The sequence below is a fragment of the Furipterus horrens genome, unplaced genomic scaffold (genome assembly GCF_987537825.1).
Source record: "Furipterus horrens unplaced genomic scaffold, mFurHor1.1.pri manual_scaffold_29, whole genome shotgun sequence".
Classification (NCBI taxonomy): domain Eukaryota; kingdom Metazoa; phylum Chordata; class Mammalia; order Chiroptera; family Furipteridae; genus Furipterus; species Furipterus horrens.
Genome location: NW_028327199.1, coordinates 410,257 through 550,616, shown reverse-complemented (window position 1 = coordinate 550,616; position 140,360 = coordinate 410,257). Strand labels below are relative to the sequence as shown.

Genomic DNA, 140,360 nt, shown 5'->3' with positions numbered 1-140,360 from the left:
ACACCTTTTGCAATGTGACACCTGAGACAGAATATACCTGCCAAAGAAGGCGCCTGCGGGCTCAGAGTCCATCCTGGGCTAGCAGGTGCCTCCCCTGCCCCAGGCTCCGCCCACTGAGTCCACCCTTATAAGGGAGTCCCCACATCTCTTTCTTTTATTTTTTTTCATTTTTTTTTTTTCACTGTGTGGTTGCCTCTCACTCGTACCCCCAACTGGGGACCTGATGTGCAACCTAGTCACGTGCCCTGACAGGGAATCGAACCAGTGACGCTTGGCTCGCAGGCCGATGCTCAATCCACTGAGCCACAGCAGCCAGGGCCGCATCCCTTTCAACCAATGGGCTGAGGCCTGTCTGGCCAATGCGAGCCCAGCAGCCATATCCTCATTTGCATCTTTACTGAGCCAGCGGAGCGGCTCCACAAGACCAATCAGAACAGTGGTTTGGTCCACACTATGCAAAGTTGGATCCTCATTTGCATCAGAATGGACCAATCAGGGACCAGGGCGGGCACTAGGCGTAAGAGACCGCCCCTCTGTCTGCCTGCGGCCACGTGTTGCGGGTTTGCAAACTGGTCACCCGAATCAAGCTTCTCCTTCTACCGCACCCCTGACTGGGGGCTCCTGTTCTCCTTGGGTTGGGGGTCATCACCTTGGGTTGACAAAACGTTGAAGAGGATAAAACTCAGCCCGCATTTCGGTTTTACTCCCAAGGACTACTGTTTGCACCCCGCAACGTCCTTCTAGGCACTGCCACCGCATTCACAGAAGCACGAAAACTGCACCTCTCCGGGGCCAGCTCCCGCCCCCCGCGCGCTCCCGGGACAGCTGCGCGCACAGGAGGCCACCGCGCTGCCCTGTGCCCTCCAGCGCCACCACCTCGGGGCCTACAGGCCAGACGCACTTGGGGGGCGGGGCCGTGGGGGGTCGGTCCCACAGGGAGTGAAAGAGGGCCGCGGGGAGCGTGGGCACGCTGGGGGGCGGTGGGGTGGGAGCACGGCGGTCTGGGCGTGGGCGCATCGGGGCGCGGGGTCCTGCAGGGCGTGGGCGCGGAGTGGGGAGCGGGCCGTGGGCGCGGGTTCCGGCGGGGCGTGGGCACGGGACGCGCACGGGCGTGGGGTCCAGCAGGGCGTCGACACGTGGGCCGCGGAGCGTGAACCCACGAGCGGCGTGGGGCGTGGGATCCGGCCAGGCGTGGGCACGTGAGGCACGGAGGTGCACAGGGGGAGTGGGGCGCGCGGTCGGCGTAAGTGCAGGAGGGTCGTGGGCGCACGGGGGCGGGTCGCGGGCGCGGGCGCGGGGCCCGGTTGGCTGCTCATCAGCTGCTCCGCGCGCCCGCCCCCTGCTCTCCGCCGTGGCCCCTCCCCCCGCCGCGAGCAGCGGCGGAGAAGCCGGCAGCAGGACGGTGGCGGCCGCAGACACACAGCCCGGCTGGCGGGGACGGCGCCCAGAGGGAAGCGCGCACCGAGGCCGCGGGACCAGGTAGGTGGATCTGTCCCTCCTCGAGCTGCCGGGCAGTCTTAACGCGCTGGCTCCAAGGCCCCAGGGCTCCAAAGTTTGGGGAAGACGAGGCTGCTCTGGCCGATGTGTTTTGGGGCGCTCGTGTTCCCTTCCAGGCGAGGGCTGTGTTGGGGCTAAAAGACTGGCATCCGGCTCTAGCGGGGGACGCGCCTGCTCAGCCTTCTGACCGGTCCTTAGTGCAGCAGCTGACCGGTGAAAAGTTGGGGGAAAAAAGTTGCGAATCCTGGGGACGCAGACAGAGAATCCCTCGTCCGAGGGGAATGTGACAGTTGTGTACCCGGGACGCCCTTCCCGCCGGGCTCCGGGGACGCCAGGCGCAGGACCACGCACTGGAGATCAAGTTCTCTGGGCGGCCTCTCCACTCCAAACCTGCAGGGGCGGACAGAATCCCTGTCGCATTAATTTGCCAGGTTTTCTCTGACGGGCTGGGGTCCTGCGTCTGAGCTCGGACCCGGGTCTGGGCTGCTTCGGCTTCTCAAAGGAGCCCCGTAAAGCTCACCACGCGGGTAGCCGCACCCCAGCCAGTGGCGGCCGGGCTGCCGGCTGCCGGTCGCAGCGCCGCGGGCAGGCAGGTGCTGGAGACGCCGACAGCCCCCGGGCTCCTCGGGGCTCGGCTGTGCGGAGCTCGGCAGGATCGCTGCCAGCCCCGCGCCCTTCCCGGCATTGCATTTGCGTATTGCCCGGCAATCAGGAGAGGCGCCTGCAGCAATGATTTAATAATAAAGGCGCAGCTCCGGCGAGGAGAGCCAGCCCCGCTTCTGAGCCCCCGCGAAGGGGTGGCCAGTCTGGTCACCTGCAGCCCGGCTTGGGGCAAATGAGCAGGAGGAAGGCAGGCAGTGGGAGTATCTGGCCAGCGGGCGAGGTCGGAACCCCCGGCCCATCTGGTGAGTAGGTAAATCCAGAAGTCACTTAAAATGATTAGGCAAGAATAACTAAAAATACGAGGAAGACTGTACGGGCTGTGGTTTCTCTCTGCCCCCACGGAGATGAATATCGCCCTCGCTGAAAAGAATCCGGATCTGTAAATAGATTAAAAGCGGGAATTAATCAGAACAATGAGTCAGAGCCCTTCAGAGATCAGAAGGAGGATAAGTGCTTCTGAAAGAGCTATTATGTCTGGGTGCCTGTCAAATGTGCTGCTTTGGCGTTGCTGGCTGTATTTAGTCACAGGCATGACTTGGTGATAACCTGGCCTGCCGGCATGTGCTTTTAACCCCTCGTGGGTCCCGAGGCCAGGAAGGAAGTTGCGGGGGACCAGTCCTCACCGTGGGAACAGCACTTGCAAGGTTCCCGCTGTGTGGCAGTCACTGGTCACAGGGAGACAGGCTCTTGTCCGTGCCCGCCAGAGACATCGGATGGGGCTCAGGCTCGGTGACGGGAAGGTGTGTGCGTGCCAGTGACAAGTGGTGGCTTCGGGAGCTGGTCGGTGACCGCGGGGGAGAAGTGCACTGAGAGGACACCTCCATGGGTCAGTGCCCACCGGGGACACGGTGCTCACAGTCGCCCTGCTTTTAGGGGAGCGCCTGGGCTGTACAGATGTGTGGGGGCCTCCTGTCTAAAGATGTGGCACCTGAGACCCTGAGTGGCTGATTGATTTGCAGGCTGACAGGTGCAGGCAGCCGCTGCCTCAGACAGTGACATTCGTCCCCACATCCCACTGGCTGCGTGGGAGCCACTCCTGTTGGCCGGAGCACACGGAGGCTTTCAGTTCATTTCTCTGGGAGGAGTCTAACTTTAAAATACCCTTCTCGACACGGGCACATGGCCTGCGTGTTCCCTGAGATGGCCACAAGGCCCTTCACAGGACCGGGGCGCTGAGCCATTTCAGCTGGAGCCAGGACTCGCTTGTAGCCTTTGCATGGCTGATTTATTCTCAGTTTTATCCCTGTCACTTCTCATGCAGGCTGGTTATTGCAGACTAATAGCCTCTTCGCTCTGCCGGCAGAATGAGTGTCTGTCTCGTGTGCAAGCTCCCAGCCCCTTCTCCCACGGCCAGGACGCCTCTCCCAGCTCCGTTTGTCCTGCGGAGTGTAAATGTCCAGCTGGAAGTTTGCATCAGATCTCTGCATCACTGGGTTGTGGCAGCACCGCCCGGCAGGGACGCAAGGTTCTGTCTTCCTGTCGCCGTTTAGTAAGTTATTAGCAGTCGGTGATGTTGCATGTGCTGGGGGACGAGCAGACGCAGGGCTTGCCGGCGCTGGGCGTGTGCGCCTGCCCTCTCCGCGCCTTCGGGTCTGAGTGAGCTCCTTTGTCTCTTTGACGGTCACCCCTGGTTTTGGTATGCACTTAGAAGTCACTTACTGCGGGTGGACCCGTCCCGCATGCCTGACAGCAGTGCGTTAGGTAGTGCCCTCTCCGCCCAGACACTTGCCGGGAGCTGGAGTGTTGGGCCACAGGCCAGTTTAAGATACCAGGTTTCTTTGAAGTGCAGGGGTAACAGAGCTCAGTTTCAGATCTGGTTTGAGTACAAATTCTGGAGAAGGTCAAGCGTGCTAGATGGGTTTTGGTTTTCAGCCCCACCCCCCAGCCCCCCCCTAGCCCCCCACCCCCACCTCCTGCACGCAGGAGCACATCTCTTCAGAAACATTGCTGCGGGAGAAACGGACTCCCCGGCTGAAACTGCGTGCCAGGTTTCAGTCCTTGGTGCTTCTGTGCCCCCTTTGACGTCCGTATTGTAAGCAGGGAAGGGATTGTGATGGACGGGCTGGCAGACCTTGATCGCCCCAGACAGTTCTGCTACCGGGAACGCAGATATTTGTAGGATCTATTTACTGTGCAAGAAGCCGCCTTGCAAACAGTGGGGGAAAAGCAACTTTCATTTAGTAGGATAAAATAATTCCGACGGTACGCAGGGTCCTTACGGCAGCCATTGGCATCGCGAGAAATCGATTCTATACGTTAGAGCAAGTCCACAGCAGTCCCTCGGGTGCCTTTATGGCTCAGATGGCCCGTTTTCTGTGAGCTGAAACGGGAGGGCGAGTTTTCCCCATTTGTTTCTCTGACTCGCTTGCCTTGAATTGCCTTTCAAATGTTGAGATGAGATCTGTAATCTGAAAACAACTTTGATTGTATCGCGGATCAATGAGCCCGTCACCAGCCTGTTTGCTCGGATAAAGAATTCTTGAGCTCCGTGGAGTACTTCACGCGCTCTTAGCTGGGGAGCCAGCGGGGCTCAGATCGCCTGCGTCCTGCTGGTCCTTGGCCTGGAATCTTCTCCGTCGGGACTGGCGTCCTCCCACGCCGGCTCTGCCCCGCGCCGGCTCCCTGCCCCTTTTCTGGCTTCTTCCCCCAAACTGTTCTCTGCACAGCAGTCACAGCAGGTCTTTTTAAATGTAAGTTAAGTTACTGCGTCTCCTTGAAGCTCCTAAAGGCCTTTCTGTCGCGTCCGAGTTATTCGGCGTCACCTGCACAGCCGTGGAGGACTGGAGCCCCTGCCCCACGCCGCCCTGCCTGCTTCTCGGGTGGGAGCGGCCTCCGGTTTCTCTCCCGTCTGAGGTTTCGTTGGCCTCTTTCCGCCTCAGGGCTCATCCCATCCCTTTGCCGGGCTGCCCCCTCCAGCCTTTAACCCCAACACATGGACACGTGCACACACGTGCACACACGCGTTCAGACCTACGAGGATTTTCTTGCCTGCTCATCCCCCAGACCGTCTGTAATGTAAACACGCAGCTGAGACGGCCCTCCAGTCCCCTCCCTCCGCCCTGCGCTCCTCTCTCTGTGGCTCCGCTGCTCACCCCAGCCACGCCATCGCTGGGGCCGGTCTCTCCCTGGCCCCCTGCTTGCCACCCCGTTCGCCTCCTGCGGGCAGCAGCCACCTCTCTGTCCCCCTGTCCTGCAAAGCAGCGCCTGTCACAGCGCCTGGCTCACTAGGGGCTTCGATGAACCCCCGAGACTGTGCTGCTGCAGCTGCTGAGTTGGCAGCTGGGGACCGAAGCGCCCGTGATGGACGATGCTGCCCTGAATGTCCCCGTCCTCAGAGGCTGGCGCAGCCCAGGCTTCCAGGCGCTCTTCCTGCTGCGCTGGCCACGGTCCCCTCACGCCACTGAGGGTCCCCAGCATCAACCCGCGGAGCCAGCGGAGCCCCGCACCTTCCCTCCCCGGGGGGCCTCCCGGCAGCCTCTTCCCTCCTTGACGGGCACTGAGGCCCTGGAGCTGTGGGCGCCGGCGGTCTCGGGGTCGGCCAATGAAAAACACGAGGACGTGCTGGGGTTTTCCTGCCCCGGCCCAGGGCTGAGCCTGGGAACCGCACTCCTCCCGCGGCGCAGTGGTGGAAGCCGTCTGCCTGCCGCCCGCTGCCCGCGCCGCCTTCCGGCTGAAACGTGGTGCCAGGTCCCTCCCAGAGCCGCGGGCCTGGCGCCGCTGGACACCTGCCCAAGTGCTCCCGAGCTGGGTGCCGGGTGCCGGGTGCCGGGCCTTCCCCCACCATGGGGCCTCTCTGCTGCCGGGGAGACTCGGGGGCGCTCGGCTGCCCCCCGCCGCCCCTCCGCTCACTTACCTCTGCCGGCAAAGCTCTGTACCTCCCGTCCCGCACTGGCCCGGGGCCCGCCTCTGGGCGCCTGCGACAGGGCGCGAGCCCCGCGGTCCCAGCTCCGCCTTGGGCTCTCCGCAGGGATCAGAACTCAGTGAAGGTCGTGTGGCCGTCCATTCCCCGTCTCTCCTGGCAGTTGGGGGTGCGCGGCGTGACACACGCGTGTTAGGATTTCGGTAAACATTGGCAGAATGGAAGATAGCCTGATCGCTGAATCACATGAAATTCAAGTGTCGTCATGTTAGGGCTTAGCAATGTTTTTTGGGCTTAAAATTATTTTAGTGTATAAATATGAAGGTTTTGTTGTGCGTGTTTCTGGGTGACAGACCATGAATTGAAAACAGATGACTCTCTTGAAGTGTCTGGATGGAGCAAATTCTGTGACAAACCTACATGCGTGAAGGAAGGATAAGCTGAAAGGTGTCAGTACGGAGGACCGGTCCTCGATGTGATTGGCTTATTTCAGTGCAAGGAGGGTAACAAATTCTCAAAATTTGTTCTTTTCTTAGAGCGAAGCTGTGGCATGTGGGAAATAACAGCTAAATGGCGGAGAAAAAGCAAATCAGTGCATTTCCTAAACTGTGAACAATGACTCATAAACGGGGGCCTCGAATGGGCTCACGTTTTCCCCCAAAACGCCCATCTCAGGGCAGGAAAATGCCCCTTCCCCTTCCACTGCCCCTCACGTTACGGTCTTCCTGGAAGCGTTGACGGCCCGTGGAAAAAACGGATATCCTGGGCCCTCACAGGGTTTGCTGGGATATCTCGGGTGTCAGACTTGGTAAACTTACATTTTATTCTGTTGGGTTGGCCAAAAACACTATGTTTTTTTCTGTAAAATAGAACACATTTTTCATTTTCACCAACAGCTTTATTGATTTGGATATTTTGAGTCTGTCAGCTGTCTCCGGCCTGGCAGAACGCTGATGGCTCTCAATTAATGTCTCGATTGGACCGCTATCAGCCTCACCTGGTCTCCCCGGCCGTGGAGCATCGTCCAGCGGGACATCCCCGGCACAAAACCTCACAAACCACTTCTGACAATCGCTCAGTCACAGAACCTTCTCCGTACACGGCACAAACCTTTTTATTTTTTTATTTCAGTTGCGTTTTTACCTTTCTTGGAATAATAAAGCATAATATGCTGGAAATGTTGCTTATTTTCTTCCATCATCTATATTAAAATGGCTACCCAAAAACTCACCAATTTTGATATGTTTTTAAATGCACGCTGATAGGACAGCTGTCACAACACAATCTAACAAAATTGTTTCAAATGAAGTTAAAGACAACTAAGTGCTACTAGAGCCCTCGTACGGAAAAAACGAACAACTTTTTGGCCAACCCACTAAAAGAGTAACACAGGAAGTCACAAAAATAGTACAGAGAGTCCTGTGCACCCTTCACCCCACTCCCCCTGGGCAACTCTGCCTGGGGTCCCAGAATCATATCAGACCGCGACATCATCTGTCACCAATGTTTAACCTGATCGTGTGTGTGCAGTTTGATACAGTTTTGCCAATGCATAGATTCATGCATCTGGGGTTTTAATTTGAAAACCAAACATCCTCCATGCCGGGCTTCCATGTCGGCACACACGGGCGTTCTGTTTATGCAAGCGCCTTCAAGGTTTCAAAATTCCACTTGTCTAGACCTTTCTCCAAGCAAATATTTGCCTGGTTGTTCTTAAATAGCACGGTCTGCCTCTCCTTGCAGACGCCTGCGTGTGGAAGTTGCTATGGAAATGGAAGTGTTGGCATTTTGTAAACCAGGAGGTGACATTTGGTGGCTCTCGGTGGCCATCGGTTTGGGAGTCTGTGTTGACTTTCCGTACTACCTTTTAAAGGTTCTGCAGGGAAATGTGTGTATTTTTAGTCGGACCTGGAGAGGGATTTGTGCCGCCGGATGCTGGCCTGCACTGACGGGCCGCGCTCCATCCATCTCTGTTCTGACATGGGAGGAGTTGCCCTGTGACGTAATGCACCCCCCCCTCCCCCCCCGCCTGGCCGGGGACGGTCACGCCCCTTTGTAGGCTTTAGAATCAACTGGGACAGGAGAGCTGCAGTCCGGGCGGCCCACGCTGCTCCTTCTGGGCACATGAAGCCACGAGGCGGCCAGTGACCGGGCACCGGGACAGGTCCGTGAGTGTTCCAGGCGCGGGGACACGGCACATTTGCACCCAGCGGGCGCGAGCCGCGGGGGACAGCGTGTCCCCGGCACCTACCTGCTCGCTCTGCCGACAGGTGCGAGCGCGTCAGAGCAGGTCAGGCAGCTTGTCGTCTCCCGTTATTCTGAGTGAAGCTGGACGAACCCTCTTTACTTTGCTAAGCAGAGCCACCCGTGTGCGTGGGCAGGGCAGGGCTGACCCCGGGGCCTGGGCGGTCAGGGTCTCTCTCACGTCCTCACGCCGTTCCGTGGAGTTTTTCTCGTCCCCAGCGGACAACACGTGTTCGCCTTGAGGGCCGCTCCCTCCGTGGACTTCCTGACTGGACGGCGGGCAGCCCGTGGGGCTGGCTCTCCGGGACCGGGTGGCGCCCTGGGTTCTCGGAAGAAGGGAGGGTCTCTGCGCGTGGTTCTGCCGCATCACGGAGCCGACCACGTGGCCCGGGAGGACGCGTGTGTGAGAGCCGCCCCCTGCCGCGTAGCAGGCAGTTCTGGACACAGGCGTGATCTCCCCTGCGTCTATGCCACCGTGACAGTCTGTTGCCGTAAGTTTTCTGGTATGATGGCTTGTTTCAAAATACTTTTTGTCATTTTTCTAAAAAGGACTTCTGGGGTCTTTCTCCTGAGTCTGGATTTTTAAAATCCTTCCCTCTGATTATTAATACTGTATTTCTTTGTCATTTAATTACTCCCCCCAAAATACCCGAGATGTAGGTTAGACTAGGGGGCAGAATTAACACCAGAGCACAGCACCCATGAGGGAAGGAGCACGGACATTTTGTCAGCGCGTAGGCAAGGAGAAGGAAAGCAGCGGGGGGGCAGGAATTCCAGCTTGTCCTGAGGACCAGCCTTCCTCCTCCTCTCCTCCTCTTCCTTTTCGGAGTTTCCTTTGCATTTCCTTTGGAGATTCGGGGTCCTGTCTTTGCGTGGACTCTTCTGTACTGACCCCTAGTGGGTAAATGTTTGCAACAGTCTCTCCCTGGAAAGACAGCATCTTGGTCTGCAGGGTAACTTGGGGGTGAGGGAAGGCGACTCCTAAATGCGTCGCGTTTGGTCTTCAGAGAAGAATAATTTCAGAAGAGGGAGCCCAGGTCAGCCCCGCAGGAGACAGCTTGCAGAGGGGCTGCAGCAGCCCCTGCCCAGCCCCCCGCCGCACGGCGCGCCCGCCCTTGAAGCCAGGACTCGGCGCTGGCCGGCGGCGTTTGAGGGACAGCAGGAGGTGGTGGAGTCCGCGTTGGCCTCGGCCCGAAGCCTCTGGGGCCACGTCCTCACTCGCTTCCTTCCTTTGGGGCGTCGTGAGGAGGCCCAGGCAAGAGTGTTTCCGATGGAGCGGCCCCCGGAAGACGGAGCTGACCGCCAGTCCCAGCGATGCCGTCAGAGCTCGGACGCCACGGGGTGACCACCCGCAGCAGACCCCGCACACACACCGCCCCGCTGAGCGCCGGTCAGATCAGACTCCTCAGCGAGCAGGCGGTGCCCGTGACCGAGGCTGGAGGTGCGCGGGCAGCAGCAGCCCGCACAGACGCACAGAATTTGAAAAGCGTTTAAAAACAGAAGTCATTAAATGCTTCCAAGGCGTGAGGTCCTCTCTCCTTTTGGTGCAGGCGTGTCGATCAGGCTGCCTTTCTCGGGTCACGAACACGCCGGGGATCTCAGTGCCTCTGGGGCCCTGCACGGCCCACCTGCGTCCCGGGGGCCGAGGGCGGCGGGGTCTGGTTGGACCCTGCGCTGGCCCTGGGGCTTCTCGCTCAGGCCCCAGGGGGACGGGACAGCCCTGTGGTGCCCTCGCCAGGGGCAGTGTTTCAGGCCACAGCCACGCTGTCCCTGCCTTTCCACTTAGACACAGGAAGTCGTGGTTGCCCGGGAGTGGGTTATGACTGCCAGCCGCCGGAGTGGAGGTGTGCAGCGCCAGGCCCACGTGCTCGGAAGGGCTCAGTCCGCCGCCAGAACCGAGGTGTGCGCTGCATCCGGTGATGGTGCCGGGGCGTCGCGGGGAAGCTGAAACTCCATCCAGGCAAACGCTGCCGCTGTTTTTCTTTTAGTGTTTTATTTACTTATTTTTAGAGAGAGGGGCAGGGAGGGAGAAACAGAGAAACATTCATGTGTGGTTGCCTCTCGTGCACTCCCACCAGGGACCCGGCCTGGGGCAGGCATGTGCCCCGACTGGGAATCGAACCGGCGACCCTTTGGTTCACAGGCCAGCGCTCAGGCCACGGAGCCACCCCAGCGGGGGCTGCAGCTTTGTCGCTGGTGACCGTGGGCTCGTTCACCGATTCCTCTGCGGCGGTCTCCTCGTCTGTCAGGTTGGAATACCAGTTCCTACTGCAGCGCTCTGTTGTGACCAATACATGAGGGAGGGCCAGGCCTTCAGGGAAACTCCAGGACCAGTCAGACTGTGGCTGCGTGTGGGGGTTTGTGGGGTGCCCTTAGTGCTTAGAGGTCACTCACGGAAGGTAATGCAATAATGAATTTTGTCTCCGTGCCTTACGTGTGCTAGGTCCCCAGGAAGTTTGCTCATAGAATCTTTTATAGAATTACCATGAGCTGTTTTCCGGATTAAGGAAGGTGGTGTTGTAAACTGTGGAAATCACACTGGACCGAGTTCAACTGTAAATGTGCTGGTCATTCACTGCTGGTGACAGGCCCAGAAGTTAGTGGCTTAAAACATCCGCTTTGTGTTGACGGCTCTGGGAGGGGACTGGGAGTCGGGCCAGGGCCCTGTAGGTCGGCAGGTCTTCGGTCTGTGGTGTCGGCCACCACAGGGGAGCCGCGGGGCTTCGGCACACAGGTTCGGGGCCTGCCGGATGGCCTGGAGGGGCAGCCCCCCACCCCGGTCATCGGTCAGTCACCTGCGCTGGTTTCCTTCCCGTTCATGTCCCAGGTGACCGTGGCGGCTCTCGGGCTGCTTCCAGGCCAGGCCCAGGCCCGCAGGGCACCCCCTTTGCCGCACCTCCTGGTGGGAGATGTGGCAAGCGGAACGGGCTGCCATGGTTGTCCACAGTCCTCCACTCTAAAAGAATGACCTACGAACCCCTAACTTTTCTTCTAGAAGTTTCCAAGGTACCCTGAATTGCCATGGGGCGCAGAAAGTCTAACCTGCTGCCTCCTATGTCTGTGACTTGCTAATGGCTCCCGTGATTGTACAACGGAGCGTCACCACTGACACTCCTCCCTGGCGCTGCATCTGCTCTCGTCAGGCCACAGTCCCGGGTCCCTGTGATTAGGGACAGTACGCAGGATTAACCCTGACGAGGGAATCAGGGGCAAGAGCGCCCGCCGAGAGGACGACTTGGGACAGTGCAAGCTTGTTTTAAATACGCTGCGATGATATTCACGTGCTTCTAAAACCTTACATGCCACGTGCACATCCCTGTCCACGGAAATGCCGGGTGGTGCAAGGCCTCTCCCGTGTGCCGCTCTGTCTGTCCTTAAAAATAAATATGCTGATTGATGTCATGAATAATTGAGTGGAAGTCGTGGTGGGGTTTGGGCCATTTTCTTCTTAGTAATTGCGCGTTCCACTCCATAAAGCTGCTTCTCACTGCGCAGGAGGCACGCGGGGTATCGGTTACTCCTCACCCATTAAAAAACCTCTGCCCAGTGACACACGGTTCTAGCAAATTTCTGCTTAGCATGTGGAGAGGTTTCCTGTAGAGCATTAAATCACGTGGAGAGGTTTATCTATCGAGTGAAATCGTGATCCCAGGAGCAGCCGTAAACATGCCTTGGAATGGTGGCGGAGGGTGCTTTTCTGGTTCAGGACCAAACCTAGAATCCACGTGACGTGGGGAAGCTTGTGCACAGTCAGCATATGCAGGGACGGAGGCAGAAGTCACCTCTAGCTGGAGGGACAGGGAAGGCAGCAGCAGTCCCCCATCTTCTGCGGCACGAGAGTCCCACGGAACCGCAGTGGTTGGTGCGTTTAAATGGCCTGGGCCCCCCAGGCCCGTGGGAGGGGCCTGGATTCCAGGGGTCAGGCTGTCCTGCACTGAAGGTGAGAAATGGCTCCCAGGCCACTTGCTGCCCTTAAGGCCCCTGTGGGGGCCGAGGAGATGCCCTGGGACTCCGCCTCTGAAGCAGTAACACCCTGTAATCACAGACACCTCCCTTCCAGCGGGGAGGGTCCTTGGGTTCAAGTCCACGGCTCCCTGAGTCCCAGCCCCTGATTTGCTCAGAAAACGGCTCCTTCAGGCTCAGCATCAGGGGGCTTTTGTTTTCATTTGAACTGTTCAGTCCTCCTAGAACAGGCACTGCTGCTTGGACCCATCACTGCAGAACTGGGTGTCCCTGTGGGAGGGGTGGACACTGACGGGCTGACCCATGACAGGCAGCCCCGAGGCCCGGCCTGTCCACGGGCAGCACGCTCGGGACGCTCAGAGGCGGGCGGCGCGCAGGGTTGTCGCATACGCTCGCGGCTCACACCATGGCTCGGGGGCGCGGGGCCAGGGGGGCAGGCAGGACCTGCCCTCCAGAGTTCCTTCACGTCTGTGTCCCGAAGTCTTCCCCGCTCCTCCTCCACCCCGGGGGGCAGGTGGGGCTCCTCACTCGCCTGCAGCTGGGGGTGCATGGAGGGGAGAAGAGGTCGGATCCACAGGCAGCTCTTCCCCAGCCTCAGATCAGATGTGCGGCAGGGAAAAGTTCCATCGTGACACAGTTCCAGGGTCGCTGCTGTGCTGGGGACTCAGAGGTACATGGTCGGCGGGCCCTCGTCCTTGTCCTTATTCCTGAAACGGCACAGAAGAGCCACCGTTCCCACGGCTCCCATTGTCTCACGGTTGTAGGTCCTCTAGAGGCACCAAAAGTGGGCAGAGGACGCGCAGGCGACGGGCCAACACCGCGCCAGTCACACGAGGGTCCGAGCATCCTCGGGGTCCTGGCATCTGGCCTGGGGACACCGAGGATGACGGCACGTCTGGTATCCCTCTCCATGTGACTCTCCCAGCGAGCGGGGGCCGTTTCCCTGTGAAGCTGGGCTTCCTCTGAGCAGACGGCACAGCCCCAGAAGCAGCTAATATTCCACTCGTGGAAAACCCCGCCCCACGCACGGGGCGCAGGCAGGTGTGTGCACGGCCTGACCCTCCTGCACGTGTCTGTGCGTCACACACTTACATACATGCACGTGGAACGTAACCAGAGCTTCAGTTTCCTCACCTGCAAAGCCCACTGACATGTTCTCCGTCTCCTGAACCTGAACTCACGGAGTTTCTGGCAGGGACGGGGTCGGCGCGGGTGCTCAGCATATTCTGCTCCCCTGGGAATAGTACTTTCTTGGCGTCGATGAAAACCTTTCGCTTCCCGGGAGCACCCTGCCTCCGTGCCACCTGCTGAGCTGCCGGACAGACCGGCCGCCACGCTGTTGGGCGTCCAGGTCGGGCGCGGGGACTCCTCGAAGGCGCGGCCCCGTCGCTGCTCCTGGGGGCCGATAGGCAGTCCCCTTCGCTCCGGGGGTGCTGCGGAGCCAGAGGAAATGGCGCGCCCGTTCTTCCTGCCGCCGACGCGCGTAAAACCTTAGAGACATTCAGTCGGAGCCGAGGTGACACTCGCAAAGCCAGCGTCATCTGTGGGTCAGCCCGCCGGGAGTCGGTGGTGAGCCACACGCCTCTTAGACTCCTGCCGTGAACCGTGACCATGTGGGGACGGGAGGGCGGGGCGCTCAGCCTCCGCGAGTCGTGGTCAGAACGTCTGTGGCCCCTCCCGACGGGGGGCAGACGCGAAGCCCCGGCCCTTCGCCCTGCCGTGGGAGCCCTGGCTGCTGGCGTGCCGTGGACGTGAGGGGGAACTAACTTGTTCTGGCGCCGTGTTTGGCCTAAAGCGTGCCGGCCACTCAATGGCTGCTACTTGGATGAGGTGATTAAAGGTAACAATCGTTCGCTTAGTCAGCTGCACCCCTTTTTTCTGAAACAGTCCCCAAAACCAGAGTTCCCAGAGAGAATGTATACTGATCGAGTCACAGAAGCTCAGAGTGTGGCCTGAGCTCCTTAAAAGATCAGTTTGCTAAGGACACCAGAGGCAACCGCAGGGAGACCTGACTCATTTGCTGTGAAGGAAGTTCTTCTTAAGAGGCTGTAACCTCATTTTTCTTTAGGAAAAGTGACCCAGAACATCAGCCACGTGGCTGAGCCGCGTGGGACGGCCACATCCTGCAGGCGGGGGACTTGGTGTGACTTTCTTTAATTCCTCCCAGTGAGAGTCACTGGGTACAGGAGACTAACCTGTTTCTTTTTCATTTTTGGCCAGCGACATTTCGGGGGATGATCTTCCCACAGTTCCCGGTTCCCGTGTGAGCTCCGTCTGTACACACCCACACGCCTTTCCTGTTCTGCGTGGCAACGGGGACCCGCGACCTGAGGTTTCTCCTTCTCCCTCTCCCCCATGGGGCTTCCAGAAGGCGGCTGCACCAGCCCCGATTTCCCTCCTGTCTTCTGTCTGCTCTGACCCCCCGCCCCACCATGGAGGCGGCTGGCCAGAGGTCCCAGGCAGCTGTTCGGTGTCCCGTGCAGTGGCCGCGTCCCGGTCGGCCTCCTTTCCACGCCGACGCTGCCTCTGCTGGCCTCCCCGTCACTGTCCCCACTCCGGCCCCTTCACAGGAAGGTCCAGCCTTCCGGGAGCCTGGGCAGAAAGGACGGCCGTGGTGCTTGTGACCAACGCGCCTGCGCGGAACTTGGTTGCGTTTCTGCTGTGTCACCGTCATCATCACCAGCTGGCGCTGTCCCCGCCCCGTGTCCCCACACTCCACATTTATGTTTGGTGCTTTTTACTCCTCCGTGGAGGAGCAGGTGGTTGATTTGCTGATAAGGACCGAGCACACAAGCGGACTCTCTGGGACCAGGTCTGGGCTGTGCATCTGTGCGCGGACGGTGGAGAGAACGGGGAAGGAGAGGGGCGCACCTGGGAGGGCGAGTCGGCCACGGGACTCCCCACGAGGCCAGGCGCACCTCGCGGGAGGACGGGCCTCCGCCACCTTCCCAGGTGCTTGACACCTGAGAGGAGAGGGCGCCGGGCACGGCTGCTTTTGCGGGGGAAGGCATGTCCTGCATGGGTTTCAGATCATGTCCTGTGGCCACGTCCCCACCTAGGACAGTGTGGCTGCCGGGAGCGCCGCCCTTTCTGGGTGCCACGAAGTCTGGGATCCCTCCCCGCCCGCGAGCTGGGCATCATGAGCCCGTGTGGCCCGAGGGGAACACAAGCTCTGAGTGAAGTCCCTCCGTCTCCTGGGCACCAGCCACACTGCGCCCCGGGATGCGACCCCCGTCGCGGCGGCTGCACACAGACACTCGGCGCAGTTTCTTCCTGCACTTGGCCGCCCCCCGCGCAGGTAGGGGCGGAGCGGGTGTCGATACTGAGTCAGCTGAGAAGTTAGTGGGCACAGGTCTTTGTGTGCACCCTCAGCCCCCCGCTTTGTGAATGGCTTCTGTGGGTTTTCCTGATGAAATGTGCATCCCATGATGGGTGGGAAACCTGCCCCGTTGCTACGGCAACTGCCATGTGACAGGTGCCTGTCTCGGGTGTGCAGTTTGTCCGTCTGGGGCCGCCACCGCCCAGGGAGGCCCCACGCCCCACTGCTGGCCGTCCATCTGTCCTGTGCCGGCCGAGATAAGGCTGTGGCGCTTTTTCTTTGTACCTTGAAGACATCGAGAGGCCTGTCCCAGGGTCAGGAGGCTGTGAGGGAATGGAGCCTGAACGCTGAGAGGGGCGATCTCACCATCCTCCCAGCGGGCCTGTGTTCTGCTTGATACATCGTGGTTTTAACAAGGACGTTACAGAGTTTGCTCCCGATCTCCGGGCAGAGGCGACGTAAATTAGGGAGAAGCGTCTGTCAGCGGGTCTGACAGCTGAGAAATCCCTGAAGTGGCCCTGAACACGTCCCTTTAATCTGCATTTAGCCGACATTAACATTACACTTTTAGTTGTGTTCGAGATGGTAAAATTATTAGCTTTAATTGAGACAGCCACTGAGTATTTCATGGCGATAGAAATGAGGCTTTTCCAAAGTAAAGTAAGAGTTCTAATTTTATAGTGTGCCTCAAAACGTCCTTATTTTTAACATACTTCATGTTTACTGATCAAGTTAGCATGTAGTGTCTTTGGTATGTCCGACGAAAGACCGATATTATCGCAAGAGGCTTCGGGTCACATAAAAATACAAAATTTAAGTCAGTTTATTATTCTAGAGGATGGCCAGTTATGTGTAGCGTTTTATTTGCCTAAAACCTGATTTCAAAACCAGAAAGCTGATGCATTGTGGGTCACAGATGTCAGGAACGGGTAACTCCACCGCGCGCGCGAGCCCGGTTCCCGCCGCTTACCGGAAGTCCGTGGCGGCGGGACTTGTGACCAGTTATTCTTCAACACTGGGAGTGCTGGGAATCAGATTCCACAACCTGTTCCACTCCCACCTGATGCAGAGCAGGCGTGGCGGCTCACCGTGACCACCCCCATCCCACTGGCTCGTCTGCTGGGGCCCCCCTGTGATTTGTGGGTACAGACCCATCAGAACCTGCCAGCTCCCCAGCTCCATCCATGCAAACACTCAGCTATGGGACTTCATTAAAGCTGGTTGTGCCACGGTCCACCTCCTTCCTTCCAAACATAAAAGGGGGAACCCCCCTACTCGTTTTCATTATTTGACTGGTTGGATTGAAACGGGACAGAGGAAGCCGTGTATAGATGGGATGGCAGCTTGGGGACAGCCCTCTCCTGGCCCCCGGGGGACCGGCCAGCTCTCTGGGCCCGGGATGAAGGCTGGGAAGGACAAGGTGGCATGCTGGCTCTGCCCCCAGGAGCCCCGCGCTTCCCTGGCCTCAGCTTCCCGCCCGTCAGGGATCCCTAATGACACATCTGTGTGGGGTCACCAGGCGGAGCTGCAGTCCGTGCGTCCCACACACTGGCTGGTGGCGGACGGGCCGTTTCCAATGGTCTCATTTCTGTGCCGCCAGCTGGGCGCGGCGTCCCACATTATTGGGAAAAACGAAACACAGACTCCGTCCCGGTGCAGACGCTGCCTGGGGCTGGGCGGCCGCTCGTGCCAGCTCTGCCGCGGTTCCTGGTGTCCTCAGTGACGCTGCCCCAGGGTTTCCGCAGGTCAGAGTCGGCTCTGGTCTCCACTGTGTTGGGCGAAAAGCCGAGGCTTGGGGAGCACAGAGAACCTGGTGGGAAGGTCATGCAGGTTCTGCGTAGGAACCAGGGACGAGAGCCCGGATGGTCTGTGTGCAGGGACCGCGATGAATCGCGTCTCGGGCTCTGGGTCAAGGGCAGACGGGGAGAGTGAGCAGAACGAGTGGAGCAATTCTGTGCTTCAAGGGCGTGCGCTCCTGCAGGTGTTTTCCATTTAAAGAAAGTGAAGTCTGACTCCCATACGACTGAGTGCGTGGGTCTGAGGGGCTGGCTTTGATGCGTCCTGACAGTTGGTGACCCTGGGCAGCCACAGATGGGCCACAGCCACGGGGGTCCTGTCTCTTGCTGGACATCGGACCCCCAGGGCAGGCGCCTCACTCCACACAGCGCGCTGCGTGCGGCTGGGAGCACAGCATTCCCGGGGTCTGGCTCTGTGCCCATCGTCCGGCCTGCCGGGCAGCCTCCCTGAGGGGGTGCGCGTGTCTCTGTAGGTCTTTCTCCCCGCCAGCCACTTCCTGTGGGGCCCCACATGCTGGGGGTGCCTTGGGCCGACGGACATAGTGGTCTTCCACTCCTGGGCGCTCCTTGTCCCGTGATCGCGGAGAGTCCGTATTCGTCTGTCTGGCATCCATCAGTGTGGAGCCAAACTCCTGGCCAGAGCTTTCTCTGTCTTCCTGGGATCCCCTGCCCAGACATCGGGGCGCAGCCCCCGCGCCCAGAGGCCCTGATCCCTCGGATTAGCCCGTCCCCCCCGATGGTGAAGGCTGCCCTGGCCCTCCGCCGCCTTCCCCGGTGCTGCGTCCCCTCCCGGCCCTGCCGCCCTGGCGCCCGGCCCCCTCCTCTGGGGGAGCAGGTGATAAACCCTTCAGCGGCCTGGACCCCCCTGTGCGGCCCCTCAGTCACCGCCACCGGTTAGTGAGGCAGCGGCGGGCGTGGACTGCAGTCACGTGGCACCGTGCACTCTGCACGCGTGCTGGGCGGCTGGGGTTAAAGCCTTGGCACGGGAGTCCCGGGGTCACGCGTGCACGCCCCACCGTGGTGTGTACAGTGCCCCCAGCAGAGGGTGGCGTTTCTGTTCCCGCCTTCCGCCTGCGTCCGCCAGTCTTACTGCAGACATTCCAGGCGACGAGAAAGGACCCTGCTGCGGTTTTAATTTGCATGACTAATGTGTTAAGCATCTCTTCATAGGCTAATTTGTCATTTTTATGTCTTCTTCTGGGAAGTGTTTGTTCAAGTCTATTGCCCATTTTTATAGGGCCTTTTATCTTTTCATCATTTACTTTTATCTTCAGCCTACAAGTATACTGCTAATTTTGTCCTAGACTTAATTAATTTTCTTAATAATTAACTTTCTTAATGATATTAATTTTCTTAATGACACTACTCATGACAAGAAATTGTTCATTTTAAAGAAACCCAGTTTATCACGTTTTGAAACTGCAGACACGGTCACACGGCATTCTTCCAGAAGCTTCCTGGGTTTCTGTTTCACGTTGGACCCATGACCCGTGTCATGTAACGCGTGCAGCGGGGCCCGTGCAGACTGGGGACTGGCTTATACAGATAGTCCCTTTCGCAGAAACGCTGACGCAAAGACCCACCCTTCCCCCGCACGCACTGCCTGGTGCCTCGGTTTAAAACCCAGAAATAGCGGCGTCATGTTTGGGGGTGTTTCTGAGCTCTGGATCCGTCTGCGAGTGCAGCCCCGCGTGGCCTTGGGCGGAGAGCAGGCGGCGTCTGTAGATCCCGCGCCGTTCCTCGTGGGCTGCAGGACCGTCCCCGCTTCCCCCGAAGGGCCTGCTGCACCCTGAGCGGATCGCCCGGCTGTGCGGGGCCCCCCGGGGCGGGCGGACGCCAGCAGCGTCGGGTCTGAGCCAGCACACGCCCCTCCCCTCTCCGCTGTGCGGGTCCCCTGCCGTGTCCCTCGGTGGTGCTTGTGGTTCGGGTGTGGGGCGTTGCTTCTTGGGGAGCTGATGCTTTTCTGTGCCACGACATGAACGACCTTTAAGACTGTCATCTTCTAGTTACATTTAGAGATACAGTTGCTTTTCGCAGCCTGACCTCGTGTTCTGCAGCGTGGCCGGTTCACGTTGCCGTCCGAGTGGGCTTTTGCTCCTCCAGAGCTTGTGGGCTTCTCTGATACACGGTCACCTTGTCTGTGAGTAAGGGGCTTTATGTTTTTTTCCATCCAAATGCGTTTTGTTTTCTGGGCAAGGGGAACGGTGCAGAGAGCCCACGCTGGCCCGCTTTTGCCGTTAGCAAGGACGGCGGCTGCAGGCTTCCCGTGCGGGGGCCTCGCCGCACCGAGGCAGCGCCTGCCGGCCCGGCCTTGCTGAGACGCCCTCACGCAGGCGATGGCTCCGGTCAGGGGCGTTTTCTTCCTTCCCCGAGAACGGTACATTTTCCCTCTTACTTGTTAACGTGGCACGTTACACTGGCTGGTGTTTTAAACGCTAAACCAAGCTTGTATTCTGGGACAAAGTCCATTTTTTTTCCATGACATTTTACCCTTTTTTTAATACTGGCATGTTTGACTTGCTCATCTTTTTGAGCGTTCTTGTATGTTTAGGACTTGAAAGGGTTTTTTCATAAGAAAGTATCGGTCTCTGACTTTACCGGGCTATTTGCCAGATTTTCGGTGTCCCGGCCTCGTGCGTTGGGAAGGGTTCCTCCTGCTGCTGTCTTCTGAAACGGTCCCTGCAGGTTGGGACGGTCTTGACGTCGGGATTCGCCCGCAGAGGCGTGCGGCCGACGCCTTCGGGGTGGGAAGGGCTTGGACTGGAAGCTCGGTCTCCGCCATCAACCTGGCGTTACTTGGATTTTCTGCGTCACCCTGAATCACCTGTAGTAACTCGTGGTTTTGAGGAGTTTGTCCTGTTTGTCAGAGTTACTGAACGGGTGGGCAGCACCTCCCCTCGTTGCGGCGGCGACGTCTGACGTCTGCAGGGCCGGTCGCGATGCTGCCCTCTCGCCCCGGGGAGGGAGTCCCTCTTCTGTCTCCTTTCCCTCTGCACTATGACCTGTGACTTACTAATTTTATTAACATTTTTACAGAAACACCGGTTTCACTTTGTTTGTTTTCCTTGTTTGCCCTTTAAAATTTTAATTTACCTGGGCTCTTGTTTTTTATATTTTCTTTGTTACACTTACTCTGAGCTTCATTTGCGTCTCAAAGGGGGATCTCGGGCTGTTAATTTTAGACCTTCCTTCCTTGCTATAAAGAGTTAAAACTATTTCTCAGGACTGCCTTTTCCACAACACAGAATTTTATGTTGTTTATGTTGTGTTATTCATTTAAAATTGTGTTCTATTTTATACTTCATTTCTTCTTTAATCCATGGGTTATTTAGAAGTATATAATTTTTAGTATTTGTGAGTTTATGCATTTGTTCTTTGTTATTAATTTTTGATTTTAATATTTTATCGTAGAGAATATACCATTTCTTTCAATTCTTTCATGATTTTGAAAGGCGTTTCATCGGGCAGCCTGCAGGGTGTCCGTGGACAGCGTGCACGCACCAGGCGTCAGGCTGACGTGAGGCAAACGCCCGTGAGTCCCATCGCTGATGCTGGTTTTCAGATTTCCTGCATCTCTGCTGATTTGGGGGTCAGGGCGGCTCTGCCTGTTCCATCCATGACCAAGGGAGGCTGTTTAGGGTCCTCACCTCCCCGGTGGGGCCACTCTGTTCCCTCGGAGCCGTCCCAGTGGACTCCCTGTTTTTGAAGCTCTGGGAGTTAGGATCGTCACCTCTTTCTAACGACGTGACCCTTCGTCGCTTTGGAACGCCCTTTTAGTCACATCGCTTGTCTTCAGTTCTGCTCAGGTATTGGCACGTGACCCCGGCTGCCTTCCGCTCGGAGTCTGCGTGGCTCGTTTTTGTACCCGTTTTCCCGAGTGTGTCTGTCCGCCTCTCCCTCAAGGGTATCTCCTGTGAACAGCACGCAGTGGCTGCTTCTCTGCCCGTCTCCTGGCCGCGGCGACTGAGGGCCGCGCGGGGTCCTTGCGTTGGGTGCGGCTGCTGCTGCCTCTGGGCACAGGAGTCACCCACGGGGAAACCCGAGTTCACGCCTGGCCCCCGTGGGGGACAAGGACAAACTCACAGGGTATTAATTCTCATGTGTTTCGTTTTCCAGCTATATTGGGATATGATTGACAAAAAAAAATTTAATTGACAAAAATCAAAGATAGTTAAAGCTTTAAGGTCTTTTGCAACGAGCGATGAGCACCCTGTGGTTTGGGCCCCGTCCCTCCGTCCTCCCCATAGCGCGTGGGCCGAGGGGGCCTGTGGATGACTCCTGGCGGCTTCCCCGGGGGCTCAGAGGGGCCGTGTCAGGAGCTGCTGCCTGGGCCTGTCCTGCAGGATCCGTCCGCACTGCAGGGCTGGGCAGGACAGCCCGACCTCAACCTCGACCTTGACCTTGGCTGGCCTGGCAGGGAGGTGGCTCCCTTGGCCACTCCCTTGGTGGGAGCAGCTCCACGTTGCTTGTTATTTGAAACTTTGCCCATGGACTCCTGGCCATGGGCGGGGCACCTGGCTGTGCGTTGCGGGACTTGAGTTTATTTACAGCCTCTTTCCGGCAGCAATCGTCCAGTTTTAGCTTTTTCTCTCGCGATCTGTGACCCGAGTTTGGTCGAGGGGTTGTTGAATATCCTGCCTCGGCTGGTAACTGCTGAACAAGCACGTGGCTTGTAAGTAGACTCGTTCAGCCTTCCTTCAACAGGGAGTCAATAAGTAGCACTGCCTCTGCGTACGGGGAAGTTGACGGTTTCAATATTCACTTCGCAGAGGGGTAAGGACTGATCGTAATTTCATTGTAACGAAAATACGGAACATAGAATAGATGTCTTTTCTTTACATTTCAAGTGACGCTTCCGTAGTCGGACGGTCGCTTGTTCATGAGAAGCACCTGCTCACACGCCTGCCTCGTGCCGGTTAGCTCCCAGCAACTGCAAACGACACGCGTGTCAGAAACACAGTTAATATTGACGCATCCTGTCACGGGCTTCTGCCAGGGGTAGCCCTCATCGGTTCAGGATCAAACTTCTGGCGAAAGTGAAGGCTGGTATGTGACTGAGGCTCTGGCTTTTGCAGGGTCATCGTGACGATATTTTGACACCTCCTGCTTTCTTTCACTTAAGGAAGGTGGCCGGGAGGGTGGCACTGTGCACCCCAGAGGACAGCGTGGGGTCTGGGGTGGCGGTAAACACGCAGTGTGCTCCGGCTCAAGGAGGGAGGGCACACGCCGCTGTGCGGGTCTGAGGCCATCTTGGTAGCACGCACGTCCTCACCCTTGAAATCAGATCACAGAATGAGCAACGCTGTGACCACTTGGGGACAGGTAGGAATCACTGCTGACGTCACTGGGCTTGATGATCTGTGTCGGCGAAGTCCCTGTGTGTTTATATGCCGGTGGGGCTCACCGACGCACTCTCTGTAGCCTCCCTGACTTGGGGTGGTGACGCCATGACTTTGTCCCAGGGTGGCACCTGGGCCTCCCGCTGGGGGGACACAGGAAGCTGGGAGGTGTAAGTTCAGGGGCCCCCTGCACAGTCAGAAGCCTCTGCCTCCCGGGTCAAGGCTGCCTCTCCTTAGAGGGTCAAGGGTGGTCACGAGACGCTACAGGAATCTGTGATGAATCTGAGAATGAAAATAAGCTTAAAATTGGGAGTTTGAGCCCAGAAAATAAACACTGCATGTTTTTAGGAGGGAAGCAGGATTTAAGGGTTTATTTGGATGTGTTTTCTTAAAACCAGGTACTTAAAAAGCGTATAGTAATACGTTTCTGAAATAGAAAAAGTATTAAGCATCAGGCTGTGTGTCCCCTGCCTATATTTTTTTTATTACTTAGTATCAACTACAACTCACACCAGAAGAACAAACAACCCAATTAAAAAATGGGCAAAGGACCTGAACAGACACCTCTCCAAAGAGGACACGCAGAGGGCCCATAGTCACATGAAAACGTGCTCAGCGTCACTAATCAGCAGAGAGATGCAAATCAACACCACAATGAGGTCCCACCTCACACCTGTCAGAACGGCCGTCATCAGTAAATCAACAAGCAGGTGCTGGCGAGGACGCGGAGAAAGGGGACCCTCGCGCCCTGCTGGTGGGAACGCAGCCTGGGGCAGCCGCTGTGGGAAGCCGTGTGGAGACACCTCAGAAAACTAAAACTGGAGCCGCCTTATAACCCAGGGGTCCCACTTCTGGGGATGTACCTGAAGAAACCCAAACACTGACTCAAAGGGACATAAGCCCCCTGTGCTCACAGCAGCGTTATTTACAGTCGCCAAGGTGTGGGAGCAGCCCAGGGACCGTCGGGAGATGAGGGGATAAGAACTCTGGGGCAGTCACAAGGGAGCTCCACGTGGCTGTGACAATAAACCCTCACCCTTTGCGGCAGCAGGGACGGGCCTGGGGAACGTCGCGCCGCGTGAAATAAGCCCAGCAGAGAGAGACAAGCACCACGTGATCCCACTCACACGTGGGATCTGATGGACAAAATAAACTAACAAAATAGAACCAGACTCATAGACACAGGACACAGATGGACGCTGTCAGAGGGAGGCAGTTGGAACGCCTGGTTGGGAAGGTGAAGGGATTAACAAAATCAGCCTCAGACCCAGCCCGCAGGGTGATGAGCAGGGGAGGGGAGGGGCGGGGGAGGGGGGTGCAGGGGGTGATGGTGATGGGGGAGACCTGACCGGGGGCCGTGGGCACACAACGCAACACACAGGTGACGGGTTAGGGAACTGCACACCTGAGCCCTGTAAAAGCTGACCAACCATCACTCCGGAAAAGTCAGTAACAAACTACAATGTGAGAAACACAAACTGCCATTTAAGGGCATTTTAAATAGAATAATGTACGATGACTTTTTTTTTTATCTTAGCCATATAAAGAACTTCTTTTCTGGTTTACATATAAATGATTAATGTAATTTCAATTTTTATCGATTTATGAAATTGTTTCCTCCTTGCTTGTGGCTAGGTGAGGAATTATTTTCTCTACACTCAAGACACGGTGTGTCGTCTGGTGTGGGGAGTGAGTTTCTCTCGTTCCATTTTAAGTAGACATTATGTATGCTATTGATTTTCTAAATGTTTTAAATGGAAAGGAAGAGGCTATGCAGATGAGCTGTCTGGCTTGTTTTGGATTATTGATGAGGACATGGGAGGTTTATTTGAAACGCTCCCATCGGAGACAGTGTATTCTCACCATATGTCTGGCTGGGTCATTTCTGAGGCTCCCGAGCTGTGGGACCCCCCACGATGGTCCTCTGCACGGTCTCGGGGCTCCGCCTGGAGGGCGAGGAGGCGGGAGGGGAGTGCGGAGCTGGGAGGAGGCAGCCGCGTGGTCTGGTGTCGGGGGGCGCATGTGGGGGCCACACTGTGTGGGTGGTGGGGGCTCCCGAGGGCTGGGTGTGGGGGGCGTGGGGCCTCGGCCCGGGAAGTCCAGCTCGGGGCACCACGCTGCCCTGACTGAGGAGCAGGCTGCCAGCCGGCTTGGCTCTGAGTCAAGACGCTGGAGCCCCAGGGCCCTGCGGAGGGGACCACGGCTGTCCCCAGTCAGTGCGGGCGCAGAACCTCCCAGAAGATCCCAGAGCGTCAGACAGGACACCCGCAAGGAAGGGGACGGAGGGGAAGCCAGACGTGGAGGTGACTAAGTCAGGGGCCTCAGACAAGGGACCTGCAGCGAGGAATGGCAGCTCGCCGTCTCGGAAGTGACCTGACGTCTTCGTGTTCAGTGGGCAGGACGTGCTTGGAGTGACATGTGCTCCGCTGCCCGTCACTGCGAGCCCTGTGCTCCCCGGCGGCCGTAGCTGGGCAGCATCTGCGGGGGCTTTCTCAGCGGCGACACTGGTCTAGGGAGGGGACGTCCACCCGCGGGGTCAGCCGCAGGGACCTCGAGGTTGACCGCTCAGTGACACTGACTCAGTGTGGCTGGTGCCGTGGGGACAGGTCAGTTTGTCCCTCTCAGCAGCTGGGAGGATTCCCAAGCTCAGCGGCAGACACGGGACAGTCAGCAAGTGACAGGCCGCTCTCGGGATTGGCCCCCGAGCACCTGGAGGGGCAGGTTTCCCAGCCTCGCCCAGAAACTCAGTACTTGGAATAAATCGAGTCCAGACATTTCCAAACGATACCTTCTGCCCAAAAGGACTCATTAAATGACTGGATTTGGTTGTGGCCATCCATCCTGTGCTACATACGTGCGCATGCATGTCAGATCCATGCCCCGGGGGACCACGTGTTGAGAGGAAATAGCTCATGCTGACATTAAGCAGGGGCTTCATTTTCACGAGAAATCCTCCACTTCTGGGCGCTTCTGCACTGCAGAGGCCACCGAACTATTTTTAATGCCCCAAAGGCGACATCGCAAACGTCCGCGGAGGTGCGTGGGCCTGCCTGGTCCGCGTGAGGACGGCGTGCAGCCCACACCTGCCCTGCGGGGCAGCAGGCCGCGCCGGGGCAGTGGCAGGCCGTGGGGGGGCTGCAGACCCGGCCGCTCCCCGACTTGAGGGCCCTTGGGGTCAGGAGCTTTGATGTTCACGCGTCTCTTCCATTCTGGCCTCAGGGAAGTACGTATCACAGGAAGACACCCCGCCCCCACCCCCAGCTCAGGCAGCACACGGCCCGCTTCCTGTTTCTGTCACTCAGTTCAGGTGGGTTTTCAATGGGAGACCCTCCCGCCCCAGCCGTCCTGCTGTGGTCCCCAGAGTCTCAGGGACTGTGACTTTGTGTCTTTGTCATGGTGAGGACAAGCCAGGAGACGGTGTTGGGTCCTCACCCCCTCAGGCCATGTGGGTCCAGGTGTCCCTTTGGCTGGCTGCCCATCCTGCTTCCGTTCTTCATGTCGTGGGGTCATCCTGGGAGCGCCAGGTGACCGGTCTCCTCTGTCCCCTGTGGCCTCAGAGCCGCGGACCCCACAGCCGGGGCATCCAGGAAAGTTCTGCTTCTCTGTTAGCGTGTCTCCCGCTGGGAGCTTTGCTGAGGCCTCTCCGTGGGTTTTGGAAGCGACCCATTTGGGCGCCACCTGAACTCGCCATTTTGCCTCCACCTCCTTGTGAGCAGGAGCCACAAAGCTCACAAATCAACCCCGTCATAGGCGACGAAACAGCCCCAGAGGTGAAGACGCGCGTCCCTTGCGGCCCGGGCCGGCGCCCGGAGCTTCGCCGGCTTCCCGCTGCAGAACTGCCGTGGGAAGTTATAAAAACAGCAGCAGCCATTCTGGGCCCCGTGCCCGGAACGAGGAGGCAGAGATGAGGGGGCAGCACTTCTGCCGAGCTCCCCCAGATGGTCGGATTCGGGGCCAACTGTGCAGCTACAGCCCTGGATCCGATGTTCATTAATTCAACACATACTGTTGGGCGCGTCGGCATCGGAAGCGGCCAGGCGGGGGGCGAGCACAGCGGGGCGGCAGGGTGTGAACACGTCTCCGGAGACGGTGCCTGTGATCGCGGCTGGTTTCTCGTTCCTCCTCTGCCGCTGTGTGCAGGGACCTCGGCTTCCCGGCCTGCAGGCCGCGTCGGGTCTGGCTTGGTGCGGCCAGCCCCGTGTTTAAAAAAAATGGGTTGCCAACATGAGAACCCAGAGAGGAGGGAGCCCCTGTTGTCTGAAACCAGAAGCAGCGGCCTCTTGGTTCTGCGTGGCCCGGGCCACCCCGCCCTCCCCACCGGGCCCTTTTCACAAATGGACGAGGTCCGCCGGGTCTCTGATACCCTCGCGTTCTGGGTGTGTCTGGAAACATGGGTCTGTGCCCTGTTGTCCTGACACGTGGAGGCCCCGTGAAGGGGCGTGTTTCGGTCCTGCGGAACGAGGGATGTGTGCAGAGGCCCACGGAGCGGTGCCTTCTCTGGGGGTCCGGAGAGGCAGACAACAAGCGGGGCCTGAGCCCGGGGCCCCCCCGCTTCACCAGCCCCCTCTGGAAGCTCGTTTATCACAAGGCTGTTCCGGGGGCTGACACATGACGCTGCCGCTCAGAGCTGGGCCCCTCCCTCCAGCTGCGCAGGGGGCTTCTGGGGCCCCCAATCGTCTCCTGAATCAGCTGCCCTGTGGGAGGATGAGACGGTCCTGACCCTTGTGAACGAGGTGTGACGGGGCTCAGCTGCCCCCCGGAGTCTTCGTAAAGTCCCGACTTTTCCTGCCGTGCGTACCCTTGCGTCCCTGGTGTTTCCGGGGTGGGTAGAGAAGATGTGGGCATCTGTCTGGTGCTGGGGGGGGTGGGGGGCCCTGAGGCGGCTGAGGTGCAGGGCCCCGCAGATCCGCTCCGGGCGCGGTCCTTGGGGCGCTGAGCGTGGCTGCCAGCCTGGTTTGGGACACGCGCCCGTGAGAGGAGAATGGGGGCCATCTCACTGAACAGGACACCGGACCCCAGCTCACAGGCCCCTCCTTTGGAAGTAGGGAATGGCGCACCCTCCTGTTACAAAGTGGGGTCCCCCAAAACTCCCCGGAGGCACAGTCTGGGGATGGGGGATGGAGCTCAGTGGAACACAGCCACTTCCCTAAGAGAGGCCTCGTTTCTTAGCATGTGAACAGCTGTGGCCACTCCGTGTGCCAAGGAGACGGGAGGGGCTTTCACCACGAAATGGGGGCAGAAAGCTCACAGGGCCTGCGTGAGATTCTACGAGTGGCCACGACGGGTCACCACACACCGACCGCATCGCAGGCCGAGGTCAGGCATTTAAAGATCAGGCGGCGGCCATTCACCGGGGCAACTCTGCGCGGTTTGCTAGGAGGCAGAAGAGAGAGAAGCAGCCCACCAGCCGGCCTTCAGGTCGGGCGGGCAGGGAGGTGCCCCACGGTTCTGGACTGAGAGCCGGAGGGCACAGCGTGGGCAGGGCCTCCCCGGCGGCGCGGAGCTGCGTCTGGGGACGACGGAGCCACGGGTGGCGTCTTCCTGCAGGGAGACGGGGCCTCCGACTTCTGTCCTGGAACCAGCCCGCTCAGGCAGGGGAGGCGGAACTCGGTGTGTGTTTTAGAGAACGTAAGATGAAGCCGCCGTCAGTCTGAGTCTGTGTGACCTTTAAATAGTTCCTGTCCTTTCCCCCACACTGGCGTTGGGAGTTACGCTTTTTGGTGACAGGCAGCCAAGCCCCTCGTCACTGGACAGCTGTGGGTTCTGTTTCACGCCCCACCCCCCCAGGAGAAGCCTGGGAACGGCGGCCGGGTGGTCACAGTGCACAGTGCTGTGTGCTCGTCCCGGGGCTCAGGGTCACCCGTGACGCCCGTCTGACGTTCTGAAGCAGGAAAGATGCTCTGGGGTCCGACGTTCCAGGTGGGTCGGATCTGGATGGAGCCCCGCTTTGCCCGGTCCACACCAGTGTTCTGACGTTGTGGGTTAAGCGGGCTGCTTGCTCCCGTGTGAAAACTGGGAGCCTGCTTGTAAAGCACTGCATGTCCGGGGACTTCAGAGAACTCAGTGTCTGGTGGCCCAGGGCTCACAGCTCTGGGGGGCCCCCAGGCTGAGTGAGGGGGGCCCACCCTCTGGTCCTCATCCCCTCCCTGTGAATTTCATTCTGTGCTTCTTCCAGATCATTCCACACAGGCGGTCAGTTTGCGCCCCACCCCCACGTGGCTTAAGGGCCCCCCCAGAACCACCGCTTGCCTGCGTGGGAACAGGTGGGGGGCCTGGGGGACTTCCCTTCGTTTCCTCTGTCTCCGCAGCTGAAATGCACACTGTGGGGAAGTTCCCCGTTTGCCTCAATTCAGATCCAGGCTTCTGAGCTGATGCAGGGGCAGCTCCTAATAGCTGTGAGTTCCAGGCAGGTAACTATTCATAGCCGCCATCAGCATCTCCAGAGGTGTCAAAGTCGCTCCATTCATTGGGATAAAAAGCAACTTTTAAACACACAGTTAAGCAGAATAGGTGTGAGGAGCCTCTGATGTCTCTTGTCTAAGTTGTGCGGGGGGGTCTGGGCAGCCGGAGGTGGCCTGGGGGGGGGGGTCTGGGCAGCCGGAGGTGGCCTGGAATGGGACAGGGGTGGGCAGCGGGACTCCCCAGCCTGAGTGCAGCTGCGGGCCCATCAAGGTCTCGGTCTGCACCTGGGAAGTGTGCCCTCCCCGCACCCTGCAGCACCCACACATCGTGGATTCTCCTCCTTCGCCATCTGCTCACTTCCCCTGAGAAGCCTCCCAGCCTTCCTGCAGAGGACCCTTCCCACCAAGGCTCCCGGGAGCCTCTCCCTGTGGCTCTGCCCCTCAGTGGCCAGTTCAGATTAGGGTGGAGACTTGAACCCTGTGTCCCTCCCACAGGTTTGTCAAGTCTGCGGGGGCGGGGCTCACCAGGGGCCAGGCCCCACCCCCCTCCCTCCAGAACTGTGATCCCATGCTCAGTGGGTATTTATGGGACACATGGTCTTCAAAGACTTTAGAGCCCCTCCTTTGAATGCATTTGTACCTTTGAAGTGTAACTGACAGGCGTGGTACTTCGGGGTGCATTCTTGGGAGGAAAACGTGCTGAGGGCTCCACCTTCCAGTGCCTTCTCGCAGGTTTTTCTGAAATCATTTCCAGTGCTGGCCGGATCCACTGCTGTGACTCGGCCTTTTGTTCAGGCGCCCGCTGTCCGGGCAGGGACTCCCTCGCTGTTCCCGGAGCTCAGCAGGGAGCGCTGCTCACAGCCCCCGCCCGCGACAAGGTGCAGCGTTTGGGGGACGCTGGTGCCGCTGGCGGAGGGGCAGCTGTGGTCCGACCGCCCCTGCTGTCTCAGTCCCACGCTCTTCCTCTCACCTGGGGTGCAGGCGCTTCCAACGCTTTATCTTCCCGCTGCAGGTTCAGTTCCCTCTGCGACAGAGCAGGCCTCCTGCGTTCCCCTGGGTGCTTCCTGATAGTGATCGGGATGCTGTGAGTGCCGCGTCCTTGGCCACACTCGGCCCCTCTTCTCCGAAGATCCAGCTCCCCGTTCCTCTCAGTGTCTTACTTTGCTCTGACCGAGTTCTTCCCCGTGGACTGAGCATGTTCACAGGAGCTTTGACCCCTTGGAGGAGTCAGGGCCCAGTCCTCAGCCGTTGCTCCCAAGCCGGACGGCCATGCGCCCCGTGCCTCGTGCCTCGGGGCTGCTGCTGACTCCCCATGGGGCCGCGCACGCGTCCCTCGCCTTTGAGGACGGACTGCCTTTGGGTCGCATTTGAAAAACTTGTTTTGCTTTCCTAACATTCGTGTGTGCACGTGTGCATGTGTATAGGTGTGCGCATACATGTGTGTGTAAGGTGTGTACACGTACATGCATTGATTTGGACGTGCACACATGTGCATGCATGTGTGTGGGTGTGTGCATGCATGTGCGCACGTGTGCTTGCACTGCATTTTGTGCACAGATGTGCGTGCATGTGCGCCCATGTGCGCACACATTTGCATGTGTGTGGTTGCGGATGCATGTGTGCGTGAGGTGCATAGATATGTGCACATGTCGAAGCATGTGTGGGTGTGTACATTGTGCACCTGTGTGCGTGTGCATGGTGTGTGCACGTGTGTGGGTGTGTGCAGGCGTGTGCTCGTGTGTGGGTGTGTGTGCACAGGTGTGCGTGCATTGTGAGTGTGTGCATGTGCGTGCATGCGTGTGTGTAGATGTGCGTGCACACGTGTGAGCTCACATTTCCAGCCCGCAGCTTCCTGGCGTGCACAGTCAGCAGGGTGCAGTGGTTGTGCACTGTCCGGGGCGACTCCCGTTGTCATTCCGGCTGCGGTGGAGGAGACAAGGGTGCAGAGCCCGTCACTGATGGAGCAGAAGGAAAGGGAGGCTCTGCCTGGTTACTCAGCCCAAGCACAGGGATTGGGCTGGAAGTCCCCCGCCCCAGCCCCCCGCACCACTTACAGAAGCCCTGGGTCACCGGCCCTCTGTGCCCTGTCAGCTGACGCCGGTGAGAACGGCTTCCCAGCTAGTGTAATGGGCCTTGGGCTACAGACGCTGCCACGCCCACTCGCGTGGCCGCCATGTGTGTCGTTTGACCTGAAGCCACTGCGTGGCCTGTGGGAGTGCGGCAGTTACTACCCCCGAGAAGAGCCTCCAGGCGGTGACTAGGGGGTTGGTGTGTGAATTCCCCAGCCCTGCCCCTGAGGACCCAGGCTGCACTTCCGGAGCTGCCCGTGCCCGGGGTGGCGCGTGAGTCCCCGCACGCGGTGGCTGCGTGTCTCACCCGATCCACTGCCTTCTTCCCCCCCCCCCCCCCCCCGCACCTGCCAGGCCCCGAGGCCGTGTCTCCCACCTGCCGGGTAACGCGCTTGCATGTGGTTCACGGAGCGGCATCTGCATCCCCAGGGGCCCGGGCTGAGACGCACGCAGCCTCTCGCGCAGGCGGTGGGGGGCTCCCGGGTCTGACTAGGCCCACGGTCCCGGCTTCCGCAGGCAGGTCAGAGTGGCCAGTCCTGGCGTCCAGCCGCGGTGTCCCCTCTGACTTAGGTCACAGCGCAGGGGAACAGACAGCATCGCTGTAGGAATGACTGGTTGGCTGGGTTATTTTAGGAACATAACTGGGGCGTTGCTCTATTTTCCCTTCTGATATGATTATTTGGGACACAGTTCTGATGGAATACATCACGTCAGATCCTGGTTTTTAAGAACCGCCATCTTAAGAAAGCTGGGATGTCTCCTTGGCTCGGCGACAGCTCACCCAGCCCCGTCCGTGGCCGCCGCCGAGTCCCAGCAGGCGCCTTCCCGCCAGCGTGAGGACCTCGCTGGTCGGCGCAGCCAGAGCGGGTCCCTGGTTCTCGGTGGGCAGCTGGTCTGCGTGACCCCTGACCACGCAGGGTGACCGGGGTTAACTGGCCGCTGGAAATGACGCAGGATATTTCACATGGTGGTTTCTCTCCACCCGCACGTTTAAGTTGGTGAAAATTGAAGAAGGTACGAAAGAAAGTAGTTTCCTTGGCAAGATGTCGGGCCGAGCAATTTCCACCATGAGCATTTGGGTCTGTGCAGTCGGGAGCTGACGATACACTGACCGTGAGCAGCGGAAATGACGTTTGTCACTCCCGTTCCTGGGGAGAGACTCGGGCCTCAGCCAGCGTGCTTCCGACATCTGCAAGAGGGACCCTCCGTTTTACCAAAATGTCATTACTAGAGAGAATGAGAAAAGTTAGAATTTCAGCGTTATAGCTTATCTGCGGTGATGATTATCTAGCCCAAGTTTTAATATTTAATGCAGCAATATTTAATGCAGCAATATTTAACGTTTTAGCACTGCTGGGCATTTCTGATTTTGTAAAGCCACTTCCATCTGCCTCTCAGTTACATAAAGTATCAGTTACTAAGTGTCTACATTTTATAGCTCTTCTCTTTTGCATCAAAAAGATTCATTTGAGGATTTTGAATGGCTTACAGTTTTATGAAAAGAAGAAAATCTGTTTTCTAAAGCAACTCATTTTTCAAGTCTAACTTCCTTGTACATGTATTTTACAGATTAAAGGATTTACCTGAAGACAAAGCATCCTGTTCATCAGAGACGGGACAAGAGCGGCCCTTGCTTTGGGCAGCTAAGGATGATGTTGTCATGGAAACAGCTGATCCTACTGTCACTCATTGGCTGCCTAGGAGGTAAAAATAAGCTGTTCTAAGTTGAGGTTAAAACTGTGCTTGAGTCATGTAGTCAGTGATTTTAAATGTTGAAGTAATACTCTGGCAGCAGCAAAGCAAACAATTTCTTTTTCGGAGATAAAATGGAGATTCTCTCTTCAGATTCTCATTTCGGCTTCTAATTTTGGCTGTTGTATTTCCATAGCAGATACGATGTTTCTCTCTCACGCTGATGTTTCTCTGCCTCTTTCTCACTCCCTCCCCCTCACTCTAAAAATAAATCAATATAATCTTTTAAAACCCTGGAAGGCCCACTTGATTCTGCGGCTGTGTTGGTGAAAGCGCTGTAAGGGGTGATAAGGGAGAGTTGGATTAATTGATGTGTGGGAAGTTACGTGCAGGGTATTACCCGGGGAGTTGGCGACCTCTCTAATTAGGACACGGGAAACGTGCTGCTCTTAGCAACTTTCTGGGGTGCTGACTGCACGCAGCCCTTCACGTCCAGAGCACAGGGCCCCCTTCTGGACCCGTGGACATTTTTGATTAAAAGGCTGGCTTGTTAATGTGATATTCTGATCGCCAACATTGGGGCATTTTTTTTTAACGTATTCAAGTTAAAAGTCTTTTCCAGAAACTCAGTAAATGAAGCAAACGCTTGATAATTTGTGTTTTCTCTCTTCCTTGGAGGACGAAGCCCCTGGTGACAACAATAGAACTAGGAACAGTACCGAGGGGGTGAACAGACGCCCATTCCTGCGGACCAGGCGCTGGGGGAGCTCCATGCGGCCCGTCTGCCCCCCAAACACGCCAGGCAGGAGGCGTCTCTATTTCCGAGGCGAGGAGACAGCCTCAGGGTTTCGGGAACTTTCCCAGTCAGCATTGCCCTCTCAGGGTTGCTTTCTGTCCGGGAAACCAGCGCGCGGCTCCCTAATCGCTGATCTCTAAGGCTTCAGTAGTTTCTTTTTATGGCACAAAGTGGGGGAGAGACGCAAGGAAGCTGTTGGATTCCTGCTTAATTACCTGCTAGTTAATTGCTTAGCCTGTCGGACCCTCGGTGCTCACAGCAGATGTCAGGCCGAAGGTGAGAGGCACCATCAGTATAAAATGGATGCAGAACTGCAGACTTCTTTCCGAAAATATTAAGAATAATGATACATAACTAAAATACCTCAGTTTTATATTGACTAAATGTTGAACTGATGATATTTTAGATCTAGTCGGTCAGATAAAAGTAGTCTTAAGTTTCACTTGTTCCTTTTAACCGTTTTTAATGCGGCTCCTGGAATGTTGGAGGGGTGTGTCTGTGGCCTGTGCTCGGTCCCTGTCGGAGGGCATCTCTGACACGCGCGGGCAGAACCTGACTGGTCTGTGGGTTTCACGGGAGACGCCGTGAACCTGCCTGGGGCTGTGCCGGCTGCAAAGTCTCACCTTCGGCAGGTGAGCTCGGGTTTCAGGTGAACACAGACAGGTCCTGAGTCAACGCCATGGAGAGTCTCAGCTTTGTAGGGTCCGATCTGTCCTGTTTTCCGTTTGAATCTCTAGTGGGACTAGCTAGGTAAATGGAACTCTTTTTAAAAAAATGCATTTTATTGATTATGCTGTTACAGCGGTCCCAGTTTCTCCCCTTTGCTCCCCTCTGCCCAGTACCCCCTTCCCTCCAGCAATCCCACCCCCTTAGTTCATGTCCATGTGTCGTGTATATAAGTTCTTTGGCTTCACCCTTTCCTATATTATTCTCAACTTCCCCCTGTCTATTTTGTACCAACCAATTATGTTTCTTAGTCCCTGCACCATTTCCCCGTTTCTCCCCCTCCCCCTCCCAGCTGATAACCCTCCAAACAATCCCCATACCTGTGATTCTGCTCCTGTTCTGGTTGTTTGCTTAGTTGGTCTTAGTTTTTTAAGTTCTGTTGTAGATAGTTGTGAGTTTGTTGTCATTTTAATGCTCATAGTTTTGATCCTCTTTTTCTTAGATGTGTCCCTTTAACATTTCATATAATAATGGCTTGGTGATGATGAACTCCTTTAGCTTTACCTTGTCTGGGAAGCACTTCATCTGCCCTTCATTCTAAATGATAGCTTTTCTGGATAGAGTAATCCTGGTTGTAAGTCCTTGCTTTTCATCACATTGAATACTGCTTGCCAGTCCCTTCCTGCCTGCAAAGTGTCTTTTGAGAAATTAGGTGATAGTATTATAGGCACCCCTTTGTAGGTAACTCTCTGCCTTTCTCTTGCTGACCTTAAGATTCTCCCTTTATCTTGAGCCTTTGGCATTTTAATGATGATGTGTCTTGGTGTGGACCTCTTTGGGTCTAGCTTGTTTGGGACTCACCGTGCTTCCTGGACTTGCATGTCTGTTTACTTCACCAGATTAGGGAAGTTTTCTTTCATTATTTTTTCAAATAAGTTTTCAATCCCTTGCTCTTCCTCTTCTCCTTCTGGCATCCCTATGATTCAGTTGTTGTCACGTTTAAAGTTGTCCCAGAGGTTCCTAAGCCTCTCCTTGTTTTCTTGAATTTTTTTTCCTCTTGCTGCTCTGATGGAAGGCTTTTTTCTTCCTTTTGTTCCAAATCATTGATTTCATCCTCAGCTTCCTCCCTTCCACTGTTGGGTTCCTGTAGGTTTTCCTTTATTTCACTTTAACCTTCACTTCTGCCTCGGCCTTTTTTACGTTGTTGCAGCACCCAGTGAGTTCCTCATTCTGATCACCAGTGTTTTGAACTCTGCGTCTGATAGGTTATCTCCACTTTGTTTAGTTCTTTTTCTGCAGTTTTGTTCTGTTCTTCCATTTGGGCCATGTTTCTTTCTCCTCATTCTGGCAGCCTCCCTGTGTGTGTTTCTGTGTATTAGGTAGAGCTGCTCTGACTCCCTGTCTTAGGCACCCATCTGAATGAATGTGACTTCTTTAAATCCTTGGTGGTTGGACTTCTATATAGCTCGATTTTCCGACAATTCTGGGTGATATTTTTTTCATAATCGAGTTGTAATTTTTGCTGTAGTTGTACGGGGCGGGGGGACAAAGCATATTTATGTACACTTCCATCTCAACTGAAAGTAAGTGAGACTCTTTTGGAGAGAAATTTCCTTGGGTCACTAAAATTATTGATGCCTCATTAAAAAGGCCATCATGGAAACAATCACATGTCTGTCAAGTTTCTAAAGTATTCTTATTTAATCAAATACGTCTCTTAAAATTGTAGTGAGCAATCATTGCGCTGGAAGCGACTGATATTTTGGCCGTCCTTGGAAACTATTTGTCCCAGTAAGGAGCCGTTAACCCTAGGAGGGAAGTGGATTCCTGTGTCCCTGACGTCTTTCAGGGGACGTTGTGTTTAAATGAAACCCCGTAGCATCCACGCAGCCGTCCCCCGCAGCCCTGAGGCGCAGAGGAGACGGACCGTGCCCAGTGCCAAAGCTGGACCTCCTCACTGGCCCCAGGCTTTGCCCACGTCGGTCTGCTCACAGCGTTTTTGGCCACGAGGTCTGATTGGCTGAAAAGGAGGCTTAGACGGGAAAGTGCCGGCTCCCCGTGCACCTGGCAGAGGAGCATTCAGGCCACGGAGGCCAGGAGAAGCCAGCCCCCCACCCCCGGCTTAAACGGCATAAAAACCAGCACATATCCGTGCCCCCACCCCCGCCCCACACCCACCTCCCTGCAGCGCGGCCTTGACCACGCCCTCCTGCCTACCTCTCTCAGGAGGGACAGAGGCTGTCCATCAGCTTCCTGAGAGGATTTAGGTCTCCTTGGCTAAAGCATTTTTCAACAACTGTCGATACTGCAGTGAAGGACAGCATGCGTGATCGGCCGGCCTGAGCGGGGGCGTCCTTGGCCAGTGATGGGCGGTCTATACCCGCAGCCTTCTCGTGTGGCTGCGTCTGAAAATCCCGCAGGTCACGTGCAGATAGGAACCGTCTTCCCGACCCCCTCCTGCTGCCCTGGACCCAGAGTCCATCCTCTGCTGGCCTTCCATCCGGGGACCGATTATGGAAACTTTTTAAAAGGTCTCATTAATTTTTAGGGAGAGGGGTGGGGGGAAGAGAGGGAGAGAAGCAGCCACGTGTGCCCAGCCAGTGTGTCTCTAAGGGTTGGAACATCGTCCTGTGAACCAAAAGTCGCTGGTTTGGTTCCCAGTCCCGGCCCAGGCCTGGGCTGCGGGTTTGTTCCCCGAGTGGGCGTGTGTGGGAGGCAACTGATGGATGTTTCTCTCCCTCTGGGATCATCGAACACACACACACACACACACACACACACACACACACACACTTTTTGTTTAAAGAAACATCGATGTGAGAGAGAAGCATCCATCGGTTGCCTCCGCAACCCAGGCATGTGTCCTGACCAGGAATCAAACCGGCGACCTTTCACTTTGTGGGATGACACCCACCCCAGCATCAGACTCTGTCTGTCTCTTACTCTGTTTCTTCGTTCTCTGCTTCCGGAGGGACCGCTCCAAGGCTGCGAGCGCTGGAAGCCAGGAGAGTAAAGAGCTTTCTCTTTTCCTGCCTGGAATTTGTTTCCAGAAACACTCTGGCAGTGGGCACAGAACTGCAGTGGTGTGAGCACGTGGTGGTGGCATTACCGTGTTCCCTTCTGACTCTGTAGCACAGAGGGGGCCTGTGTGTATGTGTGGACATGTGTGTGCATGCATGCCCATGTGAATTCTCCTGGGAGTAGGTTCATGTTCTCGTAACCAAAGCAGAAACACTTTTTAAAGGCCATGATTTCAGGGCTGGATCTGTCCACTCCATCTGCTGCTTATAAAACGGAAGTCCCACCTAATAGTTGAGTTTTTCGTTCCGAATGGCAGGTCCCGCAGTCAGCGTTCTGATTTGCGGGCCAGGCAGAGGGGCTGAGGAAGGCACTCAGCTCGCTGGAAGCCAGCCCTGGCTGTGCAAAGGGGCTGAGACAGAGGGACGTCCTGGGGCAGGTCACGCACCAGGGGAAAGGCAGGCGGCCTTTGTCATCAGGAGGGACCAGGGACGCCTTGTGTGTGCCTTTATGTGACCTCGCTGCGGCGCATGTGACCTCGTACCATATCCTTTGTCTCCCATGGGGCCAGGAGGCGAGCGGTCATGGCACCCCCACGCAGCTGCCCCCCAGGGTGTCAGTCTGTGCAAGGAGCAGGCGTGAGTGGCTGTCTCTCCCGTCTTTACGGTCCCTCCTCTCACGGGGCCGTCCGGCTGTCTCCCGCCTGCAGGTGAGGTGCCGCTCCAGGGCCCCGTGTTCACCAGAGAGCCCAGCAGCAGCATGGTCCCCGTCGGGTCCGAGGACAAGAGCGTCACCTTACAGTGCGAAGCGAGAGGCAACCCTTCCCCTCATTACAGGTGCGTACAGTGCAGAGTCTGACGCTCAGGAACGTGGCGTCGGGGGGCGGCAGGGGGGCTGTGGCTTTGTGGGAGTCAGCTTGTGACGCCTTTGGGACAAAGCGCACGCAGCGGAGGTCACACCCGGTGTTCCCAGACCAGACACATGACTGCGGGTCCCGGGGACAGACACTGCTTCACGCCCCGGGAAGGCTTCTGGGTCGAAGAGAAACCTGCGAATCGCTGACTGCTCACTGCCTTGCAGGGCGATTAGCATCCACACTTGGATTTCTGTGCGGGGCTCGGGGTCCTTCCCCCGGGCACTGTGGGGGAACCGGAACGTGTGTGCAGGGATTCGGAAATCACAGTTGTAGAAAAACCATCTGCAGCGTCTGACCTCCTTCCTTCCCCGTGTTCCTGGGGTGTGCTTGAAGGTTCATTAAATACAGAACAAAATACACTCTTACTAAGGTCATTTTACTCATTTTTGAAGAGAAAAACCTATCTAATTTATTAGGTTTTTTTCACGTGGAAGTCTGTATTTTGCAGGTAGCAGGAGTAACCCCCGCTCACCGACACACTCAGACGTCACAGAAAGGTACACGGAAGGAAAGATAGAAATCCGACCTCCGTCCCCTTAAGACAAAGCTGTGTGTGGACCTTCTGGGGATGAGGGGGGTGACTTGCACGGGGTGGGTGTTGACTTTATTAGAGAATAACACAAGATGAACATCTGTCCTCCTTGCGGGGCTCAGGGGACCCACTGTAATGAAGAAATGAATTATTTATGCGCAGCCTCCGCCGGCGCCTTGGAAGGGCCGCGGGAAAGCACTGCAGGCCCCGTGGAAACATGTTCTTTGCGGACTGAGAACAGTTGCCTCCAAAGCTCCGTTTTCAGAGTTCTTTGCTTGGCAAACCCTGTCAGAAACCCGCAGACACCCAGGCCTCCGCCCCCGCCAACGAGCCTCGCGCTGTTCCCCGCGGCGATGCCGGCCACGGAGCTGCCGGCGGTCACGAGCCCACGGCCCCGGGCGGCCGGCAGCCTGCGCACGTTTGCCCCTGGGCGTTGGCCGGGCGGGTAGCGCTCAGCAGCCTGTCTGTGGAGCACGTGAGGGGAACGTCCAGCAACTCGGTTCCAGGTGACGGGTCCGAACGGGCAGAGGTGACAAAGGTGTCCCCCCACGTCGCCCTCTCCCTGTGGAGATGGGAAAAATAGAATATACAGTTAAAAGGCAAGCAGCGGCATTTCACAAGCTAGATTAATGACTCAGGCCTCCGGAAATATTTCCTCCATTTGCTTCTCCCCGAGACGGGAGGTCGTCCTCGGAGACTGGACCGTAAATGTGATGAAGTGGCCACGGAGGGGCCGACTCCTAGGTGGGCCGTCTTTCCGTCGTCAGCTGAGTTGTCTTTCCTGGCATTTACCTGAGTAATTTGATGATAAAGGTGTTCAGCTGAAAAATTGCCAGGGTGCCAGAATTCGTCATACAAGGGTATCGCTAAATGAATAGATTAATTAGGTTTGTGGAAGGTTACCAAACAGCAAGAAGCGTTGGGTCTGAAGACCCAGACGTGCCTCCTGTGGCCACCGTTTCTCTGCGCGCCGGGTGTTCATCGGGATGCCCGAAAGCATGTTTTTAAATACATTGATGACGCGCATACATGTGTATGACGTGATTCTGCCATTCGCAAAGTACTTCTCATGTTTCCTTTAAGGCCTGGGACGTTATGTTGAGATTTAAACAAACCTGTACCTGAGACCGGGAGCTCTGCGGCCTGAATCGGTGTGTCAGTTCTACGTCTGGCGTCGCAGGAAGTTAACCTGCAGGCGTCGTAGCAGTCCTTGCCGAGGAGCCAGTGAGAGCCAGCGCTTCGTTTATGGCTGCGAGGGCTTCCTAAAGCTAAGACTGTGGGCAGTATAAAATTTCACTTAAACTAAAGGTTTATGGGCACTAAGACCTTAAATAAAAGCCCCAGGAACCTCTTTATTTGGACAATATCAGCCTTTTTTCTACGCAGCGGCGACAGCCCGCTCCGCGTCACCCGCACAGGCTCTGTGACGGAGCCCCTGGGGTGACTACGACTTACTTACAGGACGCCTTCCTTTGGGCCTGATTTCCCCCCCGAGGTTTTGACCTGAACACTCAACCAGGTCATATTTTACATTGCTCTTTGATGTAAATATTCCAAAGGAAAATATGCTTGCTGGTACGTTTTTACTATCCCTTAAAAACTCCAGAAAAATACCCTAAAAATGTGGCAAGGTGGAGGAGGTAAAACAGGATGTGGGGGATTTCTCCAGAAGCAAGAGAAGGAATCTGTTCTGATAAGTGTTTATGAATCTAAGCAGGCAGGCGGGCAGGCACTCGGTAGGTGACAGACAGGCAGGTGGGTACGTTCGTAAGTACACAGGCAGAGAGGCACGCGGGTGCGTGGCCGCCGAGGAGGAGCTTTTGGGGTGAGGCGACACCCCCAGGAAATGGAACACAAACACCTTCCCCAGATGAGGACACACTTCAGCCGTCGTGGGAAAGACCGTCCCCGAGGCCCTGGCTCTGGCCCGCAGACCGAAGCCAGCTCGTCTCAGAGCAGTTCCTTTGTTGTTACACCGTCAGGGAAGAGGAGCTGTTGATTGGCCACGTTAGAAATCTGAAGGTTTGGAAATTCTCCAGAGAATCTCTCGTCTCAGGGTTTGACTGAGGGTTTTAGTCTTTCCTTTGCCCGTCCCTGCCCCCCCCCCCAACATTCCAAGGTCACTGAGAGCTCGGTCTCATTGTAGCTGCCAGTGACGCTGAAGCAGGTGCCCTGGGAGACCCAGCGGCTTTTTCAAATACGAAGGATTTTCGCCGACTTTTCTTAGGGCGGCGAACGCCCACCATTGCGCATTGAAAGGCCTAGACAGGCAGGACTTCTGGTCACTTCAGGTGCCTTTCCGCCTTGAAGACACCCCAAGTTTGGGCTGGATTGGGTAAAACGTGCCCGAGCCCAGGTGGATGGGCAAGTAACAGCACTGAAGGGTGGCCTGCCGGGGCCCCCGTGACCCCTGGATCAGGGACAGGGACTGTCTAGCACGCAGCCCCAGGCCACGGGGCCTCTGCAGCTGCTCAGCATGGCTGGGACCGCGCGGGGATCCCGGTCCAGGGTCACACGACTTTCCAAGGGAAGCTTTCAGATGCTTGCTTTGGGGGATTGCTCCACTTCCGGTGTCGACTCTGCTGTTCTTTCCCCGTGTGATTCAGTCCGGAGGCCAAGAGCGGCCCGCTGGGCTGTCTTCCACGCGGGCCTGAGCCGGGCCTGGGAGCCGCGATGCCCAACACGCCGTGCAGCCGGATGCGAGAAGGAAGGGGAGGCGAGCGGGGGACCTGGGGTCAGGGCAGGCAGGGTCACAGGGCAGAAGCAGGCCGCGGCTCATCCAGCAGGGTGACCTCACGTTCGGGTCGCCGCTTCTGTGCGGCTCCATCGTAGGACAGGCTGCAAGGAGGCGACAAGGATGACTGCCCGGAACTCCAGACTGGCCTCGGCGGGAAAGAGGACCTCGTCCCTGTCAGTGCCCTGAAGGGTTCCGGTCACGCGAGGAAGGCGTGGACGCAAACCCAGCGCATCCTCCGCAGGCCACACCCGGGAGAAACGGACAGGCTCGCTCTCAGCTGTGAACAGTGGCCAATGAGACGTGATTCTTGGCGGTGGCTCTTCTCCCAAGGTTTCCAGTGGGGTCAGCGGGGCTGACACACTCATCGCGGCCTCCTGGGCCACATGAGCTGTTCCGAGGGCCTGGCCTGGGCGACGTGAGGTGTGTCCTCGTCGGAGGAGAGCAGCTGCCGAGAACCCCAGTCCGGGTGCAGGAAACGCAGGATAGCAAACATCCATCTTCTACCGTTCTCCCCAGAATGACTCAGACAATCCCGGACCAATGGGAATGGGGCTGTAACCATGGAAACAGAACTCTAGTTATGATCCCAGTGTAGCTCTGATCTCTGCTTTCTTTTAAATATATATGTTTCAATTTACCAGTGGAATCTCTGTCATAAAACATGTTCTAAAATCTCAGTTTTTTAAAACACAACATCACAATTTAACTCATATCTTCAGCAATTAGTGCTGGCGCCTAACTGGTTATTTTTGGAGGAAGGATTGAATATGCAAATGCAGGGGCTCTTCTTTCCAGGGCTGTAATTACCCTCGTCCCTTCAGTAAACATGTGCACCAACATCGCATTTGAGCACAAATACATTTGCTTACTAACTCGAAGCTGCATCTAAAACCACAAATTGCTTCTGTGATTAAATCCCTAATTTTTCTGTCAAGCCCCAGGTCAAGTACTGCCTGTTGGTTTAACACGTGCTTCGTGCTGGCCAGGTTTCCATACCCAGCCCAGCCCCTCGGGATCTGAGGACATGAGCCCTGGCTGGTGGCTCAGTGGACTGAGCACTAACCTGAGAACCCAAAGGTCGCCGGTTCGATTCCCAGTCAGGGCACAGGCCTGGGTCGTGGGCCGGGCCCCAGTTGGGGGCGTGAGTGAGAGACAACCACACAGGGATGTTTCTCTCCCTCTCTTTCTCCCTCCCTTCCCCTCTCTAAAAACGAATAAATAAAATATAAAGAAAAAACGATTTCAGGACATTTTTTGTTCTTTTTGCTTTGTTTGAAGTCCAAGGTGACATTTCTTTTTCTCTAGAACACTGCTTTTCCCCCTTTTCCTACAGATTTTATGTGCTAGTGTGGCATCTTGCAGGAGAAGGACGCTGTATCATCGGCAGCAGGTGAATTACATCCTGGGCTTATTTTCAAACTAACTGAAGACAGTCGATTTATTTTTAGTTTCGGTCATTTCACCTTCCAGGGGTGACACCCCCTTGTTAGGAAGTCCCAGTGGGAGACCGGATGTGGGGCTGGGTGCCTCCGACGGCGCCGGCAGCGAGATCTGTCGGTGTCTGCCGTTGTCATTTGTCGGTGGGTGGCCTGCGAGAGGGTGCCCGCTGTGATGACGCCTAGGGGGACAAATAAGTAATGACGAGCCAAGTGCGTGGAGATCATGATGCATTCATCCCCCGTCTGGAGCCTTTGTTGGTCACGTGGATGGCCACGACCTACGCAGGGTCAGCTCTAGCCAGGCAGAGGGCGGGTCGCACCTGTGTGCGGCTGCCGTCGCCGCCTCCGGCTCTGGGCGGGCGTCAGTCAGCGGGGCTCACGGCCCTGGAAGCCCCCTTTCCACCCCAAGAGCTCAGGCTTCCGTGTTGATTTCACCCGTTGGGATACAGATTGAGTTCACACCCACACTCCTACCCGCAGTTTCCTCTCTGTCCTGGGAGGCGGTGGCGCGCCCGCAGCCGCCGGTGTTCTGCGGGGCTGGCCGACAGCGCGTTTGGTTTCATCTGTACGGGGACGGCTCCGGCAGCGCTCAGTTGTCTTTAACTTCATTCGAAACACTTTGTTAGACTGTATTGTGACAGCTGTCAGAACAGGATGCATTTTAAAAGCATCAGAATTGGTGAATTTTTGTGTGGTGATTTTAATGTTAAAGATGAAGGACATAGGCAATGTTTTCAGCATGTTGTGCTTTATTATTTCAAGAAAGGTAAAAACACAACTGAAATGCAAAACACCAGACTTGGGCCGTGTCTGGAGAAGGGCTGGGACCGAGGGAACAGGCGCGGTCTGCAAAGATCGGTGCTGGAGCCGTGCTGAGCGGCGCTCCGCGGTCGCGTAGACCAGGTGAAGCTGATAGCGATCCATCAGGACAGGAATTGAGAGGACCGGCAACTTTCTGCCGCATCAATAAGGTTATTGGTGAAAATGAAAACCATTTCTTTTCTTTTCTTTGGACGCTTTGGCCAACCCAGTGCTTCGTTTCCTGGATGCATGGGGTGTGGTTTTCATTGCTCAGCAGTGACATCTTCCAGCCAGAATGTCCCCCGCATCAGGCACCTCATGCTTTGTAGTCAAGACCCAAACTTGTCGGTTCAGGGCGTGCATGATGTTTGAAGTAAACCATTCCCAAGTTGTTTGGGAGAGACTCCCCACCGACCGCGCCCTTCTGTGGCTGGGCTCCCGTTCGCTCGCTCACTCCACCTGCCTGGCCCTGGGCCGGTGAGCACCCAGTTGTACAGATGAGGTAACCGATGGTTAGAAGTGGGTGCATCAGACCCTGCGGCCTGCAGCACGCGGCCTCCCCCTCCGGCTGCTGGTCCAGAAACAGGTTCACGCGTCGTCACCTCTGCCCGGCACCGCGGCCTGGCGCGCCCTGACCGAGGCGCGGTGGGTTTGTGAAACGGGAGCCCCGGCCACTTCCCTCCCGAGGACCCTGCAGACACTCCCCGGTCCGTGTAGGACGAGCGTCCGAACGCCGCAGGCTGCCAGCGGCCCTCCGAGCTCGCGGCCGAGGGTCCCCGCGTGATGCCCGGGCAGGGGGCAGCCCTGTGGGTCCCGGCCGCCGCCCCAGCGAGCCTTTCGGAATGGAACGGTGCTTTCATGAAGCGGAAACGATTTCCGTATTTCAAAGAGATTTCACTCGAAGATGTAGAATTCCTTATGAGCTGCAAAATGCCCTTATAAACGTCGGCTTCTGTAGCTTTTACCAACGCCTGTGAGTGTGCAGAGCTAAAAACATCGTCCCGTCGACGCTTCCCCGGGGACCCCCGACCGTGTCCCGTGGCCACGCCGTGCTGTGCGCTGAGTCCACCCGCTCCGAGCAGCGGGGTGACACTGCTGCCAGCCCCGGCCTGATGTGTGCGGTTATTGGACGCAGACTTTGTGGGAGACGGGGCGCGTGTGCGCGTGTGCGTGTGCGCACACCTCCAGTTTCCCAGAACACTCCTTTTCCAGATGAAACTGTCAGGAACAGTTTCAGGTACAAATCAGGCTGAAATGGGAATATCTTTCATTAGTATTTTCTCAGGTTAGAACCCAGGCCCAGAGATTCCTTACCTATTTCAGAGTTTAAACAAAGACAACTCCTTTGAGTTCACACACTTTCAGCAAGAGGAAGAGCAGTGCTTAGTAAGATACTGAGGAGGGTCGTGTCACCGGAGGACGGGCTCCATTAATGAGGACTGGTGCCGGGAGGATGAGCGGAGATTGCAGGGCTCTGTGACAAGAAAGTTAACGGTCTTCGGGGAACCCCCAGAGCGCACCCGCCCTGGAGAGTTTGCCGAGAGAAATGCCCGCATTTGTTGGTGTAGCAGAGACGTATTCAAGAGTCATTTTTGCCTTTTCAGAGGTGAAGTGAGGCGGGAACTGTGTCCACACGATGAAGCCCGAGCTAGTGGAAGGGAGACGCGTTTACGCGAATGGAACAGATCCTTCCCGTTTTTCCCTTACCAGTTTGGGGTGACAGCTTTTAGATCTGAGGCGATGACAGATGACGTTTCCTCGCACATGCTCCTGACCGCTACATCTTCCCAGCTGTTGAAGGAAGGAAGAAGTGCTTCTCCGAGTCTTTATCTTTACAGTTTTCCACGTAGTCACTGCGTCTTTATTATCTAGCAGCTAAACACGAAACAGCGTTCAGATGGCGCTGTCAGGCGCGCTGAGCCAGGCCGTAAACACGCCACCTCCAGAGCTAATGTCTCCCCCCACCCCCCGCCCACGCGAACTGAACTTTGAGATAACGGAAACACAGGTGCCTCCTGTCATGGAAATACTCCATTCAGGGCTCTGACAGTAACTCCATCTTCCTGACCTGAGAGCATTGATGGTGGTGGTGATGGTGGTGATGGTGGTGATGGTGATGATGATGGTGGTGATGGTGATAATGGTGGTGATGGTGGTGGTGATGATGGTGATGGTGGTGGTGGTGGTGGTGGTGATGATGGTGGTGATGGTGATAATGGTGATGATGATGGCAGTGATGATGGTGATGGTGGTGGTGGTGGTGATGATGGTGGTGATGGTGATGATGGTGGTGATGGTGATGATGGTGATGATGATGGTGATGGTGATGATTGCGATGATGGTGATGATGGTGGTGATGGTGGTGATGGTGGTGGTGGTGGTGGTGGTGATGGTGATGATGATGGCAGTGATGATGGTGATGGTGATGGTGGTGATGGTGGTGATGATGGTGGTGGTGATGGTGGTGATGGTGATGATGGTGATGATGGTGATGGTGGTGGTGATGGTGGGAGTGATGGTGGTGATGGTGGTGATGGTGGTGGTGGTGGTGATGATGGTGGTGATGGTGATGATGATGGCAGTGATGATGGTGATGGTGGTGGTGGTGGTGGTGGTGATGATGGTGGTGATGGTGATGATGGTGATGATGATGGCAGTGATGATGGTGATGGTGGTGGTGGTGGTGGTGGTGGTGATGGTGATGATGATGATTGCGATGATGGTGATGATGGTGATGATGGTGATGATGGTGGTGATGATGGTGGTGGTGGTGGTGGTGATGGTGATGATGATGATCATGGTGAAGCTGCTCTTCAGAGCACACTGCCTCTCAAGCAGACAGAGTGTTTGGACAGATGCGGATGGACAACTGTACTGTGTTTCATTTCCTTTTCAGAGTTTCTGTAGTTCTAGGATTCGGGGAAGAATAAGATGAGAGGTTTAACACATGCTTAGTATGGTTTGACATCAAAACTCTTAAGGGCAGAATTCAAGTCAAACTAGAAGGAAGCGACCCAGAATGTCCCTGCAAGTGTGGCCTTGCCCTGGGGGGGACCGTGAGGAAGTCCCTGTACACACAGCCAAGCAAGCGCACCAACAAGAGACCAGGAGCAGGTTCCGCCACAAACAGGACCGGGTTCCAGCTCTTCCTGTTCTTTTTTTTGTAACTTTCTTTTTAAATTCAGAAGAAAAGAGTTGGGGCGTCCAGTTTTTTCTCTTAATTTTAATTTGGTTTCTTAGGAGAAATGTTGGTTTAGCTCTGGGAGACTTACATATGAAAAAAGAAAGACAAATCCAGACATTCTTGACTTTAAAAAGGAACAAATGATAAAATACTTGTGGAGCACTAGAGACTAAACTTATGAATGTATTCATTTCCTGTTTTCTCCACTGAAATTGCATTGCGCACAGTTTCTGACATAGACTAGGACAAAGCCATGCCATCACGTGTCATGATGAACCTTCTTGCAACCAAAAGAGCTAAATTTCCCGACATTGGCCCCTAAACAATCTACTTTCTCTCCACGAGAGCTTTCAGGACCTTAAAGTGAGGTATTCATTTTCATATATTAAAAAATAGCCCTGGCTGGTGTGGCTCAGTGGATTGAGCGCCAGCCTGCGAACCAAAGGGTCGCTGGTTCGATTCCCAGTCAGGGCACATGCCTGGGTTGCAGGTCAGGTCCCCAGTTGGCAACTACGCATTGATGTTTCTCTCCCTCCCTTTCTCCCTCCCTTCCCCTCTCTCTAAAAATAAATAAACAGAATTTTTAAAAAATATATGTAGAATTGTCCTAATATGACTTCATGTGTTTTTAAGACTTGATTATGAAAATGGTATTGAACTGTATGTTTCAATTTGCATTTTTATTAACCACACTAGTTGAGACTTTTCCACGTCTCTACAAGTTCACACGTTTCACAGCCGTATAAGATTTCACTTAACTTCTCCCCGTTCACTTGGGATAACGTTCCAGGTTTCCTTATGTCTTCACAGTATGTAACATATCCAGGTTAAATAGCTCGTGTTAATGAGACACCTCTGATGGGCATTAACATGGGCGTCACAGCTGTTCTGGCCCATTGACCCGTGTGGGACCGTTGCCAGCTCACCTGGCGGCGGTCCTGAGCGCCTCACCCAGGACAAGGGCCTCATGTCCCCATTTTCTCAAGATTGCCATCAAGTGCCATCAAGGTGGCTGTCCTACTGTGCTAAACGTGACGAAGCGGGTAGCTGTGATTTTATTATTAGAATTAAGTCTTCTGAATTCAGTAACAGAATCAGCAGGACAGGAGGTGGGTGCCTCAGGGTGCAGAGTGGGTGTGTCTGGGGACCGTGGGGTGTGTCTGGGTTTTAACAGGGAAACCAGCCTCTGCGCGGGAAGTGTGCTTTCTGCTTCAAACTCCGGGGGCTCCTGTTAGAAAGCGCTCGTTGGACACCAGCTTCTTTCTTTTCCTTTTATTCTTCGGCTTCACGGTGACGTGTACGTCTCTGGGATCTGAGCCTCGTCTGCTTCCGGGACCCCGGGTGGCATTTCGGGTCTTGGCTCCGCGTCCTGTTGCGCAAACAGCACCCCCCTGGCTTGGAAGAGCGGAGCGGCCTGGGGCGGGAGTTTACCCAGACAAATGAAAACGGACGGCTGAGCACTTGCCCAATTAATTGGTTAAAACGCCTGTCGGTCTGGATAAATCACGGGAGTGGGCTGCCTCCGTTCCTGGCGGGCGCGAGACCCGCCTGCGGGAGGGAGGCGATGACCCCAACCTGCTGCTCCTCTCCGGGGCCAGGCCGAGTCTGCTCCTCCCCGCCATTCCCGTCCGCGGGGGCCCCGAGGAGTCGTGACTTCTGGCTGCGATGCGACTGGGGCTTCCGCTCCGGGTCCAGCGGTGGCTGCTGGTCACTGAGGTGGGCGCAGGGGACTTCTGCTGTGAACGGGGCGGGGGGGGGGTGCTGCGTCCAGGGCCCTCGGGGTGTAGGCGAGGCGCCGGGTGCGGTGGGCTCTGTGTGCCGTGTGAAGAAATGCACCTCAGTGGCCACTCCTTGACCTCTCCCCAGGTGGCAGCGGAACGGGAGTGACATCGACCCCGGCGAGGAGTCCCAGTACAAGCTGAGCGGAGGGAGCCTGGTGCTCGTCAGCCCCCGCCGGGACCGGGACGCGGGGAGCTACCAGTGCTTTGCGACAAACTCGCTGGGCACCGTCGTCAGCAGAGAAGCCAGACTCCAGTTTGCCTGTAAGTCCTGGTTCACGCGTGGGAGGTGGGGAGGTGGGCGGAGGGGCGCAGCCCCGCGGCGAAGGTCCCGTGTGCCGCTCAGTGCGCTGGCCGGACGCTGTCCCTCTGCCGTTCGCCTGGAAAGGGCCTCCTCCGCCCGATTGGGCAGCGGTGAAGTGGCCTGGCAGCCCGCACCACCCCGAGTGTCTGCGTGGGTCACGCCCTGCCTGATGGCCAAGCCCAGGTCTGGCTGGGTCAGCAGGAGACAGGGGCGGCTTGCTCACAGTCTGGCGTGGAGAAGACGGCTTTTCCTGATTCTTACGAAGGCCTCAGGGTGCCGGCGTGGCTCCGCCTACAGCGGGGACACAGTGAGCCGGTGCACAGGGTATTTTTTATGATGGCTTGATTGAGATACAGTCACATGCCAGGTAATTCCCCACAAACTGCAGAACTGAGTGATCTGCAGTGTATCCATGGACTTGTGAATACACACACGTACAGCTTCCTCTGTGCGTGTGTTCCGTGGGGGAGTTCATCGTCCCGACGGTGGTAGAACGTTTTCATCATCCCCGACAGAAACTGTACCCCGAGAGCCGTCCCCCCATGACCCTGGTCCTCCCCACCTCTGCTCCTGGGCTGTTCTCCACGCGGGAACCTGCCACGCCTGATGCGGCAAACGTGGGGTAAGCAGTGTGGCGGGTCCTTGGGTTGACGACTCAGGGACTTGATGTCTTTGAGATGCGCTCAGCATCTGCCTCGGAGCCTCACTCACACTGACGCACAGCTGTACCTCCTTCGCTTTTATCGCTAAGTAATATTCCAGGCCGTGACTGGGCCAGAGCGCTCTGTTCGTTTGCTGACAGCCGTCGGGTTGTGTTCCCCTGGGGCTGAGGCGACGTCTGCTGCCGGAAGCGTGTGTGTGCGTGTCTGCGTGTGTCTGCGCAGGTGTGCCCCGTCAGCCCCCCTGGGCTCACGCCTGAGACGGGGCGTGCGCGGTTAGCCTCGGGCGGGCACGCACGTGCTTCCACAGCGCGCCTGCGTGTTTCTGTCTCGGCAGCCGTCGGCGGGTTCCAGCTTCATCCATCGTAGGGGACAGTTCTCACCTCTCTTTTCGACTGTAACCACACGAGAGGGCTCTCTGGGGCATTTTAATGTTCGTGTGAACTCGGGAAAGATCTGCGGGTTTACATGTAACACAGTCCCCCCAACCCCCAGTTTATTCTGCGTTAGAAGAAGTCATTATCTGAGTCCTTGTCGTTTTGAAGTAGAATTGAGTGGCAAAAATAAAGAAAATGATTTTGACCAGAAAATATTTATTAAAGAATCAACCCCTTATGAAATCACTCCACACTGAAATACCCCTTCCTGCTCACCACTGTGCCCTGTCTCAGGCTTTTTTTTTCCTTTCGTGAAGCCATCGCAGTGATTATCTGATCACTTAAGATTCCAAAAACATGCTGCAGATTAGCTGCAAAGAGAGTGAAAAGCGAAACTGCCGTTTTACTGGAGATTCCGGGTGACTGGAGAGTGGCGCCTCGAGGCTGGGAGACAGCGCGCACGTCCCTGAGCCCACGGGTCCGTGTCAGCATCACCCACCAGGGACGTCCAGAATCATGGGCCTCTTGATTTGACGCCACGGGACGTATATGGGCGCCACCCGCGAATCGTGGTTTAACCAGAATAGATGAGTCAATGATGACGGTTCTCATGAAGCCTCTGGGTCAAACCACCAATTTCGGGGCTAGAAGTTCATGTGAAAAGGAACCACGGAGACACGATGAACCCAAACCACCTCGGAGTCATTCCAACAGCACAAGTGACCGAGTTTCTTCAACTAGTTAATGGCTTAAAAAAAAAGGAGGAACAGGAGGGAGGGAAACTCAGTGAAACAAGAAGCCTGGTGGACCAAGCGTGCGTCGGGGCTGCCGTTGCAGACGCCACCAACTGGACAGCTTCTAGCAACAGAAACTCCCTCCTCACAGCTCTGGGGGCCGGGCGTCAGGGTCCGACCCAGCAGGGCCGGATGCAGGGCCTCTTGGGAGCTGCCCTTCCCGTGTCCTCGCGTGGGGGAGGGACCAAAATCAGCCGCTGTCAACACACCACACCCACCAGGCGCAGGTACGATCACGTCGGCCGACGCAGAAAAAGCATTTATTTAGCAGTTCCAACTCCTGCACCTGAGGTCTCTCACCAAGTTAGAAACCCGCAGCAATTACTTCCGCCGGGGGAACCGCAGCTCCAGCCACAGCCAACCTCCTATTTTACCGGTGAGACCGAGGGCTTCCCCCCCGAGGTCAGAGGTAAGACGAGGAGGTGTGTTCTCGGTTCTCTTGTTATTTAACATAGGACTGGAAACCAGAACCACTGCAATAAGACAGGAAAAGAGAGAGGAAGTGTACATATTGGAAAGTAAGAAATAAAACAGTGTATAAGCTCCCAAGGAGGCTACGAAGATCCCCGGGAACTGGCTGCGTGCAGCGCGATCAGGCAGAGCACACGAGTCCAGCACCCGAACAATCACGTCCTTACATGCCAGCGAATGAACAGCTCAAAACTAATATCACAAATACACTAACAATTAAAGTCGCTCCAAAGAAAATCAAAGCGGTGTCGTCTTTGTGCTGAAAAGGTTATAATGCCGACGGATGTCGTGGAAGAAGACCTAAAGACCTGGAAGGCACGGAATGTCCCTAAGTTGGGAGACTCAGTACAGTAGAGGGGCCCGTTCCTCCCGCATGGGCAGGCGGCTTTAATGCAAAACCCTGGCGAGGTTCATCGCATCGTGTGTGTGTGTGTGTGTGTGTGTGTGTGTGTGTGTGTGGTTTTCAGGTGATGCTCAGATTAGGGGGGACAGTCAGCAGTCTGGTAACTCTGTGTGGTGTCCGACGGGCCCTGGGTTTACCACGGTGACCGCTTTGTAAGGAACAGAAAGGTTGAATAACTACGCTGTCTGCCCGAAACTCACGTGATGTTGTGTGGTGCCTTTACTTTTTCGTGAAAAATGTAACATAAATAAATAACTAAAGAAAACTGACCTTAACGTTTACATGGAAGGGCACCGGCGCTGACCTCATGGAGGCAGCCTTGGCAGAGGAGGACGGAGCAGAGGGACCCCCTCGCTGGTGTCAGGGGCGACAGCGGCTGTGCTCAGGAAGCCGGTGGTGTGTTGATTGGTGGGTGGACAGACACACAGATCAAGGGACGGAGCACACAGAAGGGAGAAGGAAACTCACGTGTATGTTCTCAGCATCTCTGTGGCAGAAATTTTACAAGATTTGCATTTCTTGGTCTTCAGAATTATTTATAGTTGGTGGAAGTAGATTGCATTTCCCTGCAAGCATCCTCCTAGAAATTTGTTCTTTCAACATAAAAGGAGCCTTTTAAAGCCTCAGCTGGATGCCATGGACGCCGTGTTCATCTGCCAGAAAAACTGTAGCTTCAGCCATAACCAGGGAAGTGGAGAACGTGTGTGTTTTAATGGAGATGCCGGTTTGCTGCAATGGAGCTTCCTGCCAGTCACTGGCTTCCTTGTTGAAAAAATGCGGGACCACCCACCTGTCTTATGCAGTTTCCTTCCCGCCCCCAGAACTGTGGCTGTCATGTGCTGTCCCCGCACACGGGCCCCGGTCATGGAGGGCGCGTACGTCACCAAAAGCGGGTCCTCTCGCCGCGTGTCCCGCTGTCCCTGCGCTGACGTGAGGCACATGTCGGCACAGACCTTTTCTGCCCTGGAAGATATGCAGCCCTGGCTGCGGTGGCTCAGCTGACCGAGCCCCGGCCCGGCCTGGGAACCAGAGGGTCGCCGGTTCGATTCCTGGTTGGGGCACAGGCCTGGGGTGAGGGCCAGGTCCCCAGTTGGGAGTGTGAGAGGCAACCACACATCAATGTTTCTCTCCCCCTCTCTCTCCCTCCCCTCCCCTCTCTCTAAAAATAAATAACTAAAATCTTTTTAAAAAATAAAAGAAATACACCATTTTCCTGTCTGTCCCGCTCACTGCCAGCAGCCAGGACCCTGGATTTGGCCACGGCAGGGCCTTCGAAGCGACGCTCCTGGCAGGGAGACAACGTGGGCTTGTAAATCACGTCATTGAAACCGCGTGGTCTCAGGCCGCTCTTCCTCCTGCGGCGGGAGCCTCATTCGGAACACGCTCTCCGCGCCGTGCAGGGGGTCTCCTCCCCGCCCAGTCCTGGGTGCCCAGGCAGCCGGCACTCGGCACCCCTGCAGGGGGTCGGGGCTTCCTGCCCGGTGCCCGGGGGCTCCCTCTCGGCACGTGTGGCAGTTTATTTCGTACCGGGACACGTGGCTCTTGCTTTCCCGCGGCTGAGACGTGTCCACAGCACAGACCAGAGGACTCAGAGGCTGTTCCTCAGACCACGGGCATCGGCGCCGCCTGGAAACTTCCTGCAAACGCACATCCCTGGGCCCCAGCTCAGCCCTGGCGCGTCCGACCTGTGGGGTGGTCCCCGGGGCCACCGTTTAACGCGACCTCGGTGGTTCGACGCCTGGGGCCGCAGGTGGGCCGCGTTCTTCGCAGCAGCTTCTGTAAACAGCTCCCAGGCTTGGTGCTGGCCTCTCCCTGCGTGAACATTGCTTCGGGGACAACACTGGGACACGGGTCTTCCTCCGCGATGGGGAGACTTCTGTCACGTGGCTTTCCAAGGGCTTTCTCAGGACTTCCTCTGAGGTCTGGTAACTGGGACATTTAAGAACTTTTTTAAACTGAGTATCAAAAACTGCCCGTTTAAAACGTATTTCAAACAGCGACAGAGCCGTCACAAAGTCGTGAGGGCAGGGGCATCCGTTCCTGGAGGCCCGCTCCGTTCACGCTGCAGCCACGCGCCTCTCAGAGCTGACGCGGGGGCCTCGGCTACGAAATCCTTACGTGACGACATGTGGTTGTATCACATTATTATAAAAATAAGAAGTGGACTTGCACATGCTCTTTAGAGGAGACTGCCTTATGAGGCCAGAGTTGTCAAACACTGCTGCTTGGTGACCGTGTTCCAAGACGGTTGCCCCGAAGAGAGGGTCCTGGGCAGTGTTGGGGCTCCCGGTTCAGGCAGGGGTCAGCGGGGCTCCTGAATGTCCGAAGGAAGACAGGTGATGCCCAGAAGCTCTTTGGTCGACGTCAGACTTGACATGACTTCAGTGAACCGAGAGTTACACTTAAGCGAAGGACAAAGGATGTGGGGGTGTTTCCTGCCCATCGGGCAGGCCACCCCGTGGGCAGACATTTAGTGTGTGTGGCCTGCGTCACCCCCCACCCCGACCCTCCCGCACCCTCAGGATCCTCGGGCAGGGATGGGGTCCTCACTGAGGCTTGCTCCGTGCTGATCCTCACACACCAAGTGGTTTCTATTCTTTTATTAAAAGTGATGGCTGGTTTTCTTCTTAATTGAGCCAGGATGATTAAGGAGATTAGGGCTCTGAAGAAGTCCATAAATAATTCAGATCTAAAGTCTTTACTGCAATGGTGTGATTTACTTAAGACTCAGAACCTCATCTGAACGTAATTAATGTGGTTTTCGGTCCTTGTCTCTGGCTCTGCGGGGGGGCCGTGGCCATGGAGGCCCCCCGAGCAGGCCCGGGAGGAACCGCAGAGACACCGTTAATTCCATTGTGTCGTGGGTAGATGTTGATGGTCCGCACTCAAGGCTGCTCAGAAGACCTGACTTGGCTCACAGACGGGAATTGGTGTGAAATAGGACGAGCACAGATAAAAACGGAGACCCTTGAGAAGGATCAGAGGAGGGAGGGAGGTGTTCCTTCTAACCGCGGGGACCGGCCCCGAAAGGAGCCACCCGCTGCGTCCCCGCGGGTCACTGTGGGTCATCCCCCAGGAGGCCGCGGCTCCGCGGTGCCGTCCCCCCACACAGCTGCCTCTGCGGGCTCTGCAAGCCCCTGCCCCGACCTCCAGGCCCACGCGTGTGTGCCGCCCCATTGTCACTGGCCCTCCAGCACCCTCCCTGGCGGCTCCGTGTGCCCTCTGTGCGCGCCGGGGGCCTGGTGAACGCGGCCCCGAGAGGACTGATGGGGCAGCAGGCAGAAGCCTCCCCAGAACGTTCAGACCACATGGGTCAGACTCATGTGGGAGGAGACCCCGTGGGAACGGTTGGGGGGACCCCTGGCCATTCAGTCAGCACCTGCACACAGGACCGTCACCTGACTTCCTCTCCCAGGGCTTCCTGAACCCGGCTCCTCTGCTCCCCGCGTCCGCCACCTCAGCTCAGACCCGTCTCTCCGCGAACCTGTTTTGCTGGAAAAGCCTCTCCCCTGTCGAGGTGACGATGAGGCTCATCGTGACATCAGCGGACCAGCCGCGCGGAGACCGTCGCACTTACAGACCAGGTGGCACAGTGTGTGCCTTCGGGCTGGCGTTTTCCGTGCGGGCGAAGCCGAGGTCCCCGTGTCCGTGGACGCAGAGTCAGCGCCGTTGGGGGGCGTGGATGGGCGCCAAACACAACCCAGCCTGGGGGCTTAGGGTTAGGGTGCCGGTGTGTTTGTGCAGCTGTGGCGGGTCATGTTACCGTTTATGTAGATGTTCTTTACCCTTAAAAAAATCTGGCTAAGGGTAGGGTCCAGAGTCATTCCAGAGCTTGTGAGAATCGTTGAGGAAAGAAAAAGACAGATTCGGTCACTGCTTGTTATTCAGTTTGACTCCTGAATCAGCGGAGCTTGTTCTAACTGAAACCTCGCTCAGGCGGGGCCGTGTGCGACCTCAGCCTGAATGCGGTTACACGTATGCCCTCGAGGACAGGTCCCGGTGACCTAAAGTGTATTATGTACTCGCGCTGCTTTTATTCCTCTGGTCCCCAGTGTCCCCCCGAAAGTGGGGAAATCTCGTTGCCTTGAACGTATTCTTTTCCTTTGTTGCTCTGTCTGCATGGAAGGAGCACCCTGCCCACCCCCACACGCACCCTCCACCCTCTACTCCACTGGGCGGCTCTGCTCCTTCGAAGCCTCTTGGGGACACGTGTTTCTTCCCTGAGCACTTGGCACGGTGAGGGCAGATGTCCCTCCCTCTCCTGTGTGCCCGTGGCCAGAGCGCCCTTCATCGCTGGCGACGGGCCGAGCTCTGTGGGATCCCAGCAGCCACGGCCAGTGAGTCACGGCCCCCCTCCACCTGGGCTGCCGATGACATTGGGCCGCCGTGTGTTCCAGAAAGTCTGGGGTGGTTCTAAGATACGTAATCTGGGGCGAACACCCCGTGCCTTAACGGGGAACCACAAAATCGCCGGGCGTGCCTCAGCTCCGGCTGGTGAGCTTGTCAGAAACGCAGGTCTCGTTCTAACTCGCCAGTTTCAAGCGATACCAGACGCTCGCTTCTGTGCCGAGAGTCCCAGGTGATGAGGCGGCGGTGGCCTGGGCGAGGTAAACTGAGGACTCAGGAGGTGCTGCGCCGCGGGAAGACCTCGCTGGTGGTCCGGCGCCTTGCTGGGCCTGTCGACACTGCTCCGGGACACACACGGTCCCCGGACTGGCCACGCCGGGCCCCGCAGGGGAGGCTCCGTCCTCACGTGCTGTGGCGACAGCACCGCGCAGCGGTCACGTCTGTGCCCGGGCAGGAGAGATCCTTATTTCAGGGGGAGGAGACGCAATTCTTGTTTCAGAGCTCTTACCCTTGTGCCTGTTCTAGCTACACTCGGGGTGACCCCCTTCCGCGGGGATAAGAGCTGGGGCAGAGGCAGCCGCAGGGAGCCCCCGTGCCCGGCTGTCGGGAAGTGGCCGCTGATGACGTTCCCGCCGGCCCGTGCGGGGCGCTGTCCTCCCGGCCGGTCCCTGCACACGCCGGCCGGGCCGCGCGGCTCTTCTCACTTCGGGAGCCTTGATGTTCTGATAATGCGGCCGTTTAGGCACCCGTTTCAGGTGCAAAAATGTTGTATCCGTTGTGTAGGGTCCCCGCCGGTAAACACACCCGTGAGCACTATCCTTCTCCTTTTATAGTCACGTGTGTCTGGGTGTCACAGAACTGCCTCCCTCATGCTGGGAACCGGCGGTGGGAAGCCGTTTCGGTGACAATAAGCTGACGCAACACTCCCAGGTCGCCCGGGGTCCCGGCTGCAGGCGCTGAGGCCGTCCGTGCGTGTCTGCCGTGTGCAGTTTGATCGATGCGAAGATCATCGCTTTGCCTCTCAGATTCTTCAAGGCAGAGCTGAAGTTTCCCAAGTTGTACCCTAAGGCGCATGCACTGCCTCCTTCGCCCGGCGCCACGGAGGGGGTGTCTGTGGGCGCCCCGCAGCCACGAAACGGGGGTGTCTTTTCTTACGGATCAACAGTGTGGCTGCCCCGCGCTCGTTCACAACGCAGATCTGAGTCTAAGATCTAAGTCCCTTTTTTAAAGAAACTCAGACTTTCGAGAACAAGTAGATTTTTCTCTTCCATTTTCCCCGCCGGCTTCAGCTTTGTTCCGAGTAAAACCGTGAGACTTTGCTCCGCCGCAGCGTAGGCTGGAGCGTGTAATCGGATTTGCTGTCCTGGGTTGTTATTGGGGGAAATTAAATGCTTTAAAAATCACCTCTGGCGATCAAAACCGTGTTTGCCTGGTAGGCCTCATTAACCACTTGAAGACATTCTTTGGGCAATTAAAGCATAAACAGCGCCTTTTGTCAGAACTGCAAGGAGGGCGGAGCGTGTGGGTGGGACCTGTTTTACTCAGTGTCCCCACTTGGTTCCTGCCAGCGAACCCAGGGACCCCCGACCCCCGTGCACAGAACCCCCACAGCGTGGGACTGGCGGCACTGGGATATTTTCAGCTCTTTTTAGGAAGAGCTGCCCTAGTCACAGGTGAAATAAAGCCTCTTCGTGCTGCTCAGGATTAAATATCGTAGCAGAAACGTTAGGAATAGTTGGCTTCCGTGGCACGGAGAAGCCAAACGTCTTCAGGATGTGGGGAGGCCCTGTGTGAAATGTGGGCCCCGGTTTACGTCTGGGTTGGGCCGAAGGTCTTTCATTTCCCCTCCTGTCCGGTGTTCAGTCCCCACGCGTGCATGGCCCGGCGGGGGGCTGTGCCGTGTCTGACACCGTGTCCCCGAGACACGGGCTGGGCTGCAGGGTCCCTGGGAGCCTTCGCAGAGGAATCAACATCTCATTTTCCTCCTCAAAACAAGCGTTCTCCCGAGGTTCCTCGGAAGGGATTTTCAATGCCGTCCCGCACAAGAAAGGAGCGTCTCTCTGCACCCAGGGCAACTGCCTGTTCTTTCTGACCTTCCGTGTTGTTCTGTTTTCCCATCAGATCTTGAAAACTTTAAAACCACGATGAGAAGCACCGTGTCCGTGCGTGAAGGCCAGGGCGTTGTCCTGCTCTGCGGCCCCCCGCCCCACTCCGGAGGTAAGGCGTGCGGCGGCTGCTCTCCACTTTGCTGACTGCGCTGCGGGGTCGGCCCCTCGCAGGGCGTGGGCGCTGGGACCAGGTCTGTAACGGCCTGCGCAGCTCTGCCGACGGGCTCCCCCCAGAGACGCTTGTGGACACAGCCTGCCGGCTCCCGTGGGAGGGAGGGTCTCAGCGGTGGGCGAGCTCAGGCCCACGGGAGTCAGCGAACGGCGCCGGGCAGAGCTTCACCGCTGCGTGCCGTGGCTGGTTACGGAGTTGTAGACAGGGACGTGCCTGTGGCCTTTCTGCGTGCGTTCTCTCTCTCCCTCCCTCTCTCTCTCTCTCTCTCTCGGTTTTTGTGGAATATTTATGAAAATGGTGTGTGTGTGTATTCACAGCATTTTTATTGGGGTGTTGGAATTGCAGATTTTGTGCTGCGTTGGTATAAACTGAAATACTGCTACAAATCCTCGCTCTGGAACGGCCCCTATAAAACTGTTAAAGTCTCTCCTCTTGGTGAAGTACATTTTTAACTTCCTTCTGTTTATTTGGAATAAAAATTGGGACTGTCCTTCCCGCGTTGACGGGGGAGGCACTCATGGGAAGAGCCTGCACGAGGCCCCGCCGGGCGGTAACCGCGGGGGTCACACAGCCGGCCGACCTGCCGCGACGCTGGCAGCACCAGGGCTGCTGTGCAGAGAGCGGCCGCCACGTGTCTGAGGCCAGAGAAGGAGAACGGCTCGTGGTTGGTGGCACCTGGGAGTTTTCCTAGGATCCCTGTCGCTCCTAAGCCACACGGTGGCTGTCGCGTGAGAGGAGTCCCGCCTCTCGCTCACTCTGGGGCATTTTCTCCCAGCTCTGATGCTGGCCTGTCTCCGCAGTGTCCAGGCTGGGGGTTCGCGTCTCAGGGACATCGGCTGGAAACGAGGAAGCGGCAGGACAGAGGGGACCGGGCGTGGATGACCTGTGGCTTAGTTATTAATCCAGTTCCCAGGAGCATGCAAAGCAAGGCGCCGTGGTTACCGTTAGAAATGCAAACGCACAGAAAAGTCGCCCTTCTGTAAACAGGTTGCCGGGGGCCTTCCTGATACGCGCTAATTAGACGTTAATTAGACGTTAGTTAGACAGGAGGGCATCAGACAGGGTCAGGGAGTCTAAGGCTCAGCAAAGCACCGCGCATCTGTGTTAGCAGAGCCGATTTTGCCGGAAGGTGGCCCATGCGCTCTGCCTCCCCCAGGGCTTTGTGAGCAGACCGCATCAGCCTCCTTCCCCGCGGGCTCTCCGCGCGGGTCTGGGACACGCCGCCCCTTTCTCAGCACGGCCTTAGGCGTGTGAATGGGAGACGGGGGGCCCCAGCCTGCCTGCGAGCTGCAGCTGGGGCGAGGCCCGTCCCACCAGCAGCAGGTGGCATGGGGTCCACTCCCTCTGTGCCCACATCTCTTCCCGTCCTTCCCCAAGAGTGACCCACAAACGTCACCTCAGGTGGCTCCGGGGGGACCCGGAGAGAAGGCGCTGAGGAGGAATGTTCTGGCAGGACTGGTCCAGGTGCTAGATCTTTCCCCGTGGCCACGAGACTGTTACGTGGTGTCACTGGATGTGATGACGACTCACCCCAGGAGTCCCCCCAAAACTAATCTGATCAGCGACATCTTAGCTCAGGCACGGCCGGCAAACAGCAAGGGACTCCTGTCCGTACACTGGGCAGCTGGCGCGTCCCCCCTGTACAACTGCTTTGGGGTGTGTGCCCACGCCGGTGGGACCGCTGGCGTTTACGGGACCCGGAGGTATCCGCCCACAGACCGTGGCCTCCGGACGGCTGTGTTCTGAGTCCTCTGAACATGCATGACGGCCACCTGTTTTGATCTCTAAGGAGAACATTTGCTGCAGTGAATCCTCCTAACGGCTGGGCGCCCACTTTGCATGGGAACCGGGATGGAAATCCTGGCTTCCTCCAAAGCGCTCGAATGTGGACACTTCGCGTTAGAACTGTTGGCCGAGGCTCCCTCCCTCCCGTCTCCCCTGCTTCCCTCACGTTCTGTCTTCTTTCCATCCATCCATCCATTTTATGTACCCATCGGTTTATTATCAGATACCCGCTGATGTGCGGGAGGTGACTCCTGCCTGTCTCACTGCAGTAAACTCGGCCCCTATGTCAGTGGCCTCAGCAGTGAGCAGAGGGACATCAAGAGCATTGCTGTGGACCTTGTCGGGAATGTGTTTGGGTCGATATTTGTTGATACTCCCCCCCCCCGCCCCGCCTGCTCCCGTTGGCACCACCGAGCAGACGTGCAGGAAATAGAAACAAGGAATTCCCATCATCCATGTGGGCGCGGAGCCCCCAGGACATGGCAAGGTGGGTCTGCTGGGGACAGGTCACCTGTAATGACAGCAGGAGTTGTTTCCTAACCAGCCAGACGCCGGGCGCTGGCTCACAGCTCTGAGGACAGGTGCGGCTCCGAGGACAGATGCGGCTCTGAGGACAGGTGTGTCTCTGAGGACAGGTGCGGCTCCGAGGACAGGTGCGGCTCCGAGGACAGGTGCGGCTCCGAGGACAGGTGTGGCTCTGAGGACAGGTGCGGCTCCGAGGACAGATGCGGGTCCGAGGACAGGTGTGGCTCTGAGGACAGGTTGGGGACAGGTGTGGCTCTGAGGACAGGTGCGGCTCCGAGGACAGATGCGGCTCTGAGGACAGGTGCGGCTCTGAGGACAGGTTGGGGACAGGTGTGGCTCTGAGGACAGGTGCGGCTCTGAGGACAGGTGTGGCTCTGAGGACAGGTTGGGGATAGGTGTGGCTCCAAGGACAGGTGCGTCCCCAAGGACAGGTGCGGCTCTGAGGACAGGTTGGGGACAGGTGTGGCTCCGAGGACAGGTGTGGCTCTGAGGACAGGTTGGGGACAGGTGTGGCTCTGAGGACAGGTGCGGCTCCGAGGACAGGTGCGGCTCCGAGGACAGATGCGGCTCTGAGGACAGGTGTGTCTCTGAGGACAGGTGCGGCTCCGAGGACAGGTGCGGCTCCGAGGACAGATGCGGCTCTGAGGACAGGTGTGTCTCTGAGGACAGGTGCGGCTCCGAGGACAGATGCGGCTCTGAGGACAGGTGCGGCTCCGAGGACAGGTGCGGCTCCGAGGACAGATGCGGCTCTGAGGACAGGTGTGTCTCTGAGGACAGGTGCGGCTCCGAGGACAGATGCGGCTCTGAGGACAGGTGTGTCTCTGAGGACAGGTGCGGCTCCGAGGACAGGTGCGGCTCCGAGGACAGGTGCGGCTCCGAGGACAGGTGTGGCTCTGAGGACAGGTGCGGCTCCGAGGACAGATGCGGGTCCGAGGACAGGTGTGGCTCTGAGGACAGGTTGGGGACAGGTGTGGCTCTGAGGACAGGTGCGGCTCCGAGGACAGATGCGGCTCTGAGGACAGGTGCGGCTCTGAGGACAGGTTGGGGACAGGTGTGGCTCTGAGGACAGGTGCGGCTCTGAGGACAGGTGTGGCTCTGAGGACAGGTTGGGGATAGGTGTGGCTCCAAGGACAGGTGCGTCCCCAAGGACAGGTGCGGCTCTGAGGACAGGTTGGGGACAGGTGTGGCTCCGAGGACAGGTGTGGCTCTGAGGACAGGTTGGGGACAGGTGTGGCTCTGAGGACAGGTGTGGCTCCAAGGACAGGTGCGGCTTGCACTCCATATCAAGAAGCTTACACCAGAGCAATAGGTCCTTTATCCAAAGCCACCCATCAGACTTGGGCATTACCCAGAGGGTCTCTGGCTGCTCAAGTCCCATGGTTATTGCTACAGAGAAAGCAGATCTTTGGGTTTTTCACTAAAGCTGGAAACAGCATGTTGGCAAAATTTCCAAACTGGTTTCACACTGTGGGTCAGACAGCAGGTGTCTTGAGGTCCTTCAGCCTGTTGCCTGCATGAGGGTGGGTGGTCCCTTCTGCAAGGACTTTGGGTTCATGCTAATTGTTTAAAGCCTCGTTCACCCAACAGTCTGAGGGGATGCAGGCGGAGAGACCCTTAAGGTGTGGTTATAGCCTTTAAAAACCCACTTGTGTGAGGCTCCGAGAACGTAAAATAATTCCAAACTAGACCAATTAAACTGCCAGTTCAGGGCTCCGGGAGCGGCAGTGTCTGGGGGCCGCCCTCCGTCGCTCTGGAGCTAGTTTTCCAAATCGAATTCACGTCCTTTTTCTGAAGCAACTAAGCGTTTGCTCTTCCCATCTCATTCACAACTCCACTTCGTTTAATCTGTTTTTTACAACCCAGAGCCGGGATCAATCTGTCAGCTAAACAGAACAAAGTCGTGGGGGCTGATGTGCGAGATTTCATCATAGCTGAGTACGAACTCGGTCAGGTTTTTGGGACCAAATTTGACTTCAGCTGGAAGGAGGTCAGTGTGGGTGCTGACGTCCACGGTGACCCAGTTCCAGGAAGGAGGGACGTGTCCCCAGGGTCAACACATAGACTCCGCAGAAGCAGGGACTGACTCCCCCAGTGTCTGTACCGGGATCTTTGTTCTTCATGGAAATCTGTGAATCTCGAAACTCAAGGACGTGTTTCTCATTTTTCTCACGTAACCGTCATGCGTTCCGTGACATTATTTGGCAGAAGTGTGCATGCTGCAGCCCAGTCTTGCGATTTCCTCTTTCGGTCCTCGCCTAAGGACGTGTGTGCTGGTTTTTTAGAGAAAGGTGACGGGAGGAGGGATGTCGCTGGGCTGCCTCCTGTGAGCCCGACTGGGATGGGACCCGCAGCCATAGGGAGCACAGGACGACACTCCCGCCTCCACACCCTGCGGCCAGGGCTGTCCTGCTGCTGCTTCCCTGGCCTCCCGCTCGATGTGACACAAGGTTCTGGGGCTCTGCCTGTGTCTGTGTGTCCCCAGCGTCCCCTGAGCAGGGCCTTCCTGCGGCCGCCTGCCCGGGGCCCGACGGCAGTGCAAGCAGAAAGGAGAACTCGGTTCCCGTGTGGCCTCACCCTCCCATCAGCCTGTGTTGTACTCAGAGACCCTTGTGGGACACAGAGTGGCATTTGTCACAGTGCAGCCAAAACGGGCATCGTGCAAACGCAGGGCCCTGAACGGGACACAGCATCTCTCCACCTGCGGGGAAGGCGAGGGAGGGGACCTCCGGTTCCTTCTCAGAGCTTCAGATGGCACCGTGTTAATTTTACATGCTCTCCATAAGGAGGACACCCTGTGGCTTGGCCCACACTTACTCGCCACCCAGCCGTCCCCAGTGGGGGGCCCACTCCAGGAAGGCCCCCCGTCCCCAGCCCACCGAGCTGGTCACATGATCCTCTGCCCCGCACTCCGGGGCTCGTGAAGCTTCTCAGCGGCATGGCCGAGAGTCCAGGCCTTTCCTCCCTGGCTGCTCTTCCCGGGAGCGCTCTTTCAAACCTGGGTTCTGCACAGACAGCCGACAGAGGAAGCGGGGAGGGGGACGCCATGCCCCTTACTTTCCCCGGGAGCCGGGGAGCCGGCGCCAGGATGTGTCCAGGTTCTTCTTGGAGGGAGGATTCTTGATCTGCTGGGCCTGGTTCGTCATCAAATCCCCAGGAACCGTGGGAGGCAGTGGAGGCGCTGGGACCAGCTCGCACCCCGAGCGGCTGGTGAATCCCACTCCTAGGTGTGGCCCCGTTCCCGCCGTCACAGGGTGGCAGCCGGCTGGGGTTTCCCGCAGCGAGCTTCCCTTCACCCGGAGCGCAGGAACTGCGTGGCTTCGTGCCGCTCTCGGTGCCAGGGACCGCCGACGCCCGGCCTGCAGCCCGCGCCCTGCGGCGGGTCTGGGCAGAGAAGGGCGCCCCCTCGTGACCGCTGCGTCGCGTGTGGAAGGCGGGCTCCGCGTCTCCCCAGGCGACCGCGAGGCTCTGAATCTTGGTACGAAACAGCCGTGGGAATTAGGCCTTGAATATAGTTTGGAACTTACTGTTCATGAAGTGTGTCTTTGGTGACATCCTTTCCGAATTGCCTTCGAAAGGCATCAGTGAACCCACGCAGTGGGGTTAATGCACGTGTAGAAGAAAATGGGGCCACAGGAGGGCCACGTGCGCGGCCCACGAGAGGGTCGGTCCTTTGGACCCTGAGGTTCAAGGAAGCGCTCAGACTTAACTTTAGGGACCAGATAGTCGCATAAACTTATTGTTAATTAACTCCATGCGTGTAGATGGAGAGCTGTTGAGTGTTTTGGGGTGACTCGTGTTGCTAATTGGCTGGGGGCGGGGCAGGCAGGGTAACAGTGACGTCACCTGTTGCTGGGCGGGCGCCCCCCCTGCGCAGCGGCAGTCACTCTGGGCGGGAGCCCCTCGGGGCAGCAGGTGATCCTCAGGCTGGAACCAGCTTCGAGGACCCCGCGGGCGTTTCTAAGGCACAAGCGGGAGACGGAGGAACCAGGCATTGCGGGCTCTGGAGCCGCAGGGCGACCCCCGTGGGCGGGGATGGGGGCGGGGACGGGGGCTTCCCCGGCGCGCAGCGGGGAGCCGGGCTGCGCAGCCCCTGAGAACCGAGGCCCGAGGCCGCTGCGCACGGCGGGCGCTCTGGGTCCGGAGACGCTCATGGTGGGCGGTCACGGCCGTGGGGCACGGCAGTGTTGGGGACAGCGGGGTCCCCGCCCGAGGCTGCCTCCAGCACAGAGGACCCCGTGACCGGGCCTCTCCGTGACCCGCGGCAGAAGCGCTCGCGGCCCCTTGGAGCGAAGGCGCGCGTGTTGCCGCGAGTGTTCTGGGGGCGCCACCCCCTGACAGCGGCGTTTCCTCCTCTCCGCCCCCCCCCCCTCCACCCGGCAGAGCTGACCTACGCGTGGATCTTCAACGAGTACCCGTCGTTCGTGGAAGAGGATCGCCGCAGGTTCGTCTCGCAGGAGACGGGCCACCTGTACATCGCCAAGGTGGAGCCGTCGGACGTGGGGAACTACACCTGCGTGGTGACCAGCGCGGTGGCCGCGGGCCGCGTGCTGGGCGCGCCGACGCCGCTGACGCTGCGAGCCGACGGTAGGGGCCGCGCGCGGGTCCGGGCGCGGGGTCCGTGCGCGCCGCGGGGACGGGTGGGCGCCGCGGGAGCGCATCGCGAAGCGCTGTCCCCCCCTTTGTTCCGGGACGGAAGCGAGCACCAGTGCAGGGACTGAACCTGCAAACATAGGTCCCGGTACCCAGTCCCCACGCAGGGGCCAATGCAGAATGAAAACGAGGGCGCGTGGCCCCCAAATGATGGAGCATTTCCAGACGCTGGCCCGTTACACAGGGCGCGGGGCCCCGTGAGCCTGGAGTGAGCCGTCCTTCCCGACCCTGGCGGCTAGAGGTGCTTTGCTAAAGGCTGAAACTTGGCTTTCTAAGAAAACAAGGGAACCACCTGGGCACGGGACGCCCAGAACTTACCTTGTAACGAAAGTCTGCGCTGTTTGAACAATGTGTCTTCATCACCAGCGCGGGGATTCTAGTTAACAATACGCACTGTGCACTTCAAATTTGCTAAGGGAGCAAATCTTCAGTGTTCTCACCACAAAACATGTTTAAAAAATTAATTAAAAATGACCCGGTCAGTGTGGCTCAGTGGGTTGGGTGTCGTCCCACACACCGAAAGGTCACCACCAGCTGGATTCCCCGTCAGGGCACCTGCCTGCGTTGGGGTTGTGGGTTCGATCCCCAATTGGGGCGTTGGAGAGGCAACCAATTGGTGTTCCTCTCTCACATCAGTCTTTCCTGCTCTTTCTCCCTCCCTTTCCCTTTCTCTAAAATAAAAATGAAGTTTAAAAAAATTAATTAGGAATGGTGTCTGTGTGAGGGGCTACATGTGCTACCTTGATTGAGAGCATCATTTCCCAACATGTACATGTATTAAGTGATCACGTTGGACACAAGAATAATCACACCGTACAGCCTAAGTGTAGACGGTATTTACTTGTCAGTAATCCCTCCGGAAAGCTGGGGAACTGTGCATCCTCGCCCCGCATGGCTGCTTTGAGGAGCCCGTGAGCCACGGAGGAAGCAGGTCTGAAAGCCCAGGAACCATCCGCTCACACAGAGCTGCGTCGGCTGCACCTGGTCACCTGTGCCCGCTCCCCAGCCAGCGATGATTGCATTTGACCTTCCCGGTTTTCACGCTGCTTGTGGCCCACAGGGAGCCGTTTGCTAGGTCTGAGGCTGGTGTGTGCGCCGCCAGGGCCTTTGCGTTAACTCCAAGCCCCCATCCTTGCCCTCGAGGGCACTTTGAGGGGGTCCAAGGCATCGCGTGTTTCCGTTGGACTGCACATGTCCCAATGGGATACAGAATGCCAGAGCCACCGTTTTACGTAACGTGAGAAATGTGCCGATTTTCTCGGAACTGCTCTGTAAACGGTGACTTGTGAATCTTGGAATTTGAGGATGTTTTTAACGTAGCGCATTTGGCCTGAGTTCGCCCGGCTTCCCAACGCGTCTGATGGTGGGAAGTGGGTCGTTTACATCATTAGGAGAAGCTCGTTCAAAAGGCAGTGAGAGAGAGGCGTGTGCGAGGAAAAGGGGACCGTCCCAAAGGGAACGGTGAAACTGTCGACTTTGTGGCTTTACAGGTGTGATGGGTGAATATGAGCCGAAAATAGAAGTTCAGTTTCCAGAAACTCTTCCATCCGCCAAAGGCTCCACCGTAAAGCTGGAGTGTTTTGCCCTCGGAAAGTAAGTGTTATCTTTCCCCCTTCTTCCTGCTGAGGAGGCAGGCAGCTCCGCAAGGTCAAGCCAGGTGCTGGCAGGCTCTATTTTTTATTTTTTTTAAGAAGCAAATGAAAAATAAAATGCAGGGGACATGCACGTGTATAATTTAGTTTGAAATTTTAAAATGCTCCTGCCTGCCTAATTTCATAATCTAAATTTGTGTGAGCTTCCTTTTTCTTGTGACAGGACAGTGGGTATTGGGATCTTTTATGCTGAATCAGGAATTAGCTCCAGAAAGCACGGGGTTTATCTTATTAAACTGTCAACAGAAGGAGGTCGGCCTTGGTGTCAGGCTTGCGTGGGAGTGGCTGACGAAAACCTGGGCCCTTTCCTCGACCCAAACCAAAGCTTTCCTTCGTTGAGCCAAAAACGCTCTAGACTTTTTACAAGAGCAAATAATGTGACCCTCTTCCTCGCAGCCCCATCCCCCAGATCACGTGGAGGAGAAGCGACGGGCTACCGTTTCCCAGCAAAGTCCGGCTGCAGAAGTTCAGCGGGGTCCTCGAGATCCCCAGCTTCCAGCAGGAGGACGCAGGCTCCTACGAGTGTGTCGCTGAGAACTCCCGGGGGAGAAACATAGCCAGAGGGCGCCTCACGTACTACGGTGGGTGTCCCCGCACGTCCGCTGGGCGGTGACCCCATGCACCTGCCGGCGGGTGTCCCCACACATCCATCAGTGGGTGTCCCTGGGTATCTGCCAGTGGGTGTCCCCGCATGCCCGCCAATGGGTGACCCTGCGCACCTGCGGGGGGGTGACCCCATGCACCTGTCGGCGGGTGTCCCCACGCACCCATCAGTGGGTGTCCCTGGGTATTTGCCGGTGGGTGTCCCCGCATGCCTGCCAATGGTTGTCCCTGCACACCTGCCGGGGGGTGACCCCATGCACCTGTCGGCGGGTGTCCCCACGCACCCATCAGTGGGTGTCCCTGGGTATTTGCCGGTGGGTGTCCCCGCATGCCCGCCAATGGTTGTCCCTGCACACCCACCGGGGGCTGTCCCTGTGCGCCGCTGCCGTGGCAGTTAGACCAGACACAGCAGAGCCCAGTGTCCCCTATTCTGCGTTTTGTTAGGGTAACTACCCTAAAAGGAGTTGAAAAGGAATGGCGGTCAGCTGTTGGAGGCACACTTACTTTGCATTTTAAAACGATCCACATGGTAATGAAATATTTCACTTTTTCTTCTGAGAACCACTGTTTCACCCCTTCCAGGAAGTGTGGGTTGAGTTGTTCATGATCTGGGCTCAGCAGGAGGGAGCTGCCAGTTCCCGGCTCTGCGGCTGTCCCTGCCCGTCCCCGAATCGCGACGGGGCTGCTTACTCAGCGGCCTGGGCGTTGTGATCACATGTACTCGCTGGGCTGCTCAGTTCGGGGAAGGGAAGGATGATAATGTCACCTCCATTTAGAGTTCATTTGTAGGAAAATTAGATTGTCTTCCTATTCAGAACTTTTTTGCAACGACCTTTTATTAACAATATCCCAGGTTTTGATGAAAGCACATTTTAGAAAATATCAGTGGATGATTTTACAAAATGTACTGTGAGATCGTGGACACAGAAGCCAGAGAATACACATTTGCAGTGCAGTCATCAGGCACGTTATGAAACTAGGGAGAACGGACCCCTTTGTAAAGGGAGACGGCGAAGGTTCCATTTGTCTTAGACGCGGGCCATGGCAGCAGGTCGCCGTGCCAGCCGGGCAGCAGCACGCACCCCGCGGGGAGGAGAAAGTTCGCAGAGTCACGTGTTAAAACGATGCGGTTCATTTGACCCCGTGAGGAAAACCAGGTGTGTGCCCCACCTCGGGTCCAATCCGAGGGGCACTAGAGTGTCACGTGAGACATCCGGACCGTCAGGGACCACTCGGAGGCTCGGGTTGGAAGGCACAGCCCCAGCAGCAGCAACCCCGGTGCCGGGCCTCCGTGGTGGTGGGCAATGCGGAGCCGGGCCGGGGGCCCCCCACGTGGCTCCAGCTCTCGGGCCCCCCCCAAAGCAAGTCACTTTCCTCCCGCCTTAGGTTAGCGCTTCCTTCCCAGCAGCCTCAGCCGGAGCAGGGTGAAGAGCGGCCGTTCCAGGAGCGCAGGACAGCCCCTGTCCCCTGTGTCACCGGGAGGGTGTCAGCCGCGTGGACAGTGACCCCAAACCAGCAATAAACGAGACAGGACGAGGAGTCCAAGGCTGAGCTGGCATTCAGCCCTGGCTCAGCCGGTCTGTGGTTTTCGTTGGGGTTTTCATCTGTCTTTTCCCGTTCTCTGCGTGGTGGCTTCATGACAGGCACAGCTCGTGGGTCCTCGTCCCCTTCCCTCCTCCAGCGCCGCCGGCCCCGGGCTGACCGCCACGCACGCCGTCACTTCCGAGGGCCCCGGCCTTGGCCCGCCTAAGAGGTTCTGACTGGAGCAGGGAGCAGGGTCAGGTTTTCCTGGATTTTATGGGTGACGTGGGGTGGGGCAGGGAGGGCGGCCTCACGAGAACTGGGGTTCGTTTGGAACCAGGAGGGGAGATTGGGGCACCGCGCGGCAGCGCGACACCCGCGGCTGAGGACAGAGGTCGCGGTGGCTTCAGTCTGTCGCGCAGCATCTGCGCCTCGGAAGTTAACGAGGGGATTCACGACAGTGCGTGAGGTCAGCTGCCTGTCGGCCCTGCTACTTCCTGCGACAAATGGTCTCGTCGGACGCGTGGGTCTCATCTGATGGGCGAAGTGCATCGCCGCGAACGGCCGCTGTAGCTCCGGGATTGGCTTGGCCGACAGGCGACCCTCTCGCTGGGGGACAGAGGGGAGAGGGGACACAGCGGGGAGCCTCGCTCCAGACCGCGTGTCCGTCACGGGCACATGCGTGAGGTCTGCCAGCCGTCCCCGCCCATCCGGGCCGGTCGCTTCTGAAAGAAGAAACTGTGTTTCCATCAGAAGAAGAGATGTGGGACTGAACTACCCTTCAGAGTGGGCCAGTCCTTATCTATTTCTTAAAAAAATGGAATAATGTAAAACTTAGGTTCCATATCTCTAAAAGCTGCATAGATGTCTTTTCATTTCAATTCCATTTTCCTAGAAAGCAATTTTATGAGATAGAAATGGAAAGGCGGGTTTTCCCCCAGTTGCAATTAAGTAGAACGAGATGCACTGACTCTCCACGTGGGGTGCCACCGCGACCCCCCCTCGCTCCCCGCACCCATCTCGTGTCAACAGTGAGACGCCCGCCTCCCGGTGCAGCAGCTGAGGCCCGCGCGGGGTCTCGGCTGAGCCTCTGAGCACTTGGCCGCTTGCAGGCGGTATGTGCTGTTATCCATAAAAAGAATTTTCCTAATAGTATCTTCCAAGTGAAAATGATAAGTCCACCTGATACAACTGATTTGCATCCGTAATTTAAGGCCCACCAGTGACCCCTTTTTAATAAAACCTCACGATTCAGATTGAACCAATAGATCCATTTCCTCTGCTTACATTCTCATTAGCACAGAGGCTCACGAGATGCTCACGGTCTGTATTTAATTAAACGTTACTTCTAACCAGAAGGAAGCATTCTTCCTCAGCTGCAGTTGTTCTGGAGATGTGACGGTCCAGTGCACGATTTCAGACCAGCGTCCGCTGTTGTTCACGGACGTTGTCATCAGTGGCAACCTCACGATTCAAAGCTGCGCTTGGAAATGAAATCTGTCCCACGTACCTGCGTTACCGTCTCCTGACAGAGCCCGAAGACGGTTACCGAGTGCCCAGAATGTGGAAACAGAGCGGGGGGAGTTTGGCTTAGGAAGGGACAGAGGCCATATCTGTCCTCCAGTCTGGTGACATCCCCCAGTCTCTGTAGTGGAACAGGGGACAGCTGATCACCCCGGGCACGTGGGTCCGTCGCCCGCAGCCCTGCCTCCAGGCCCACGCACGTGGGCAACAGGTCCCGTTTTCGTGGGCTGGGGTCTGAAGCCTCTTCCCCTTGCAGCGAAGCCTCACTGGGTGCAGCCGATCAGGGACGTGCGGGCCGCCGTGCAAGACGCCGTGCGCTGGGAGTGCTCCGCCAGCGGCAAGCCCCGGCCCTCCTACCGCTGGCTGAAGAACGGGGCGGCCCTGGAGCTGGAGGTGAGGCGGCCCCCTGTGCCCCCAGGAAAGGGCGGGGGCGGGGGGGGCGCCCAGAGGCTCCTGCCGGACACCCCGGGTGCCACCCAGTCGCTAGGGCAGGGGGTGGGGACCTCGCATCGCACTGGGAAAGGGGAGTGTTATGAATTCAGCCTGTGAAGCGGCTGACCCCCTCCTTGGTTTGGAAGTTAGAGAAGCTGCCACCCAGGTCCCTGCAGATGTCGCTCCCCTCCTCCTGGGCGGCGCCTCGCCTGGCCCCTGCAGGTGAGCGGGTGACTGACCTCATTGCCCGGTCACCTGCGCACGTGTGTTCTCAGTCCCTCCTCCCCAGGCCTGTGACCTTTGCCCTTTAAATTCTGTGCAGGGTCACCACTGTTCCTTCACATTCCCATGCGGAATGTTCCAGACACCCTGAAACCCTTCGTAAATGGGTGTTTCCCAGAACCCGTTCCGATGCTCAGCATTGGTATTTGTAATGCCTTTCACCGGCCTGATTCTGTAAAAGGGCGTAACCCTTTCCCGTGGTGAGCGGGTCGGATGGATCCTGATTAAAAGCCACCGTGTGGGCCGCAAGGGATCCTCAGCGGCTGCAACATGGCACCTCAGTGTGCGGCTGTGACGTTAAAATCAGCCTCACGCTTTCAAGGAGAAGTTTCAGTTTCCAGCCAGACGGCCTGGCAGCCTGAGAAAATGGGGGCGGGCCGCGCGCAGGAAACCCTGGCCGGGGTTTCCACTGTCCCGCCAAGGTGGGGTCTGCGCGGGCGTGCGAGACGTTCTCGTTCCGCCCAGGAGAGGATTCAGCTGGAGAACGGCGCCCTCACCATCGCGAACCTCACGGCGGCCGATTCCGGAATGTTCCAGTGCATCGCGGAGAACAAACACGGGCTCATCTATGCCAGCGCGGAGCTCAAGGTCGTGGGTGAGGCCCGCTTCCTCGCCTTCTCGTTTTCCTTAAATCCCGCCTTTTGCTGGCGGCCGCAGTGTTTACGCCACGCTCCTGCCTTTACTAAGGCTCCCAGTGTCCCAGCAGAGTTGCTCGGGGTTCCGGTCAAGCCCCCAGTCCCGTGACCTCCAAAGAAAGCGGGAGTCACGGCCGCATGAGGCCACCGCTCGGGGCCGGCGCTGACAGCAGCCTCCTGTCCTGACGCTGCTGTCACGCAGTTGCCTTCCGGGGAGCCTGTGACTCTGGTGGTCTCTGCTGCTGGGCCACGGGAGGACACCCCCAATTTAAGCCAGTCACTTGCGGGTCGGAAAGGGGCCGCCGTTTCGTCGGTAACGCAGCTGGAGGCACCCGGCTGGGCGTGACGCAGCCCTGATTAGCCGGGGCCCGGCGCCCAAGCTTCTCCTCCCTCCCGGGCTCGGGCCCCCGAGAGCAGAGGGTGATCTGTCACTGAGAGTACAGCACAGTGAGGTGTAGACGGGAAGGGGACGGGAGGGAGGACAGACGCACGGACTGCGGTTCCATGTCATTAAAATAAATCTTCGGGTTTGGCACAGCCCGACCGAGACTCCAACGTCACCAGCGTTACCAGGCGGTAGGTGCTGCTCCCTACACAATTGTTTCTGTGACGGCGGTCGGTCCAGGGGCGACGGGTGGCTTCCTTAATCGCTCCGATGGAAGTCCCAGGCCTGCCTGTCTCTGGCCCACGGAGCCTGAGCGCGTCCCTTTCCCGTGCTGCCCCCGTCTGCGTGTCCCAGGGGTCAGAAGGTCCTGACGGGTCTGGCTCGCCCACCCTCAGCTGGGACAGTGGTTCCCCTGGGGACCTGTCTGGGCCCATGTGTGGTCATCATGGTGTCAGGGGCAGGGGCCGCTGGCTGGAGCACCGGGCATGTTGTGGTGGGCGTGGTGAGGCGGCTGAGTGCCTTACAGACAGACACCCACAGGCCAGCAAGGGACCCAGCCCCAGACGGCAAGGTCGTGTTGAAAAATCCTGACTCAACCAAAGCAGGGCTCTCAGCCTCTGTGCCCTGAGGACAGAAGTGTGTCCTCTGCACCAGGAGGGCCGGCCCTTAGCTGAAAGGCTGGCCCCTGTCCCTGAGGCCGGGGGACACCGAGTCTCAGGCCACGTGCGGTCTTGTCCGTGAAAGTGATGGGTCCCTGCCCAGCACCCCGCGCGGGGCTCTTACTGAGGAACAGAACCAGATGTTGTTAAAACTGACTGTATTGAAACATAGGGGTCCTTTTGGCTTGTTTGCATAAAAATGATTCTCTTCAGAATCTTAATTTTATGACCAACAACCTCTGGACACATCTTCTGTCTCGACAGCCATACAGGTAGTGTGACTTACGGTCCGATTTCCACTTGTTAAAAATAAATGGCCTTCCCTGTGACCTCTGTAAGACAGAGCACTGCACCGTTTGGGGAACGCCCCAGGCTCCGAGAGACACCTGCGGTCACCTCCGTGGAACCAGTCCCACAGACGTTCTGTGACGCACGTTTTTCACTTGAGCAAACTCAGGATGGAGCGGTTTTAAACGTTACAGTAGACAGTGGACATTTCCTTGTAAAGTCATTGTCTCACGAGGCAGAACTGGGCGGAAACACACAGTGGAGGTTGGTTTGACATTGAAACGCCACAGACGGCCGTTTCAGAGTCGACCTTTGGCTCGTTCGGGGGGACGCAGACCCTTCCGGCCGGATCTCCAGCCCCCGCCGCTCTCCTGTGCTTCCCCCCCCAGCGTCCGCCCCGGACTTCTCCGGCGCACCCCTGAAGAAGCTGGTCCGGGCGCAGGTGGGCAGCGAGGTGGCCCTGGACTGCCGGCCCCGCGCCTCGCCCAGGGCCCGGTCCTCCTGGAAGAGAGGCGAGGTGGCCGTGCGGGACCACGGAAGGTAGGCTCCCTGCTCCCCCGGGGCAACTGTCACCCGAGAACAGCCCGTTACTATTTGACCAGCAGCCTGGGTTTGCTCAGGAGCCTCACAAGGGACATCATGGGGAGGGGGTGACAAGCAGGGGTCGGGGTGGCGCCCTCTGCAAGGTTGGAGGAGGGCGTTTGGCGAGGGGAGGCGGCTTGATTCCCAGAGAAGCAGGAGCTGGGGGGAGCTCAGGGGCTGGCAGCTTCTCTGGGCCGGCCTGAAGGCCCCCCACCCACCTGCTGGGGAGGGGCAGGGTGGGCGTGCTGCTGGCAAGGAGAAGCGCTTCCTCCCTCCCTCGGGCGCCTGGCTCCGCCCTCCTGTCTGGGGTCCCCTCAGGGCCCCCGACTCCGTCCCCAACAAGGTTTCCCTTACTTATTTCCCCCACTCCGAAGTGCGTCTTCTGTGGGCGTGCAGGACCCAGCACTCGGGAGACGCAAGGTGTCGGGGAGTGTCAGCAGCAGCGCGACCTTGTCCCGTGACCCTCTCCTGATGAGAGCTGTGCGTCCGTGTCTGAAATATAAACACAGACTGATCTTGCCTCTCCCCACGTAGAATTTTGCTTTAGACAGGGTTCCCCTCCCTGTTGCCGGGTGAGCCTCAGACGGGAGAGATGAAGGGGTTTCAGCCCTGGACCCGGGCTCAGGAGGTGTCCCGGGGGCCCAGCTTCCCCGGGCGAAGGCCCCGCGATGTCCCGGCAGCAGGGGACAGATAGACACCACGCAGTGCGGCTACCTTAGCGTTAGGTGTGTGGTTAGGCAGAGGTGATCTTGCTTTCCTGGTCGTTATAATCACATTTACAGCGAAGGGCAGGAGCTGGCCAGGCTGCCCAGGCTGTTTCTGCGTCTCGTGTCCTCACTGTTAATGGGATGACGCCCTGTCCCCACTTTGCGTCAGGAGGGTCCGCATGTGAGTGACACACAGGTCAGGGCCTGGCAGAGCGTGAACGTGAGTACGGGCCGTCAGTCCTGTGCACTGAGGAGCTGCGCCCGGCCAGGCGTGGTGCCCAGAAGTCACACTATACGCAGAACAGTGGCCCCAGGGATGGCCGCGATCTCCGCCTGGACACCTGGGGCTCCGCTGCAGTGCCTGACAGAAGATGGCGCTCACCAACGTGGGTGGGCTCACGTCAGTGGCTGAGCACCTGGAAGGGGAAGAAGAAAGCGCGTTTCAGAGCTGCCTGGGGACCAGTGAGGAGGCCGGAGGGGTCTCGGGAGTGAGAGGGACCAGGTCGGGGTTGCTGGCTTTGCGGACGGTCAAGGGTCGTGGAGCAAAGGCACCTCAGGCTGCTCCGCAAGGTGAGGACATCCCTCCCCCAACAGGGGCCTCAGCCCCAGGGCCACAGGGAACCAGCCCCGCCGAGACCTGAAGGAGCAGGAAACGTCTCTAGAACCTTCTGGGGAGTCCAGCCCCGATAATACCAGCTCCGGACTTCTGACCTCTGGCGTGAAAAGATAGTGAGTCTGTGCCGTTCTCGGCCGCGGGGTCGGTAGTAACTTGCTGTAGAAGACAGAGCAGCCCGTGCGGAGGTCTCCACGCATCAGGTCCTGTACCCCCACGGCCCTGTGGCGCGTCCGTCCCACGACCTCCCTTTACGAACGAGAAAACGGAAGCGTGGAGGAATTCTGTGCCTCGCCGCGACTCACGTGGTCTGTGCGACTCTGGGCCCTGAGCACCAAGCTTCACGCTGTACAGGGACCCAGGACGGCGGAGGTGGGCGCAGCCGGTGAAGCGGAGCCCAGATGATGAGATGACGATGATGACAATGATGATGACGACGATGATGATGAGATGATGATGATGATGATGAGATGATGATGACAATGATGATGACGATAATGATGAGATGATGATGATGATGATGATGATGAGATGATGATGATGATGATGAGATGATGGTGATGAGATGACGATGACGATGATGATGAGATGATGATGATGAAATGATAATGAGATGATGATGATGATGATGATATGATGACGATGATGAGATGATGGTGATGAGATGATGATGACGATGATGATGAGATGATGATGATGACGATGATGATGAGATGATGATGACAATGATGATGACGATGATGAGATGATGATGACGATGATGGTGATGAGATGACGATGACGACAATGATGAGATGATGATGATGATGACGATGATGATGATGAGATGATGATGACGATGATGAGATGATGATGATGAAATGATAATGAGATGATGATGATGATGATGATGAGATGATGACGATGATGATGAGATGATGATGATATGATGACGATGATGATGAGATGATGATGATGACGATGATGATGAGATGATGATGACGATGATGATGAGATGATGATGATGACGATGATGATGAGATGATGATGATGATGATGAGATGATGACGATGATGAGATGATGATGATGACGATGATGACGGTGATGATGAGATGATGATGATGATGATGAGATGATGACGATGATGAGATGATGATGATGACGATGATGACGATGATGATGATGATGATGATGAGATGATGATGACGATGATGACGATGATGATGATGATGAGATGATGATGATGATGACGACGATGACGATGATGACACTGTGTGTGTGATGAGAGGAAAACAAACCATGAAGCCATAGCCCAGGCCGTGCGGGGTCCCTTCTCCAGAAGTGCACAGTCGGGCTGCAGACGCCCAGGTTGGCCTGCTTTTGGGTGAAAGGCCCAGAGGCGTCCCCGGGAGCTGGTGCCGCCCGCTCTGCAGCTGCCCGCGAGTTCGCGGAGGCGCCTCCATCGGGAGGGGGACGCAGAGCCACGAGCCTGGTGGTCCCACAGACCCCCGACTCCACGCACGATTCAGAGTCCTCGCTTTTGAAGCCGGTTTAAATACGTACAGGCCTGTGGCACAAAGTTCGCTCTGACTCTGCCGGACGTTACGTCTTCCTGTATAAATGCTGACTTTGTGGTCAGAAATGGATAAATAATTTGAACTGTACCCATAAATTAAGGAGGGACTGCACCCCAAGGACATCGGTACTCTGCAGTGTTGAACCCGCTCATCCGCATAGTAGGCCCTGTAGGAGGCCGGGGTTTTTAGTCCTAATTTTAAAGGGGGATTAAAGGGGTTAGCAGATTTAGCTGGAAGCCTAGCAGCGTGCACGGGGAGACCCTCCCACTTACGGAGAGGGGAGAACACAGGAAAAAAGGCCCGAGTCCCAGAGCCCCGCCTGGGATCTCCCACTCGGCTACACGCCACCTGGTGTCACGGGTCCTTCTGGGACGTTCCAGGAGCAGAGGCAGCTCCTGCCTTACCCGGGGCTGCCAGGCACCTGTGCTCTCAGGTGGGCATGCGTGTGACGTCTGCACGTGCAGCTGCGCTGTCGGTGGCAATGAGGCCACAGCACCCATGGGAGGCAGGAGGCATGGGCTTCCCGTGTGTGGCCACTGGCTGGCTCCCAGGCTGGCTGGTCTCAAAGGTCCACGATCACCCGGAGCCCGGTCGTCAGGGACGCAGGCGCCTCTCCCTTTCTGCCCCACCGTCCTCATGTCACGAGCCAGCTTCCCAGTGGCTAGAGGCGGCCACCGACCCCGGTCCGCACGGGCCGGGTCACCTCACACGGGGCTGCGGACATCCTGAAGAGGCTCACCCTCGTCCCTTTGGGAAAATGCGACACATATGAAACGCGGCCATGGGAACATACGCACGCTAAGCATCGAGCGCAGATGTGGGTCGCACAGGGGCAGGCGCCCGTCTGGCTCACGGAAGGCGGGTGCTGGCGTTCCTGCGAATGGCTCAGAGGCCGCGGCTGGGAGCCGGGAGCCCGGCTTCTGTGCAGACGCTCACGGAGACTCCGCACAGGTTCCCTCGCGAGACCGGGGCGTTCCCGGGTCGAGCGCGCCTCCCCCAGGTTCTGCGTGGGAGGCTGGAGGGCTTCTTACTTCCCGTCGCGGCGTCAGGTTTCAGGGAAGGAGTCTCCTGCCTGCTGTTGATTTTCTGCAACCGCCACACGGTGTGCTTTTGGACCGTACTTCACACTTGGTGAAGGAACCTCCCAGATGCGGAGTGATGTCCAGGGGCGCCGAGTGAGGTCACGCTGAGGGGCGTCCCGGGCACGGCGGGGGCTGGGGGCGCGCATCTTCTCCCTCGGTGTGTGTGTGCGGAAACGTCCCTGAAGGCGACCACGGGCTTGCTGGCCCTGAAACTGCCCGCTTCAGGCAACGCTGCTGTTTGAAAAACCGCTGTTTATTTGCGGAAATGGGACTCCCATGCGTTGATTTGTCTAATTTGTCTTTCTTTAGAATTTCTCTTTTACAAGAAGGAGGCCTCAAAATAGCCAACGTGACCAAAGCCGATGCCGGGACGTACACCTGCTTCGCCGAGAACCAGTTTGGGAGAGCCAACGCCTCCACGCACCTGGTGGTCACGGGTGGGTGTCACGCGGGGGCGCCGGGCACTGCGTGTCGCGGGCGAGGAAGCGGTGGCTGTGCTGCGGGCCGGGCGCTCTGGCAGAGAGGCCGCGACGCTCTGAGGACCCGTGCAGACCCGGGAAGGAACACCACCGACCGGGGCACGGGCGGCGTGGACAGAGTTAGGAGAAGGGGAGGAACCGGGACAGGCGCGGCCGGCACGTGGGAGGGAGCGGGCAGCGTTTGGCGTCTCGGAAGCCGGCAGAGCGAGTGCGCGAGGGGGAGACGGGGTCGCATGGGGCAGACGCTGCCGCTGCCGCCCCCGAGCCGATGGGGCAGGATGAGACGGGAATTTGCGGCGGGGAGACTCTGGGAACCTTGGTGGGAGCCGATGGGCTGTCGGGGGGGCAGCTAGAACAGATTAAAGGGGTTGAGTAGGGGAAGCATAGTCAGCATGTTTAAATGAGTGTTGAAGATATTTGCTGCAACGTGCACCAAAGAAACAGGGAAGGGGGGGCCCAAGAGTTTAATTTACCACAGATGATGGGGAGGGAGCATCCACAGGAGGGAGTGTCCACAGGGAGAGAGCATCCACGGGGAGGGAGCGTCCACAGGAGGGAGCATCCATGGGGAGGGAGCATCCATGGGGAGGGAGTGTCCACGGGGAGGGAGCGTCCACGGGGAGGGAGCGTCCACAGGAGGGAGCATCCACGGGGAGGGAGCATCCACGGGGAGGGAGCGTCCACAGGAGGGAGCATCCATGGGGAGGGAGCATCCATGGGGAGGGAGCATCCATGGGGAGGGAGTGTCCACAGGGAGGGAGCATCCACGGGGAGGGAGCGTCCACAGGAGGGAGCATCCATGGGGAGGGAGCATCCACAGGAGGGAGCATCCACAGGAGGGAGCATCCACAGGAGGGAGCGTCCACAGGAGGGAGCGTCCACAGGAGGGAGCGTCCACAGGAGGGAGCGTCCACAGGAGGGAGCATCCACAGGAGGGAGCATCCACAGGAGGGAGCGTCCACGGGGAGGGAGCGTCCACAGGAGGGAGCGTCCACAGGAGGGAGCGTCCACAGGAGGGAGCGTCCACAGGAGGGAGTGTCCACAGGAGGGAGTGTCCACAGGGATGGTCGCGAAGGGGAGAAAAGCTGCTGATTGACACACCAGCCTCGTCTGCCTCCCTTGCGCCTGCCCTGAACACCCTGCGCCATCTTTCCGATGGTTCTGTCTACGTTTTGACAGGATCCCTTTTCTCCTCATTCAGAGGGCGGGAAGCAGGGGTTTCTGGTTCTGCCCCTGCACCTCACAAAGCAGCAAATCTCAGCGGAAACTGGCTTTTTGGTGGGAAGAGAACTCTGGTTTACAGGTGGCCCCAGTTTTAAGTGCAGGTGTCCTGTCAGTGCAGGAACCATCGCCCCTTCAACAAGAGCCTGCGGGTCCCAGGAAGCATCCTGCAGATACGCATAAAGACGTCTGTTGAGCCTTGAGACGTTTTCGTTATGCAGGCGGGTGTGTGTATGTGCCTCACCAAACACACACTCTAAGCTAGATGAGCAGCCGGCCCATGAAAGTCACTTTCATCCAAATAAAATGGCGACGTTCTGCTTGAAACCTTATCCTTTCCCCACCAGAACCCACGAGGATGACGGTGGCGCCGCCCAGCCTGGACGTGTCCGTGGGCGAGAGCGTGCTCCTGCCCTGCCAGGTGCGGCACGACCCCCTGCTGGACGTGGTCTTCACCTGGTACTTCAACGGGACCCCCGCGGACTTCGGGAGGGACGGGTCCCACCTGGAGAAGGTCGGCGGGGTGAGTCCTGCCCCTTCCTCCTCCCTCGGGGGGCATGCGGCTCGGACCCGTGTCTGGGGAGGCCGCTGACACGCATGGGGGGCTCCAGAAACGTCTGTCGCCCACATGACTCCGGGCCCCCAGGTCTGTTGGGACCTCATGGAATTACTGGAATCACCAGAGAGTGAGCCCATTTGCTTCAACCTAGAAAGTAGTTTCAGTTGAAATCGGTGTCTGAGACGTTGCTGTCTGTGACTGCTCTGTCCTTAGCAGCCCGTGGGAGGGACCGCGTTCATATGCAGTGTTTGTCGTCAGCATGACAAGCTGGTGACGCGGCTGAGCAGGTCCCCTCTGCTGCTGGCCCCCAGGGTGGCTCTGGGCATTAGCAGCCACTCTGTCATTTTACAGGCACACAAACTGAGGGCATGAAACGTGTATTAACCTGCCCAGAGCCACTGAGCTGGTGCGCAGTCTAGACTGAAGCCAGAACGCAAATGCTTTCCAATACTCTGCTTTTTCCTCCCTTGTGCTGGTTCCATCTGGCCAAGAATTGATCACAAAGTTCAGGTGCTTAGAGCGTCACCCAGATGCGCCAAGGCTGCAGGTTCGATTCCCGGTCAGGGCACAGGCAAGAGTCGGCCAGTGAACGCATCCATGCGGGGAACAGCGAATCGATGCTGCTCTCTGTCTCTCTTCCCCCTTTCCTCTCTCTCTAAAATCAGTCAATAAGTAAAAACAATTCGGATTTCAAGGAGCAATTGAGACTGCGGAGAACGGTGGGGGCGGCGGGGCGGGCAGTGACCGGGTCAGCAACTATCGGCGGGCCTCCCGGCGGGTCGCACAGCAGCCTGTATGAAGCTGCCCCTCGGTGGCTCCGTTCTCTTGGCTGAGATGTCAGTGGTACCCAGGAGCATCTGGGGTTTGTCCTCTGGCCAGGACAGCACCGTGGACCACTGAGCCGGATGCGTTTGACAAACATTTCTCATTAAAAGCGTGTCTGTGTATCTGTGGGCATATTGACATGTCAGGATCAGATCATGTGCCACTCAAAGATCAGCATCCTGGCCTCCGTCGCCTGATTTACATCCTTTACACAGAGACTCAGCCGTGCTGATCCACGTGGGTACAGTTCATCGTCTCCGTAACCTGGCGGCATCACCCCGAGTGAGCGTCACGCCGGTCACCTGCTGTGTTTGGTCGGACACACGGAGGTTTTCATTTTTAGTGACTTTGGGTGACATTGCCCAAAATGTTCCCATCGGTATCCCTGGTGAACACGTCCACGTGCCTCTGTGGGGGCCTCTCTCAGGAAGGGACTTGCTGGGTCACAGTCATGCAACTGTCCCGCCTCCTTAGGGGACTGAAGAGCCTCCCCGAGCGGCTGCCCGTCCACACCCCACTGGCGAAACCCAGTCCAGCTGCCCCACATCTGCCACGAGACCTGAACTGCCTCTCGTATGCAGGGGTCACCTACCCATGGTGTGTGCCGTGTGACGTGATTTAATCCTGACTCAATAAACCTCTGAATTTGTAAAATTAACCTGTGCACGTGTGTCCATCTGCCCCTGAACTGGGCCCCGCCCTGTAGAGCAGAGATTGTGTGTTAGATGCTTCTTGGCGAATCAGATGAGGCTGCACTCACTGAACGCTCCACGGAAGGACGATCGCGTGAGAGACAGAAGCCGCTGGGAGAGCACCGCACAGAGGTTTCATTGAGAGAGGCAGACATCAAGGCGGGCATCCCTCCTAACGTTTGCTAACCTTCTCACGTACTTACCCATCCATCCAACGTCACATCAGTGCTTGAAAAATAAACGGTGGTTCCCGCGGTCTCGGCGTCTCGGTGAACGGCTCCCTTTCCCCGCGCTACAATGTGGAAAGACCATTAAAATCCCATTTTGCTGGAGGGCAGCCCTCCCTGCATTTCTTCAGGAAGCTGGTGGGCGTGTACGTGAGCTGGCAACGCCGTTTCTCTCACCTGTCAAACCCAGTGAAGGGCCAGAACCACGTGCCCGGGAAGCGCACACCTGGGTCCGAGGACGTAAAGAAAGTCCTGCTCCGGTCTCTCACCTGGCTGCTTTCCAGAGAACGGACTAAACCTGGGGACAGTGGCAGCTCTTGGCACCAATGCCGTGGTAGGACTGAACAGTAGCTGTGCCTCCTTCACTGAAAGGAGAGATTTCTATAGAAATCATAGCCCTGCTCCTGGGAGTCCATGCAGCTCCTAAAACCAACGGCTTTCTAAAGGTCAGCCGGCGGGAAAGCTTCTGTCTTGGGGATGAATTTCTAAATAACGCTGAGAAGACAGAGAGGGAGAGAAAGGGGAAAAGTTCCATTGGGTGAAAATGAAATGTGCCAAGTTAACAGTTTCTGGATTATCATTTAATTACAGCCATCCATCACCTCCCAGCGGCCCCCTCCCAGACCCGGAGGCCCGGTGGCAGCCGCGGGGCCCGCTGGGCAGCCTGCGGACGGGAACCGTAGTCAGAAACTGCCCCGTCGGAGACCCTAGGAAATGACCTGGAAGCGGGGCAGGCGCATCCGTCTGTCGACAAACTCTGGGATCACGGAGGGTCACACTCTCCCTTTAATCAGTAAGACAAGGCTGTTGCTTCTCTGCGCCGCCTTGGAGACTTCTCAGTGAGGGATCGTTTCCCACGGGCTGTGCTCTCCACCTCGTTTTATTTCCACCCATGTTTTACTCCTGCGGGAGCCTGGCCGGCAGTTAGTCGTCTTGTGAACATGACTTCATGTTCCTTTACAACGAGGACGCGTGGAAGGTGAGCTTTAGAACGACCGGGGCTCCACTGAGTGGCCCTGAGAGGCGCCGGCAAACGTCTCGGCGGACAGCTGTTTTCTTTAGGGTTCGAGCGTTGTAATGGCTTCCATTGCGGGTTCGTGGCGACGGCGCTGACATCGCAGCGAGGCCGGCTTCGGCGGCATTGGGGACATGAGCCCCGGAGGCCGACATCCCCGCTCCCCCCGCTTCTCGGGAGGTTTGCGCAGCGGAGCGCAGGGAGCCGGGGCCGCGCGTGCCGAGCTGGTGTGCCCGGCGTGTCGCCTGGTGGGAGGCGTGGGCTCTGAGACGGCCAGCTCCGCCCCCGCGTGTCCTGGAGCCTCCAGCGGCTGGAGGGGTGCGGGCACTGAGCCCGTCCGCACCCCGCCCGCTCCGCGCTGTCCCCGCGTCCACACAGGCCCTCGTGCGCGTGTCCCCGCGCCGCCGCCACGCAGGCTCCTTGCTGGGCGCCGGCGGGTCCGCCCCAGGGGCGCCAGCCCAGCCTCCCGAGCTCCGTGCCGGCGCAATGCGCTCACGACACGTTCGCCCCGCAGAGCTCGGCGGGCGACCTGCTGATCCGGAACGCGCAGCTGCAGCACGGCGGGCGGTACGTGTGCGTGGCGCGGAGCGCGGTGGACAGCGTGTCCTCGGCCGCCGCCCTCGTCGTGAGAGGTGAGCACCGCGCGCCCTCGCCTCCGGGCTCGCGGCCAAGCCACGCCGCGCCTCCCGCGGGAAACGCCGGGCAGGGGGGCTCCGGGGCGGGCGGCCCTGATACTGACTCGTGCCCGCCCCCCAGAGCGTGACGGCAGGGCCGGGGCGCAGTCCGAGGCCCAAAAGCCCCAGCGCTGCCCTCGCGCCCGCACGGTGACGCGCACCCCCAGCTGCCGCCCGGAGCGCCTGTGTGCGCGCTGACACGGACCCGTGGCTGTGTGTGCGTGCGTGTGTGCGCGCGTGTCGGCGTGTGTGAGAAGCTCCCGGGTGCCCGGAGGGGGGGAGCGCAGCTTCTGTCCGAGGTGCTGATCGCTGCTGGGCTGAGACGTGTCCCCCGCGGCTCGCACCGAAGCCGCCAGGGGACCCGCCGGGACCCCAGAGCCCTAGCAGCGCGTGGGAAGGACAGCATCCCGCCCGAAGTGAAGGGTGCGGAGCTCGGAAAGCCGCGGGAGTCCTGAACGGGGGCCTCCCAGGGCGGGCGTCCCGCGCCGCTGCGGAGGGGTCTGACTCCAGAATTACTGCCTCGCGTTCTGACTTAAGCTCCAACCACAGAAACGGGGCGGGGGGGGGGGGTAGCTTTATGACAGGTGAGTGGCCTTTACTCGGGGTGCTTCTGACATCGGGAGCCCCACAGCGTGTCCCTCCCTCGGGAGCAGAGGCCCCAGGGGAGGGTGGCTCCCTGCACATGGGTCCTGCCGTCCTCAGGTCCCCCCGGGCCACCGGAACGTGTGAGGGTGGAAGAGATTACAGACACCACAGCCCAGCTGTCCTGGGAGGAAGGGCCGGACAACCACAGCCCCGTCACGTCCTACTCCGTCCAGGCGAGGACCCCTTTCTCCGTGGGCTGGCAAACCGCCACAACAGGTAAAGGGGGAGCGGCCCCGCCATTCGCACCGGGCCGCGCGCCCCCGGTCAGCGCTGGGCCCCGCAGACTCTCACCGGTGACTTGCTCCCTCCCAGTGCCCCAGGTCATCGGCGGGGCAGCCCGCACGGCCGCGGTGGTCGAGCTGAACCCGTGGGTGGAGTACGAATTTCGGGTCGTAGCCAGCAACAAAATCGGAGGTGGAGAACCCAGTTTACCCTCAGAAAAAGTAAGAACCGAAGAGGCAGGTTAGTGTTCTGTTTCCTGAGTAACGGGTTGACAGGTCTCGGGGGTGCAGACTTCCCTCGCCTCCAGGCCAGCGGGGCGCCAGCCACAATCCTCCACCCTTGGGATGGCCCGACCCCTGCCCGGCACGGGCGACGTGGCCTCTGCCAAGAGGCTCACGTGAGCGTGATCCTGACGCAGCGCGACGTGCCCAGGGGTCCCGTGCATCAGTGGCATGCATTAATGCATGCGGCGTGCACACGGCTTTGTCACTCACAGTGACAGTCACTCTGACACCGTCGCCCTGTGTCCATGTGTGAGGAGCGTTGACAGACGGGAGGGCCCTGGCCTCGGGGGGCCACCAGTTTGTGGAGGAGCTGAGGCCGCTGCCAAGGCCCATTCTGGCCCGGAAGTGTGCCATTCCGAGAGCCCCTGTTAACGTTCTCCACGTGGGGAGATGCTTTACGTTAACCACAGACCGTTTTATTCTAAAAGTACCGAACATCCCAGCCGAACACCGGGAAGTGCGGGGAGGCACCTGGGGGGAGGCAAGGCTCTCCTGCAGAGTCGAAACACGCAGTGGTTTTACGCAAAGTGAAGTGCGTCAGTCCAGGAGCCGAGCCTGCAGGGGCCTTGGCACCAGCCTCAGCAATTGCAATGGCGCCGTTTTACTAGGGACGGCACAGAGCACGTTGGTGCCAGGTGCTGGGGGATGGAGGGACCGTGTCTGCAAGGCACCGTGGCCACCCACACACGTGGCACATCTGGGAGGTCTGCTGTGGGCTGGGCTCTCTCTCGACCCCGTGGGTGCAGCTGGGACCCACCCACCGGGAGGGCTTCTGCGTCCTGGCAGTGCCCAGGGCTCACCAGCACATGCCTCCATGCACGTGAGCGGCTGCCCCAGGGGAGGGTCAGGTCGGCAGGGCAGCGCGTCCCAGCGCACAGGTGTGGGTCTGGGCGCTTGTACAGGAAGCTACCGTTGACTCAAGAATTGTTCCCAGGGAATCACTTTCCTTGTTTCGCTGACCTTCAGACTCAGCCAATTTTTCTTACTGTTTGAATCTTTGATAATTTCATGCAAATATGAATTATGTAACGATCCCCCCAGAGACACGTACCGTGTTGTGCGCAGGGACACAGACCCCGTACGGCCAACCATCCGTGTGTAACTTTTGACTCTTCAGAAACTTGAGTGGCATCTCAGAACCCACTGGGGTTGGTGCCAGGACCCCTGTGGATAGGACACGTGAGGTTATCGAGTCTCCTGGCAGATGCTGGAGGTCAGGCAGCCCTGCCTCCGCGGACTCCAGCCGCAGGTCAGAAACAGCGCAGGGGCCTATTGAGAAACATCCATGTCCGCGTGACCCTGCGCAGTTCAAACCTGTGTGGTTCCGGGGTCGACTGTGCACATCCTCAGTGCGTGGGTGGCCCGTAGACCCCCACACGTGTGTACAATGTGCCCGCGATGAGACTGTTTCAGGTACCAGGGACACGCCTGGCAGCAGCTTCCAGCAGAACCTCACCTCTGTGCCTCTCGCCTCCCAGTTCCAGAGGTGCCCCCTTCCGAGGTCAGCGGAGGAGGCGGAAGCCGGTCTGAGCTGGTGATCACCTGGGAGGTGAGTGTCAGGCCACCGCCAGCCCCGGCCCTGCTGGCCCCACGTTTGCCGGGCCCCCCCGCGGGGCTGGGCCGGTCCTGCGAGCAGCCGAAGCTTTCAAGCCCTCGCTGCACGGAGCCCTGTTCCTACCGTTTGGCGTATTTTGGAATTGCATCCCTGCCACATTTTATAGACAAGACACGAAGGGACAATTATTAAACACTTAGCCTGAGGTCACCTGGCTGGGAAACCAAGGGGGAGAGGCAGGCCCTGGCGGCTGCCTCCAGCTGGTGTCACGGGTCCCTGCGCTGCCGCCACTGCGCACTCGGCAGTGACGGACACCCTGCGGGTGACGCCGCCCCCCGGGTGCCACCAGGTGCTGGCCTCCTGGCCGCTCTCTCGCTGCTGCTATATGTCATAATTAGGGACCATTGTAATTAACACGTTAAAGCCAGCAGGCACTAGAATTTTCTGTATTATTTGATGATGTTGAAAGGAATGAGGAAGAGATGGTGATGGAGTGTCAGTACGGATTTTGGACGGGATCCAAATACAGCTCCAAGTTGAAAGCATTGTTTTTGTTTCCCTTTTTCCAGTTTTTGCTACTTTTTTGTGCTTAGATCAGTGTGGGGATTAGATGGTTTTTACTCGGCCTAGAGAGGAGGTTCTCCGGCTTCTTATCATCATCATCATTCAGAGCTCAGATCAGGGCCCAGACACCCAGAGTCCGAATGCAAAAGGCTCAGTGGGAACGGCCGTGAGGGCGCCGCTGTCTGTCCCCAGGGCTTTGTCCCTGTCCCTTCCATGCCCGCTTCATTGACGCAGCTCCTACTCGAGGCTCCCTGCGCTTGGGGTCAGAGCTGGCGCGCCCGGCGCTGGGCCGGGCGGGTGACGGCTGCGTCTCTCCTTCCAGCCGGTCCCGGAGGAGCTGCAGAACGGGGAGGGCTTTGGCTACGTCGTGGCGTTCCGCCCCCTGGGAGTCACCACCTGGATCCAGACGGTGGTCACGTCTCCAGACACCCCCCGATACGTCTTCAGGAACGAGAGCATCGTGCCGTTCTCGCCGTACGAAGTGAAAGTAGGCTCCTACAACAACAAGGGGGAGGGGCCCTTCAGCCCGGTGACCACCGTGTTCTCTGCGGAAGAAGGTATGAGATGCTGAGCTTGCGTGTCACTGCCACCCTGAGCCACCCGCATGTCCTCGAGCAGATCGGGGATTCCTTATGACTTCAGGTGTATCCTTCAAGCAAGCCATGGAGGAGACAGCTTGGCCGTCCATGTGAACCAGAGACTCAGGGTAGTTAGAGGGTGTCACCATCGGGGACGGTCTGTTTGGGGAGCGTGCTAAGTGCCAGCTGTGACTCAGGGGGCAGAACACCCCACAGGGCCTCCTCTTCCAGGGGCGGGTGGAAGTTCCCGAGAAGTGCCTTGGTCTCAGGCGTTATGCTGGTGCCGGTGGCTGTGACCGTGAATGTGACCGAGCCAGGAGCTAGCTGAGCGGGAGGGCGGGGGCCCAGGGCCTGGCAGGGAGCCAGGTGGGGCAGGCACACCGTGGAGCTGTGGCCCCCGGGCGCGCACCCCCCCCCCACCGGGCCGTCCCATCGCTCGGCCTTTACTTACCCCGCCCCCCAGGTATTGCACGTCTTTAGAAAGTATTGCCTGTGTCACGGGCTGCTGGGCAGTCGCTGTTCCGGGGCTTCTGCACGATCAGAGCAGCGGCAGGTACCAGACGCCGCCCCGCTGGGCTCTACCCAGAGGGGTGACAGGCGGGGGCTGCAGCTTTGTCCCGGCCGCGTGTGGGAGGTGCTGGCGAGCGTGCCCAGACCCGTCCAGACCCGAGGAGCTGCCATTGCAGCCGGGGCTCGCTCTGAACCGCCTGCGCTCACGTCCCTGGTCTGCTGGGCGGCCCGCGGCCGTCACTGCCGGAGACAGCGAGCCGCTCGGCTTTTCTTGCTCCCGCGCCTGTTAGACAAACATGTGCTACGAACGTCTTTGCAAAAGAAAGCTTTTCTCTTCCAGTCCAGACCCCATTTCGAAGCGCTGCCGGGACCTTCCGTACGAGGGCTGCTCAGGGTCCCTGGCAGGGCTCCAGCGAACCAGGGGCTCGCCGCCCCCTGGCCTGGAGGGTGCAGCGCGGGGGCGGGGGGAGACGCAGCCCTCCCCCTCCCGCCTCCTGCGCGTTCCTCCTCTTCCCATTTCCAACACCCCAGAACACCTGCACAAAGGTCTTTCTGTTCCAGATGTCGGAAATTGGTGGGACTTGTGTATGAAAAAAATGAGAGATTTATCGGAAATTGCTGGGGTCCCACCGAGTCAGAGGAAGGGTTCAACAGAGAGCCTGGTCGAGAGCCTTAATCAGAGGAGCTCTGGCCCCCAAAACGGGCCATGTGCCAGCAGTGCCAGGACCGGCTCTGGACCCCACGTACCCCTCATCTTCCCAAACCAAGCTTCAGATTCCCAGGAGGAGACTCCGGGAGTCCTGGCTTGGGCCAGGACACTATCTCAGCCTCAGTCAGCCGTGGCGGAGAGCGGGGTCAGTTAGGAGCAGAGCAGATTCTGCGGGAGGAGGAGTCTCTGCTCAGGCTGGGCCTCGGAGGGGACGGTCCCTGAGCCAGAAGCCTGCAGAGCCGTCTGTCACCAGGGGATCTCGGACCGCGTGTGTCCACACCTTCAAAGGGTGCACCCTCCCAGGTCAGGGTGCGAGGAGCCTGGGCCGGAGAAGCTACTCAGTAAATGCCCCGTGGAGAGAGGAGCTCAGTAGCCCTGGACCCTTATTGTTAGAATACGGGGCCCAGTAGCCTTTGTGGGCACAGGGGTTCCCAGGCGGGACTGGGGACGACAGGGGAGGAGTGATGGGCGGAGAGAACGGGGGGAAGGTGAAGAAAGGGGAGCTCAAGGGCTGGCCAGAGGGGGGTGCCCAGGTCGCTGTGGCCTCAAAGCCCATGGCTCCGATGTCTCGTCCTAAGACACGGAAATCGGCCAGTGTCTCCGCTTGGGTGACGTGGTTCATGTTCTCAGATACTTTTACTGGCTGTTCTGTACATTTGCCAATAGATTAAAATGCTTTCTGCAAATCAGAACATCCATGGATTTTTTAAATGCACGGCCAGAATCATAATTGCGTCCCCCGTGTGTCCCCAACAGAACCTACGGTCGCTCCCTCCCGGGTGTCTGCAGCGAGCCTGTCTGCCACAGAGATTGAGGTGTCGTGGAGCGCCGTGCCCTGGAAGCGTAGCAGCGGGCGCTTGCTGGGCTACGAGGTGAGTCTTTTGAAAGTCCGCCAGCTTCCGTCCGGGTGTCACCACGCGCCCGGCTCCGTTCGCTTGTGTCTTTTCCGCAGGGACGTCTCAGCTAAGGCCTGGCTGGCCCATGGGAGTGTCCGTGGGCATTGGGTTTAACTCCACAGGTTGGAGGAAAATAGCTGCGATAGAAAAGAAAACCCTAGAGAAGGAAATGTGTCTTTCACGTGGGCCCCACTCTTCAGAAGGACTGACTCCAAAGCAAGCCTGAGAGCGGCCTGCGTGTTTGAGTTCACGGGCATCCGTGCCCGTGGGAACCCCCTTCCTCCCGCCCCTGTCTCACTTCCTTGGTGGCCTTGCCACGTGCGAGACTCTCCGCTGGGCCGAGAGGAGCCCAGGGTCCGTCTGTACTGCTGTCCTCAAAGGCTGCTCTTTGGGGAGATAAGACGGGCAGCATGAAACAAGAGGGACGTCCAGAGGCCACAGGGAACACACCGCCCTGAGCGGGACAGGCGAGCGATCGAGGGGGGGGTCAGTGTGGAGGATGCGGGCCTGGCCTGCGGGTGGGGGAGGGGCGGCCCTGCGCAGGTGGCCGCGGACGGGACCAGGACACAGGAGACCGTTGGCCGGGCCCCATGGCCGGTGGGAGCTGCGGGCTGAGAACCAGCAAGATGGAAACCAGAGCCTTGAGAAGGTTCCTCTTGACCGTGACGTGGTCGACTCGCCGTTGTGATTTCGCCCCCACGCAGAGCCGTCTGCCCTCGCGCCTGGGGTCCTGGGGCCGGGGCAGGGGACACACGGGGCCTCGGACCAGAGGCGGCCGGCCCGGGTCAGCGGAGCGGGGCTGGCTGGGCTCCCTGCTGGGATGAGCGGCACAGACACTGTCACCCTCGGTGACGGGCAGGGCCGGGTCACGTTCAGAGCTTCTCAAAGGCAGGTCCTGAGCAGGCGGGACGAGACGGAGCAGACAGAGCCCCGAGCCAGCCTGAGGGACGGGGGGACCTGAGGAGAGGGGGCTGCAGGCGCCAGGGGCCGCCCGCCCGCCTTGGCAGAGCCTCCCTTGACATCCAGACGTGAGAGGCTTTCTGTCCCCTGTGCCACCAGGCACTGCCCTGAGTGCCTGTGACAAAGGTGCAGAAAGGATGGACCAGGGACGTGGCGCGCCAGCGTGTCCCGTGGACCACGGCCATCAGGCTTACCTGAGGTTTTTGCTCAGGATGAGCTCCCAGAACTGTCCCAGACCCACGGACCGCCAACACCTGGGGCCGGGTCTCACGCGTGGGCCTCTTCAGCACTCGTCCGTGGGCGCGTCTCCAGCACGTGCACCGCAGGCCACTGGTCCTGAGCCGCGGGACCCGCACCGCACGCTGGCTGCCAGCGTCAGCACAGGAGGGGGGCAGCCAGGGCGGCTCCTCGGGGAGGGAGGGGGCTTTGCCGGGACAGGTGGCCGTCGCAGGGAGCGGATCGTGCCTCCGAGGCCACGCCTGCGCCACATTCAGTTCTGCCACTCGCAGCTGTGCTGGACGTCACGTCCACTGTGAGCCTCGTTTCTGTCACCTGCGGAGCGGGGACGGTGGCAGCGTGCGGGCTGAGGGAGCGCACACGTGATACGTACTTCCCGCTTCCTGGCTCAGCATAACCCGGGATCGGTAAGCGGGGGCCGGTCTACAGGGGTCTCTGAGGTGCCCAGCTGTGGGTCCGTCCGGGTAAGGACTTCCCAGCAAACCCGGGACACTGAGCGGCTGGCCTCAGGGCTTTGTGCACAGTTGTCACGGGGGTTCCTGCCGGGTCCTCCATCCCCGCTTGGTTTCCAGAGCTCCAGCCGTGAAGGACTGGTCACGTGTGTTCTGGAGGGAGCAGGGAGGGGATTTGGGGACTATGGAGGTTCTACTGGGAGAGCAGGCGTGTGTGTGCTGTCAGGCAAAGGGCTAACGTCGCTCTCAACGGGGAGGAAGAGCAGAGGAAAGTGGGAGCCCCGTACGCACGTTTGCATAAGTGGGGAGCAGCAGAAATGGATCCGTGCGGGTTTTCAGAGCCGGTGGGGGGATGTGTCTGCTGCACACAGTGACCCCTGCGTGTGAGGCCACCGAGCGCAGCCTGCTCTCACCAGGCAGAGCTGCTTCCTACAGACAGACCCTGGCTCAGCTGGGAGGGGCCCGGCCTGAGGCCAGACGCCCAGCCCCGCCCCCACCTCCTGCTTCTGTTCCCAAACCCAGTGAGGTCCGAGGTCCAGGGGCCCGGCCCTCCATGGACTCAGACCCGAGTGACGAAGGAGAACGGAGCATAGACCTGGATGTGTCTCCTAAAACACCGCCAGAGGCGTTTTCCCTGCCTGGTATTTATTTAAATGTGTCTGGTGCAGCCGCTAAATTGAAATACTTGCCTCTGAAAACCTGTAAGTATAAACAGAATTATTTTAGTCGATTAAAATAGCATTTTAGGCTTAATACCTGTACTTTAATGGCTAAAAAAGTACCATTTTTCAATACCCTATTTTTATAAACCGCATTTCATTTTAAGTTTAAATTAAGTGAACTCTCAGAGGCAGTGATATTAGGGACTCCTCGTAGGGCTATTAGTTTTGGGAATGACCAAATTGCTGGCAGAAATAGAGATGGCACTTTAAATCCTGACATCCTGCGGTTCGCCTCTGTTCACTTTCCCACATAAAAATATATTGGCTTGCGGAATGGTTTTGCGGTTCTGAAGAAACATTGGATCATCTCCTCAAGGACCTGGAGCTCCCGGGCGCCGCAGATGCGCAGAGGACCCGGTCCTCGGTGGGCCCGGCCGCCCGCCCATGCCCACGGTCTCCCGCCCCCGGATTCCAGGTCCCTGCAGTCCCCTGGGCTCCGCCAATTCAAGTGGGGACCCCAGAAATAAACACGAGGCGCACTGTTCTCATGGTCCCGCGCTGTGACTGGCCATTCGCTCCCTCCGCGTCTGACTTGTCGTTAACTCGATCCAAGGGGCGGGCTTAGGGGCCGGTCCTACCTGTGGCTGCAGCGCCCCCGGGGCGTCTGGGAACGTGTCCCCGCGGTGGGGGCGTCTGCTCTGCCTGCTTCAGGAGGAGAAGGGACGTTTTTACTCTCCGAAGCGCGTGGTTGTCCCCACACCGCCCGGGATCCCGACCCCAGCCGGCGTCCTGCGCAATTCAATTCCGTTCCGAAGCTGCGTCCGGGGAGCGAGTTCAGGACAGGAAAACCCCGCTGCTGCTCCCGTTCTAGAAGATTCTCGGGCATTTCCTCTTTGCCCGTCGCTTTCCTGACCCCTCCTCGTGGAGCTCTGGCTGGAACACACATGTTGTCCTCAGCGTCAAAGCTTAGCCTTCATCGTGCTCCCGTCTTCCTCCTCGGCCTGGGTTTTTCATTACCTCCTGGTCTGCAGCGTCATTCCGTCCTGAGCTTTATGTTTTAGGCTTGTGCCTCTACGTGACAGGGTCAGATCCGCCCCGTCTTTTCTCTCCTTTGCCTCTTCCTACGTCGTGAGGTTGGCCTCTGCTTAGTGAACGCGCCCGGGAACGCGCCCAGGAATGTGCCCGTGAACACACCCGGGAACGCGCCTGGGAACGCGCCCGGGAATGTGCCCGGGAACACGCCTGTGAACATGCCCAGTGCTGGACTCACCCGAGGGCCCGTCTCTGATGGGTGCGCTCTGGCTGGCCGCCTCCGTCTTCTCGTCCGCCGGCTCCTTCACGCTGAGATCCGCCTCCGCTCGCCCTCCGTGGATGATGCCTGCGTGGCATTGGTGCGTGTTAACTCCCGTCTGCGCACTTCTCACTGCAGAAGGCCTGACATCGCCGGTCCCCAAGCCTGTGCTGGGCACTGAACCCCACGGGCCAGGAGCCGTGTTCTCTGCCCTCAGAACACGCCTATGAGGAAAAGAGGGACCTTGGTCTGACGTCATTCCTGTCTTCTCCCCCTTTTTTTAAAAAAAGATTACCTACCCTTATGTAAATATTTTATGGAAAAATTTCATAGAACATAATTGTTATCTACTTCTAAGAATTGGGAATATGAATGTCACCACTTCCTCTCTCTGAATTGAATGCCCATTTATGCAATTTTAAAGTGAAGCCATTTAAGATTATATAATCAATTTTAATCAATATTATGTTCAGTTTGGTGCAATTTTTGCCCCCATTTCAATATTTCTACTTAAACTTGAGAAGAGAGACCTGCCATCCCGTGTGAGTCTGGGTCTGAGTCTGGCACGGAGATGGGCCGCCGGAGCCTCCGGGCCTTCCCATGGACGGGCTTGTGCAAGAGCTTCTGCAGCCACCGGGCCTTCCTGTGTTCCTCTTTAACTCTGTCCCCAGGGGGACAGTGTTGGGGATTTCACACAGAAAAGGGGTGACCATGGATTGGAGCCCAACGGGGCCAGAGCGAGTGGCAGGACGACCCGGGCTGCGTCACGTGGCCCGCTATCCCCACTGTCCCTGAGGGTCATCAGAGCCCCTTCCTAGACGACTCCCTTCCCATCTGGGCTGCGTCTCAGGCTGCGAGTCTCCGGGCTTCCTGCGACAAAGGCTTTATTGTCATTATCGATCACGTCATTCTCAGCCAACAGCCGGACGGCACTTTGAGGTGGGGGAACACAGTCATCAGCTGCCCGTGCAAACCCAGCCCCCCGCCGTGCACACTGTGGGGGGGCCGGACAGGACAAGCCTCGGCCCCACCAGCACTGCGCACACGGCGGCTTCAGAAGGGACACCTCTGTGTTCTTCCCACTTCAGTTAACATGCTTTTCTCTTAGAATGGCAAGTGGGGCCTGTCCTTTATGTGCATTTTGGGGGGGCTAAAATGCCATCAATTTGAGTATTAACTCGGTGCTTTAAAACTATAGGAACTACACATTCAATTCAGTCCCAATCATTGGGTTCCCATCCTTCTTAGAAAAACTAATAACTCCTTTCCAGGGAAAAGGCAGGCATGCAGAACATGTACACAGCCCTTTGTGTTAATTCTGGCGGCCTGTATATAAATAGAAGCACATACTAACACATGCGCACACGTGTGTAAAATACGTGCATACACATACATGCACACATGCAGGGCAAATATTGACCTGATATAATATTAGTGTGCTGACCTGGGGTCATTACTGAAAGCCCCGAATTTATACTTTGCTACTGATCATTTGACGGAAGGAATCGACAGTTGTGCATTTAGACAATAAAACAGTCACCTCCAGCGCGTTTCCCCCGAGGACGGGAACACGTCACTCTGCGCAGCCCGTAACCACGTCCCCTCAGCCCACGGTGCCAGCTCTGAATGGGGGGCCTTTCACATTGAAGTCGAGATTTCTGCTTTCTTTGCCAAAACAAAAAGGAAACCTCCCCGACCTGGGTCCACCTCCCGTCAGCAGGGCCGCGTGGAGGCTCCATCGCTGAGCGCGACGTGGCCGTCCCTACGCCAGGCGCAGGGCCATCGCCGCCACGCGTGTGCACACAGCCGTTCACGCGCACGAGTTCCGAAGTGACTCCGTTTCTGTGTTTTGCTATCCAGAGTGGGAAAATGGGAGCCAGACAGACGGGGCACCTTCCCGAAAGAACAGCAGAGCGCGTTTTCTCTGACTGAAACGCACGTACGGCCCGGCCCGCGGGCACGCCGCACACCCTGCGCGGTCGGAGCTGCGCCCGCTCCGGCTGCCCTCGTCCCCCTTTCACTCCGGAGTGATCGGGCTTCCTAGCAGAACCCAGCAGGGCTTCGTGGCCTGAACTGCAGGCAGTCGGGGCCCGTGTTATTGTGCTTTTTTCTGCCCACATTTCTTTTTCTTATCAAATGTTCTCAACTTAGTTTTGATTGTTGTACTCTGTGAGCATGTATTTCTGTACGCAGCCTCAGGCCATTTCATACCATTCAGAAGAACGCAGTGCAAACACGCACTAACATTGCTCCCGCCTCACCGCATCGCCGCCGCCGCCTCTGCAGCCGCTCTGGGGGCCCGGGGCCTCGCTAACTCGTGACCGTGGCTGTAGGGCAGCGGGGGGCAGCTGGCTCTGCGGTGGCTCCGTCTCACGGCCACGTCCTCCCCAGAAAGACCGTCCCACCGGCAGAGCTGCAGCATCACACAGCGTCCTGGGGTTGGCCTTGGCCCTGGTCTGTGGGGACGGGGCCCCTTGCCCGTAAATACGCGGTTTCTCCTTCCTGTCCCGTTGTTCACGCACGCCGCTCACGGTGTTTATTTAGCACATCCTCTCCGCATTTTCTGCTTGATCTGTGGACTTGGTGACCGCCCGTCTCCTCCGTGGCCCGGAGCCCGTGCGCACAGCACACAGTAGGCGCATCGTGAATGGTCACCGAGTGAACGATGAGATGAGCTGCCGCAGCACCCGCTTCAGTGGAAGCCTGAGCGCAAAGGTGGCTTCTGTCCTGTCTGCCCGCAGGTGCGGTACTGGAGCGGCGGGGAGGAGGGGTCGCCACGCAGGGTGACGGTGGCGGCAGGAGAGACCTCGGCCCAGCTCCGCGGCCTGAGGAGCCGCCGGGTGTACCACGCTGCCGTCCGGGCGTACAACAGTGCGGGCGCCGGGCCCTTCAGCGCCACGGTGAACACCACCACCAGGAAGACGCGTACGTACCCTCCGGGTTGGGGGGGGGTGTGCCTCTGGAATGGACCAGCCACGTCAGCCAGCCCACTCAGCCCCTCACACGTGGGCCACACGTGGGTTCCTGGCTTCCCCAGATCTTCGGGGTGACCCTTTGAAAAGCTTCATGGGAGGTTTGAGTCACGTCTCTGCGCTGACCCACCTAATTGCTTCATTTTCATGCCTTTTTAGCTCCCCAGCCTTTGAGAATTTCTAAGTGAAAAACCCAAGTTTGCGTCTGAGAATCAGGCGAGGTTTGTCTCCCTGTCCTCACTGCCTGACCAAGGGCCGGGCACGCACAGGAGAGGGTTGGGTTTTAATTAAGGTCCCTTGACCAGGGAGTTCAGCTGCTTGTCTTTGCGTTTCCTGCAGAAAAGGGATTTTGGCTACTGCCTTCCTGGGATAATGAGGCTGCAGAGCGGACGTCTGGCAACAGACCACTTTGATCTCCTCAGTAGCATCGTTTATAAGCGAGCAGCTACCGCGGCCGTTCGGTTTCTCCTCCACTGACAATTGGGGAGAGTGTGACCCTGTCTCATTCCCGCAGAGGGTCGGGGTCACACCGTGCAGCACCCAGCTTGGGGAAGGGAGCGTACTGGAAATAGCCTCACTACGTGTTCAGGATTCCCAATATCAACTCTGAATTAGTAAGATTTAAATATACATCGATATCTATTCAAAGCAGCAATCACAAGTTCTGATTGCAGACACACGCGTAGACGAGTTTATCTGGCTCCTCCCCCGACGGTGTGATGGGCATTAGCAGGGGGGGGGGGGGTGCTGTAGCTGGGCAGAGCCCTGGAGCCACGGGGGCCTTGCTGGGCTGCACCGCAGCGGGGGGCTGGTCTGAATCGGGAGGACTATCCCGGTCACACACAACGCGTTAAAGGAAACGTCAGAAGCAGAGCCCACCGTGATTCAGTGATCGCATGCACGCCCACGCTCACGTAGGAATTACACGTAATGACCTCTGTGATGTAAGCGGCCATTGCTCGCCGGCAGCCCCCAGCCACTGCCCTGAGCACAGTCCACGTACTGAATCCTTCGTTCTCCCTTGAGAACGAGGGCTGAGGCAGCGCCATTAAAACTGTCCCGGGATCAGCCCCGGCTGGTGTGGCCCAGTGGATTGAGTGCCGGATGATTGGACCGAAAGGTCGCTGGTTCGATTCCCAGGCAGGGCACAGGCCTGGGTTGCGGGCCAGGTCCCCGGTTGGGGGTGTGAGAGAGGCACCCAGTCAGTGGTTTCTCACGCACGGATGTTTCTCCCCCTCTCTTTCTCCCTCCCTCCCCTCTCTCTGAAAATAAGTAAGTAAAACCTTTAAAAAATACTCCCAAGATCACAGACAAAGGGACAGGAGAGCCCCCACGTCCAGGCGGGACCCCCGTGTCCCTTCCCTTCAGCCCACATGTGGCGTATTCATGTCTCATTAACACCAGTGTTGACGGGCCTGCACCGTGTGCTCAGGGACTGGGCGCCGTGAGCAAGGACAGACGAGGCTCCCGTGCGCGTGGGCCTGTGCACGGACGGACATCCCAACCACGGGCCCGCCGCTCTGAAAACGGCCGTCCTCGCTCTGCCGTTCACTGGGCGCCTGCGTGTCGGCCGTGGGCGTGATTAAGGGGAAGTGGCAGACAGATCATTAAAACCCCAATCATCCTAACGTTGCCTTTTAAATGCCATGTTAGTCATTTCTCCAACACACCCGAATACCAGACGGGCGGGATCTCTGAGAGCGGTTTCTGAGACCGTCCCCGGCGGCTCAAACGCTCGTCCTGACCGCGGAGGCGGCTTTCACTTCCTGTGCAGTTGGCTCGGGTTCTGCGATCATCGCTGTGTCGAGGGCTGTCGTCACCTGTAGGCGTCAAAGACTAAAACCGTGGCTTTGGCGACGGGCTGGCTGTCCTTCCTCCCCTCCGGAGCGTAAACGTCTTACCCCCAGCCTGTGCCCAGCGTGGCCCCGGGAGCCTCTCCCGAGATACTGGTTGGCGGCTGAATGGGTGAATAAAACCGACAGAAGTGGGTCAGGACTGTTATTCGTCAGACGCGCTTCCTTTTGACCGGACTGTGAGTTCCGGCATTTGCCGCAGCCGGTGCCCCCTCGCTGAGGACGTGCAGGGCGACGAGGCCGCGTAGACCCGGGATCCTGGGGCTCGGCTTCCCGCAGGGCAGGATGTGGACGGTCGTTCTGATGAACGTGAATCACACTGGGGTTCCCGGTCCCGTAGCTGCCACGGAACCCTTGGCTCTCGATATCCAAATGCCTGAGCTTTTCGGAAGCGTCTCCGAGTTAAACACTAAGTAGCCTTTTTTTTATCCAGGATGTGTTTCTCTTACTTGTAACCCAGAGAGCTGACTTTTGGGGCGTCTTCTTTCTAAAGGCGCCGATGAGGAAGAACTGCAGACGGCAGATTTGCGGGGTTCCGCCCAGAAACATGCTGAGAGTGTTATGTTCAGAGACGGCAGGAAAGAACTCGCAGGGCAGACATTCTGCTTTATGTCCCTGAAAAGACCGGCAGTAATTCTGGGTCCCCGTGTGGGTGGATTCAGCACCCCGCATCCATCTCAGGACATCTCAGACCAGACACCCTGAAACTCAGCTCTTGGCGCCCGTCCACCCCGTTTAAATTGGGCCCCGTCTGCAGCTGCGCCCCCTCAGCACACTCGACCCCAGCACATCAGCTGCGTCCCCCTCGGTTCCTCTCTGCCCCATGCCCGCAGCTGCGGGGGGCCCCATGCCCCTGTGCGGGCTGCCGTGCCGTGTGTCCCTCAGGCGGACAGGGCCGCCGCCTGGGGACCTTCACGCCGTCCTCGCTGCCCTCGCTCCTCAGCCCCTGCACACTGAGCCGTCCTCGCACAGCGTGGCTGGGCCATGGGAACCAGACGTAGGGGCGCGTTCCTACAACTGCACCCACGTCACTGGGCTGAGTCACCGGACACAGCCATCCGTGTTCCCACCCTGAGTGAAGCCACGCCGCCGGCACGCTGGGAGGTGACCCCAACACGCTGTTGGCACAGCTCAGCACGTGCTAAAAGGCCGCACAGAGCAGGGAGCACAGGCCACACACAGGTGTCTGCAGGGACACAGACCCGGGCGGTGTCAGTTACATCTGGGCGCCCGCGAGCTGAGCCCGGTCACCCTGCCTCAGGCAGCAGCGAGGAACGGGCACCCACCCTCTCCTGCGAGCCCAGCTCAGGCCCCCAGACCCACGGGCACGGCACGTGTCAGCCCTGTTGGCAGCGACGCAGCTGTCTCGCGGGGGACAGTGTTGCTTTGTGTTTGACACCCGCAGGCTTTCGGTGGCCTGGGCCGCCCTCGGTCCCCGCCCCCAGCATGAGGTTCATGAGAGGGAACAACCAGAATCCATGCTGTCACCGCAGCAGGTTCCACCAATTATCTGGTGGAATTCTCACGACCGACCCAGCGTTTTGCCTCATTTCTCAAAAATTGGTTTAGACGTGGAAAGCAGGGCTGAAGCAGCCTCCCCGCTGCAGTTTCCCCGCGTGGGGCTGCTAGCTCATGGGGGCGGGTCGAGGCCACCCTTGACTTAGATCACCCCGCACGTGCCTGTCTCGCCACGTGCAGCGGGTACAAGCCCTCCCCGCCTGCGTCCTGTGACTTCAGGCTCCGTTCAGGGATGTGACAGGTGGGGTCGCCCTGCCTCCTGGCCCCGCCCACGCGGCCCTGCATCAGGGGCTAGGGGTGGCTGCCGTGACCACTCCGCAGGTTTTACAGGAGAGCATGGCGGGCTGAGGTGCACCGCGGGGCAGTGATACGTGGCTCCCGCTGTCACTGAAATGCCTTCGGAGAGGAAAGCGGGTCCACTTTTCCGATGCCGCCCACGCTCTGCGCATCGTGGTGTGGTCTCGCTCCCCCCAGCCCCCCGCCCACGGCGGCCACTCCTGCTCCAGGACGGGGCCCCCGCCGGCACTCACCCCGGTGCTCATCTCCCGTTCCTCTCCCAGCGCCCAGCCAGCCGCCCGGCAACGTGGTCTGGAACGCGACAGGCACGAAGGTGCTCCTGAGCTGGGAGCGCGTCCACGCCGCGGAGAACGAGTCGCAGGTGACGGGGTACAAGGTGAGCGCGGCCGTGGCCACGGTCCCCGTCTGCTGTCCCGGCCACTATGTGGCAGTTTCCGAGCGTGGGCAGCCTGGCTTCTTCCCGGAACCTGGGTGGAACGGGCTGGTGTCTACCCTTTTAGTCAACGGGCACTTTCCAAAAACGTCCGATTCCTCAGATGCAATTAAGGTGACGTAATTCTGCTCACGTGCAGACCCTGGACTAAACATCTGTGAATGACTCATGTTAGAGGGTGACGTCCGATCCAGCCCATGCGTGACGTTGAAAACAAGGCCAAGTGTTGGTTCTGGTCGCTCAGCTCAGCCTGCTGTCCTCCGTCAGGGTGGGAGTTGTCCCGCCCGGACGCCCGGCCCAGCCCCCCTCAGTGACTGTCCCTCTGCCCAGCCTCAGGGTCTGAAGGCTTGACGATCCCACCGCGTGCTAAGCCCTCGTCCGAGGCCCCTGGACAGAGCTGTGAGGCCGTGAATACGGCCGGAGCAGCGAGCCCCACGGCCACGCACAGGCCGGCCACACGGTAAGCACACGTGTTCACGCGTTGCAGGTTTTCTACAGGACCAGCGGCCAGGGCAGTGTGCGTGTGCTGAACACCAACGGGACCCGGGCAGAGCTGCCGCTGCCGGCCAAGGAGGGCTACATCGTCCACGTGCGGGCCACGACGGACGGAGGGGACGGCGCCAGCAGCGAGCCCGTCCGGATCCCGCGGAGAACCAGTAAGGCTCGTGTGGGCGCCTCCTTTGTCGGCCACGCCCCTGCCGAGAGCTCCGACCGTCCCACCATGGGGTCGTCAGCGCTAGGGGGGCCGGGGGGTGGGGGGGAACTCCGTGAGTCGTGCAAAATCAGGGGAACTATAGAGCGGGAAGACAGAAAATTTAGCAAATACTTAGCAAAACTATTGATTTGGCATTTTTCCCTCATTCTGAGCCTACACTTGCCTTTGGATTGCGTGTAAAAACACAATTCCTTAGGGCAGGATAGAACCCACAAACTTTAAGATTTTTAATACTTAAATTATTTGCTTTCTAGAAATGATAGCTAAATCTTACCAATTCTTTTTTTAAAGGTAGAAAAAATAACATTGAGGCCATAAACCACTCAGTCAAACCAAAAACAGCATTTAAAAACAATTCTTAGTTTCTGTTTTCAGATGAGGTTCACACTAAGTTGCCCTTTAAAAACTCCAGTGCGGCCCGTTTGATTACGGGGGTTACACGCTCAGAGGACAGGGAAACGGACCTGGGTTTGTTTCTTCAGCGATGGCGGCGAAAGGAACTTTGTCTTTTAAATCTCAAACCTGGACTCTCGAGCCCCAGCAGGGGTCTGACCTGCGTGGGGTCACTGCGTGCAGACCTTTAACGTTCTGTACACAGTCGGCCCTTCGTGTCCCTGGGTTAGCGTTGGCGGGCCCCCCCACAATGACAGGTGCCCCCAACCGCAGATGGAAACAGTGTCCCATGTGCACGTGGGAATCCGCGGATGGAAGGGACGACTTATTAAGTTCTGCCTGGACCTTGCCTGGGCGGGGTGGCCGTCCCCAACACCGCGCCGCTCAGGCGCCTGCTCCGCAGCCCTTAGTGGCGTGAGTAACTCTGCTGCCCGCTGCTCACGGAGCGGGGCCTCGTCCCCAGTGTCCGGCCTCGAGGTCGGAGCCTTCCCCCCCAGCCTTGGAGACCTCAGGGGGGCCTCATGGGCTAATAGGGAGCAGGGGAGACATGGAGAAACCTGAGCTCCCGTGAAACACTGCGATACTTAGACTAAAACAAATAGCTGAACTCAGAAAATGAGGACTATTTACCCCAGAACAGGGTTCTACAGGGAACACCTGTCAAAACCACTTGGGATGGTAGGTGTTCCCGGAAGTGCACGTCGGGACAGCGAGACCAGGAGCCACCAGGGAGGGGGACGGTGTCACGAGGACGGTTTTGGTACAGACCTGCTGCCAGGACAGAGGCAGCACCTCAGGGTGGCCCGGCAGCTGTTAGCGGGAACGGGGTCTAGGCCTCGGCAGGCACGGACGCGGGCCCCGCGCTGGGGGCTGCGGCGGCGGGAGCAGCCGTTTCCCGTGACGTCCGCGTCTGCAGCTGGTCAGACCGGTGCAGACAAGGCCCCTGAGAAAGCGGGGCTCTCGTCACGCGCCTCGTTCTAAAGGCGGTGTTTTATATTGTGCGTGACCGTTCACAGAAAAGTGTATCCACTAGAAGCAGACACAGGTCGTTCCCGTTCTTACCCAGTGAAACTTTCTTTAATTAAACTCTTGACTCAAAATCACGAAGTTGTTTTTCCAGCTTCGAGCTAAACGAGGCCCGATGAGCAAAGCCTGGGACTGTTGAGGGAAACGCAGCTCCACCGGGGCTTTCGGGGCTGGGCTGGGCGAGGCGCGTGGGCCGCTCTCACGGCCTCCACTGTGGTCTGGGTGCAGGGGAAGCGCAGTCCCGCCATCTGACGGCTGACGCGGCGGGACCCTTGGTAACGAGCCGTTTCTCGTTTCTCGTCCTTCACAGACTCGGACACCGGGGTGCCCACGTCTGCCCTCCCGAGCCTCCACGCCACGCGGCGCTGCCTGCCGGTCGCTCTGCTCTTCCTCGTGCCCGCGCTGCGGTGATGGCGGCTGTTTGTGGACTGGGGAGCGAGTGGGTTACGAAACCAAGTGCTCCCGTGAAAGGCAGTGATGATGCATGTTTCTTTCCAGCTCTGTTTTTAACTTTCTACGTAGGTATAATATGGATAGAATTTAAAAAGCGGACTGTCCTTTTAGGAGAATCTGAAATGCCTTAATCTTGATGAACCAAAGGACTTCATGTGTCATGTATATGCTTCAGACTTTTGGTATGGATGATCGTAAGCTATGATTTAAGCACTACCTGTGGATAAAGACGCCCACACGCCCACACGCCCACACGCCCACCCGCATTTGTTGTTTTTTACCAACGTAGGAAAGAGCATGGCCTCCGCTGTTAGTTTCCCTCTGGAACGGCATCGTTTGGAAGCTTGATCCGCGTTAGTAGGCAGAAAGGGTGAAAAATGCATTTAAAAGTTCCCTGCTGGGGAGCGGGTGCGTGTGATCCCCAGAAGGGCGTCCTATGCACAGCCAGGGTTCGTGCCACGTCTCTCTGCCACTCCGTGACGCATCTGTAGGCGTGGAGAGGGCCGTGCCTGCTTCCCCGCCTCTGCCCGTGAGTTCCCCGTGACAGGGAGGAAGGCAGTGGGAGCAGGCGGCGCACCCCCAGGCCGGGCCTGTGCAGACGTCGGGGGGAAGCTGTTTAAATCGGGCGCGAGGCCCAGGTCCGTCTGTGAAGCCTGCGTCCCGTTCTATGTGGTGCTGCTTCTCCATCGATGACGGGAAATTGAAACAATCACACTCGATCCTTCCTCAAAAATAACAATAATAGAAATGAATTGTTTCCTGCTCACCAGGCACAAGCCTTCAGGTTTTATGGAAACACGGAGAGAATAAGGAAGGACCTGACCCTCACCCCAAATATTGAACAAAGTTCACACGCTTTCTCACGTCCCGTTTCTGATTCCATTAAGAGACCCGCTGTTTCGGACGACCGAGGTGGTCTCCTAATGAAATACAGCCGTCCTGCGGCACGAGCCGGGCAGGCCTTTAGTTCCCGAGTGACGTGGCTGACAGGTCCCAGGGTGCCACTCGCCCGGATGCGGGTGGCCTGGCCCGTCCTCCCGTCCGCGGTCTCAGAGGGTCCCCACGGACATGACTTACAGCAATATGTAGGGGACGCACGCACGCACGTGGCAGATCGTGTTAGACGTTGCAAGAGCCATTTTTTACCTCTTTTTTTACCAATTTCACATTTTGCAGGAATGTGGTGTTCTCTGCAAAATTATCCGAATTCAATGCCAACCGTTCATGTATCAAAAAGAATAGCACGTCGCTTTACCTGTAGATTACATTTAAGATGAAGTCATTGTACGCAAAGGAGAGAAGTGTGACTTCCTCTGCGAGGGCTGTACATACTGTATATACCCAGGACGATCTGACCGTTGCTCCTTCCCAGCAGAACACGAGGAAGCACCGCCTGCGACACCCGTGCTTTATGCCGTGTGCGGCGGAGCGGCGCCTCCGTGTCACCGACGAGTCCTCTAGGTTCCTCTGCTGCCATCTGCAGCGTGACCGCTCCGCGGCACGGTGTTTCCGGCAACATATCTCCGTGAGATCCGTACTCTGTTTCATATTGAAAAGTATACAGAGATCTTTGAATATCCGTGTGTGTGCCCTCTGGTTATCTGTATGTGTGATTTTCTATTATTCTAATAAAATTTGTAACAATCCACTGCCGGCGTCTGGTTAACCTTGGTACAGTCAGAAAGGACGTGTAAAGGGGGAAACAGGAAGAATAACTATCGTTTTGCCAACTTTTAGTCTTTCCATATCTAAGAGGATATTTTAAAAATCACTCGGCTGGTACTCGGTGGGTTAGAGCATCGTCCTGAGGCGCCAAGGCTGTGGGTTCGAGCCCCGGTCAGGGCCCAGCCCAGACTCAGCCAGTGCCAGCGTGCGATCTGTAAGTGGGACGACGGACCGACGTCTCTCTCTCTCTCTCAAAATCAGCGAATACAAATGTTTAAAGTACGTGTGCAGCCTGCTGCCTGGGTGAAGTCCGCCTCTGAGGCTGTGCCGTGGGGAGGGGGGAGGGCGAAGCAGGACGCCGCGTCACAGAGCTGCGGTGTCACGGCCGTTCCGACTCCGGTTGGTGGCGGTGACTCCCACGCTTCCGACAAGCGTGTCCTTAAGGGGAGCGTCCACGCGTCCAGCCCTCCGTGGGCTTTGTCACTGGCACGCGGGTGAGAGACTTGTTTCTAAAAGTCCTCGTGGCGTAAAGGATTCTTAAATATGTGGAAAAACACACCCTACGCAGAGATTGGGTTCTACTTAGCAAGCAGTTTTACATGTTCTTGTTGCTGTCAGGAAAATCAGGCCTAAATTAATAATTCAGTCATTTTCTTACATGAAAATTCAAAGAAATTCCGAGGCAGTTTCCCACTTCATTGTCCCGCCTGTGTCTCTCCCAGCATGACAACCGTCAAAGACTCGTAACCTGATTTGCAAGGTTCCCCTTCCCTGAAAAGCCGTGCCACCCCCTGAGAGAGCGTCTTCCTGAAGCCCGCGGTCCCGACGCTCCGGGCACAGACTCGTGGGTCCTGGGAGGGGGCCCCGCAGACGGCCCTCTGCCGAGGATGCAGCCGGTGGCCCAGGCGTGGGAGGGAGGCGCCCCCGCCGCCCCAGCCAGGACAGGGCAGGGACACCGCGGGCTGTGGAAGGTACCAGAAGGGCCGGCCTGTGGAGTTCTGGACCCGAGCACCCCGTGGGGAGCATCACACCCAGCTGTGAGCGGAGCGCTCGGCCTGGTGGGTCCACCTGAGCCGAATTTTCAGCGGAGGCAGAGCGGGTGTGGGCGTGGCTGGCGTGCGCTCGGGAGCCCACAGCGCAGGAGGCCTGACTCCCACCCACCCACGCAGCACCCTGAGCGGCGCCCCTGGCCCCGTACCGGTGGGCCGGGGCGAGCGGCGGCCCCTGCTGAGCGCTGACCCCATGGAGCGAAGCGCGTAGCTGGGCCTCGCCCCTGAGAAACGGCCCCGCGCTCGGGCGCAGAGGCCAGGCCGCCGTCCCCACCCGGAGCCTGCGGGGAGGATGGAGGTCAGTACTCACCGCCAACACGCGACATTCTCGGCACGTTGGATTCCACACTTCGTGTCCCTGCCGTGGGTCCCCTGGGGGTCTTGCTTGTGGCTCGAGGTGGAAGCTGGGGCCCAGAGCCGCGTGGAGAAGGGCTGCCCACGGCAGCCGGCCTCAGAGCTCACGGACCAGGTCAGCGGCCCCGAGGCCCCGGGTTCGTGATTTTAGGGCCCTCTGTCCCCACGCATTCGGTTCTAATTACTCTTCCTTGACACTGATGTTTTGGAGGAAAAGGGATTGCACTGAAGGACGTTCAAATAGTCTCCGTCTTCTCTAACAGCGTTTTCAGGTCTCAGTGTTGCTGTTGTTTGAAAGCTTCTCTGCCCAGGAAAAGGGAGCCCTTGACCCTCAGCGGCCTCCGCGTCCTGTGACAGACCTAACTCGGGGCGGCTGGTGGGATGGCGTGCCCTTCACGTGGGAAATACTGAGGGGTCCTCAAAGTGCCGGGACGCAGAAACTGCTCTCGTCTCCCTTCACGTGCAGCAGAGAGAAAGCGACCGTTTTCTTCCCAGTTCAGGGTAACGGGTGGTTTGATGGAAAGAGCCCAGTCCTCCGTGTTTCTCACCCCTGCGCGTCCGCACACGGGGCACGCGGCGGTGGAGTCGTGGAACCAACCGGCTTTGCCCGCCAGGCTCAAAGGCTCCGTGGTCTCGAGCTCCGCACGGTGAGAGGCGGAATCCGCGTCCTCTGGCCTTGCCTCCCGTCTGTGGCCACGTTCTGTGACCACACGGTGTCTTCCCAGCGCGTCTGCTTCCTGTCCTGGTCACAGGTACAGGCGCGGCCCTGGGCAGGCGTCTTCCAGAGAAAGTCTGCCTCCCCCGACCCTGGTGCGAGGGGCCCGTGAGGGGACCAGGCTGTCCCCTCATCCACTCACAGAGACAGAGGCTGAAAGTGTGGGCAGAACGTTTTCCTTCTCTGACCTTAAATCCTTCCTGGATCCAAATAAAATAGGAGGAGGATGGCATAATGCGATGACAGCAGGCCCACCTGCGCCTGCCGGCAGAGGGGACCTCAGGGAGGGAGGGGCCGGTCAGACGTGGTCCGAGGTGTCCCTGCAGCGCGGGCTGGGGAGGGCCCCGAGAGCCAGGAGTGGGTCCGCGTTGGAGGGGGGGTGTGAGCAAGGTCTGGGCCTGGAAGTGGTGTCTGTTTGCGCTTCATTTAGTCCTTTTCGTGAAAGGATTTGTGTCTGGATGTTCTTCATCCTGCCTCTGAAAGTCTGGAGTAAATGACAGAGAGCAGACACACCGGCCAGCGGAACGCAGAGAGGAAGCTGACATTTAAACAAGCTAAGGACAGGCGTACGTCACGGTCAGCACTGCCCGGACGTCAGGGGAGGGAAGTCTGTTTGACTGAAGTGTGATCATGGAATACAATCGGCGGTAAAAGCGCTAAGGAGGAACGTATTTCGGGGATGGAAAAGCGTTTGCCAAGCACTTGTGTTTGTAACTATGACATTATGTTTCCAATAACGTTAGATTACAAAGACGCTTTCCATGTGAATTGTCAGCATAAAAATGTCACTTGGTTTGCAGGACAATTGACTGTCCAATATGCCGCTGGGCAGTTCCGAGCAATCTCGTCTGAACCCAGCATTAGCCTGAAGGATCGTTGGAAATCAAATTTAGCTCCTTTGCCTGGAAAGTCTGACGCTGTCTCTGGGTTGTGAGTCGTCTGTCAGGCGCCAGCTCTCAGGGGAACGTGACACCATCGGGGAAGCGGTTTTGCAGGATGACGCGCGTCCATCTGACAGCTTCGCGTCCACGATAAATAACAGCGTGGTGTGATCCGGGGAGCAGAATTGGGTTGTAAACAGCCAGCCTCTGAGAAACATATTTTCTTGTTTCACGGTAATATGGATTTTTCTATTTTCCTCTGAAAAGTTTTTCCTGTTATCTCTATACCAAGATGATTTATGGAATTGTGCTTTTAATATCTCCACTGCCTCATAAAAGCATCGATGGAGAGTTACTTTGCACTGCCCGATTTACTCAGAAGTGAGGTGTGCACCAGCTCCCGGGGAGCGTCCCAGCAATGCCACTGCTGTCCCAGTCGTCGGGGGATACTCCTATGCCTGGCTCACTGTCTCATCTGCTCGAAGGACAGGGATTGTGTCCAGGCTGGAGTGTGTTTCATGTGTCTCTGTGTCTCTGCTTGACAGGCAATTTATACGTAAAGGATTAATGATATGAATGAACAAACGAATGAATGAATGAGTGAATGAGTGAACAAATGAATGAATGAACAAAATGAATAAGTGAACAAATGAATGAGTGAACAAGTGAATGAATGAACGAACGAATGAGTGAGTGAGTGAACAAATGAGTGAATGAACGAATGAATGAGTGAATGGACGAATGAATGAGTGAACAAATGAATGGGTGAACAAACGAATGAATGAGTGAGTGGATGAGTGAGTGAATGAATGAAGGAACGAATGAATGGGAGTTGGGAATCATTCCATCCCATCCCCTTGCCTTCTCTCCTTCCGGCACCAGCTTCTAGGGACTGACGTTCCCGCGTACATGGGGAACCATGAAGTCCTTTCTCTTAGATGATAGAATACTCCTCCACCCCTCCTTTCTGAAACGAGAGACAGAAGTCACACCGAGCCTCCTGGGTGAGTCCCCGCCGCAGGGACATCGGCCGCTGTTGGCTCCCCTACGCCGAGCAGGCGACCTGCTGAAATAGTCTTGCTTCTGCGCCTGTAGGCACACCAGATTCCAGAGTCTCTGACCTGCAAACTGGGGGTCACGCGTGCGGCCATGCCATGAGGGTGCGGCGGCCGTGGGCACAGGGCATCACGCCTGGTCGATAGACGCGTGGTCACTAGTGGTCGTGAGCGTGGCGTGTCGGTAAAGGAACGCTTCTCCTGGGCGCCGTCGGCTGTGGGGGCAGGAAATCAGTTCCACACGCAAATCACTCTGGTCCTGACCTTGCTTGGGCTTCCTCGCGACAACAGGAGTTCTGTTGTTCTTCACTCTTCCTGATGGCAGTGCTTTCCCCACCGGGTCCCTGTCGAGTCCCCTCTTGTGGCTGTGGTGTCTGCGGGCAGCGCTTCACCGGGACGTGACTTTGGTGACAGGCACCTGCGTGTCGCGTGGGCCGCGCTGTTGACGTTCATTCTCAAGGCACGGGGTTGCCTTCCCCCAGTGGGCCTGATCGTCGGTGCGCGGCCGGCTCTGCTCCACGGGTCTGCCCGCTGCGCCGGGCGGGCTCAGCCGCCAGGCTGTGTTCTCAGGGGGCTTCCGTCCCGCGAGGGGAAACGGGCGCCGGGCAGGGACCACATGGAGCCGAGAGGGTCAGGCCGGGGCGGGCGTGACCCTGCAGTGGGCAGTGGTGCTCACCGGGGGAACGGGCTCACGGAGCGAGAGGTCGGGGAAGGGAGGAGGTTCCAGCCAGGAGCACAGGGGTGGGGTTCCAACCAGAGGAGTTGGGGCCCCAGCTTTGCGAACAGAAATCAATTGTTAAGTCAAAGGCGCTGAGGCCAGAGGAGGCCTCGGACCAGATAAAATGCCATCAGGGACGGAGGCCACAGCCTGCTGGCCTGAAGGTCACGAGAAGGACATCAGATTTCATTCGGAGTAAAACGGGGAGCTGTTCGATGTGTAAGCAGAAGAGAGGAGGGAGTTAAATACTTTAAAAACCACAGTAGCCACTGTGTCCTGTCGGTGGAGGTGGGGAGGCCGTGAGGTCTCGGGGGGCCACAGAGGAGCTCATGGCATGGAAACCAGCGGGGCTGCTTGCAGGTTTGGGGGATTTTGGAGGCAGGATCATCGGTCACTGGCCGGGACCCGCTGCCCACATGCTCAGGAGCCAAGGCTGTAGCACCGGCTTCTGAGGGAGCTTTCACTCTGGGGGTGATGGGCAAGGAGACGAGAGACGAACTCAGATCTGCCTCTGACCCAGGGCTGGGTTCCCACTGCGGGGCCAGGTTCCCATGGCAGGGCCGGGGTCCCACCGCAGGGCCGGGCTCTCACCACAGGGCCGGGGTCCCACCGCGGGGCCGGGCTCTCACCGCGGGGCCGGGGTCCCACCACGGGGTCGGGTCCCACCGCGGGGCCGGGGTCCCACTTGGAGGAGACGCAGGCTGAGCTGGGCATGCTCGGTGCAGGGGCATTATTTCCACAGAGCCAGAGCTTCCTGCGCCCGCCTAGGGGGTCCCGGCTCGTCCTGCGTCGCGTGTATGAATCTGGCGCTGTGGAACTTGTAGCTGGTGGGAAGTTAGCCTCATTAGGTTAAAAGGTCATTGTTTTTCAGGGCTTTCCTGGGCTGACCGGGTGAGACCGGCAGAGTCGGGGGCCCTGGTTCAGCCAGCGGGAGGCCGTTCGGTTCCCCTTCGGCCGGGACCTGAGACCAGCCCCCCGTTCCATTTGGGGCCCACGAGAGGCGGCTGCTGGCTCGCTGTTGAGGGCCGATGGGGCCCCCCGTCTGCGCGCCCCCCGTGGCTGCGCCGGGCTGAGGGGTGCAGAGGAGGTGGAGCCAGAGCCAGAGAGAAAGGACGTCCCTCTTTCACGTGTCACCGTCCCCAGTGACCCCCACAGACATGCCCCCGGCCATTTCCGGTCATTCAGAGCCCCCGACGACCCAGGGAGGTTCTCACGCGGCTGTGCCGGCGCCTTTCCTTTAGGTCCCACGTCACAAGCATGGTCTTCTCCTCGGGGGGCTGTGCGGCCCCTTCGACAAAACCCGGGGAACCCGTCCCAGCCCCACAGCAAGTCACTCCTTTTGGTCTGGAGTCCATGTTCGTCTCCTCACCATCGCCACCTGCAAAGCTTAGTTGTGCACACTGAGTTTATTTCAGGGGGTAGCGTCGGACCCCCTTCCAGACGGAGCGGCTCCCGGGATTCAGAGCAGTTCCGGGTGTGCGGGCGGGGCCTGTCGTCTGGCTTCCTTAGCAGAGCGGCGTCTGTGTTGCGACTGAAAGATGCGTGTGACCCTCCACACCGCACGTGTTCAGATCCCTCACAAATGCGTCTGTCGGCTTTTTGTTCCGGAGCGAGAAGGTCAAAGGCAGCCTCACATTTCCACCACCCGCGTGTGGAGACCTTTGTGATCACGTATGGAGTCAAACAGGGGGCGCTTTTCACACCTCCCAGCCCCCAAGGAGCCGCCGTCCTGGCTGGACAGTAATCCTCCCCGTGGTCTCTGTCACCCAGATGCGCACCCTTGCACACCCGAGTCCTGTCCTCTGTTTAAACCTGATCGACCTTTTACGTGTCTCTCAGTCTGCAGGATCGCTCCCCATCCTTTATTTTTAAGTCGTTTATCGGCACCACGTTCCCCATTTTCTCTAGTGCGGGTAGGCTCTGCCTGGGAGTAACTTCAGCTGCTGGACGTGGGCAGCTACTCTCTGCTCCGCAGTCTCAAATCACCTTCAGCTGCAACAAATAACCTACAGTCAGGTCCCCCAGTGGGGCTGTTCCTCGATCTTTAGGTATCCTCATGTGACGTGGGGGACAGAAATTGTCGGGACATGACATTTAAAGTTTAGTTAAGAGATAAAGGTGATGAAGTAGGCACAGCGGGGCCCCGCGGGGCCTCCCGGGAGCAGGTGGCAGACGCCCTGAGAGCGGAGGACAAACGGCTGTGTGTTGCCACAGCCCTGGAGTGTGGCCAGGAATGAGCCGCTCCGGCCGAGGGGCCATCCGTCTGTCCGTGGTAGACAGCTCTGGGCCACACATCCCCAGGGGAGGGGCGTTTCAGGAGACTCCAGGTCCCGACACCGCGGGTCGCGGGCACGGCCAGGGGCGTGTACCCAGCCTGACATGCAGGTGGAACCCACACCGCGGGCCCTGGGACACCTCTGAGAAACGAGAGGCCCCTCCCCAGCGGTGGCCCGCTGGCTGGTGTCACAAATCTTGCTCAGGGTGCTTCCGCCGTATCCACGGTCGGATTTGGGGAAGAGAGTGTGTGCACGTGCAGTTCCAGCTCCCAAGATGGTGGCGGCCCTGCAGGGGCCAAGGTGGATGCCCTGGAGAGACCGTTGAGTGGAGGGCAGAGAAGTGAGCCCCCAGCCTCGGAGAAGTCACACCTGGACATCACGGGTCATGCCTCCCGACTCCCCTAAGAGCTGCACCTGTCGCTATGGTCCGAGGTGACATTCAGAGCAGCGATCAGCCTCAGCCTGGGGGCGGCGGCGGTGGGGGACTTGCGTGGGGGTGGGGCGCACACACAGCTGTTCCCCAACGTCCTTGTAAGTGGAATGATCCGTCCTTAAATGTGCGCAGGGGTGGGAAGCGAGAAGCGTGAAGCGTGCTAGCGTCCCAGGTTTCTTATTTAATCGCGTTCGGTCTCCTAATTAAGCGTGGATTGCTAAATTGAGTAACACCAGGCCGAGGCATTACCGAGCAGGTGCAGGAGAGGCATCAGCAGGCATTTCTGCGCGGCTAATTAGTGTTCTGGTATGTTCTGCAGAGCAGTCATCATTTCTTCTTCATGAGTTGCTGATAATGCATCTTACGAAAATGTGCCTACCAGCGTCCAGAAAACAGGAGTATTCCCAGGGAAGAAAGGCTATACCCATGTGCACTCTTCTTTTTAATCCTCACCCAAGGATAGGATATATTTATTGATTTGGGCGGGGGGGGGGGGGGGCATCAGTGTCAGAGAGAAACACCCAGCGGTTCTCTCCCACACGCGCCTTGACCGGGGATCAAACCCACCTCCCAGCCGTGTACCCCGACGGGGAGCCAACCCAGAGCCACCTGGCCAGGGCCAAGTGCGTGCCCCTTTAAACAGGCAAATCAAGTATTTTTTTAAAAAGACAGCTTGTAATCCAGGCTTCAAATGCATTTGTATGTGATAAAGTGAACTTCAAAATATTTGCGTTGGTGCAAATCCTTTACCTGGTGCTGCAGAACAGACTTTACAGAGTGAGGAGGAGGGGTCGCCGTGACTGTCATTTCTGTGTCAGGAAGCTACTCGGCCGTTAAAATGAGGCGCCCCCTCCCCCACTGGCCCCGCCCCCGCCCCGTGCACAGGGCCACATCCACATGCACACGGGTTCCTTTTTATTATTTTCCAGCCTCACGGAGATATAAGTGTCACACAGCGTGGCGTAAGTTCACGGTGTCCACGCGGTGAGGTGACAGACATCCACACGGCACAGCAACGCCACAGGGAGCTGCCGCCTCCCTCATGTCACATCGTCGCCGTTTGGGGGTTGTGATGACACTTAAGCTCCACTCCGTGAGCCACTTTCAAGTGGCTGACGCAGGACTGTCACCTGGATTCGCTCGCTGCACATTCTCCCAGGACTGGCGCACGCGCGGACGCTGGCCTCAGCCCACACCTCCAGCCCTGGACCCGCCGTTGGCGCCGTGTCTGTGACTCCCGCGGTCTTAGGTCCCCTCGGGGAGCTCACACAGCGCTGGTCTCCGTCTGTCCCCACTGAGCACGGTGTCCTCGGGGCTGGGCTGCTGGGCACATTTTTTGGTCACATACACGAGGATATACCGTATTTTTCGCTCCATAAGACACTTTTTTCCCCAAAAAGTGGGAGGAAATGTCTGAACATCACCCGTGACACACGGAAACCCTGACGTGAAGTGGTTGATTCAAATCCCATTCTAAAACCCATTACTCAGACGACACAATCCACACTTGTCCCCGCAAGACAAAGGTCCTGCCTCGCGCCTTCTGGAACTGTTTCAGATGCTCACTTAAACGTGCATTCACTAGAAAATCAGGAAAACACCACCCGGCGTGCAAAAATGCCGGTTGCTTGGGCCCACGTCTGCGCTCCAATGTTTCGGTCCGCAGCCTTCGGAGTGTGTGGCCATTTCTCCTGAAAACCAGTTACCAGACGCCTGCTCAGCCTCTTTTGTAACAATAATTAAACAAGCGCTTTCATCCTAAAAGACAAACTTGGCCTTTTTTGCTTACGATTTCACTGAAATGCCCCTTCCCCTGGGGGAGGAGTTGACTCTAAGGAGCGGTGCCAGGTTCCCTCAGGGCAACGCGGTCGTCTGCGGGCAGAACGTGCCGATGCAGTGGCGACATGGGCTGGAAAACTGAAAGGCTTTGCCAGGCGAAGGCGGGAAAGTTGTAGGACACATGAAAACGTCCAGGACAGAACTCGCGCGTCCAGGCTAACAGACGCTAATGTGCTGCTTTGTGACCCTCTAATTTATGTGATTCATGGAAGACTCCAGCCCGTGCAACGTGGACTAAATTTCACGTGCATTAACAAATAGCGAAGCAATGAGTTGTGAAGTTATTAGCATCTGTGTCTGCTTGGGTTATTAAGCCGTGCGCAGCGAAGCCGGCCGTACATGGCACTTAATCAGGAGAACTGCTAAAGGTCACCGAGTGGCCTGTGGGCCCCCCCACGCGGAGCGGCGGTCGGGAACCAACACCCACCGCGATGCCCCGAGAGCACAGTCAGTAACTGTGCCACGTCCCTCCTGCTGACGAGCGGGTCTGCTGCTCCCACGCTGCAGGCACAGCGTCTGGTCCCAGATTGCACGTGCTGCCCCCCAAGTAAATTACAGATTAACGGGGCGCCGGGAGAGAAGCGACACAGGGTTAGTCTGCTTGTTCGCCCCCCCCCCCCCCCCGCGCGCTGACCGCCCCTCCCGGCACCGGAGGGGCCACGCAACTTCCTCAGCTCAGGCTAAGTAACCCGTGACCCGCGTGTGATGGCACGTCGCAGCTGCGGGACAGGTCTTCACGTTTCCGGGAGTAAAGGCCGCAAACATGGAGCCCCTGGGTACTTGACCTTAACCTGCCGAGGCCGCAGCTGCTGTCCCGCTGGGCGGTGAGGGTTAGGGAGGAGGAGGAGGAGCACAGCGTCAGCGGCTTGAATGGCGGCTGTGGTTTGTGCGTTTGAAGCCACCAGCGGGGAAGCCAGCGCAGCTGCAGACTAGCTGTGGGCCCGTGGCTGGACCCACGCACACCGCGGCTTCCTCGCTGCCCCACTTTGAATTTGACGCTGCGGCCCGGGACGCAGCTCACACCTTTGTGGGTTCAGCCTGCCAGCGTCTTGCTCCAGAGACTCCGGTGCCACTCACGTGGCCGGGAACGGGCCCGGGACTCTCTTATGGACTCACGGTCGCCGCTCTGCGCGCCGGGAGCCCGGTCCCGCGTTATTGATGGGACCCAGCTGGAAACATGGTGTTTGTAGACCTCTCGCTTGACGGTTATGAAATGTCGCCTTAAAGAGCACAGTCCCCAGCGCCTGGTCAGGATGCGATGCCTGGGGACCGAGGGGGCGAGCGGTCCCCCCAATATTCCCCCATTAACCATCATTCACGCCGGGCTCGGAGCCGGACGTGGGAGCTGTCAGGACGGGGTGGAGGGGGTGGCGGGCCAGCTAATATTTCAGTTCACAGTCGGCTGCGTGTGGATGGTTTCATGACGTAACAAACCATAAAGCGCAGGATTTGGCCAAGGGCACTGGTCCAGGTGACCGAGAGTTAACGGTGACTCAGACCCTGTCCCCGTCCTCCAAGAGCTTGAGGTGAGCAGAGGTTCTCAACCTCCCAGGGGAGTCTGGCGATGTCTGGGGACATTGGGGGTGTCCCTCTGTGGGGGGGCTACTGGCATGTAGAAACCTGAGGTGCCCCTAAGCACTCACAACACACAGTACGGCCACCAACAACCAAAAATCATCCTTTCCAAACGCCAGCCGTGCCGGGGCCGGAAGCCGGGGCCCCATGGGGCAGGAAGCAAACACGTGCCGGTGAGGCCGCAAAGTGCACCGCGGGGCCACTGCTCACCACGGCGCGGACGCTGCTGGGCGGTCCCCCAGAGCCACGGGCCCCCCCGCCCCCTCACGTCGGGCCTCTGTGTCTCACCCACGTGAGCCCCTTCGTGACACTGGTGGTCCAATGCACCCCGCAGTGAGGAAGCAGTCCAGGCTGACCGTGCGCATGGCCATCGTCACCGAGCCAGGGTTGTCCCGGAAGTCAGCCTCCAAAGCCAACCCCCTCTGCTGTGGTGCCCACGGCCAGCGCCGTCGGGAGCTCTTCCGGGGACAGCAGTTCCGTCACGGGGGCCATCTGGCGGCCTGGACTACAGTCTCACGGTGGCTGTCCTCCCTCTGAGCTTCTGTCCCCAAAGGGAAGACTTAGATTCTGTCCTTGCTGAATTCTTCTTCAGCTTTAAAATATCATTCTGGTGATAAGCAGATAAAGTTCTTTGAACAACTTTTTGAAAGGCTGGAACGATACAGGCAATGTGTGGGTGCTTGGGAAGCAGGCCAGATTTTATTGTATGTGAAATAAAAGGTGGCAGAATGGGGGTCCTGGGCACAAAGACTTCATCCTCGACACCAGTCTAAGTTTCATAAGAACACCCCCTTCTGTGCACACCCACGACAGTGTCCATCACTGGGCTTGATATGACAGCCGTTCTCCCAAGAGGCTGAAGGGCAGAGCATTTGAATGATGTCACCAATAACACAGATCAGATTTCAGTACTTACATGCTGTCTCTTAAATAGGTTTAAAGGGACTTGTGCAGTTAGAATTGTGAATTCGACGTATTGTAGAATCGTAACTGCTGTGAGGGGGTAGTTTTGCATCAGTGCCTGAGGTGAAAATAACGCCAGATCATGTCTAGTTGAATTTGCCCTTGAAAATTTCTTCTATTTCCCGTACGTTATGGGATTCCTGGTGCCTGAGTTTCCTGAGGCTGCAATAACCAAATGCCATCAGCTGGGTGGTTTAAAACACAGAAATGTATCTTTTCATAGTTCTACAGGCGAGGAGTCCCAGAGCCAGGGGCTGCGGACCGGGCTCCCCCGAAGGTTCTGGGGCAGGTCCAGGGGCTGCGGACCGGGCTCCCCCGAAGGTTCTGGGGCAGGTCCAGGGGCTGCGGACCGGGCTCCCCCGAAGGGTCCAGGGAGAGCCTGTCCTTGCCTGTCCCTGGCCTCTCACAGGCCCCAGTTCCCGCGGTGTTTCTTAGCTTGTAGCCACAACTCCAGTCTCTGCCTCCGTCCCCATGTGGCCTCTTCACTCTGTGTCTCTGTGACTCGTCCCCGCTCCTGCAAGCGCCCCTGCAGCAGGTCTCCGGGGTCACGGTCGCCCCCGGGCCCAGTTCACAGAGCAGGAGCGCGAGGGCCGTGGGCGGGTCCCGCTGAGCCATGTTCCTCCTCCACGTCCTCACGCCTTTAATTCTTCAGGTGCCCGAGTAAGCCGAGTCCGCGAGTCAGCCGGCCTGCCTCTTGCAGAGTATTTCAGATTTGAAAAATGTGCCATTATACATGTTTGCCGCCAAGAAAGACTAACAGTTCACCTGCGGACAGGTAGGCCTTGGGGATGAGAGGGCTTCCCTGCCTCTGACTGTCCTCTCTCTGCTCAACTTCTCGCCGCTCACACCAGACAGACCCGTCCACTTCAGCCTTAGATAACACTCAAGACACCGACAGCCCTGAAAGCTCTCTTCAGCGTCTAGGAAATACAGGTTTCAAATAATATATAAATAGAAGTGTTTTTGAGGTTATCACAGGACTATAAATAACATCTTGTATTTGAAAGTCAGGAAACACACAAACTGGTTGAAGCGAAGTTTCTCCTCCTCCTAAGAAAATCCCCTCTAAAACGATTTCACTGGCAGAAACGCTTCGATTACAATCTTCTCCCTGAGCCTGGGGTGGAGGACCAGGTCAGATTAACCTGCCTTGTGCCCCAGCACTGAGGAGGAACGGGCTGTCTCATCGTAACAAAAAGGGGTTCACATCTGCAAGCTAATGGAGAATTTCACGGCTCCCGTAGGCACCCCGTAATGGATCCATGTGAGCGGTTTGAGGAAGTCTGTTTGCTTTGCAAGAAGAGTAATTTGCTCATGAAGTCCTGGAGGTATCGCTGATGAACAGAAAGCCCCAATTACGGCGACAGATGAGGCCACCCCAGTTTTCTCAGGGACAGGCCTAGAACGCACCCCCTGCCTTGCACGGCATTAATTTAAAAAACTTTTCAAGCTGGAAAAAACTCCCTGCAGCCTTTCGTTGAGATACGTTCTCGCGATCCGTGTCGCCAAGGAAAAGGAAGGAAAACCGCGGCTCGGGACCCCCTTTATTCTGCGCAGGGTCTGTTAGTGTTTAAAACAATCCGAGCCCAGAACTCAGATGTGCGGGAAGCTCTCGGCGCCTGCGACTTTGGCTTTGAGCAGGAACTGAGAAAGAAGTCACACCGAAGAGGAGAGGCCCGTTCCGCTGAGAAGCCCTTAAATTGCCGCGGCTCCCACGGCGCGTGTCCGGGGACGCAGGCTAAGGCCGGGACGGCGAATGTGCGCCGTCATGAGCAAGTTCCCAGGCCACCCATGGACGCCGCCCGCAGGAGAGAAGGTCAGGTGTCGCCCACGGATGGCAGCTGCTGCCTTGGCCTCCGAAGGCAAGGCCCAGGGACGTGTCTGTAAGCGGGGATGAGGTGTGCCGGGATGGTCATTGATTTTCTAAAGCAACTCCAACATTCTTGCAATAATGAGGCCAGACGTAACGTTTGAAATGTAAGTATGGGTTTCGAACGACATCAAATGACAACTTGAAATAGTAGCATTATTACCCCTTTGGCATTAAAATTAAAAAATTGCAGGGACATATTGGAAATTAAAATCGCTTGCCTCCTTCTGCTGCTTGCTTTCTGCGCAGCGTTTCTGCGGGCCATTCCGCCCCCGGGGTTTATTTTAAGACGTGCTTGGAACGTGGGAGCCAGGCGGCTTCCATCTGCGCGGAGTGGGAAGGTTTCGGCGTGCTGCCTCGGCCGGCAGCTATTCCCTCCCCCTGCACAGCGGGGAGGTGGGAAGGCGAGCCGGGGTACAAAGTGCCGCCGTGACCTGAATCCGGCAACCACGCCGGTCCTGCTGGCGCGGGGGCCTCAGGTTTTGTGGGCACCTATTCGCTGCCTCTGAAATCCCATCGTTAACCACGTACGAGGTCAGAGCACGTCTTCAGACTTAGGAGGAACCGGGCTGGGCTCGCGGCTGCCAATGCACCGGGGGCCTGGCGTTGTCAGGACCCATCTGTGCACATGACTCAACATATATTTGGACTGTACGTCTGGCTTTGAATTTTTAGCAGCTGACAGGTTGAGTTAATCTTGCGTGAATCTAAGTGAAATACAGCGTGTGCTCAGTTCCGTCTCCCGACGCGTGAGTTTTGCCGGCGTGCAATCATGGGAGGTCATGGTTGTTGTAAATTCACGATTGTTTTGAATTAGACTTTGATGTGTGTTTGTTGCCCCAAATCTTGAACAGACAAAAACCGTCAAGAGAGATTGAAAAACCATTACATTAAGGAGCCCTGGAAACATTCAGTTCAGTGGGAAAGAACGTGAATTTGGCATCAGGAAGCTCTGGGCCAAGCAGCCCGATTCTTTATGTTGTGTAAGTGTGGACCCATCAGTCAACCTTCAAGGACGTATTTATTTTTAATATGAGTCTAAAATAGGCCCTGCCTCCTGAAACTGTTTCCAGCTTTAAATAGCATCACATTGAAAAGTGATTATCTCATTAGCTCAACAATATTTTTTTTTTTTTAAGGTTTAACGTACACAAAGCAAGTGCTTAGCTCAGTAGATCCTCAAAAAGCGTAGATAGTGGGAGATCAAGATACGGGACATAATCACACGTTCTGCCCAGAAACTGTGCCCACAGAGCCCAGGGGCGACCCCGAACCTCACTTCTGTCATCCCCGAGAGCGCTGCTTTTTCAAACTTCCTCTGTCGTTGGCTCCCGCCGAGATTCCCCAAAGGACTCTCCCAGGCGCGTCCCTGCTGGGCGCGGTCTCCCCGGCGCCCCTCGCAGGGACTCCCATCGCGGTGCCGCCGGAAAATGAACGTCTCTGTCTCGGTCCCTCAGGCAGAACGCACTCGTTCATCCTTTCGAATAATCTCTGCGGAACTTTTAAAAGCATATGATCAGATTAAGGAAAGTCCCGTCTGTTCCTCTTTGGCGAAGAGTTTCCTTTTGAACTAAGTGTTGCGTTTTATCATGAGCTTTAGCTGCACCCATGGGGATGATCTGCATCTTCATGTGTCAAATCACACTTTTTCCGAATGTTAACCAACTTTGCGTTCACGGAGAGCCCTCGCTTAGCTGTGGAGCGTTATCCTGCCCGGGATTAGACATCACAATATTTTGTTGAAGATTTTAACATCTATGTCGATGAGAAAGACGTTCCCCATCATTTGTTTTTCCTGTCACGTCCTTGTCAGACTTCTTATCAAAGTTACGCTGCTCGCGCTAAACAAGGGGAAGAATGTCTGCTCTTTTTTTTGAAATTCTCATTTTCTTTTTTAAATGTTTGGAAATGTTCCTTGCTAAAACCATCTGGATTTAGGGTTTCTTCTGTGGAGTTTGGTAATCAGTGGTTTTCAAGAAATATGTAATTTTCTAAATTGTCTGAATTGTCAAACATATCTTTTCTTCATTTACTTTCTTGGGATGAATTTGCACTTCTTTTCCTAGTTTTTCAAGACGAACACTTAGTGGGTTGATTCTCAGCTTTTGTTATTTTTAATACACGCATTTTAAAGCTGTAGATATGCTTCTAAACACTGTATCACACGTACGTCAGAAGATTCGATATATTGTTACCTTTATTATTATCTAGTTCTGAAGATATCCAGATTTTCATTTTTTGTAAACGATTTTCACCTAGTTACTTACTCAGCTGTGCCATATTAAGAAAATATTGAGGCCCCGGCTGGTGTGGCTCAGCGGATTGAGTGCCGGCCTGTGAACTCAAAGGTTGCTGGTTCGATTCCCAGTCAGGGCACAGGCCTGGGTTGCGGACCAGGTCCCAGGTTGGGGGTGTGTGAGAGGCAACCAGTCAATGTATCTCTTGCACATCAATGTTTCCCTCCCTCTCTTTCTCCCTCCCTTCCCCTCCACCTACAAATAAATAAATAAAATCTAAAAAGAAGAAGGAAATATTGAAATTCTCCCAAAGCAGGAATGTTTCTGCCTTGGTTGTTATAACTACATGAGCCAATTCTTCCATTTTTAGCTGACTCCTGCATATTCTTATTTGCATATTTAAAACACTGTTCAAAATGTTTTATAGTCAAGAATCATATGATATGTACAAAGTAATTCTCATGTTCAGTGGGTTGTCTGATTAGCTTATGAGTCAGCTGGAGGCAAGCCGAGTATTTTCACGTTAATAAGATTTGCAGAATGCCCAGCTACGGTGAACGGTTTTCTTTGTAATTCCTGACCCCCGTTTTACTTAAAAATGCATGGCTTTGCTTCCAAGAAGCCCAGAGATAGTCTAGTTGTTTTTATTGGACTGATTAATTATTCCACGCACTTTGTTTGGTTTACTTGCAACTGGTCACGTGCTGTGTTTTGACAATGAACTCTGAGAGCGTGCTCCTGGCTGCGGAGCTGTGGGTGCCAGTGGGGCGGGAAGTGTTGGCAGGAGTTTCTGCCACGTTGCCGGTCCCAGGCGTTCGCGGAGGAGGCGAGGCCCTGCCAGCGACCTCATCCCTCGTCAGCATGGACGTCACTAGTCTGTAGTTTATCTTATAACCCCTGCTACTTCATTTTGACAAATATCAAGTCTTCATATGCAAATCGGTGTTTAAATATTAAATCTTAATATCAGTTATTGTTATTTAGAAGTCAGATTTAGAACAATGCCTTCCTGAGTTGAAAAGCCCTCTGCAGTCTTATTACGTTCTCCTAAAAATCAAACTTGTAGGAGAACGTCTTGTCCTAGGTCATGACTTGTTTTCCTCCTGGACACCCAGCGGTTGTTGGGAGTGAGATGCTCAGCCTGACCTGGCAGCTCAGAGAGTCGGTGGGGAATAACGGTGGAGCAGGTGGTCCCAAGACCGGCAAAGCGACGGGCCAGCCCGCCATCGCGGTCCCGGCTTCACTAACTCTGGGCCGTTCGGCACCTGGTTTTCCCAGGTGGGGCCCTCTGAGTGTTTTGAAATGGTCAGCAAGCGACCTGTCCACCCAGGACCTCCAGCCGACAATCGTTCTCCATACAGAGAAGCTGGGGCCGAACGACGGAAGCTTTTGCTGCCACTCAGGGGGCTGCTCTGCGTCTGAGGTGCCAACACCCTACCCGCAGGCCACGGGCAGCCTCAGGTGCGGGTGACGGGCTCTGAAGGCCGCGTTTATGAACAAGCCAGTGGGACACATTTCTAGCGTCAGGCACTTTGTCATCATCCAAGAAGTTGCTCTGCTGGAGAGCCCGGCGGAGCTGGGAGCCCACGTGGGGCCAGCCTGCGGCTCCGTGCGGGAAGCTCATTTGTGTCTCTTCGGCGCGTGGGCTCGGCGCAGCCGGGGTCTGGGGGTCTGAACCCTGCTGTTCTGCGTTCTAAGGCCGTCTGCGCACGGGGAGAAGATAAGGCACGCCAGGCGTCACCGCGCTTCTCTGCCAGTCCTTCTTCTTTGTCATCGCCTCGTCTTTGAAAATCAGAACTAGAAGGGATGAAATGGGCTCTTATCAGCGCATTCTAAACAGTCCTGATACATACTGATTGTACCCAAAGCCCACGGCCCAACACGCTTCCAAAATAAATGATTCCTAGTTTTCTCTCATCCCCGAAAGCAGATATGATTTTATCTCAGACGGTGAAGGGAAGGTTTTGCTCTCACTTTTAACTCGGCCTCTGTGTTCGGGCCCTTGGCCGTCGGCCGGTGAGAGGCGCTGTGGTCGGGGAGGAGGGGAGCCCACGGCCCGTCCAGTGACTTGGGGTTTAATCCTCGGACGCTTGGGATTCACACTGACAGAAGTTATATTGATTATAAACAGGACTGAGCCTATTTGCGGGACATTCTCCTTTTCACTTTTTCTGCATTTTGTGATTGAAAGTCCGTGTGACTTGCTGTGTGTGCCATTTTATCTCACGGTGAATGTTTTCCGTCCATTCTCTCCCAGAGCGAGGGGCACTTTGATATTCAGAGATAAACTGTTAGATTTAAATCAAAGAAAAGATGCTTAAACCGGCAAAGGCACCAAGGCCCAGTGACCACATTCTTGGTCTTAAAAGAACTATGTTTATGTTAAGTACACAGCATAGAATTGGACACTCTTCGCATTTTTAGTTTATTTATTCCGGAGATGCTACAACTGGTGTTCCTCTGTATATATTAGAAAAAGCGAATTAAACGGAATGCTCTTTACAATTCTTTACAATGTGGCTAAAACGTGTGTGTTAAGCATTAAGCTACTTTGTCTTTCTCTCGTAAGGTAAAACTCATAAAGAACAAAACAGGCTTGCGAGTGTCCCCAGGCGGCGCCTGGCCTCAGACTCTGCCCTGTCTGGTCTGTGACGGAAAAGCAGAGGCTGAAACTTGGAGGAGGTTGTGGGTTCTTGACACAGCAGCATGGAAGCCAGGGCGCGGCCGCTGCTCTCCCTCCGCTCACTGTGCAAATCCGTCAGCCAGGGGCGCTGCGTGGAGCCCTCGCAGAGTGCAGGTCCTGCTGACCCGCGTGCCTCCGCATACACCCCCACACGGCCGTGCGTTTCCGTCCCCCGTGGGAGCCCCTGGGCTGCCAACCAGACTGCGGTTTTTTAAGGAACAGAAAACACATTTTTCTTTGCATCTCCCAAGTGTCTGTTTGCTCCCTTTCCCAGAACTCCAGCGTGTTCCCACGGCCATTCTTCTTGGACCCGCCTGACCATCTTCTTTGGAGCCCGTGCCCGGCCTGATGGTAAGAAAGAGGCCCCTCCAACCTCACACCAGGCGCCCTGACCGGGAATCGAGCCCACGGCCCTTCGGTCTACAGGACAACGTCCCCCCCCCGAGCCCCACGCACCAGCCAGGGCTGCCCTGCAGGTCTCCTGTCTCCCGCACTGTCTGCCTCAGCCACGGCTGGCCCAGCAGGTGCGCGCTCGCCGGCCGCTGCTGGAACCACAGCGTGGTTCGTTTTTATATCATGACCTGGAAGGTGAGCCGGCGCCTCTGGCCGCTCTCGTGGGGATTTCACATCTTAACTGTCCACGGGTGGCACTGCTCGCAGCACATGCATGTAATTTTATGGATCAGTGACAGAGAAAGAGAGAACGGGGAAATATCAAATAGTCCGTTGATGCAAAACTCAGGTTTTCACGCAGGTTAACGTTGGTTACCACACGTATCCTGTCTCCCGTCTCCTTTAGAAATAGGTTCCCAGACTGTTGGGCACGTGGCCTCCCAGCTGAGGATTAGTTTGCTGGCTGCACCTTCAAACAGATGTGGCCAGATGTGACCACAGGAAGAAACACCGGGGATGGCAGGTCAGGAGAGGGCTGGTGTGAGTGTCTGCATCCCCTGACATCCACAGGCTGAAATCCCGACACCCAAAGGTGCTGGGATCAGAGGTGGAGCCGTTGGGAGGTGATTCAGTCCCTGATACAGTTGATTTGATTTAGGGATTTTTGACTTTACGGCAGAGTGAACACCACACGCCATCGGTAGAAACTGTACTCTGAGTTTTGAATTTTGGTCTTTTCCTGGTGTGTGGTCTGATACGCTCTTGGAAGCTGCGGGGGCGGGCAGCTCCCTGCCAGGCCGCGACCACGAGGGTCAATCACTGAACTCCACAGCAGACTCATCGCGTCGGATGATTTTGCGCAACTGCGGGCCGACAGGAGGGTCCTGCACACGCGTGAGGTGGGCCGGGCCGAGCGGTGACGTTCTGCAGGTTAGGTGCACGCATGCATCTTCAGCTTACGGCGTTTTTAATTTACGATGGGTTTACTGGGACGCAGCCGCTCAGCGAGTCTGGGCGCGTCTGTCAGGTAAAGCCCTTGGTGGTCACGCCTGAGGCCGTGCAGCGAGGGGACACTTGAAGTTCAATGTGGAAGGAGCCTGGGAGGTCTCTCCCCTCGGGCACAGGGTTGCGGGGGCCCCCGGTCCTGGCGTCTGAAGGGAACTTTCACAGAGCACAGGCGTGTCAGGCTCTGTGCTTGGTGACCTGTTGTCACAGGAAGAGCCTGGAATTGACATGCTTCCCCAGTCCCCACAGCAGCGGCCGTCTGAAGACCAGATAAAGGGAGTGCTGTTCTTTCTTCCTTTTTCTTTTCTCAAAATACGGAGTGGTAGCAGATGGTTACCCGCTATTGCCAATAATAAATTAAACTCAATACAATTTCTATGGAAAAGTGGGACATTTGCTCCCCATGCATCTTTATATTAATTTTGATTTCTTTTAACGTTGCGGGGACGCACTGGCGATTTCTGATGGCGGGTGAGGTTGGCCTTCCCTGCAGCCTTCTGGTTGAGGCCGGAGCCGTTCCCCCCCCGCAGCGGAACCGACGACCCATCACAGGTTAACCCTGAGGCAGAGGCGCTGGTCTGCAGAGAGACAGGCAGCAAACGCCGTTCGCCTCAGTTTCCACGTGGGCTCCACGCCTGACCCCGCACGGCCACATCAGGACGGTTCTTCATTTGTTGGGGAGAATAGATGGTCTACTCTCTGTTTAGTAACTGGCCTGCCCTGCAAAGGCAGGGGTTTTCTCAGGCCCGACGGAAAGGCTTCTGCATTTCATGGACAGGCACGCGTCTGCGTGAACTGGAGCATTAATTTCAATTGTTTTCAAAATAATTTGTTTTGATCTGACGGGCTTTGTAGGACTCTGGTTGTTTTCTTTGGGTTTACTTGTTTTTTAACTTTTTTTAAAGCTGTTGAACACCTGCTAAATTCTCAGAGAGAAGCGTTTAAGCCCATCGCTAGCTTTACGAGGAACTGCAGTTCCCAGAGTCTTGGGCCTGGAGGGACTGGTCCTCACGGACGAAGGGAGACTTGCTATTTATCTGAGTGGGCAGTTTCGGGAGAAAAAGGGGTTAGGATTCCAACGGATCTGAGCTCAGGGGACAAGTCGCCAGGATCTAAGTGATGAAGCAGGAATAGGGATTTTAAAGGTTCCATCGGCTTTGCCTTTTAGTAAACTGAATTCATTTTTGGCATATCTGGCCTCATTTACAAAGTACACTAAACCTAAGAAAAGACCCCCAACGGGTCAGGAAGTGAGAGCTTAACCAATTCTAATAAACCTGAGAATTGGAAGAGTTAAACCAGAAAGTGGGGGGCAGACACGGAGCCTCAGGACCGCCAGGATGTGGGGGCTGGCGCCCTCGCTCGGGAGCTGAGATGCACCGTGAGGGATTCTGTTGGGTGTAAGATCGACTCCCTTCTTGAAAGAAATGGGTAAGTCTCAAGTGTTGTCTTATGTTTTCTAGACGAGTTTTTGGAATTACAGTCACTCGCTAAAATAGCTTAGATGTGGTTCTTCGCCACGACTGAGACACAGTGATATGGCAAAGTCACCCTTAGAACTCAGTTTATGGGAGTAAGAAGTTCAGTTCCCAGGCTCTTTGAGTCTCCGGCGGGGTCTGAGAAGGAAGGAAAGCCGAGGTTCAAGTCTGTGATGAGAAACCTTGGGAACTGATGTGTCCCACGTCATGACCTAAATCCTCCTGGGGAGAAACCAATGCTTCTGTTTTGCACTCTGCGATTGCAATTTTGAAATACATCTCTGGCTCCAAACATAATTCTAACTATATTTTTACTCTTCTGTAGAGAAAAAGAAAATAATTAGAGAATACCACCCCCCCTTGGTGATATTATCTTGTCTCTGCTCTTGGAACAGAGGCATGTTCCCGCCGACAGCTGAGTATTCAAACTTCGGTTCCCTCACTGTCCCTTGACACCCTCACGCTTGACCTCAAGAATCTCCAGGAGCTCAGAAAACGCACCGCTCAGCCCCGTCGGGGGGCCAGGGACCCAAGTCTCCCGGGAGGGGGTTGACAAAGTGATGCCTAAATGCACAGGTCTGAGTTGTGATCACTCTTTACAATCCTGAGGGCTTTCCGGAACCGGGCGGCACTCTGGGAAGGCCCCCCTCCGGGACCTGCGTCGTCGGCCCAGTGTGTGCCCTTGACTGGGACGTCCTGGGGTCTGTGGCTGCATTGCCGCCCCAGCTGAAAGGGAACTCGTCCTGCTGGAGTGCCGGCTCAGCCCGGAGCCCACCTCGGTTGCCATGGAGACGGGCTGCGTCCCGGGAAGAGGAATCTGCATTTGAAAGCACACCCTCCGGCTCCCCTGGAAGCCGCGCGCCTCACCTTGGAGGGGAGCTCAGCGAGGGGTCTGTTTTGCAGTGTTGAATCTCATTCCTCACAACTTAAAACAGAACACATTTGGTGGCTAATTCCAAAGGAATAATTGTAGGAATGACAGAATTTAAGGGACAAAAAGAGACAAGATGTAGATATTCTGGATTCGTTTGCATGTTATCTTGCTAACAAGTATTCTATGCATTCCACCCCGTTCGCTTTCGGTGCTGAAATCAGTAGCTCTCACTATAAACAGTTCTGCGGCCCAGGGGACACAGGGCAAAGCCTGAGACGTTTCTAGTTGTCACAGCAGTGGGGGCCATCCTGGCAGCTGGTGAGTGGGAAGTCGGGGTGCCGTTTAACACACTCCTGTGCATAGCTGTCTCTGGGTCAAATGCGCACGGTGCTGAGGGCGTGGGACCCTCCAGGAGAGTGACGGGGGCTTGTGTTTGAGGGTGACAGGAAACACGACTCTCCTAGGTTGACCCGGTGACAAGTGGGAACAAGAGCTGATACTGCAAGTCAGGGTGCGGGGCGGGCAGAAGGAAGACAAACCTTCAGCCGCCTCTCTAGGGCCTGGTCTCTGCACCCAGAAACCACTGAGTCACAGTCTCCGCATAAGAACTGTGAGTTCACTGTTTCCTGCATTCGCCCTGTTTGTCCTCAGACACAGGGAGCCTCGTACCTCGCTTGTCTTAGGAAAGAAACCTGGTGGAAGGCAGACGTGCAGTTTCGGTTCCAGCCCCTGACCGCCGTCCTGGGACCCACCCTGGACGCTGGCAGCCACCGTTTGTGCTCACGAGGAGCTTCCGTCTGCGACACTCAGGACCCAGGGAGGCCCTGGCCCCGACCCCTGCAAGTGGACACCAGACTCCTGCCCCACGCAAAGCTGATCTTCTCTGTTCCGGTCACTTAGGAACCCCGAGTGCTGCCCCACCCCTCAGCAGCCGGTGGACGAGGAGAGGCTGCCTGGGACCGGAAGCCACACTCACGGAGCAGCCCACGCTCACGCCCACGCCTGTGGGTGAGCAAGGCCACTCCCCCGCCACCCGCCGCCGTCCCCTGCAGGGCCTGGGGTTCCTCCTGGCTGCCCACGGGGGACCTCAGGCGCTATTTCTCTCCTACAGTGGAGCTGGTCCACCACAGGCAGGTGGGAGCCTCGTGCCGCGGGATTACAGAGAAGGAAACCCTGTGATTTTTCTCTAAGTCTGCCTCTCCTGCCTTCCCAAAGGCGGCTCTTACTCGCGTGTCACGTTAAAGGCAGACACCGCCGGGCTTGTACGGCGTTATTTTTGCCTCTCCTTGTCTGACACGATCCCATCGACTGTCGTGAGGGGCCACCAGCGCGTGTCGGTCTCTGCAGGGTGAGCAAGGCGGGGCCGTCTCTGGCTCGGGGGGGGGGGGGGCGCAGAGCACCCAGAGAGGCCCACAAGTGTGTCCTTCGCCAAGGAGTCCGATCGGTGGGGGCAGTCCAGAGGCACAGATGCGCGCGGACTGGCCACAGCGCCCACACGGAGCGCAGACGGGCAGGGAAACGCCTGCGTGGGGGCTCCGGCCCTGCCCAGCCGAGCCTCGCCCACCCGGGCCGTGCACGGCTGGGCACCAGGGAAGCCCCCTTCTTTGAAGGCAGCTCCAGTTCATTGTCTGCTGCTCGAAACCGGGAGTGCTAACAGCGTGAGGAGGGGGGAAACTGAAATGGGAAAGAGCTGAACATCAGAAGATCTCCGTGTCCTAGAACACAATGTATTTTTATCTTCCCTGTAACGCGTAAACTTAATTTGAAGGAGATGTTTCAAGCCCATTCAGCCACTTTGTTTCCCATCAGACACTTTTTTCTCCTAATGGACGTGTTACATTTGGGAAGACTGACTCTGGTTTCATGGAGAGTTGATTCTCTTTGTTCTTAATATCACAAAATAGGCTTCCAGCGAATCCAAGAAAATGTTCTCTCAACATTTCCCGCTGTACAGGGGGGTGACTAACGCACGCAGCCCCGACCACGGGGCCCGGCAGCCCCGCCGACGCCGCGGGACAGCACCTGCTGCCCGGAAGTCTCGCCAGCCCCTGAGGTCCCGCGTGCACTGTAGGTGCCACCTGCGCCCGGGAATGCAGACTGTCGTTGGGGGCCTCCGCCTCCCCTATGAAGCAGTGATTTGAGAAATAAGAAAGAGGCCATCACTCCCTTGAAAAAGCGACCTTCAACTATAAACGCTGTTCAAAAGCAGCAGACCGGTGGGCCTGTCTGGGAGGGGACGCCGGCCGTCTCTCTGGATCTGATTTCTCTGACACCTGTCACATTCAGGACTGGGGCTGTGTGACCTTTGAACTGTGCGAGGACTCTCAGATGTGTCCTCTGCAAAACGTGTGATTCTGGCAAAACGTGGTTATTAATCTCACGGTCACTCAGAGGCTCTTCCTTCATACAAGGGGTCACGACAGCAACACCGTAGCCCGCAACGCGCCCGGAAGGCTGCGGAGCGTGGCCGCTGAAGACCTCCCATCGCCTGCCCTTGGCGGCACCGCCACGGAGCACGATGCCCACCCGGGTCAGCGAGGAGCTGCCCATGTGCCGTCGCGTGGCCGCCACCTTGCGCACAATGCCGCTCCCCCAGCACTTCCTGGAGCCGGGAAGTGGATCCGGCTGAAGCCGGGCGGGGTGACCGAAGGACCGCAGGGACGTGTCTGTGGTCCGAACGCTGACCCGGCTCCCGGGAAACGCTTCCTCCTGCGTTTGCCCCGAGGACTCGGATCGCAGATGTGCCAGGAAGGAGGGTCCAGGCATGTGCGTGGGAGAGAGGTAGGGTCACAACATGAAATCAGTGCCCGTAGCGGCAACGCAGCGTCAGCCTGCGACGCGAGGCCTGGCGTCTCTGTCCCCTGCGCTGTGGCCGAGGTCCCACAGGACAAGCCCCAGGCTCCCCCAGGGCAGGGCTGGGGCAGACAGTGTGGCCTCTGCCCGAAGCAGGACACCGGGCAGCACGTGTGTCCCGGGCACACCCAGCCGTGGACGGGCGGGGCAGAGACACTCCGCCCACGGGATGCAGACACGTGACAACTCTCCACGGCAGCGTGGGCCCGAAGGAGGCACGCACGGGCTGTCGCTAGTTTTATTGTAACGTAACGTTCAAATGGACGGAACGGGCAGAGGCGGATTAAGGTCGGTGGAGGCCCCGGGCGCAGAGGAAAATATCGGGCCCCTTAAAAAAGAGGGAGACTGGGAAAATAAAAATACATTTAACCGTATTTCATGCGGCGTAGCCATGAAACCACACTTGGGGTCATGAGCACAAGTGTACAGTTGGGGTTTTCGGGGCCCTTCAGAAGTCGGGGCCCAGGGCACGTGCCCGGACCCCCCACCATTAAATCTGCCTCTGAGAACAGGAACAAAAGCAATCGTGTAAGTTTTCAGCAGGAAGGACCTGGTCAGCGTCCAGCATTTTATTGATCCAAGCGTGGACTCTGGAGCCAGATTTGTTGGTGGGGTGTCCCGGCCGTAACCCTGGGGCAGGAACTGTCTCTCGCCCTCCAGTTTCTTTCTGAAAGTTAAAAGAGGAATAAAATATGTACTAGGACAGAATCAATGTCAGATAATCAAGAAAAAGCCGCTTTTCTGGATAAAGTGGGAACAAGGAACGCAGCCGCATAAACCCGACCTGTGCGCCCGCCCGGGCTCCCGTGAAGGGACTGGGAGAACGAAGAGCAACAGGAAGCAGGGGAGGGGCTTCAGCCCGTCCCCCACCTGGTGGACTGTCTGGAAGAGGAAGCATCAGAGCAGGGCCAGCGTCCTGAGTGGATCCTTCCGGAAGGGTGAGGAGGCAGAGCTCCCAGGGAGACAGTTCCTGAGTCCGAGGCTGGGGTCCGGCGGGCACACACCGCCGCCGACCCCGGGTCAGGGACGTCCTCGACGTTTAAGGCGGAGCAGCAGCTCAGCCTGGCACCTTCCTGAGGAAGCCAGCCTCCCGGCGAGGACGGGCGATGCGCTCCCGGGAGCCTCCCAGCCCACGAGGAAGCAGCTCCCGCAGTCCCGTGCGCAGGCCGCCCCTCGGGGGTCAGGGAAGGCAGGCTGCTTTTCCTCCTCTGTGCTCAGCATCCGCCCTGAAGCCGGGCGCCCACTGGGCCGGCCGCCTGCCCCCCCAGGAAGGCGCTGTCAGTCTGCCCGCTGGGAGCGGCCGAAAACCTGGGTCCGGAAAGGGCAGCGGCCAGCGCGCCTGGCCCTCCCGTGTCACAGGTGCCGCCTCCCACAAACCAGCGCCGGCCCGGGCACCGGCAGGGAGATCAGACGGCCAGCCTGCGGGGAGCTGGAGCGGGCTGGTCCCAGGTCCCCGGCAGAGGAGGGAGGCCGACGTCTCTGTCACCAGCGGCTGGGAATCTGGGGCTGAGCAGCCTGCACTGACGACCTTGTTAAGTCCCCCGCACGCCCGCGGTCCCCTCTTCCCGCCACAGATGTCCGGGCCTGCCCGTGTCTTGTCCGCGCTGCACGTGTGTGCACGCTGCCTGCTCAGCCCCTCGCCCGAGTCTCCCTTCTCCTGGGAGGGTTCTGTGCCCCGTAAGCACGGGACAACATGCGTGTGCTTGTCCTCTGTTCATGTTTGTAGTTTAATGTCCGGGCCCCCGAGGAGGGTGGAGGGTATTTTTTACCTCCCCTTCAGCTGAAAAGTGTGCGCTCGTTACAATACGGTGACAGTGACGCTCTAATCACGCGTGGTTGTCCTAAAAGCCCTTGGAGGAGGGATATCTCAGGTAAAGAGCCCCAAAGAGGGTGTGTGCGCCCCCCCCCCACACACACACACAACTCCATGCTCACTTGAGCTGTTTGCGTGTGGCGGGATGGCTCTTTGCTCCAACATTCATTTTGAACTTGGAAATCACAAAGAGATGTGCCAAGACAAAGGAGTGATTTCTCTTCTCTCTCTCTTTTTAACTAGTCGCCCTGGTTGTGAACATGATACAAGTCATCGGTTTCCCTGTGACTTACCAATTTATTTGCCCAGTTTTCCTGCCTTGGACTCTCACAGCTGAGTTTCAGCCGCATGGAAATTGTTCTCCACATAATTCATTTTCTGCTGCTTCCACGAGGCGTCTGGGTTTGGAGGAGCTCCCATTTGAGGTTGAAATTGAATGGAAAATTCATGTGCAGGCCCCACGGAGGAGGCAATTCTGAATATCAGAAAAGTGTCAATTAAATTTACGCTCCGGTCTCTGGCAGGAAAAGCTGCCCCAAGGCCGTGAGAACAGTGCTCATTATCCTATCGATTGGCGCTGACAAATGTAACTCAAATCTAAGGTGAGAGTCAGTTCATCCCTCGATATTCACAGTAAATTCCCAATATATTTGATGTATTTGTCACCCTGAATTCAGTGTAAGTTATGAATGTTTACCATCACGATTTATCGGGGCTTTATGGGCAATCCTCACTTATTAACGAAGTTATTGACTGAGCTGAAATTAGCAGTTCCCTATTAATTCATAGTGTCGGTCATAAAATCAAACAAAGCGCCGTGGGTTGTAGATTAATTTAGAAACAGATTCAAAGGTGGAAACGAGACCAGTACCTGCCTTCTCAGGGGTACCAAGCACCTTCAGGGTAGGAAAAAATCAAACAGGAAAAAATCACTCTTTTCCCACAGAAGTTTCCTGTTGGCCAGAGAAATGGGAGGCAATTTGCTCAAATACGGGGCAGAAATAAGCAAGTAAATAGCCCACCGCCCTGCCGGTGTCAAGGTCTGTAGATCGTTCCGTTGTATGGAGTGTTCCAACATGACAAATAGGAAGTTGTTTTTTTAGAACATGGCATTGGATGAAGGATCCCCAAAAAGGGACGTTTAGGGGTCTCCTGTGGGAAATCTTATAGATCCTGGCTCCGCATTAAAAGCCCATTTTCTCATGTCTTTAAGGACGGGGAGCAGGTGGCTGAGGGAGGCGGGTAGGCCTTTCCTTCTCCCAGTTCTGCTGGAAGTGCCCCATCGGCGGTGGGGCTTATCCTGCTTTGGGGCAGATGCTGCCCATTGAGGGCCGTGCATGTATCCGGGTGCCCGCAGAGAAGCCACAGAACAGCGCTAATGACCGTGGAGAAAGGGGTTCACTCGTCCTGGCAGAAGTGACGCAGAGGAAGACCGGTCCTGCCCTGAGGCCCGACGCCCCCGGCTCGTTCCAGTGGGGGGGTTCAGCCCGAGAGCCACCCGGGCGTGGGCTGGAGAAGCCGCCGTGGCCGAACAAACAAGAGAAGCACCGAGTTAGATGCCTGCTCGCCCAGTGTCTACCAGAGGACCCCGGCGTCCCCCCTGGACGGACCCCCAACCCCGTCCCTTGCTGTGTGATCCTAAGCAGGAGCCGAGCCTCTCTGCTCGGCAACCGTCTCGTCCTGAAAACGGTGGTGAGACCGTGTCTGACTGGGCTGGGTGGCTCTGCTGTCTGAGCGTCGTCCCGGAGACCGAGAGTTCGCAGGTTCGATTCCCGGTCAGGTTTCCCTCTCACACCGACGTTCCTCTCGCTCCCTCCCCCCTCTCTAAAATCAGTAAGCATGTCCTCGGGTGACAATGAAAAAAAAGAATTAATAATACCTGCCTCGTAAGCTCGTTAGGTTCTGGTCCATGTAAGTGCTTTTGTAGTTGCTGTTGTTATTATTATTACTGGATATACTCGACCTTCGGTTCCCATTTCAATGTTTCGGAGCTTTGACCTTGGGCCAGTTACTTAACCTTGGCAAGATCTCCATCTGCACAGCTTGAAAAAGTGGATACGTCTACTTTTCCGTCTCTTTACGAGGAGGAACTGATGTGGTGCAGGAGGACTGCGGGACTCCTGACGGGCACTCAGAAACGGTTCCCCGCCCCGAGGACACGGGAAGATGTGGGAGAGGGACAGGGACGCGTGAGCGCACCGGGCGGGTGCCGGACAAGGCGGCCCCCCAGCAGCCCGAGCACATAAACCAAACAGAGGTGGGAGGGCTGACTAGGTTCAGGGTCCACGAGGCGGAGATACTCAAACCAGCGCGACATCAGCGACTCGGTATCTCTGGCTGGTCCCATGGAGCCGTCACGGCTAATCAATCTCCCACCACTGACTGTAACGCTGCAGCCCTTTCCCGTGGGCGGCACTCGAGCAAATGGGTAAAACGACGGAAAGCCTCAGTCCGCTCTGGCAGGTGAATGCTGTTTCGTACAAACGCTGAGCGGCGGGTGTTACCTCAGCCCCAGGAGGTGGGAAGGCAGCCAGCTGGAGTGCCCGCGCCCCGGCCTCGCAGCCCAGCCCCCCAGGAGCAGTGACACAGGTCTCTCCGTCCCCCCAGTAACAGTGGATGGTGAGAACTGCTGACCTCGCCCGGCCCCCTCTGGGTCCAGCTGTCTGGGGAGGTCGGGTCTGTTTGTGACGCTTGTTTGAGGTGCGAACGGAGCAGGGCGGCACCGCAGCTCACCCTGGTCAGCGAAGCTGTTCACGGGGAAATAGTAAGCCTTCTCGTAAAAAGAGAGTTTGAGATTATTGTTTTGTTTTTCCTTTCTTGTGCCCACAAAACGCCAGGCCTCCTCGCATCCCAGTGCACGGTCCTCCCCTGTCTGGGGACATAGGGCATGTGTCTGAGCTGCAGGTCACTGAAGGCTGATGTCGGCAGGCTGGTTGCCACGCCAATGAGCAGACTTTAATTGGTTTATTTGAATCAACCTTCAGTCAAAAGGCTGAAAAAATTCAGGAATATAACTACGCTTATTGTGATTAGGACCGTCAATAGGATTTCCTCGTGGCCAATCAACCCACTGAGCAGTTACCAACCTGGAAAATGACGTAAGCTTCAAGGGGTCAAATATGGACTCGGTAGCCAGGGACTTGGGGGGTGTGGCCTGAAATGAGAACCTGATCCACGCATCCCTGGTAGAGGTGCTGGGCGGAGCCTGGAGCTGTCACCCGGCTTCTGGGGCGGGGACATCAGAGAGGGTGGTGTCACCCACGTTGTCTAAGGCCGGCCACTGATTCGGGGTCAGTGCTGGGGCGTGGGACCCGGGCCGCGAGCGCCCTTGGCTGCAGCGACCGTGCGCCCTGCTCTCTGTTTCTCGCGGTGACGGTTGCCTGGACGCGGATGCTGGGGTCCCTCCGGCTCTGCAATGGCCGCAGCTCTCAGGGGCTGGGGGGCCGTTGCTAATGGAACCAGGTTGCCTCTGGTGAAAGGACATTAGACCAGCAGCACAGACGCTGGTTTGTTCAGATTTGTTTACATCCAACAAGTACCGAGGACCCCTTCTGCCGGGCGCTGAGGGGGATTGTAAACCAGGCTCGCTCCCAAAGGACTTTGTCTAGTGGGACGTGTAAGGAAGCCTTTGCAGTCGAGCGTAACACAGGTCAGGATGTGCGGGAGCTAATTACAGGGTCGCCCGTCGGTCCTGGTCAAGGAGGACTTCTCAGAAGAAGTGACCTGCACACCCAGAGGGAAAGTGAGTGGCAGTCAGGGAGGGTGGGAACAGGGGCAGGAGTGTTTCCGCCAGAAGGGCCACCACAGGCGAAGTTCCTCAGCTGAGCGGCGGCAGGAGACATCGGCCATCCTGAGTAGATGGTGGCGTTTTGGGGGGCAGGGGACACCTGGGGCCATATGACGAAGCGTCTGCAGACACAAAGGCAGGTGGAGCCTTCTGTCCCGGGAGGGGCTGCTGCGGGTCTGTTCGCAAACCCTGGAGCAGCAGCCCCGTCAGGACGGGGTGGGGTAGAATTCGTTAGCAACACTTAAAGAAACGAGAAGGCCCTTCAACTCTTGTTTTTAATCAGGCATCCGGTTGCTAGAATAAGAAAACACAGACAGCTGAGGCTGAGCGCTTACAGCCCAGATATCCTGCATTTTCCAGGGCCGTTAAGTCGTTCTGTGAACAATCAGCGACGAATTATGGAATGTAGTCGTCCGAGCTGCATGGAAAGGTCTGTCTGTCTGCTGCAGACTCGAGGAGAGAAGCCGAGTAACGACTTGGTGAATGTAATTTCTCCCCAAGATTTAAATTTTAAAATAAGTAAGTGAAATTGCCATAGCCCATTTCTTCTCTGTTCTGCTCTAGGAATTAACTGTTATTTAAAAAAAAAAAAAATTTCCATCCAAATATAAGATTGTGGAAAATAATCATAACACTGTTTGCATCTGATTGTTTTAATACTTGCTTTATTTATGGGATAAAATGCCCGGGATGCAAAGAAGAACTGTTACTGGAACGGATCATGTTATTACACTTTGTGGATGTCTGAGGCTCTGTGGGGCCACATCATTCCCTCGTTCACGCGGAAGCTGTCAGGCCTCCCACGCCAAGGGTCCGCCACCCCCGGCCCGGGCGCTACCAGCCCCAGGGACGTCCCCGAGACGTGCGGCTGTGGGAATCGCCCCGTCCCAGCCTGGGTCTCCTGCTCCCACCAGAACAGGCCGTTCCGGAGACCGTCAGTCCATGGCTCAGTCACGTTCAAAGAGGCCCCCCGCGCGCGCACACACACGCAGAACACGCAGAGCAGGGCTGCGAATTAGGAGGAGAGAATGGAAGGAAAGGACACAGTGACCCCACCCTGGGGACGGGGTTTTGCTGACAATTTCTTGTTGCTTTTCTGACATTCAGATGGAACTGGGCATCGCTGACTGGAAGCACCCGGTCTTTCCCCCGCCCAGCGTCTCCCTAAGCCTCGCACTGAACCCCTCCCCCCCCGGCCAGCGAAGGTCTGGGGGTTCCCACCAGGGAACCCTCTGACACCAGGTGGGGTCCCACAGTTTACCTCAGTCTGACACCGTTTGCCGGGACGGGGTGTCCGACGCCACAGGCCGAGTGCTCATGCACAGGAGACTGTCCACACCTCACTTCCGGTGACAGTTCCAGTCTGTATTGTCACCTGGCTTCCAGCCCTTTGTGGGGACATCTGAGGTTCCCCCAGCCTCCTCCTCACAGAACTCAGGGAGCATTCACATCTATTTTCTGGTTTATTGGAGGCTGGGATGAGGGACCCGGGGAGCACCAGCCGAGACACGCAGTGTGAGGTGCGGGAGGGTCCTGCGCTCAGGAGCGTCTGTCCCCATGGAGTTGGGGTGCGTCACCCGCCCTGCAGGGGAAACCGGGGCACCGTGCTGGCTGGGACGCGGGGTCTCCTCATTTCAAGGCGCCAAACACACTCCGTGCCTGTGTGTCAATGAAACTTAAAAGTAAAGTCAGTTTCACCAAAATGAACCCACCTCTGTGATGGTTAGACAGTCAGATTGGCTCTTTGCGTTTCAATTGTTTTCCAGCTGGCTCCGGTTTTATTATATTTTCATTTAAACTTTCGTTTCACCATCAACGTGCTGGTCTAAGCCTTCACGGGGCTGCTTTTCTCAGAAACCAAAGCTGCACTTTGTAATTACGGTTGATTATGTTTTTAATTGTCACACAAAATTCACCTATAAATTAAAACAGGAAAAATGGGATCACTCAGTAATACGCAGAGCTGGAAATTACAGACAATATTCATTAAAACATCGAAATGAGGAACAGCGCTCTCAGAATGCCATTTACTGCTCTTGAGAAAAATCCAGGAATAATTTCTAAAAATTCTCTGGGAAAATAAAAGGGCTCCGACAGCGCACTGTGTTTACATTTCATGAGAAATTTCAGGTTTATTGTTAGAAAATTGCAATACTGTTAGCAATGATGGCAAAGCCACATGTTTGCCATAGAATTACCTTCTCCCAGGAAATGTATGGGTGGGGACAAGAAACCCAGATGAAGCACCTCTCCAAAAAGCGCATGTGTCTAGGACCTTTGTCCAAGGGGCAATAATGGCAGCATTTCAGAGTAATCATCACCATTAAAAAGATGTTAGGATCTCAGGCCCCTCATCATGGCAGAAGGTGGTTTTTAATTCGGGGGACAGTTTGGGAGGAGGAGCTTAATTCCTCGGTGGGACAGGATCGAAGGAGGCGCTCGCTGTCCTCAGACCTAAAACATCAGCTCTGAGACGCAGCGATTTCCCGCCAACCCCTCAGCTGTCCTCTCTGTCCGTCCAGCCTCCCACCCCGGGACGGGGCTCCCCTAACGTCCTCGGTTTACTGTGGTCACGCGGTCGCCCGCTCAGCCACCCAGCTTTCATTCTGCCGGAGGAGGAAGTGTCCCCAAGGCTGCCGTTCCCTCTGTGACGGGGAGCTCCTGCTCACTCTCCTTACGTCCCCAGAGGTGCCCCCCTGACCCGCCTCCCCCGGTTCCCTCGCCAACGAGACCTGCCCCTTCCAGGGGGAGCCCGGGTCAGCGGCGCCCCGGGACCCCCGACGGGCAAAGACGTGGGGCCCAGCGTTAGGGCCTGGCCCTGGGGTTTCCTGGTGCGTGAACCTGAGAAGCTCGCTGTCTTTAAGCCTCAGTTTTCCTGTCTACGAACAGGGACGAGATGCCCGTCGCGTGGTGGACAGCGAAGAGTCCTCCTCCTCTTCATCTGCTCGCCTACCACGTCTTCCTTCCTGAGCTTCCAGGAGTCCTTGCTTTTTAGGTCTTTTTTTTTTTCTAGTTTCTGTTCGAGATCTCCATGTACCATTTCTGGGGCAGCTCTGCTGTAATCAGTCCCCTGCATTTGAATGTCCTCTAAAAATCTCTCCCTTTCTTCCGCACTCCCGAGGGAACTTGGGATTCCGGGCTGACCCCTCTTTTCTGAGCACATAACTGACGGGCCACTCCCCCCGACCCTGGCGGCCTCACGGGAGTCGCCGGCAGTCATTCCGGTGGTGCTTTCTCTGCAGGTGATGTGTCTCTTTCTTTATAGCTGCTCTGGTTTATTTTTCTTTGTCCGGTTTTTCAGAAGTGGAATGATGATGAGGGCTTGGATGTGTCCTCTCTGGACTTAGCTCAGCCTCCAGAATTTCTCTGTCTTTTTGCCAAATTTGGGAAGTTTCCAGCCATTGCTTTTTTCGGTGCCTCTCGGTCCTGCTTTCTCTGTCTCATGCGTCAGAGACGCCATGACAAGAGTCTCAGCTCTTGGTTTGCATCCCCCAGGGCTCAGGGGCTGTATTCACTGTTTGTCTATTTTCCTCTCTCTTGTCCGTGGTGGGCACGGTCTGTTGTCCCCTCTTCAAGTTTACTGAGTCTTTGTTCTTTCTCTTCGTTGAATTAAAAAAAAATGTCCATGGTTGAATTTGTTTAGTTCTAAAAATTCCATTTGGCTTCCTTTCTGTCTCCCGCTCTTCCTCTTCCCCAAGAGCCATACTTCCTCTGTCCCGCTGTGCGCCCGGCTGCTGGGAAGTGTAGTCAGAGAACCGCGCGTCTCTCCCGGCTCCGGTTCCTCCTGCTGCTGTCCAGGCGCGACCCCCCTTGTCGGCGTCCGCGTCAGCCAGAACCCGACCCCGCCAGCCTCTGCTGAAAACCCGTCAGCCCTGCAAACATTTCAAGAAGCCAAGTCTCGCACGGTGCCGGGCTAACGTCATTCCTACTTCTCGGGCATAAAATGAAATAGGCGTGGGTTGAATTATAGGATCCAGGGAAGGTGTGCGCATGTGTGTGCATGTGTGCGTGCGTGTGTGCACGTGTGTGCGCGCGCGCGTGTCTGTGTGTGTGCACGTGTGTGCATGTGTGTGCACGTGTGCACACATGTAAATGCGGAGGGAGGAGGAGGAAAGCGTTAAATGAGTTCCCTCTCATTCTCATCCAGAGGAAATTCAGTCTGTGATTGAATTGATTCAGGAGACCGGTTCTGTGCGATGGACTGCATGAGAAGCAAGAAGCAGGTGTTTAAAATGGGTGCTGCTCTGGACTCTCTGTCCGTCTGAGGTCAGACGTTGGTATTTGCAGGGAAAAGCCAGCGACTCAGCCCATTTTCCTCCGCCAGCTGGGCCTCCAACTCGATGCCCCCTCAGCAGCACCCTGAGGGGCTCCCAGAGACGGGGGAGCCCAGACCGTCCTCAGGGAACGTGGCTTTGAGTGAAGAACCGGGCGGGCGCTGTCGCTCCTCAAGCATCATCTCCCCGCCACCCACCCCAACAAAGTGCCGGGGCTCACACATCACGGCAACGTCCTGACATCCTGGCAGCCTCTCGGCACCCAGGGCTGCCGGGGTCACAGAAAAGAGGGCGATGGAGAGGCACCCTCCCTCCCTGCCCTCCAGCGGCCTCGCTGGGTACAGGGAACAAAACCCTCGGGAACAAAAGCCACCAGTGGTGGGTGTCCTGTGTAACCCGGGCTGCGCAGGGCACGTGATGCAAGGTCACACGGACCTGAGGAGCAAAGGAAACCCGCGGTGGCCCGCTGCGCGTGGAGCTCCGTGACGCTCACTTCCTGCTGCGCTGGGCCGGCCCCTCCTGCGTGCCTGGTGACTGGCGCGGTCCCTGGGCTCGGACACTGAGCAGCCGTGGGCTCAGTGAATGAGGGGACATTCTCCTTCCAGCCTCAGAAAGCCCCTCGGCAGCAGTTCCCCATTTCCCAGGGGACAGAGAGGTAACTAACGCCCTGAGCGGCGTCAGTCACGTGCTGGGATTGAAGTCCAGGTGCAGCTGCCACCAGAGCGCTTGCAGGTGGCCCTGCGGCCGCAGCCCGGTCTGCGCTGATTGGGACGAAGGCGTGTGGTCTCAGCCAACGGGCTAGCATCCCGCAGAAGGCCGACTGCGCA

At 57.4% G+C, this 140,360-nt stretch overlaps 1 protein-coding gene across 1 annotated transcript; it reads left to right on the top strand.

Moving 5' to 3' along the window:
* Positions 1-32,326: 32,326 nt before the first annotated feature.
* Positions 32,327-102,701, top strand: LOC149990075 (contactin-3-like). Its single transcript, XM_090265676.1, has 23 exons — positions 32,327-32,395; positions 32,720-32,854; positions 38,032-38,158; positions 48,798-48,973; positions 58,186-58,281; positions 65,035-65,238; positions 66,795-66,897; positions 67,353-67,537; positions 70,861-70,997; positions 71,784-71,913; positions 73,675-73,825; positions 78,136-78,263; positions 79,874-80,049; positions 83,359-83,476; positions 84,221-84,379; positions 84,476-84,625; positions 86,148-86,218; positions 87,111-87,345; positions 89,342-89,457; positions 95,825-96,008; positions 99,987-100,099; positions 100,644-100,812; positions 102,601-102,701. The coding sequence occupies exons 2-23, from the start codon at positions 32,800-32,802 to the stop codon at positions 102,699-102,701; spliced, it is 3,084 nt and encodes a 1,027-aa protein (XP_090121802.1). The 5' UTR covers positions 32,327-32,395; positions 32,720-32,799.
* The last annotated feature ends 37,659 nt before the right edge of the window (positions 102,702-140,360 follow it).

Bases quoted from the DNA above. Each gene is read 5' to 3' on its own strand.
- LOC149990075 (XM_090265676.1), top strand. From the start codon at position 32,800: ATGATGTTGTCATGGAAACAGCTGATCCTACTGTCACTCATTGGCTGC. The intron at 66,898-67,352 runs GTAAGTGTTATC...TCTTCCTCGCAG, and splicing joins GAGTGTTTTGCCCTCGGAAA to CCCCATCCCCCAGATCACGT. The intron at 83,477-84,220 runs GTGAGCACCGCG...TGCCGTCCTCAG, and splicing joins CGCCGCCCTCGTCGTGAGAG to GTCCCCCCGGGCCACCGGAA.